This window comes from Phasianus colchicus, chromosome 4 (assembly GCF_987193195.1).
Source record: "Phasianus colchicus chromosome 4, bPhaCol1.hap1.1, whole genome shotgun sequence".
In the NCBI taxonomy this organism is placed as follows: Eukaryota; Metazoa; Chordata; class Aves; order Galliformes; family Phasianidae; genus Phasianus; species Phasianus colchicus.
In genome coordinates, this window is record NC_143439.1 from 59957724 (window position 1) to 60101902 (window position 144179).

A 144179-nucleotide genomic window follows, 5' to 3' on the forward strand; every position below is an offset into this window, starting at 1 on the left:
GTAGCTACCCTGCAGTCAGGTCATCTTGTGAATGAGAATCTTGGTGTTGGTGGGTTTTTGTTGTGGTGGTTTTTGCAGTTTGGGTTTGTTCAGTGCAGAGCTCTCTCTGTCATTTGACACCAGCACAGTATTTAAAAAGAAATGATAGTAGTGTTTAGAGCGTAAAGGTACTGTCGTGTTCTTCAGACAATTTAATTACACTCAAATATCTTTAAAGCTTAACTTGTAGTTTTATATGTGAGTATATTTTTAGTATGTACTTAGGAAAATGTTGCATCATATAATCAAGTGCAGATTTAGATAACTCCCCCTCGAAAACAACAACAACAACAAAAACCATCCTCTTCTGCTTATATTGTAACTTATCATTTAGTATTCTAAGACCTTTGTATAAGGAAGGAGAACTTCACTAGGAAGGACTTAGCATTTGTTTATGACCTGTTGCCACTGACCACGGGTAGTGTTCCTGATCTGAAACTTTATGTACATTCTCTCACATGCTTTTAAATCTGGCCTTCCTGGGTCTTGTTTTCAAAATGTAAGGCTGTTAGTTTCCTGAATTCAGACAGAGCTTTAGAATTGAGCGCTTGCGCTTTGTTTCTATAGCTTCTTCAGCAAGTCCAAATGGGCTTAAACTCCTGTTGATAATTTTAAAGGTAAGTAATTGCTACACATGAAGTCTTCCTAAAACAGCTAAGTGGCATATACAAGAGCAAGTCAAATTTAGGACAAAATAAGTGTGAAGCAAGTGGAACTGGCCCCATAGACCATTTACTTCTGGAATCTACATTTTTCTTTGCTTTCATTGTTATCCACTGTGGGTAGCTTCAGTCATATGTGGACAGCTGCATTCAGTTCCTGCTGCTTGCTTCATGCCCACTTACCCACCCCTCATAATCCAGAGCAGAGGTTAATATATTCAAGGCTCAGACAGGAAAAATGTAGAAGTGTATAGGTAAACAGATTTGCAACATTGTTGCAAAAATCTAAAAGAACGTCTCCAATGTCTGTTCTGGAGTATGAGCTAGAATGTGGGTATTAGCTTTGTTACTAAATGACTCTCTTGGCAAAAAACTTGCTGGAGAGGTGAAACAAACACAAGTGTAAATGGTCCTGCTTGTGCAGAAGGCTTGATACCATGTGAGCAAAAGTGACTTTTACAGACAGATTGAAGGAGGGAAACACGGTAGCATGGGAAATGTGCTAGTGAGAACTGAAAGGTCTTAGATACAGCTATTTTGTAACTTGGTATGCTAATGGTTTCAAAGTGACCCGTGTTCCACTGCACTGCAAATAGATGGCTTTGTATTGGTACATACGGGCTTGTGCTTTCTGGTCCACAGCCTTATTCATTAATCCTTACTGACATCTGTTATTGAATTTGCCTTCTCTGAACAGTTGGTTTTTTATCTCTATTATTAAATATCCATTCTTGCAAATAGATAAAAGTTATCTTTAAAACACAGCCTAGTGAAAATACAAGCTATTGAAACTCAGACATCCTTTTCTGTAAAGACAGTGCCTCTACTGTTTAAATATAGATTTAATTTTTTATTTTTATTTTTTTTTTGGTAGTTGATATTCACATGTGTGTCCAGATCTAACAACAGTTTTGTTCTCTTGGTGAGGGAATTTTTCCTGGAAGGTTACAAAAGCCCATTAATACAAGCACACAATGCAGTGCTGAGGAGCGTGCATGCATGAACTACAAGTCTGCCAGCTTTTTGTTAGGCTCTGCAGGGGGCAGTATAGTGAAATAAAGCCTTTCAGGCCCCTTTAATGTAGTTCTGACCTTCCACGCTATAATAAACAGATGACTGGAACCAGAAAGATAGGTCATTGTGATCGCAGTTAATATTTGTAAGGACCAAAGCAGCTCTCAGCCTTTGAGGTAGAAGGGAATCATCTTAAGTGTGAAAATGTATCATCACAAGAATGGAGAGGATCAAAGGAAGGCCAGCTGGTGCTCGGACATCTTTTCATAACATTTATTACAATGCTAGAATACACTAACCTCAATGGGAAGTCCATTCAGTTCATGTATTTTAAATAGATAATCTGTATGCTGGTGAAACAAAGAAAGCTAAAAAAAAACCAACCCTTCTCAAAAGGGGGTGGTCGACAAATTTGCCTATGATTTAATCATACTGGTTTTCTAAAATCAGCTTAGCTTTTTCAGTACAAACATATGAATGTAATGGCATACTTACTTTAGAAGTAGCTGAAAAATTGTAAATGTGGGTATAGAATTTTAGCTGATTTTACTGTGTTTAACTTTCAAAGAACCTTTATTCTGAAGTGGAAGTTCAGTTGCCACGCGCAAAAGTGATATGCAGTAATTCAGGGAAAAGCTATGCAGAACAACGACTAGGATTATATCAGCCAGGAGATGTGTACATGCTGAGTCCTGAAAAGGCCAAGATTGAGATGGCTACTTTTGGAAAAACAAAAGTTCAGGCCTCCAGAGAACATCATACTAATGTAAGCATAATTAGCAATTTCAAAGTGGAAAATCAATGAAGATTGCAGTTTTGAGTTAGTCTTTTACAGTGAATTGTTCACTGTCTGGGGCTGTACTGCCAGGACTGTGCTAAACAGATGGGGAAAAGCAGTGGGTTTGCAGGTGAGTACTTCTGCCACAATGTTTTTCAGATGTGGAAGAGTGGCGGTCACTAGAACATTAAATTTCAAACTCAAGTGTTAAATGATTGTGTTATTACTTTGAGATTTGGATTTCAGTCACTTTCTGAATTTGTTCCATTGATCCAGAACGAGGGAAGGATCCCTTCTTTCTGAGCAGGGATGTGCTTCAAACCAACTTTAACGTTTTGTCTAAAGATTGACACTTGTGTAAGAGTTGCATTATTTATGAAGCTAAAGCCTTTGACAAGAGTTTCAGCAGTCAGTCTCTTAATGTTGCAAAACAGAAAATGGACAAAAGAATATTGCCTTTTCCTACCCAGAGGAAAGACAATTGTAGACAGTCACCGCATCAGCTGAGTAATGACTGAAGTGTGAAAGGGGTCTGGGGGGTGCTACAGTTCTGACAGTTTCAGGAGATGCAACAACTTAGTTTCAATTCAAAAGTCATTAAAATTATTCCTAAATTCTAAAGCTCGGGGAAAAAAAAAAAAAAAAGCATTTCATTTCTTTTTCTCCAAGTAATTTGCATGTCAAATCTCTCTCTCTCTTCTCCCTCTCTTGCACACCCTCTCGCTCCTGTCAGTGATGTCTCTCTCAGCAGCTGTCTCATAATGAATCACTCCTGTCATCTGAAGCATATTTTTAACACTTGTGAACGTGCTCTAAAAGCAAATGCTGTTAAGCAAACAATTTGCACTGCTTCTCCATACGCTCTCTTCTCATCCCCAAAGCTTTCTTAATCATGATTTTCGAAGCCAGGTCACAGGGGAATTACGTACTGGCAAATACAACCTTTTGTATTTGTGAAAGTATCATAATGTTACATCAAGTTCTCATGTAACGCAGATCTGTCTGACTTGCAGAAGAAGTGGAGTTGCCTGAAGCTTGAGACCTTCCCTTCATTAAGATTCGTGACTGTTTCCTTTGGTTTCACTCATTGTAGTCTGTATCATCTCACGATCAAACTTCAGTTTGAGTTTAGGAATTAAGTATGCAAAAGTAAAATCACTGTCAAACCTTAATTTCACTGCTGTCACAGTAAAGCAGATTAGATTATGCAGTGTTTCAGAGCAGTTATTTTACAGCCTGAAATGGAGAACATAATCACAGAACCTTCTTGCAATTATGATGTTCAGAGTTAATATAAAACAGGACATTGGCCAAAACCATTTGCTCTTAAAAGCTTTTGCTTTTCTCGTGTCTTCTCTGGGGAAGGATTTTCACTGGGGCCTTAGGGCACCAAGGATCTTCACCTGGTGCCTGGCGGGCCTTTGGATTCATCCAGTTAGAGCCAAATAGGAACCAAAAGGTAGTTTTTTTCTTCTGATGGCTAGTAAGTGACTAGTCTGATAATTCTGATAATTTGTCAGGAATACAAGGTTTGAAACTGGATGCAAATGATCAGCACATGAAGAAAATGGGAACTGTGTCTTTCTGGTTAAAATGCAGCTTTTAAATACCTGAGGCCAAGTTAGCTTTGATTACTGTAAAATTAGAGACAGTAACCCTGAAGAATGCTTTTGACTGAAGTCCTAGTGTAAGACTTATGCAGACAGTATCTATAAACCATTCACTTCCACTTTGTCTTCTCATCTGGAATGTGCTTTTCTTTCTTGTTGCTTTATGTCACACTTTTTTTTTTTTTAAAAGTTCTTAGAAGGAGTCTATTAAGACAAAATATTAAATAATCTCAAAGTCTAGAACTGTACTGTGTAATGTATTTCTGATAAGGACTCTGATGTGGTCTGCAATATGGATGAGCATGTTGGGTGATCCAACTGTCCTACATACATTGTCTTTAGCAGTAATCCAGCTGTAGTGGAATCATCAAAGTTATCACTTCTGAAGCTTTTCTTAAACAAGTTCAGTATTAATATTGGCCCAATTATTCAGCAGCTTAATTAAAAGATTTTTGCTATTTGCTCTTCCCCAAAATTCTGCCCTCTGATAAAGTGATTAGGTAAAACTACTAGTAAAAAGAGTACTGTAAAAAAAAAAAAAAAAAAAAAAAAACAAGCCTGAAATGCCTAGAAATCAGAATATAAAAAGGGGTTGTTTGGAAGTATTTGTATCCATTATTTGTAAGTCACATTTGTGATACTTTCAGGTATGCTCATTTGGTTTTTCAGTGTGCGGTTTGTACAAAGTATTAGAGTGCTCTCTCTCTCCCTTTTCTTTCTCTATGGTCTTAGGTTAAGCGATTTTTTCTATCATCTCCTGGGCCCATTTCCTAAGGCATCACCAGTGAAGTCTGATAGAGATTAAAACAAAGGTGTAAGTCAGTTTGACCACCAGGTGGCAGTGAGAGCCCGAGTTAATAAAGGTGAGCCTTGTGCTCCAATGTGGCAGTGCAGCTCTTGTGTGGTGAGCTAGTCAGCCTAGGATTTATTACCTTCTCGTTATATACCTCAGGTGCTCAGGCCGTGACTTTATCAGCTGTGATAAAACTCCTTTCTTTATTAGGAAGTAATAATTTGGTTGGCTGATTTGCTGTCTTTAACAAACTAAGGAAATCATTTCTCAGCTAAGGCATGCCTTTTGAACATAGCTGGAGATAGCATTCTAACTCCAGCCAGAATATGTCAGCACTTCACTCTTGTGGCTATGGTGATGTGTGATATATATAAACTGAGCTTTGCAGCATGCTTTATCACCATATATTCCGTGTGCATGAGGACAAGGATCACAGGAGCCATTAAAAGTGTAAACAGTGAGTTGTTTGTGTTCAGAATTATTAAAGTGTTTGGAAAGTGCAAGATTGAAGTTTCTTAGCTGCAATGTCCCCAAAATGGGAGGGATATGTATAAAAATAACAAACTTTTCAGGCAAGTTGTGCCTGATAATTTTTCTTATAAGAGTTAGCAAGTATTACCTTGAAAAAATAAACAAAAATCTAATACTGAAGTGAAAACTAAAGATCTGGGTCCGTACACGTACTTTTCAACAATGTCTTGATATGGAGTTGCAGTATTTGGCTTTGTGATTTTGACTTTGCAGATTACTATTAGGTGCAGATGAAACATTACAATGGGTTTTAAACCTGTTTACAGCTCTGACAGCCATGAAGGTATCTATAAAGTGTTATGAGTCAAATAGTGTACAACTATGCTTTACCATTCGTGATAAGGGCTGTTATCTCTACAATAGATATTACTTTGTTGTTACTCCTTGTGTCACTGCCAGAAGAACAGCAGATTGTCCAAGCTGCAACAGAATGTGCACTTCCCTCTTGCTTCAACCACGCTTCTACTGCTATAGCATATTCAATTCTATTCAGTAGTATTCTTCCCACCGAGTCTTAAGTAACTGTAAAAGTGTTTATTTAGATGTAATTATTTGAAAACATATTGTTTTTTCTGTTTCCTGAGTGCACAGCATCTGATAAGCACAAGTACCATGTGTAATTTTTTCTCAAGTAAGAGGGAGAATAAGCTTTATCAGGATGAAATGTCCTTAGTGGAACTGCCATTGCCTTATTGTGTTCTGTGTGCTTCATGATACTTATTTGGAGGAAAAAAATACTATCCAAAGTGATGTAGTCTGAGCAAAAATCACATCTCAAACATATCAAAGCTTTCTTTGTTATCCCATGAGGCAATATGCAGATCCTTTAGAAAAATGTATCGAGTAAGAAAGTAATCAAAAGCCTCTACAAATTAAGACCATAACTCTTCCCCAAACGAAATGTGTTACAGGTGTACTGAAGCTTGTTATGTTCTAATTTGAGGGAAAAAAATGTATACGTGGATTAAGTTATCCCTATGCAGTGGAGTAACCAGTCCTTACCACTGCCACTTCTAGAGTGTTTTGATGATTTCCAAAGCTGTACAGTAGGTTGGCAGAATGGGCAGAAAGGAGAACAGACTTCTAGAAAACTACAAAAAAATGTCCATCTACTCCTCCCTTCATCCAGTGAGCTTTATGCTCTTATGATTATCCACAAATTCTTTTGTTGTTAAGAGCCAATTGGCTCGAGTTCAGCTGAGCAGGATGCATGTAGGCAATTCAGAAAGTATTCAAGTACACAATTTTTGTAGAGATTATAACCTGGAGATTGTCACTGAGCTACTACAGCTGGTTAGCTTGGCCATCAAAAAAATTGTCCTTTTCTGTCTCTCAAGACTCAGGACTGTTTTGTTTTTCTTTTGGAATTCAGCCTTATCTATAATGGGAAATGGGGCAGGAAATTGTTAGTTCATCTTTGCCCAGTGCTTTGTAAATGTAAAGTATTTTTGGAACCTGCTGAACACAGTTGCTCATACTCTCCTCAGGCAAAGGAATCTTAACATTTGTTCTCCACAGCCTGGCCATAGCCTAGCATTCAAGGAGCTCTTGCTCCTCCTCTCACAAGGCAACTGGATGCCTTTACTGCCAATTCTGATTGAAGGTACTGGTTCAAGGACTCAATTTATAGAGAGCTCTGAATGTGTTTGGCAGAGTTGCTGCACTTTAATGCACAGTGGGAACTCTGTTTATGGAATTGTTCCTTGTTTGTCTTGTTCATTTCCTATATTTCACTGTTTTCAGTTTGACTTATTCTTTTCCCTTTTTAACATGCACCACTTCTAGAGATCTGATTGATAAAAAATAACTAAGATTAGAATTTTTGGCGTCAAGAATGCTCAGTGCCTTAAGTTGCAGTTATCTAGGATAAGATGAAATAATTCGAGGATAGCAATAACATTGCAGCATATTTTGCAGACTACAAGTAGGTTTTGTTAGCTTTTTATTAAGTTCTTAGATCTCTTGCTGTACAACATCAGTAATCTTGTACTGGTCAGCACCCATGCTATCTGGAAGGAGCTGGTCTTGGTTTTCCATTTTTTAAGCTAGTAGAGCAGGAATTATTCATGTGGCAAGCAGATCCTGAAGGGTTAATGCTACTTCCCAGAAATTTCTACTGATGTTGCTTGCTGTGTATTTCTGTTGTAATTTTTCAAAGTATCTTTTCTGACATGGATTGTCACTGTAAAGGAATGCAAAATGCATTACCAGGATCAGAAAAACTCTCCTGTTTTAAGGCAGTGACAAAGCTCTAATCTTACAAATGAGTGTGATATGCAATGCTTCTATGCTATGAATGAGGTTTTACTTTTATAGTTCTTAATACCTGGCCAGACTCACACATGTTTATATTCTGTCCATTCAGAATATAAAACTGGGTTATTTTTTGTTAGTAGAAATATGTTTTAAGCTAAGGCAGTTTCACTTCGTTCTTTAAATTGTTCCACTTCATTTCATTCTCTCCATTCTGAAAAATGCTAATATAGTAGTAAGCACTGTTCCTTTCTGTTTTGTAACATCTGTCTGTAGTTCTCTTTTTCAGTACTGTATTTAAAGCTTCATGATGACAAAGTTTATTTACAGTGGAGAGCTGCTGCAGTCTGGGCATCTAATTCTAATAATTCATTGCATCCGGAAAGGATCAATTCATCCTTTCGGAAAAGGTAGCTGGCTCATTCATTACTTGTTTAGCTGCCCCCTCTTATTTTTCTTCATAATTTCAGTTGTTTTAGTCATTTGATGTGAGGAGATATTTTCTATCTCTTCTATCTGTAGTCCTTTAAATATCTTTCTGCATAAGAAACATATTTAGGAGCTGCAAAACAAGATGTGTGAAAACTGCCATACGCAATTATCAAAATTGTTATGAATTTAGACTCCTCTGTTTGGCTGTTTTTGAAAACTTTGCCCATTATCCTGCATCCTTTTCCATTCATTTTGGAATTTCTTCTCATCATTTATATAAATATTGAACAACTTTCCTGAAGTACTGATGGAAGTCATCAAAAGCAAGTTTTAATTCCCTGTGCCTCAGATTCTGGGTGTTCAAACAGAGAGTTGATCCTGACAAGCTGACTCCCTTCCCTATGCTTTCTTCAAGCCTTTCAGTTTCCCCTCTCAAGACTGAAATACCCCAGAACCATTTGCTGCTTTTGGAAATTCCAGTGGATGGAGATAGAAGTGAAAATGAAATCCTCTTGGAATTCTATCACAACTACAAATTGCATGAAAGAGCATAGACACAGTGACACACACATCTGAATTTTCATCTACATTCCAAAATGCCTAATTGCTTTTTTTTGTCCTGGACAAGTTCTATTTGCAAAGTGAAATACAGCAATATCAATGCCATATGCAAAAGCTTAAATGGCAGCTTTTGAAAAGTTGCCCCATTAACCTGATGAGTTTCTAATTACAGTAAGATGTAAAAGCTTTTTTTCCTGCTCTATGTAGAATTTTGTCCTAACATTTTTTTTAAAGATATCCTGCTGTTAAAATAATTTAACTGCAGTGCTTGAGTATAATTTGTCCTATATTTCTTTTGCTTTCTCTGAGGAGTTACATAACTTTTTCATTTCTAATGACTTTTCCTAAATATAAACTGTGATGTTATATTACGCACCTCCTTTGGCTCCAAACCAATTAATCTGAAGTGGTTCAAGGCCAAAGAGAAGTCTAGGATCACATCCTGGCATTCCTGGTGAAAGGTTTGTTTATGCACTTTTTGTTTTAAATAAATGGTTCAGTGGTTAAGTCAATCATCTGTTGAAATTGATCTTATCTTTTAAATTCATGTAATACTCTAAATTAATAGAGGGTCGTTTGGGTATCTGCTTGCCCTGTGTAACTTAGATGCTGTGTAAAAACCATTTGTATTACAGCCAAAGCATTATTTTGCTTTCTGAAATCAGATAGCTTTAGCCATTTATACTGTTTAAATCATAAGTAGGATTAACCCAGGAGGATATCAATCTCTCCTTACCCCTACAGCAGGGCTTTTTTGCCTCTAAGTACTTCCCATCACAGCTCTCTCCAAATTCCTTCACCAGAGCTCTTCTTCCTCATCATCAGACAGTCACCTTTCTGCCCCAGCTCAGCATGGTGCTGGGGCTGGTAGGTGGCAATAGCCAGAGGCCTGGAGAACTATTCATCTCACAGCACTCATCTCTCCTGCTGTATTTTTGACACTTTGCTAGGAGATGAATCTTTAGGTCTACAGACAGAATGAGGAGCTACAGTACATGATTTGCCTTGCAGTACTATTTCTCCTTCCTGCTGCCTTTGCAGGCTCAGAGTGCTAACTCTTGGAGCACGGTTCCTGCCTTTTATTACTTTGTATTTTATGTGGATATATCGCTGATGTTTGCTTCACAGTTTGAGAAATGCTAGTCTTGAGAATGGTGTTTAGAACTTCCTTGTCTCAGTGTTACTACGCTGTATGGACATTTTTCCTTCTGAGAAATCTCATTTGGATGTTTACATATGAATTTAGGTGACTAACACTGGGAGGCCAGGCTTGAAGAATTGTTCTAAAATTCTAATTTTTTTAAATTTTCATAATTCCGAAGATTTATTTGCTTTTCCAGTCTTTTGTTCATGCACACGTTCACTATACATTCTCACACCCATTTCAACATGAATTGAACAATTCTAGAGTGGTTCACACATAGACCTATCACATATACAAATCAGAGAATAAATTGCTAATGAAGAGGGACATATTTCATTGTGTAAGAAGTTAAGTTTTAGCTCCACTACTGTCCAAGTGTAGATTTACTGGGTGGGGGAGGAACCCCATGAAGGAGCCATAAGATTTCCCTGTTGCTAAAAGTTTCATACAATTTTTGAAGACTTTGTTAAAGTGGACGAGTGGTTTGTCAGCCTGTAAATAGCAAAGGAATAATAACATTCTCATATACAAGTAACCTCAGATGCTGAAGGGATGAACCACTTGATGCTTCAAGGAAATAAACTGGTAGGAACCTGACAAACAACAATAGGTAGCACTTCTTTTGGCGGAGTTTGTCCCTTTTCATGAATGCTTATGTTGCACAAGCAATTGCTGCACTGCACTGCATCAGCACTGTTCCTAATCCTGATTTGGAAACATTAACTGATAACTTGACAAAGCGTGACACGTGGTATGTTGAAGTGTTTTCAGCTGCGCTAACACAATAAATTGTAATGGCTCCAAAAGAGCCATTTCAGTTGATTGTGTCAATAAACTACAGCCCAGAGGAAAAAAAAAATAAAAAATAGATGTGGCCAACCTGAATAAAGTACTGTCAAATCACAAACAATTGGTTAACAGTCAGGTTTTTTTTTTTTTTACCCCTTCTTAGAAAAAAAGTATTTTGCAGACAAAGCCTGTAATTTCTACAGCTTTTGCCTCTGACAAATCTGAAGTCCAGTTCTATGGCACTTAGCAATTTACATTCCTCCATTTCTGTATGTATAAAACTCAATGTTTCATAGCTCTGCTGCTAAAGGAAGACTTGGCATGTGTTCTCAGCGTGGGTCAATACACAGGCTGTCACATGCACTTCATCTTTCTCCTGCTTTTCTGAGACATATGCCTATTGCTTATAAAGAAGACCTCTGCATCATTTTCTGGACCAGGTGCCTGCAGACACAAGGTTACCGTTACTTCCTGGCTTTTTTTTTTTTTTTTTTTTTTTTTTCATTAGGAAGAACTAATCTACTTGATGGTAATGCAAAAAACCTGCTTTCTTAGCAGGGCTGATGATACACACTGAATTCTTACCTCCCTGAGCCCATTAAGGTCTCAGACTAAGTAAATCAGGTACAGCTGGACTTAATGAGACCAGCCACTAAGTCATCAGTTCTGTGTGTTGGCTGCTTTTTCCATTGCCCATATACCAGTTAAAACCCATGTGGTGCTGTCCTGTATCCTCAGAGATCACTAACATAGATAAAGATTGCAGTCCATGAGCCTTAAGTGCCTTAGCAAGGGTGTGCTTTGTTTATTAAGCACCTGGAACTTCCTGAGTTACTCTTAGTAAGTAGAGATAGGAGGACAGTCCTTTCCCAGAATTTACAGCTCACTGAATAACCATAGCAAAGTGTACCTACAGTAGGAGCCCTGGAGGAAAGAGTTGTGCTAGTTTTGAAGATACATTACTTTCCAAATATTTTTTACAATGATATTTAGTTTCCTGCATTCTTAAAGGCAGCAACTTCTGTCTAGGAAATGTGGTAGTTTTCCTAGAAGAAAAAAAATAAATGAGTATTTACTAAAACATTGGTTGATTATTTGGTACCAGAAATGGAATCTTCTTGACTGCTTATTTCACATACCTAGTAAGTGGAGACACTAATCACAGATATTCGTGTGACATACGTGACCTCTGCCTTATTCTCATATGGAGGGTGGATTGCACTTAAAAGGAAAGGCAGTAAGCTGTTTGGTGGAGTATCAAGTGGCAATAATGCAGTATGGAGCTGTGTAATAACAAAAATGCTATGTAAGGATTTCTCTGTAAAATTAGGGAACTGGTTAAGTCATGGCTAGTTAGTTCCTAGAAGGCAGGTTGTCATTGAAGGAATGCACAGTGCCAAAGAGAGCAACAACTTGCACCACTGACACTGTCCAAAATTCTCCTTTTCTCTACAGGAGATACTAAACAAGTGCCTTGTGAGTATGCTCAAATTACTGATGAGGCATTTTCGACAGTTAAGGGAGGAATTTACCTCCATTCATCTTAACCTGATCGTGATACTTTCTCAGGCACAAGCTTAATACCCAACAGCCCATTGCTTTTGATGATCTTCAGCCAACAGAAATGCCCAACAACAAAATCACAACAGCTGAAGATGAAAGGACCCAGTCAGCCAACTTGCTAAAATGTTTGCTGTGTTATTTTTTACTGCCTACAGTATGCTGTCAAATATACATCTGATCATCATTTGAACTTTCGATGTCATTGGGATTCTGAATGGCTTCACACACAAAGGAATGGATTACACTCATCCGTCCGTTGGTTATTCATCTGATCAATTCAAGAATGTTTATTTGTAAGGCAAGGGTACTGCTAAAATTGAGTGAATTACTTCTTGTTTTTGAAAAACCCCTTCATTTCCACTTAGAGGTGTAATGTTCTACAGAAAATGAGTAACATATTTTTCTACTTAACATATCCTAGTATGATTTATGAATTGTTCCTCAAGTAAGACAAGCTTGTTTTACACTTTATTTACTCTGAACAGAACACTGATGTTAGAAATAAATGAGACAGACAAGAAGATCCATAGTCAGAGACACGACCTGCTTTATTCCCCAGCTAGCAACAGAATCTGGGCCTCTTGCATCACAGACTACTGACCTCAGGGTAAAAATACAGAAAAAAATTAAAAGATGAAATGCGTTTTTGATGTAATAACTGGAACAAACATAAGAAATCAGTATGTATTGAGAGCTAACAGCTATCTGCCAGACTCATGGGTCAGTGTGCTCTGAACAATAAAGACTAACCAAAAATACAGCACTGAGGGGGACATAATTGCTGCTACTCTTATCATGTTTGGGTAAATGCACTGTTTCAGAGTCCTCAATGTCATATGATCAACAACAAAAAAGTACTACTTGCTCAGAAAGTAAAGAGGCAAAACAATTAATTTCTACCTTCAAAATGTTTTGTGTAAGTTTGTAGCATTCAGTTACATATTTGAAGTATGGTATTCCATTGAGAACATTTTGTTAGTTATTTTTGTCTTTTCCCATGTGTTTATTTCTCTGCTGCAGAGGCATTTTTCCAGCCAGCAGATTAACCATGGGAACCAGAATATCTTTAAGAGAGGAAAAAAAAATAATTAAAGTGTTGAAATAAAGATTTATTTTGGTAGCAATAGGATGTTGAACACCTTTTTTTTCATTAACTCTACACCATATTCACCAAAACTGAACTCATGTTTCATTTGTACGCTTAATACCCACTGAATAGTCTGCAAGATAGCCAAAAAAGGGTGAAGATGCCTAAGGTAACTTTCAGACAAAATACAATTCTTACATTAAAAACATAATATATTTTTTGGAGAGCAAACAAACAACAGTTTTGCTACACTCTGCACAGAATATCCTAAATTCCCACTGAAGACATTCAATTCTGTCTTCAAGGCAGAAGGGCTCACGCCTGAAGTGTCTCTGGCATTCCCCATCTCTGTGGACACCACACGAAGAAAAAATTGCACTGATGGGGCCTAGAGACCTTGTGTTTCCAGAGGCATAGAGCTGCTGCTGCCGATCACGGATCCACCCGTGTAAAAAGTCAGTTTCCCTGCTGTTTATAAGCTCCCCCAAAGTACTGGAAGGGCACAGTGAGGTGTCCCTGCAGCCTTCTGTTCTCCACAGAGTGAACAAAGCCAGCTCCCTCAGCCTTTCTTCATAGGAGAAGGGCTCCAGCCCTCCAATCATCTTCACATTGTCCTCCAGACCCACTCTAACAGCTCCACATCCTTGTGCTGGGTGCCCCAGGCCTGGATGCGGTGCTGCAGGTTGGCTCCCATAAGGGCAGGGCAGCAGGGACAACCACCTGCCGGCACACCCCTGTTGGGGTGCAGCCCAGCACAGCCCTGGCCTTCTGTGCAGCAAGTGCTGCCGGCTCTCTCCAGGCAGCAATACAAGGGAAAAATCCTTGCACAGCCCAGCTCTGGGCCCCGCACCTGTTGAGCTGTGCACAGCCCTTTTCCCCGTGTGCTGAAGGGATGCACCTGGAGCTGAAGACGAGTGTGCTGGTTGCCCTGGGTTGTGGGAGGCAGGAGCACAGAGAACGTGAATGACTTTTTATTTATTTATTTATCGTTAACAGCTCATAAGATGTCCTCATCGTCGGGGCTGAAAAGCTCTGCAGTGTGCCTTTACCCTGAGGCCAGCGTCCATTCGTCCCTTAGAATTTTTCCCCCTCCTTCGGAGAGACGAAAACCCGTTTCGCCCTCCCGAAAAGCACGTTTGTCCTCCCCCTACAATCTTCGCCGGAGAACAAGACATAAAAGGCAACAGCCTAAGGACAAAGCCGCCGAGCGGTGGCAAACAGCCGGCACCCCGCTGCGCTCAGCTTCCCCCCCCCCCCCAGGGCCGCCCCGCAGCCGCACCCAAGGGCCGCCGCACCGCGCGGCTCCGCCAGGGGAGGGGCGCGGAGGGCGGTGCAGTGCCGTCCTCCCGCCGCCCGCTCCACCTGCTGCCGCTGCGCCAGTAGCCGGCTGGGGGGAGCGCCTGCCCGCCCCATCCCCGCGGGGCCCCTTTGTGCTGCTCCAGAGCTGCCCTGAGCCACGCGGCGGCTGCGTCACGGCGCTGAGTCTCTCTGCCCGCCGAGGGACAGCCGCCGCCGCCGCCGCCTCGCCGCCCGCTCCGCCATTGCTGCGCGGGCCGCGGCGGAACGACGCCTCGCCGCCCCCCGAGGAAGGGCCGGGAGCCGCGGCGGTGAGTGGCGGGGCGCTGCCTCGCCGCCCCCAGGGAGGGACGGGAGGAGCGCTGCCGGGTGCGGGGCCGCCATGGCGGGGGGCGCCGGGCGGTGCCGGGGCTGAGGGCGATGCCGCACCGCGGTCGCCGGGATGGTGATAACGCGCCGCGGTGGCTGTGCGCTATTTATTTATTTATTTATTTACTAAGCGATGGTCGTAATTCTCACGTACCGAGAGGTGCTCGAGTCGCGGAGACCAGCCCGTGTGTGTGTGCGTGTGTATCGCCGTGCGTTTCGGGGGCTGTGAAAGGGGCTGGTGCAGCCCGGCTCGCTGACACACCGCTCCGCCGTGCGTTTTTCTCTGTGTGCGTACGTGTGTCTGCTTGCAGAAAACCCCTCATTCCTGGAAGAATGGTGAAACTGGGGAATAATTTCAGCGAGAAGAGCACAAAGCAGCCCCTTCTGGAGGATGGCTTCGACACCATCCCCCTGATCACACCCCTGGACGTCAATCAGCTCCAGTTCCCGCCTCCCGACAAGGTACGGTGCCTTCAGCTTCCACCCCGGAGAATCACACCCAAATCCTGGGCGAACAACGAAGAATGGGTTACGTGTGACAAGTGGCTCGGAGCACCGGGCTGTACGCCGTGTTCTGAGCAGTGTCAGCCCCTCTGGGGGACAGCGGAGCTACGGCAACACGGCAGCGGTGATTTGCATTGAAACGTAGTGGGGAATGCGAGCGTTTGTGAGGTGTTTGGGTTTTTGTATGAAATGCAGGAGCAGACAAATGCAAGGTGTTCTGTGCTGTATTGTTTCATCCCTTCTCACTGTCTGACTCGTTAGTATGTGGAATGCTGTGTGCTCTGTGAAGGGAGTTTTCCCTGAAAAGCCCCCCTGCTGGGCTTTGAACATGGCTTTGTCTCTGCAGGATGTATGTAGGCAGACTGGCCATGGAGAACTTCCATGTTCCCTTTGTGCTTTGGTAGAACTTCCACCAGCCCCACACAGCCTGAAGCACTGGGATGAGAGTAGATCACTGCACTTCCTATGAGAATCATAGAATGGCTTGGATTGGGAGTGACCTCAGAGGTCATCTGGTTCCAATCCCTCCACTGTGGGCAGGGTTGTAGCTAGATCAAGTGCTAGATCAGGTTAGCAACTTATTTGGCCCCAGACCTCTAAATGGAGGTGATGTAGGTTCTCTGTGTCTGGAAAGGACTGCTTGAGCTGCTGCTCACAGGTTGGAAGGGAAGCGTGTATCCGCATTCATCATCTCATGGCTTGAGTGTCAGGGATTCAGGAAGATGCCAGAGTAATCCATAAATATTCATTTCACTCAGATGTTTCAGTAAGAGTTGTTATGGGTGGGGCATACAGTGGTAGGATACTTTTTCAGGTATTTCAGTAAGAGACCTGCTGGGATGTTTTTCACATGCATCTGGCAAAAAAAAAAAAAAAAAAAAAGTTTTGTCTGCTTGTTTTTTAAATCCAAGATTTAACTGGAAAATGATCGGTAATATGTTCCTTCTGATTTTTGCTTTTGGCATTGTGTCCTCTAAGAGCTCAATTCTCCTTTTAGATAAAGTGGTGGGTATGTGCTCCTCATAGTTAAGAATAATAAAAAAAAAAATCACGTAATCCTACCTCGAGGTAAAGCATTTCAGCTTTTCAAGTCTGCCTCAGAAGAGTGTTGCTCGTAGGCAACACAAACACATTTATGACCTCCATTTTAATTCCTATCAGCATCGTTGTGCTGTGTGTGGTGACCAGTTGGCAGGCATAAATACAATAAGCCATAACAGCTGTTACAGAGCCTTAGGGCCCATTTTCTGTCCTTGGTTACATGGGTGTAAATCTTCTAACCGAGGACAAAATTGCACCCTAAGGCTTTCAAACAAGTTAAGTCTGACTGTGTCTGATACAGCTGCCAACTGGTGACTGCATAGAACCGATTACCAAGAGCAGCATCCAGAGGAATCCGTTATGTTAGGGTGCTGTTAAATGAAGGCTGCATTGGGACTGTGTGGGATAATAGGTTTACCTTGAGTGGAGCTGTGGCAAACACGGGAGACTCTGTGCCGCCCATCTGCATTTGCCTTCAACATCAGCAGATGTACACCTCAGCTTGAAACTTAAAGAAACATTCAGTTGGCTCCTCTGCACTTTCCACTGTCTATTGGTATGATAGCTTTCCTTTCATTTTACAAACAACAATGAAAAATAGAAGCATGTGTTTATTGGTCTTCCTGGCTTCCTTCTGTGACATGGTTAGTCATGTCAGTGTGTCCTTCCTGGCTGCTACAGACACAAAGGCAGTAGTAGAGTAGTTGATGTGAAAAACAGCAGAAGTGTTGTCAAGACTGACGAATGGATCTAATTCTGAAATATGAAGACTCTCATGTATAACAGAGTACGTCCTTCATATACCTGTGCTTTTTATTCACTTACAAGGCTCTGGTATGGCAGCGAAGCATAACTTCTTGGGTAGTTGTGACTGTAGTGCCAAGGATTTGATGGTTTTGACAGCTTCTAAATTAAACGGATGAACTGATTTAAATTCATATTTAGGTATGTTAAACAAAAGAAGACATTACATAACCAGGCAGATAGAACTCTGTGTTCAGTGTCAGCTGAAAGTGACTTGAGTTGCCTGAGAATTATGCAACATAAAGGGGAAGAAGTATAATGTTAAAAAGATGTTCCAGACAGTTTGCTTCTATGAAGCTGCTGGGTAATTGAAAAGTAACATAGTTATAATTATCTTATTAATTATAGCTCAAAATAGATTTAGAAACTCTTTTCCCTGTGTTCTATGTCTGTGTGCTGTTATAAAAGTATTTAATAGGCTTTGTGCTATGCTCACACAAAGGAGAACCCGAAGGTTTAATTTCAGTAATTGGCTACCTGTACGTCTATCTTAATTTATCACGACTTATTACAGTCTTAATTTATGAATAGTTACCACTGATAACATAGACTGCTCCAAAGACAGCATCTGGTTCTACAGATCTGAAAGTGTGAAGTCTCAATATTTGTTCTTTGGAACAATAGAGAAAATTGGCCAAACCATAACGGAGCTGCCAGTACAATAAACTGCCTGTTTTGTTTGAGATGCTTTGAAAAATAGATCCTGAAAAATTGTAGAAGAAAAGAAATGAGGCAAGTAGGTTAGGTGTATGAAAATTCTGTACGATGAGAACGCCTAGGAGAGTATTTGAGGTGCAACTGACACAAGTATTTTTGGAATACAGGTAAGACACTCAATGATAATTTGGGGAAATAGCTCATAGCGAGGAATAAACTGAAATTAAAGAGCCTTGGGCATTTTGAGAAATCTCATTATCACGTAAGGATTTGTGTGTTCCTTGCTGCTAGTAACTTAAAAGTTATCTGAGATGTTAAGTATTACAGTGCCAAAAGCTTTTGTCTGGCACGTACCAAATTGCATCTAGCAAGTCATTCCAAATCTCTGAAGTTCAGAATCATGCAGTTGGAGAACATGGCTGTGGAACATTCTTCTCCTGAAACAAATGGAGATGGCTGTTTCCTGTTTTGAACAGTCTGAAAGTTTTGTGATTTGGATTTGAACTAAATAGGTGCTTGCAGCACAATAACAACAGCTGAAAAAACTGAACATGAAGTGTTGCATAGCAAGTCTTCCTTTAGATCCATCAAATTTTTTTTGAGAGAATTTTGTTGATTACTATGAAGAAAGTAGACAGAAATAACTAACAGCTTGAAGCCTCCATAGGAGAATTGCACAAAATGGGGAAGGAAAAAAAAAAACTGTTGTGCTAACTGTGCTTGTCAGCAAATAAGAGAGTAAAATAAGATTCCCATGGCTTGTTTCATGCTATTCCAAATCTGGCAGGTGCATCTGAAGATGTACTCATAAGATACTGTCAGCTTTTTGATATATATTTTTTTGACTTGTTTTAAAGGTTGTGGTCAAAACAAAAACAGAATATGAACCTGATCGCAAGAAAGGAAAATTCCGTACTCCAAAAATAGCTGAATTCACAATCAGCATCACTGAAGGGGTTTCAGAAAGATTTAAGGTAAGCAATGCAAGCTAAGTATGTTAGTGACTCAGTTCTGCTCCAAGAAATGCTTAAAATCGATTGCTGATTGTAGTCAAGAGTGGTTGTAACAGAGCGGCTGTTTAGAGCATAACTGGAAAAGAGAAAAAGGAATTCAGTGATAAAATAGTTACATTATTATATATACTTATATCCAATGGGTATTTTACATTTGGGAGCAGAAGGAAGCCCTGCAGTATTACTGGTTCTAACCCTTCCTGGCAGTCAGGCTTGGGGGCAGTGCTGTCAGTGTCACTGTGTATTTCACAGTGAGGCTGACTGGGGTCTGTTTGGGGCATGCACGGGTATGGCTTAAGCATGGACAAAGCTCCTGTTGAAGGGTAAGAACCACAAGAGTGTATGTTTTCTTGTTGGCTTACTATTTTTCTCTGTAGCCAAACCATTCTCCTAAAAGCACTGTCATTGTCCATTAAGTATTTCTTATAGAGAGATATATGACTTGGCAACTTAAGGATGCATACAGAGCTCTTTGCTATTGATGTTGTGGTCCAGCTGTATCATGCAGGTTGATGATGACAATCACTGGGAGATGGCAGAGTGGGAATCTGACTCACATTTATTCATTTGTGTCCACACCCTTCTTATTCCCTTTGGTAGTTCTAGAGGAAAGCTGAGAGCTTAACTGATGCTAAACTGATATAAACTGTATTACCAATCCCACTTCTCACTGGAGGTCAGGTTTTCTTGTGCTGTACAAGTAAAATGAAGTAGGAAAGTTAGCACTTCAGCTCACGTTTTCCTGTCAGTTTTCTTAATGAAAGAAGACTAGTTCTCCAGTGCTGTTAATTTGGCATCTTACTCAAGGACACCAAAACATTTTCAAACAGCAGGTGATCACACTATTCAGTGCACAGGTACAGATATGCTTGGAAAGCCTTAAATTCAGTCTCAGGAAAAATAGAAGGTTTCAGTAAAGATGTCAGTTCTCCTGATACTCCTAGAATCACAGAATGCCTTGGATTGGAAGGGACCCTAAAGATGGTATAGTTCCAACCCACTTTGCTGCTCCCCACCAGGTCAGGTTGCCCAGGGTTCCATCCAACCTGGCCTTGAACATCTCCCACAGCTTCTCTGGGCAGCCTGTGCAGGCCTCACAACCAGTCACTGAGGAGCAGTCTCTGTCCTGTTAGGGGATGATACATGCTGTATGGTTGGGTAAGGTGCAGATGGGCAGCTTAGAACAAACGGGATGTGTATGGCTGTCTTCTGAATGTGTCCTGGTCAGACTAATGTGATCTGGAAACGCATACCACTTTGTAGTAGAGGAGAGAGGGGAATGTGTTGGATTTGAGTGTCCTGCTAGCACTTCAGTTCCAAGCAATTGAGCAGAACCACTGTCTGCAGAATTTTTCATTTCTCTGCTAGCTGCAGGGACTGTGAGGGTTTTCATCTGTCGAGCATTAAATTGTAGATAAGGGAGGATTTGGAATATCTTAGCTGCATCTGAACATTGTACATGTTTCTCTGTAGATCTGGGTTCTTTCTGTCTTTGTTGGGAGTGCTGAACAAGTAAGACCTCACTGAACAGCAAATAAATATCTTGTCATGCCATTGGGTTGTCTTTCCTAATTTGTGTATTTGAAGAGTCAGAAGCCTGAGCATTTTTATGTTGCGTTTTTATATACCCTTGGATGGCATACTTAAAGGAAAATGTCTTTTAGATATTACTTCATGATGATCACTCTGGGATTAATCTCATACTACAGGGTTGCTAGGCTTTGCTGCTAGGTAACTACTGCATCAGAGAGAGGTTTCAGTAAGATTTTGTATCTCTTGGGAATTGCAGGATGATTCACGCTGGCTGTAAGTCTGCTTTTAAAGGAGGGTGTGGGGGCTGATCGATTAGGAAAATTGAGGCTCAGGTAGTTGAAAACAATATTTTCAAGCAGAACATTCAGGACCTAAAAATGTCCCTTAATCTCTATGTAACGTTTTTAGAATTGAATTGTGCTGCCTGCATCATTTTAAAGAGGACTGACTGGTTCTCCTCCAGGAACGATTGTCATATTCACCACTCCCAGTAGTAAATATTTCATGAATAATTGATGCCATTTTATAAGTATGTAGATGGAAAGTACTGATTGTGTGAGGGTTTTTTTTTTCTCCTGGGTCCTTATTAATTGTGAATCGTCGTGTTAACTGCTGCTGTTGATTCTGAGAGAGCAAAAGGATATTTGTTTGAAAATTAAATATTTGCTATAATTATGAAATGCATTATTTAACTGGTAGGATATTGACTTTGGCTTGTGCTCATGGAAAAAAGCTTCAGATGCTGTTTTAATGACTTTAATACTGTGCATCGCTGATGCATTTGCCACAAGACACAGTGCAAATGTGCTAAAATAAAGGCAGTCAGTTGTCTTTGCTAATATTTCACATGTGTATTCCAAGATGTAGTCCTTAAGTAAGGACAGAGCAGATTGCGTTTTTGGGATTTAGCAGTGCAGATCATCTAAAGCTGAGCTTCTTGAGAAATTGCACATTGTAACAAATGAAGCCACTCCAGCATGTACATATGTCATGTAGATCGTTTGTTGTTTTAGCAGCTGGGTGAATATGCAATTATAAACTGTATTTTCTGCATTCAATCCACATTACTACAGTTATTACAACAGAGCTGAGAATGTTTACAAAGAAAACTGCAAGTATAATTTTCCTGTACAAAATCACATTCTGCATTCAAATCAGAACCTGCTGTAAGAATGGGAAGGCTTCCTGATTCTGAGGTTGTTGTAATTCAGTTTTATAGCAGTAACCATGCCAAGGGAGATGGCATTCTTACTGGAGATTTTATTTTTCATTGAGAAATAAAAGTCTCTCTTCTGTTCTTTTGAACAGTGTAGAGTAATGGGGGGAGCCAGTCCTTTGCTTTGAGGTAGGTTTTCCTCTCCTGCAAATTGTCTGCTGTAGAGAATAGAACAACGTGGCTGGAAACATCATTTCAAAGGAATCAGCACACAGGAGGAAGCTGTTAGAGGCACGAACGGATGGTGTCAGTCAGCCAAGGCCAAACCTTTGCCTCCATTGCATTCTTCCGAACTCCATTTGAGTTCTGCAGTGAGATGTGTGTTCTTGTTGGGAGCTGACAACTGACTGCTGCACACAAGCACTGTTGTATTGAAGAATTAGAGGTTTTTTTCTGTCTTTGGGGAAACCTGAATAAAGAATACTCAAAGAATTTTGAAAGCAAGCATTTCTGTTTCCCAGTAAATTTAAAGCCCTTAAGTAAACCTAAGCTGTGGTATGCTTTAAGTCATTTGATGCATACAAAGGTAAATCAGTTCTTCAGGCTTCATTATTGACATCTGTATGTATATGTAGCTGCAGAGCCAAAGTCTGGAGCTTACTTCTGGGGTAAGACCACACCAGGCAAGCCATGTACTGTCAAGTAGCAAGCATGAGGTTATGGAAGAGAAATCAAGACATTCAAAATCAATTATCTCAGTTTTATCTAGTTATTTTAATTACAAAAAAAAAGTACATAACATGATTTAAATATTCCATGATTGATCTTTCTCAAAGGGCCATCTTTTAAAACACACTTCTGTCTGAAGCCTTTATGACTTGTTTTTCTTAGTAATTATTCTTAATACAAAAACAATTGGACACACAGAGAATACTTCTTTGTCAGTCTGTGTGATCACTCTATCTCCTGAGTGGCTCTTTGCATCCACTTAAAAATCTGTTAAATGCACGAGATGTTGGCTGATTCCTGAACAGGAACACTTCCTTAGGCAGTGCTGTGTCTGTCACTCAGTGCTGGAAGGATGACAGGTGCTTACCGCCTGGCGTAGTGCTCTTTTCTTCTCTAGAGCTACTCACAGGATTGAAGAGTTGCTCACTGCTATAACAGCTTGGCAGACTTTGAATCTTTCCTTTTATTGCTTCAGAGCAATAAAAAAAAAGTCAAGACAAAAAAATATATATTCTTCTTTCAGTGTAACTGCCATTTTTTTAAAACAATGTAAATAAAGGCAATGTATTGTGACTGTCTTTATTCCATTTTTATAATTTCTGACAATTCTATTATAGGACATAGTCAATAATTTAGCAGTATTGTCTAAAAGAATTTTATTTTTAAAGTCAGAGCTGTCAGACTTAAGTGAAGTGGGTAATATCCAACAGCAGCTCCCCTGCTCTGAGCCAGGTGCCCTATGCCATTGAATCCCATTAGAAATCCTTGTCTTGGAGCAGAACCAAGTGTCTGAGATACTGCTGGCAAAAGATCCTTTGGGTCTCTCTAGATGTTAACACTTGCTGCGTGTAAGGAAAGGCTGTGTAACCTTTACCAGCCTTTCTCTTGGCCCTGGTAATCCATTCCAGGTCTGTATGGTAAGGTAACAAGGCTCTAACTTCAGGGACACAAGATGTCTTGGGCTGCTTCCTCAAATCTCTGTAGTTCTCAGCCTAAATACACGGTGTCTGTGTGATGGAGGGTGATGGGATGCTGCCACAAGCAGTCATGTTAAGTCACAGTGTTGCTTAGATTCTGGAGGCTGCTGCTTTGTTATTTGGTTTTGTCTAACAGCATCTCCCTCAGGTTTCATTAATCAGTTCCCTGCACACTGGCTCTGTTGTCTTGCACCATCGCTGCTAAGAAGCACTGGGTTGGAATTAAGTGATCTTTCCCTTCCAACCCAAGTCATTCTTTATTTCTATATGTGTAGTTTCTTTTCAGTTACTTCCCTCCATGAATCTATTTGCCTTTCTTGCTGCTTCTCTCAGTCATCTCTAGGTAAGCATCCACACCAGTTCTCTTCCTCTGCCTCCTTAAGCTGTCTTTTGATTTCTTCATTTTCTGTTGCATTCTGTCCCATGGCTATCATTCTTTTTGAGACAGATACCAGTCATGCAGCTAAACGTGACCTGTTGTGTTAGAAATATCCCTTTGAAAGCAGGCATCTGGCTGCCTTTTATGTCACCAGCCATATTGTGTATTTAAGGTATAGTCCGCAGGAATGGGAAGTTGTACCATATTGTTCTGTACAATCTGGACTGCTCTGTAAATTAATGTAAATCAAATGTTGCATGCAGGTAAGTTTTTTCATATTGCTGTTTTCCTCAAACTTCATGATTCCTATTCCTTACATGCACGGTTTCAGATATCTTTCATGTAAACTTCTAGGGACAGGCCCAGGTATTAGCAAGGAAAGTCATTTTGGGAAAGCAAAAACATCTGGGGAAATGGAGAGCTGCCTTCAACATTCTCTTGCATGCAGGTAGAGCGCACCGTATGCTGGAGAGGCAGGATTTTAGTGGAGAGAGGTGAAATGGAGGTCACAGCCATTTGCAGGGAAGTAAGCATGATGTTTTATGAATTTTAGTCTGTAGGATGTAGTCAGACATAATCTATTGTAATTACAGTCTGCCTACCTAAAATTCTCTTGTAGTTTAAATTGGATAGCAATAATCTTAATTTCCTGCCCTAAATGGTTGCACAGAGTTGCTGTATTTCATCCCAGAGGGCTCTGTATTTCACTGGTGAGCAAAGCATGAATTAGTTCTAAATCACTTGAGATGAAAGGTGCTCTATAGATGCATGTCCTCACTCACTGTGTTTGGTACTAGCACCAAGTGCATGCTAGAGACAAACCAGCAATGAAAGCTTATTCCCAGGAGGCTGCAAGTGAAGTAGGCAATGCGTAGATGTAGAACAGAGATGAGATGTGATTGAGTGCCAGAGACTGAGCAGTGTAAATGACTGCAAATGTTGTTAATTCTACTTTAGTTCCCCTTCTTGTAATAATGGCAGTGCTCCTAGCTGGGTTTGTGTACTTTCTGAAAGCATGGTGGAAAAGAAGACAGTGCAAACAAGCACAGTGAGAGTGGATTAATGACAAAGATTCAGGCAAGAAGAGGAGACATGTAGAAGTGTTTGCAGGTTATGGCACAGGATAAGAGTTGGCATCAAGTGGGGATAGTGGGGTACAGACAGAACAGAAAGAGAGAGAGAAGTAAGAGGAGCAAAACAGACAGAACTGTACATGCCTTGAAGCTTGTAATTTGTTCAGAAAGGGCCAGGAGTCAGGAAGGGTATGAGGCAAACCAGCACAGCTGGTGCAGTTGATGCATTTTGCTGTAACATTCTGGCTTGATTAAAAAGGGAGCACAGTAAAGGCTAGTGCAACAAGGGAGGAGATTGCAACAGCCAAGCAGAGAAGGAAATACGGCTTACAGAGTAGCAGCTGTAGCAGTGTAGTAGCTGTAGCAGAGTAGTACTACTAACTGTAGTAGTACAGCTACAGCTGTAGCAGAGAAGGACAGACTGACTGGGAAGATCTAGCAGACCCTGATGATAAGGCCTTACCAGGAGCTGTGTGCATGTTGGTGTAGTTGTCAAGTCTGCTGAATTTCATTAGTTGGCTAAATGCTTATGGTCAGAAGATAGGGAGTTTTGGTGTGTTGTTTTTTTTTGCTGTTGTTGTAGGTACACTTAGTTCATTCATTAGTCATCTCTCATTTCGATTACTGTAATGGCTTCTGGCTAGACGTTGTCCTTCTTCTGCTCTTCACTTATAATCTATTCAAAAATCTGCCACGTACATAATATCTTGTCATCTGTTGTGCTCACTTGGTTCTGCTGCCAGACCTCCTCAAAATTAACCTTAAAGGGCACTCTTGAGATGAAAACAAGGCTACTCTTCGCGTTACTAGTAGAAAGAAACACTTGTTTCTACTTCCTTCTAGTTATTTTAAAAGCCTGTCACCCAGATAGTGTGGCAGAGACCTTGGTGTTCTGCAGGATGTATGTGGCAGTGAAGGATCACAGTGATTTGGAGGACTTCTGCTCCCACTGTATGGGTTCTGCACTCCGCCAGCTGGCTACTGCAGGCAGAAGAGATGCAACTCTAAGAAAGAGGGAGTGGCTCTGTATGGATGGTATCCTCTCCTCCCTGGAACAGAAGGCAAGGGTGGGTTGCTGCCAGTGCCCCTGCAGGAGGAAGGATATAATTGTGCATTAGGTTGTGGTGAGTACACAGATTTGATGTGGAAGAAAACAATATGTGTCAGCTTTGGTCAGGCTTACAGTCTAAAGAGCAGCTTGTCATCTACTCTCTTTCTGTGCTTTCACTTGTGAAAGGGAACAGGGAGGTGAGGTGGGAGGTGGGCTCTGCTGGGTGACTGGCAGGGAGAAGCAGCAGCCTGGTTGGGGTGTGGATCATCTTTGTGGGCAGTGAGAGTGAAGGGAAGTAGCTAGTAGGAGGAAGAGAGGGATTTTACAGGAGAGAAGTGAATTGGATAAACAGGTGATAGGGATCATCTTGGAATCCAGTGATGGATTTCTATCCATGTCATTGGCACGTGCAGCTGTCCTTTACTGAAGTACACGTTACTTGTATCCTGATGGGTGGTTAGGAAGGAGACAAGAGCTTACTTGATTAGGGATTTGCAAATGGAGTCTGATTGCAAATTATTGGGGATAATGAGAGTAAAAATTTACATGCTAATACCAAAATTAATAATATTAGGAAACTGTTTACTCCTGTCTGTGGAGGAGATGGCTGTGAGCTGAACCAGTCTGTACCACAGCAATTCTTCTTTTGGTGTCTGTGTTTCGTGTCACAGAGCTTTTCTACAGAGAATAGGCTTTCTTGAAGGCTGCATGGAATACATCTTGGATGGCATGGAGGCCTTGGCAATATTCCCACTGGAATTTTGTTTTCTCTTTAGTACTTCTTTACTCTTCTCATTTTCTAAGGGAAAGAGCAGTAATCATCAGAATGAGTGGGACAGTGCAACACATACTTACTGCCATTGGGTTGTGGGCTGGGAGGTGAGTGATCCCAAACCTGCAGCTTGGACTGAGCAACTTGGGTGTTTGTTGGTGGGATGGCTGGGGATGCACAGGAAGGGGCTTCAAACAGCTGTAGAATTAAAAAGGGAGAGGCATGATAAAACACATGGGAAGGGCCAAGGTAGGGCATGGCTTGGCGGGGGCTGCCAGGTGTGAGGGAAGAGGGTCTGTTACTAAACTGTGCCTCAGAAGATGACCAGAAAGGAAGATGTGTTTCTTTTGGATTCACACATAGCATCCTGAGCCATAGCTGGAAATGCGAGGTTGACAAGGCAGAGCTGTCTGTCCACAAGTAACGAACTTGGAGAAGGCTAATTGGATTTGAAAACTGATGTCAGTTTGTGGTTTTCAGAGGGTGATTAAGAATATGATTTTTCTTTTAATTCAGCATCTGTTCTGCGAAACTGAAGATGTTATTATTAACCAGAAAGGTCATTTGCTCTGTGTCTCATTTAGATTGGCATTGTTACATTAATATTTACATTTATTCTGCTAATTTGCTTTTTTGATCTGTGGTTCTCCCTGCCCTCCCCTCTGGCCCTCTTTTTATTACGTTTTTTTCCCTTATTTTCTATCAAAAATCCTCAGCTTCAGCAGCACGCTACTTCCCAGCCTTGTTTCAGCCAGGAAATGTTGTGTTGTCTGTCCATGGTGAAGTTACCTTTCTTAGGATGACAAATCCATAAAAGTTCATCTGAGTCCTTCAGCATCCTACACTTATCAGAAAGGGAAGGTGTGGTTGTTTTGTATTTTTATTTTTTTGCCAAGAGAGAAAGCTGCAATTTTTTAGTGGTTTTTGGAAGTACCAGGTTATTACTTCTCTGTTTTTTAGAATTTAGATAACACTGTACATTGTTTTGATTCATTAATCACATAAGTTTGTTTCTGTTTATTTTTATGCTGTGGCACATGTTGGCTTCTCACCCACTCTCTTATTCTGCTCTTCCTGTGATTTCCAGAAGCTACTCATTTCTGTGTCAGTAGAGGTTTTAGAGTAATAAAGACAGACATCTGGGACATTCCCCCAGGTAACCAGTGCTCTTTGTTCAGCTTACACACACCTCAGGTTGCATCTTCTGTCTCACCTAAAAGGCTGCCTGGTCTCCAGCTTCTCACAGCTTAATCCTGGGAAATGTTAGCTTGGCAGTGATGCTGATTTCAGATTCAATTTTAGGTATACCCTGTTTTTGCTGCAGCTCAAACTTGGGACAAGAGGGGTACTTAAGGACATGGTGAAGTCAATGCCACACACACACAGTGCAATCAGCAATGCATCGAACTGTAGAACAGTTGTACCTGAACTTGTCGAGGCAGCCACGTGCTGAACATGGTGTATTCCTTATGGATCTGAAGTGAATCCTGTGCAGTCATTGTGTGGTGAAGCAGTACTGGTTCAAACAAGATGTCTGAAGGAGTACATGTTGGCTTACATGTGGACTGCTGGTGTATCCATACATTCATAGCAGGTTCAACAAATCTTATCTAACAATAGTGGGCAGACATTGCTTTCTCCTTGCCTTGCTAAAGCCATCTTTGTATTACCACCTGTGTTAACATTTTGGCATCTGACTCCATTCTTGGGCAGGTATGAGGAAAATCAACGTGTTATCAGCTGACATAAACTAGATTTACACTTCCATCATCCAAATACTAAAAAAATCAGCACACACAAACCACCCCAGTGAGTCTTTCTGCCCTCCTTTGTGCACTGAAAAGAAAAGCATGTGGAAAAGCCTGGTAGCACAGAGGCACTGGGCCACTGTATGTGCATCATCTGCCTTCATCTGCAAGAAGCAGGAGGTGGAAGCGCTCGTACTCCTTTCCTGTTCTCCCTCCATGATTAAGTAGCTGTTTTTAGCCTTTGCTTGATTTTCCTGTAAAATGCATTCATAGCTGACTTTTGCTACCTACAGTAACAGCAGTGCATTACTAACATGAGCATGTTGTATTTCTCTTTGCAGGTAACTGTGCTGGTCCTTTTCGCCCTTGCGTTCTTAACTTGTGTTGTATTTCTGGTAGTCTACAAGGTTTACAAGTACGATCATACCTGTCCAGAAGGATTTGTTTTCAAGGTAAATTGTGCACACAATGTAGAAAAAATAGGGGAGAGTATGTAATATTGTAATATAATCTGTGCTGTTTTGTGCATAGCCTTTGTGAAGTCATGTTGCATTGTATGGAAATTCATAGTTGTTTCCAAAGGGTGGAGTGCTTTTAGCTGTGTTTCTTTCTGTTTAATTTGTAACGGAGGTTGTGACTACCACACAGATTTCACACTCTTGTTATTTTTGCTACTGTAAACACTGCAAAAATGTCAACACTGGTGTCCTTCAGACTTCCTTCATCTGCAGCTGTTTGAGCAAAGCACTCATTTATTGGGTCATACAGTGAGATGTTGCATGTTTCTCCAAATTCTTGTGTCATAGAAAAGGAGAGCGATAAATCTGAAGACCTGGAGGAAAAGACTCTGGAATATATATCAAAGAAAGACTAAAGTGATGGTCTCATTAAGAGTAGCAGTTACCTTATTTTTATAGAAAGAACTCCTTGTTCTAGAACAGAGACCTCTGAGCCCTGCTGCCATGGGCCAGAAGGGATGCCAAAAAAGGGAAAATACGTTTATTGGAAAAAATACTTCTGCTAAGTGAAAGGGAGGCTGGGGCTCACTTGATTCTTACATGGTGGTAGTGCTGGCTTCTCAGCTGAGACCTGAGCTAGAAGTCCAAAAGGTAGTATTTATTTCTGTCTGTTGAGAGATGTAACAGGGTTGAACTCAGGTGTCATGAGTTAAGAAAAGCAGCAGTTATTATGGCATTCTTCCCTCTAATTAAGATTACTTAGTCACCTAAATGAATAAAGTAGGTACCTGGAATGATTTTCAAAATGCTGTAAGAAAGAATGGCTGCTTCAGTGCTCTTGACAGTCCTGTTCAGTTTTGATTCAGTTTTCTCTTGGCTCAAAGATGAGATATGGTGCTTAGAACATCTGGCAGTAAGTTGGGACACAGGTCTTGGTTCTGCTGTATTTTTTGAGTTGTCTCAGACAAGTTCTGAAACGTCTGTCTCTGCCCCTATCTCAAGGGATGACAGTCTTTTGTTCTACGCATTCTCTTTGAGCTATTTGGAATATGGACTGTATGTTCCTACAGAGCCTACCTTGATGTGATCCTGACTTGACAGGCACGGCCAGTTATGAGCTCCCATCATCGTTCCAGTGAGGGTCTGTGCTTCTGTGTCTTTTCTCACCATGTCTTCCCTTCCTTTGAATTGCAGCATTCTGGCTTCTTCTGCCTTTTCCTTCTAGTGTCACAAACATTTAAGAGGAGAAGAGTTTTGTGAGCTGCATTCAGTTGCATGGTGTGTGAAGAACCATCTGATCAGGTTTCTCAGGATCCTGTCTGAAACCCAAGTTAGGGAGAACCCCTCACTGCTGGTGCTTTACAGTGCAGCACATAAGAGGGCTGCTTTACTATTGTTCTCCCAGTGTTGGGTTTTGTGAAGGCTGTTTCCTGGATGCTTGACAGCATAATGCCAGGAGGGCATCTTTGGACATGGAATTTTTAAGAGTTTTTTATAGCATAAACATGTTACTAAATGACACCAGGCCTAGAACAGCAGTGCTGACATGAATTTGTATTTGTTGCCTGCGTGTCTTTTTTGAGAGTTTGTAACATCAGCTGGCATGGCTTGGCACAGATGTCCTAGGAGATGAAGCAGAAGCCTATGGCCAGCTGTGATCACCTTGTGACCAGTCTCTCTGTGGACAGGCTTTATGCTTCAGGTGCACTGAGCGATACTCTCTGGCTTGGCATCACCAGGCGTTTGATGCTGATGTGATTTGCTTGGTAAGGGTAGATGTTTCCTGCCTCAGGAAGCCTGGTACCATGGGACTCTCTGAATACAGGCTGAGCTACTGCAGCCGTTGAGTCAAATTTGTGACACTCTGTCTTGATGCTGTCATAAACACAACAGTTACAAAGGTTTCAGTGTCTTCAACCTTTTTGCTGTCCTACACATCATGGCTTGTAAGTGTAATTAAAAAGGTGCTTGTTTTCCTCTGTATAACATACTTAAACTGCCTTAGCTGCAAATTTGTGCTTGCTGAAGCTGATGCAGACATAGCACTGTTGTGGTGTGGACTCCTCAGCAGCACTCTTTCTGGCTCAGGGTGAGACTCACCAGAGTCCTCAAGAACTCGATGTGCTCAAGGATCTGAGCACATTCAGATCCTGGAGAAACTTCTTCAGAGCTTCAGGGTGTTCCCTGCTGCATCTGTTCCTCTTCCCTTTCATTGCAGAGACATTTGCCTTCTGTCAGATCCGTGGACAGTATAAGAGAGTCACTTCTGTGCATTAGGGATAACACCATCATCTATTAAGTTTGGAATACTGACCCAGCAAATAGGAGAGAAGATACTTTTGTGACACACTGATGCCACTAGGAGATGAAAGTAATTGTCCTAACATAGCCAAACACAGACTGGCAACCAGAACTTTCTCTGGCATCAGAACCCTTAACTCACAACTAACTTCTGAAATAGAAGGGCTAGGAAAGAAACAGGAGACTGACAACACTCTCTGGAGTAATCCAGTTTCTCCTCACAGCCTTTGTTATTACTTCTCACACTTGGAAACCAGTGGGGGGGAGAGGGAAAATGTTCTGCTTAAGCTGAAGGTCAGAGCAGAGAATCGGCAGTAACTCCTGAGTGTTGCACTGCTTGCCTTGATGAGATGCTAAGCAAAGGAGTTGTCCTTGGGCAGCAGAGAAGGAGCAGAATAAAAGGGGAGGCTTTGTCTGTCTTTTCTAAAAGCATGAAATCCTGGGAACAGAAAATTCAGTCAAGATGGGAACTCTTGGGAACTTTGCTGTGTATTTCTTTAGGTTCTTTTGTCAGCTGTTGTGGGGTTTTGACTACAAAAAAATAACATTACTGAGTCATTTTGCCTGTTAAAAAGCAAATTGCTCCTTTTAAGCAACAAAAGATTGTGACTTTTTTTTTTTAGACTGGCAGTAATCTTGGCTTGTCTTCAGCACTAATAATTATATTCCATTTGCTTGAATTTTCTTGGCAGATTTAATTAGATCAATGGATTGTGTTCCTTCTCCCATTTTAAATATTTAGAGTTGTGACTACATCCTCTGACTGGGAGAAATAATCACTACAAAGAGGTCTGTGTTTAAGTACTTCTTAGTCATTTTATCACATCAGAAGCCGTGTCAGTTATCCCAGATAAATGCTAACAGAAGATGGCATGGTGATGTAGGTGAATGTGCACAGCACATAGCTCTATGCCAGAGTTGTCCTTTTGAAAGTTGTTTTTGAAATGTAGGTCTCAGACTTGCAGCTGGCACACGTGGAACAATTGGTGATGATTGTAGGGAAGCCTCTGTGCCTTACAAAGTGCAGAACAGCCAATGTCTTTGCTTCCCCAGATTAAATCCTGCCTGCTTCATATTTTTAGTTCAAATAAAACTTGAAGGCAAGTTTTGCCCTGGCTGCCGTGTTAGAAAAGAAGGTAAAATGAACCTGGTTGGAATGCTAACTTCCAATGCTGGTGTGAGTCTGATATGCATACAATTGTAGAATCATAGAATGGCTTGGGTTGGAAGGGACCTCAAGGATCATGAAGCTCCACACTTCCCTGCTGCAGGCAGGGCTGTCAACCTCCATGTCAGATACTGGACTAGGCTGCCCAGGGCTCCATCCAGACTGACCTTGAACACCTTCAGGGACAGGGCAGCCCATCTAAGCTTCCATCACACAAGCAGGTTAGAGCTGATGAGTTGTTAACTTCTGTTCATCTTGTGACAGTCAGTCTTCCTTCCAGTTTGCCCTAAGACTGTATTGTACTCATCATGTGAGTGGGTATCTAAATCTACCCTCAGACTGATAATTTTGGCAATGTTCTTTCATACTATTCTCTTCAATGTTTTTGGGATACAAAATTTATTTTACCTAGGACTGTCTGCTGCATCTTTTGCCCAGCCATTTTGTGCTAGATGGCTTAAAACTGGTGTGCATTCATAGTAAATGTGTATACATATGAGATAGTTTTTATGACCAAATATTATCTGTGACGATTTTGTGTTTTTGTGCTCAGAAATTTCCAGTATAAAGACTTTCTTGTCAAGTTTAATGAGGACAGCAGTACTGCTGTCCTGCAGTATTACAGATTTTAGTCTTTGGCGTTGGACATAGAAGATCATTTCTTCTGAAATGAGTCAGCAAAGAAACAATTGCAGTCATTCTTTCTCCTGGAGCTGGCATGAGCTGCAGGTGCTCAGTGTGGATCTTAGAGTGCTGCAGCACTCTGAGGGTCTCAGGCAAGAGTGCTCAGCCTGGCAGATGTGGCAGAAGAGCTGCGAGGAATCCCATACCATTTTGGAGCAAAACTCGGGGTCAGCAGGATCTGTCCAAATCATTATTTCCTTCAGTGTGATTTGCTGCTTCATAGGCTTTTACTGCATCATCACAGGAAGGGTTGCTCAGTGCTGCCCGCTGTACAAACTTGGTTTTCAAGATGACATCAAAGTCCCTACTTAGTATTTAACTGTCTAAATCAGGTAGTTCATTTTCCAAAACTCTGAACATGGAGGAGTTCCTGTGCAGTGCTCTTAAACTTCTGGCAAATTAAATAATGTAGCACCGCAGCTAAAGATAGGTTTTTGAAAGCCTGCTACTGACTTCATCTTTCTGAAAATCAGCAGTGAAGAACTGTGTTTGTGTGGGTGCATACACACATCAGTTGGGCTGCCCACAATGTTTTCCTTTTGTGTCTTAGGCTGTTAAACTGGCCATACCTTGGCACCGATGTATTTGTATTAATTTCTATCCCACAGACTGAAAATGCTGTAGACTGCATGAAGCTAATCTAATGCTAGAATGCAGAATCTGTAATTGTAGATTGACCACTTGGAACTAAGTGGGAAGGAGAAAGAAAGAAAAAAGCAAAATGTATCTGTACAAGAGACTGAGTACTTACACAGAGTATAAGTATGGGGTGCAAGTTTCTTGTCTATTAATTATTCTGGATTGTAGACACAGATTGGCTTTTCTGGCAAATGCTATGTGAGGTCTAAGGATTACAGGGAAGAACAGTTTGAACACATTAGGACAACATTGTAGTAATTGCTGTATGTTGCATCCTGAATCAGAGACTGAATGTTTGCTTAGAATCAAAGGAAAATATGCATCATGTGTGGGACTGCATTCATAATCTAAGTGATGGATTTTCTTTCCAGAATAATCAATGCATTCCAGCTGGGTTGGAAAACTACTACTCTGAACAAGACTCCAATGCTCGAGGGAAATTTTACACAGTCATAAACCACTACAATCTGGCCAAGCAAACCATCACGCGCTCAGTGTCCCCGTGGATGACAGTACTGTCAGAAGAGAAACTGTCTGAGCAGGAGACTGAAGCCGCTGAGAAATCAGCTTAGTGTGATAAGCTAATTATTAACACTATGTCATTTGAAGGTAACTAAGGGACTTTAAGAAACTTTTCATTAAATATAATTATGGATAATTTAGAGGTTACTCATGTTTATGGTGCAATTGCTTCTGTTTGCTGATACTGCTTTGCAAAAACAAAAAAACATGCTGCAGAACATTCATGGGCATAAAACAAGATGCGTATCAGCATTGCTTTAGAGCTTTGACACCGTTTTCAATGTTTAAAAAAAAAAACCAACAGATGTTCTTGCAGTTTATTGGATACTGACAGATTTCTTCTCTGGATTTTCAGGGCTTAGACCTTAAAATGTGTTCTGTTGTCTGAACTGATATTTTATTTATTAATTTTTTATTGTTAGTCATTTTGCAAACCGAAACACCACAGCCATAACTAGAGTGATCTCTTGTTTAGCTGAGAGCTGTGTTTAGTATTTAGTTTTGGCTCAAGCAAAAATGATAATCAGCACTGATGTCAAGGGCATAATGTAATGACTTGTATGGAGAAAGGAAAAAAAAAGTGTCAGGTAGCATTTTTCTTACATTTTCTTTACTGTTATTTATTTGTAAGTGATAACGAAGTTCCCTGCAAGAAGGCATGCTCAATGTTTTATTATTGCTGTCAACAGGATTTAACTGCATTTCCACTGTGGCTTTAGCATCAGCATTTAGCATTTAGGTAAGGATGTGCACTGAAACACAAACTAGATAGACACTATGGAAAAACACAGACAATGCTAGTGATGGATGTTGAGGATAGCATAAGAATATACAGTTAAGGATGTTTGAAAGAGAAATGACATCTTTGATCGTACTTAAAAGGCAGAAAGCCTATTCACAGTAGATGTAGCCCGCTATGTAATTTGTTGGATACAGCAGAGGGAGTGATGTATCTGAATTTTCTCTTTTATTACATTGACATTTACCCTTTTTATAAATTAGAGCTTTCAGTTTATGTATGGTTTGCGGTTTGATACTTTTTAAACACAAAGCATCAAAACAGTAGCATCTTAGTAACACAAGTGGCTGTTGGAAAGCTCCATGTGAAACTGAGTGAAGAGTAGAACTGTTTATGTATGGCTTGGGATGGACAAAGATGTAGAAGAACATAGTATTGTGGATGCACGTTCAAGTTCCATTGTAATTACAAACTTAACTATTCTTTGTGTGAAACCATGTTTTCATTTTTATTATAAATCTTAAATGCATTACAAAAGAAGGCATCGTTAATTTAACAGACAAGGGTGTGAAGTATCTGGGTAAGCAGGTACCCTTTCTTTTCATTTTATTTAAATGCAACAGCTTCTAGTGGACATGTCAAAGAGTTCCCTTGGTTGTAGAGACTATACAAAAACAAAGGAAAAACATCAGGATGCTGGGTAGAACACCGTCAGCTCTGCTTTTATTTTTCTCCAGTAGAATAACATTATCAACAGCCTTTCTTTCAGCAGTACAGTAAAAAGAACCATTATTACTTAATTTGATATGAAGTATCCATTACACAGTAATATTCATAAAAGGATTTTTAAGTCATTGTAGGTGGAATGCTTAAAAGCATTAAGTTATGTGCCAAATGTTACTTTGCATTTAAAAACTACAGACTTATGTTCAGATTTTCAAAATTACCCCATTTGCATTTTCTGGTAGGCTTATACTTTATTGAATGTAACTTTTGACATTTTCACTCTGTAAAGAATGATTTGCTCATTGCATATAAAACTTACAGGCATATGCATGTCAGAAGAGAGTTAACAAAACAGTTCTTGATCACCACAGTTACAGAAGCCACTCAGATGTTACAAGAGGGAAAGTTCTCTTCCCCAGGACTGTCTATTTCCCCATAGAAATGATCCACAGTACATCCTCCTTTTAAATTTAGCACACTAAGAACTGCTTTAATGCATAAGTACTGATGAGAAACCTTACTTCTCTCATGAGAGCAAACATCACAAAACATGGAGCTGTACAATCTAAGAGACAGTGATTGCTCAGTGTTCAAGAGCCAAAGGAGTTTTTCCTCTGATTTAACAGGATGAAGTTTACTGATTCTTATCTACAGTTGGTTTTGGGACTTTCTTTAGTTAACAAATCACTCCCAAGTTCAGTATTTTGAATGGTTTGGCTTTAATATTGTCTATCCTTTGGCTTTGTTCCAGCACCTCAGACCATCTGTTTCTGCAGTCTCATTGGCTGCGTTGCTTTATCTCTTTGCACCCCAAAGTAAAGCTCTGTAGCTGACTTTTAAAATTTATTAAATCAACATCACAAAATAGTTTCTAAGGATTAGAAGTGGAGGTCATACATCCACAAAACGATCACTCTGTACTGAAGTAGTATGATTAAATAAAAGCCTGAGACAGTGTAGATGCTTTTGCACACAGCAACAATTCTCTCCATCTGTTCTGTGCGCTGGGAGCTGGACTAAAGCATCAGAGAAGTGGGAGACTTTGACAATGGTAAAACTTTTTCTTTTTTTTTAATTTTCCCTTTAGCTGTGCTCCAGCTTGCAGCTTTCTTAGGAGTTCTTTCAGAGGTTTAAGTGTGCAGGATTAAGTGTGGTTTCAGATCTGATAAAGGGATTTAAAATGAATGCTACCCTCTCTCTGCCTTAAGGGACATATGGTTGTGCTTAGCTGTTAGAAAATATTTCCATCATAGCAGTATGAAAAAAATGCATAAAGTATACAGGTATACCATGTACTCCATTCAACAGATGAAAAAAAGAGCCGTGAGATTTTACCAAGCATGTAGACAAGGTGGTATTTTTAATTAATTATCATACCAGTCCAGGAAAAGCAAGGAGAATGAACACATCACCAGGAAAAAAAGAATCCATACTCTAAATCCAGCGTTGTTTTTGATTGCCTGTGAGGAAAAGGTTATCTTGGTTACCATCACTGGTAAAGGTACAGTACATATTTCCACAAAGGCAGCCCAAGATGACTGTCAGTGGTTTCAGTATGTACTGCAAGAACAAAGCTTGCCATTGATTTCAGGTGGTAACATTCAGGTTGGTTATACTTCTCTAAATTTATCATATTGTTTCTCTCTGAGTCTTACAGGTGGTGATTCAGAAAGAAAAAACATTTGGATTGCACAGAATAGAAATACAGCCAAAACAAAGAACTAAATCAAAATGCACATGTGTAGAGGTTAATTTTAAGTTCCAAAAGTGAAATTCTCTAATGAATTCTTCAACTGAAAAACAAACAAATGCCTAACACCACCAAAGTCTGAGAACAGCTGTTTGTAAAGGCTGGGTTTCAGTCTCAAAGCAAGCAGAGCAAAGATCAACTAAACAAGATACAGTAAATTTTTCCTAGAGTTTTCCTTCTGAAAATTTAGGCTGGCAGATCACAGGGACCTGTTTTCTCTTTTCTGATTTTTGCAGAGTACAGAATTTTTCATGTGATAAAACAGTAATAGCGTTTTGTGTATGACCTTTCTCTACTGTTTATCAGTGTGGTTTGAGAAACTTGCTTCTGTCTACAAAAATAAGTCGATGCCACGTTGTAAATACCAATCTGACCATAGACACTGGGACAATCCATTGCCATCTCTAGGCCCTTCAAGTGCCCTACCTGAAGTCAGGTACTTAATCACAATTTAATGGCACAATAACTGTATGCTAAACATCAGTAAAGCTATTGATTTTAGTTTTAAAAAAGAAAATAAGACCACCCACTATGTGCCATACCACCACGCCTTGTGGACAGCCACTAAAAGGGATACTAGAAAAAGTGGAAGAAACTGCTTGAAGAAGCCAAGAAATGTGGAAACAAGTTCCCAAGTCAGAAGTTTTAAGTAGCTAAAAGTCATGCTTGCTAACATATTTTTGATGCACATTTCAGACCAACTGAGTAGTAGGTAATGCAGCCTTTAACTACATATTCTGTGTGCTTTCATGAGAGAGGAAAAGAAAAGGGACAGGAAACTGAGCTATTTACTCCAGAGTCCAATTCAGGAACTGTTTTTACTGAAGTCTCAGTTCCTGAATAAATCATCATCTCATTCTCATTAGTAGGACAATGGGCCAGAGTTGTTTACTAGGCATATGTGAGATGTGGTCAGCATGGTAAGGAGACTTCTGATAATGCTTAATGTTCAACTCCAGTTTCAACAGTCCCACCATTGTCTTTTAGGTCCAGTTCTTTTTTTTTTTTTTTTTTTAAGGTAAAGGAACTTGAAAACAAAACCAACAAAAGGACACACAAGCTTCAAAGATGCTTAAATGCATTAAATGCATGCAGGGAGACCTTTGTTTCAAAACAGGGTAACGCCAAGCAGATTTCTGCTGCCCCATACATGGTTAGCAAGGCAAGCAGCACAAGCTAAAGTTAGCTATGTTTCTTCACAGCTTTTCAAAAATCACATCCCAATATCACAATACACCCTAACTGTTTTGTGTGTACAGCTTGTTAGAGTAACACTTGGGCAAAACTGAAATGTAAGAGAAAGAAGTCAATTCAGAAATATTATTTAGAGACATCACCTCTCTTATGTCTTCATTGCCTTCCTTTATATTCTCTGTTGCACCCACAACTAACTGATGGATATTGTCAATATCAGTTTCCTGTTAAGAATAATAAAAATAAGAAACACGGATAAAGCTTAGGAAAAAACACCAGTAAGAACTCAAAAGTAAAATAAAATCTTATTAACATTGCAGCTTCATTTATGCTGCCTTCAGCGATGCAAAGGCACAGAAGTAATTAAGCTGTAATTTTTTAATCATCTGTGTCGTTATGAGTCTGAACTGAGGCCACCAAGATCAATAGAAAGTCCCCTGCTTACCTGCAATCAAATCTAAGCTGTCTGGTTTCTGACAGTTCCTCTGGAACTGACAGAAATCTGCTGTTATATAACACACTCAACAGAACACTAATTTTCAGACAGAGATCAGTCTAACACACTGCATTTTCCATTTCCACTATACACCAGTATGTAACAGTAGTGGTTACCATTCTGGATTTTGGTTTAAAAAGAAAACCCTAAAAAAATTTTACCTTCACATTTATGTGAAAAAATCATTAATCTTGTGTTTCAATCTTGCATAGAACCAAGAGCAAAATACACCCAGGAAAACCTTAAAGCAGTATTTGCTACAGTAACATCAAGTTTTACTAACCTGTTGCAAGACTTTCTCAGTGAATATCTCTTGTAATCTGGAAATTTCTACCACTTTTCCTTCAATTTGCCTTGGCAAAGAAAAGAAATACTCCGTTAGAAGCGCACACAAGAATTTCTCACTGCCTCAGGTTCAGATTCTCTGGCTCTGGATAAGCACCTCCCCTAGTACTGTATCTGCAACAGACAGCTCACTCTGCATCTTTTATAACTTAACTGAGATAGAATGTAAACCTTCCACATTTAACCAATACTATTTTGAGTAATTTTAATGTACACTTAAGAATCTGTCTTGACACTGTGAGAAAACATGACATGTAAATCCATACATGTAAATCCCTGAAGCACAGCGTCCCACAGCAGTCACAGTGCATGGATGTTATCCTGATTACAGCAGTTATCTGTCCAACGAACAGAAAATCTTACCTGACTTCATCAAACAGGTTATTCATTTCACCAACCAGCCTCTGGTTCTCCTGTTCAAACTGGAAGAAAGGAAACAGTCAGTCTCATCAGAGTTCACATGCCTGGACTCAATGAACTTTCTCCAGCCCCATCCCCACCTACCCACCCACCCTTCCCCTTTCTTCACAAAGCTCTTGCAGAATTACCACCATTTGCCTAAGTGACCCATATGAGCCTGCACATCCATCATCAACCACTGTAACGCTTCTCACTGTTATGAACCAGACCCAAAATTAACCTGCAGTTGGCTCAAGAGTTCTGCACTAAGGAAAATGTACTGCCTTAAACCTGTATTTTTTATTTTAGACATCTGAGTAGGGAAAACTTTCATAGTACGTGGTGCTCTGTCTTTACACCATCATTCACCTCACTCATGTACTACCCATGGCATAAAATCACAGCTTTTAGATTTCTCTACACTATGAAGCATTTTGCCATCTGATACTTCATACTTCACAAATGCTTTGGCCTCACTTCAGTTATCCCAGCCAACCTCTCTCATTTAAAACACCCAAGTAATCAATGAAACATTTAAATACACTCTCATGCTTGTATTTGAAAAATGCAGTTCTAAGTAGACTTTATGCAGGAAGCTTTGATTTTCCCCATGTACTTCAGTGTCAGATCAATTGGGATTCATTATGGAACAAGTACAATGACACAATCTGCTGCAACAAAATACACACTGCTGGAATACAGCTGAGACACATAACATGTCATAGTGGAGTTAGTAGGAAGCAGCCTTGTAAGGACAGAGCTTTCAGGACAGGGTATTGTGAGGCAGAGTTCTCCAGGTGCCAACATGAATTTGGTCCTGCAGTCCTTCCAGCAGAGCTGTTCAAGACACAGAGGAGCTGTGCTGTTGCCTCTTCTGCAGGCACAGGATACAACAATACACCTTCAGACCTTCCTGCAGCCTGCTCCTGCCACAGGTTTCTGCCATCAGGAACAGCAGGATGCTTCCTGTGGACGGGGTCACCAGTCCCGTTTGGGAGGGAGGGGTGAACTGAGGTGTTCTGCCAATTTATTCTACATGGCCAGAGCCTCAGGAACAGTGAGGACTCCCCGGTGTTTGCACATTTCTCATGAACTAAGACAGACCAGACACAGAAGCAGGATGCAGGACAAACCTACCCTGAAATTCTTACTTAGTGTGCGCTTTAAGAAGCTTCACTTCCACATCCTGAGTGATATACACAGCAGCCCCAATACCAGAAAACAGGATTAAAATCCCAAAGAATTTGACACTGGATCTATGCAAGACAGCAAGCCCAATTCTACTGCTGTTAATCTACTTAGTTTGAACTAGCTTTGGGATTTTGGTGTAATTCAATCAAGTTCCAATTTCATTAACAGAATCAGCGCAGCAAGGTGGCTGAGAGGAGTGCATGGTCTGGGTGTCCTTTCTGGGACAGAGCAGTGTGTTGTCAGCAAAGCGGCCCTGCTCACAAGTCAGACTGGATCTGCAGTCTGTGCAATAGGACCTGCTCACCTAATGAGCTAATGTCCAACACTTCAGCTTGCAAGAAAACCATGTGATGCTGCTGAATTAGTAAAATGAAGCCCACCACAGCAGCTGCCTGGCACAGCTGAACCAAGGGAGTGTGGATAGTTGGAACTAAGCTGCAGTGTCTCCATCTACAAAGCATTTGTTAAACCATAATTGACCAATACACAGCACATGGTTAGAAGTTTTCTGTCACTAAACTCCTTTACATTCACCTTGATGTGTCTCAGATTTTAAAGGGAGCCACCTCAGAACAAAGCAGTGAAATTAATCCATGCAGTTTAGCACTGAGTCGACTGCATGGACATGGAGGGATGAAGCAGAGCCAATAAGCTGTAATTGTTTTTCTGATTTCTGTAAGAAATAAGGATTTCTGCACACATATTCAACATCAAAATATCCCCATGCTGCTGTCTGAGCAAAACTGAGATAATAACTAATTCAGAAGGCACATGTTAAAGAAAGAAAGAGTGAATGCTTTTAACCCCTTACAAACAGCACAAATCCAATTAAGAAAGTTCTATTAAAAAAATAACAACAACAACCTTTGATAAAATCTTCCACTGGCATGAACTGCTTTTTAAACTGCCCAATAGTCTTTGCAATTTGAAATCGTGGCTGACAAACCAAATGGCTCAGTAGCAGGATCTGGTAAAACAGGCAAGTGAATAAAAGAGCACAGAACACACCACCACCTACCAGTGTATCCTCAGGGGGCTACATGATAGAGACATAAAACCAACTCCAGCAATCACAGCCCCCTGTGACAGCTTACTAAAGTAATGTCCTTGATGACAGTGAAAGACTGTTACCAAAGCATGGCAGGAAATGACCAACTGCTTCAGATATTCCCTAAAATCTAATGCCTGGCAGAAATAATTACAGTTCTTTTTGTCATCCCCTGAAATAAATCATTCAATGTGCTATACCTGAACTTAGGACAAAAGCCAAGATAAGTAGTCAGAAAAAATTATATATTTTCACAACTCAAACAGCAGATTTTTTTCCCACTCTTCACAACCACGAAACACCTGCTCATAAAAGAACACTCAGGTACTCAGTTGTAAATTGAAACTTACTGTGCAAATCATACAACAGCTTGCCACTACTTTGAATGATGTAGAAACCTCTGTTCAGATTAAAATAACGACATAAACTCCTGCTGTAATCATCCAATTGGGCTTGATTTCATTCTTCTACTTGCAGGAAAGCCCATGGAGCCACAAATGGGAATTTTACTTTTTTTTTTTTTAAGATATAATTTGACACAATGCGTTCCAATTTGAAACCACGCAGCAGGTTCTACACTATAACCCTCCCTCTCCTGAGGACTGCTAGGGTTATTTTTTTAGTAACTTGAATCGGTCCACTCTTCACAAATCAAACATTAAAAAGTAGAAATTTAACTTCTCTATCATAACAAACATAGTGCAGAGGAGTGATCATTAACTGACCTCGCAGCGGCACAAATTCCTGAAGCTGTGAGGGTTCATTAAGTGTTTGTAAAGACCTTCTAATTCCTGCACTAGAAGCCCAATTTATCAGTAAGTATTTCGTATTACTTTGAAGTACTTGAATTATTTCCAAGTTATACCAATATTTACATCATGAAAATTAGAATAATGGCTCCACTGACATTAAAGTCCATTACACAGTACCCAACTTCTAGTAATCAAGTCCAACTCTCAGCTATTACTTTCCTTGGACAGGCACTGAAGGCAGCATTGCTGTGGAGCTGTCACTGCACACATCCATAGCCTCTGTCAGTAACAGTGTTCTCTAACCCTAAAAATTTTTTAAAATAATTAAAAGGAAAACAAAAATCTGGAAACACTGTAGGTCCATAGAACAGACCAATGGCTTGGCTCAGCTCACAGCATCAACACAAGTAGCAAAGTTTACCTTGGAAAACCCATTGTGCAAACATACATAGATAAAATTTTCAGTTTGCAGCTCAACAACCCCAATATATGCAATCCAATCCAACCATAAAGAATGACCTGACAAGAAATTACCTTCGCTGGGGTCATTTGCTATAACCAGAAATGGGCAGCTCACTTCCCACATGGTAACTAACTGGAGAAAGAGGAAATGTCTCCATTAACACTATCATGAATCCAGACTCCTTTTTTATGTCATAATAAACATACTTCCTTCAGAGGTATAATATGGAAGTAACTGATGCTTGTTAATTTTTAGCAGAGCAATACAGGCTTGCTTTCTAAGAGTGCTAGAAGAATCACAGAAACCACAGTTTTTTTCAGAATACATAATAATAAGTATGGCATGAGAGGGGTCTAAAAGGACAAGAATAATAATGGATACTTAGTCTCATGGCTCTCCCCCAGGACCAGCCAGACAAATGCCTCACAATAAGCAGCTCAGGACTGGAAATTCAGGAGTATGAAAATCCTTCAGAGTATTAAACTACCAACATGGTTTTTTGTCTTACTTCAGATTCAGATCACTCTACTACACAAGTCAATAAAGAGAACTTATTCCAGAGGGAAAATAAATCTTAGATGGGCAAAAAAATCAGCATTTGAAGATGCTTAGTTTTTCTTCGCGGTATAACAGAACAAACTCACAGGCTCAGGAAACTCTCGTAAGTCGTGAAGTATCTGAGGCCTTACTCTAAAATGTATAAATGGATTCCATAAAAAAGAAATGCATTCATTCCTGAAGAACCACAGCAAGAGATGTAACACATTTAAAACTTACTATAGAGAAGCCTAAAAAAAGCAATCCAGCACTTAGTAGTCAGTTTTTAGCATGCCCTTTCAGAGCTGGTGCCTCTGATGCTGTTCCCTCCTGATCCCCTGGAGGCTAATAACACTGTGTACAAGCACAGAACAACAGCTATATCCAACAAATCCTGCTCAGAGAGAAAACAGAAAGCAGGACTAAACCTTCTGATTTCAAACGTGTTTTCAAGTACAGTGTGATAGCATCAAGAGCAACCTGCTCTCTTTGATAAACCGTAATTTTGTGCGACTTACTCATCCATGATGGGAAATGATGCACAATTCTACTTGGCAACATCCCAATTACTGCCAAGGAGCTTCAGATTTTCATACTGCAGCAGCCCTGCACTGCAGCTCACCATTTTGAAAACTGTTCACCCACAGGCTACTTATAAAGAAGTTTTGCCTCTTTATAGAAACAATGCAATGCGTGCATTACAATTACAGGAATGTCAAAAAGTAACAGACAGGCTGCCAGCAATCACTTGTATGTTGGATGTTGTAGCCTATCAGCTCAGTCACAAACAGAAATGGATTAAACTCATACATAAAACAGCTGATAATAGGAAAAATGCAGAAATCAATGAGATTCTGTTGTGACAGAAAGCTTATAGCTATTCTTTCTAATAAAGTCACTCTGATTTTGATTAACCTAATAAAGAGGAACAAAATGAAAAATAATTATTTGTCTTCTAGAAGAAGTCCAAGTCAAAAAGGGCTACTCACAAAATCTTTACTCATTCCTGCTCATTCCTGATGTTGCTTTGACTTCTACTTTGACAGTTTCCTAAGAAAGCAAATAAAACTTCCAATTTCAAAAACATTTTTCATTTCAAAGGACACTTCTAATTGGATCTGTGAGGTGATCACCTCCATGTATTCAGCTCTGGTGAGGCCTCACCTTGAGTTTATGTTCATTTTTGGGCTCCTCATTACAAGAAAGACTTGAGGCTCTGGAGAATGGGGAGCTGGGATTGTTCAGTCTGGAGAAGAGGAGGTTTAGGGGTGACCTCATCATTTTCTATAACCAACTGAAGGAAGGTTATGGCAAGGTAGGGGTTAGCCTCTTCTCCCACATAACTAGCAATAGAACCACAGGGAATGGCTTCACAATGCACCAGAGGAGGTTCAGGTTGGCTATTAGGAAAATCTCTCTCTCCGAAAGAGTGGTCAGATGCTAGAACGGACTCAGGGAGGTGATGGAGTCACCATCCCTAGAGGTGTTCAAGAAACATGGAGATGTACTAAGGGACATGGTTAGTGGGAAAATATTGGTAGCAGGTGGACAATTGGACTGGATGACATTAGATCTTTTCCAAATCTTGGTGATCCTATGATTCCATGAAAATAGCACGGCTGCATGAAAATATTTCATAGCACTTTGAAGTATTACTGGCTACGAGAAGAACCAGGAATCTGTGTACAAAACGTGCATCTTGTCATGGCATTGCTCTGCATTAAATGAAAGCTGTAAATGAACTTGTGTAACTCTGAACTTTCTTAGCACATATGAATACAGCAGGAAGCACAACAAAATGGACAATAAGACTAAGTGCATACTTGCCATTTGTATTTCTTCAGGTGACAGCTCATCTTCACCTTTACCATCCCCCCATAGGCCAAGGTTAGACTGAGCGTCGGGCAGATTCCTGTCTGTAACAGAACAACCACAGTTTGAGACAATGCAGGACAGTGAGCAGTGAAGCAATAAGCATTTTTCATTATTTCTAAGCTCTGATAAAACTGTTAGATAGCATTTCTCATTAACTGAGATTGAGCATACAGTTATAGCACAAAATTACACCAATGGCCTTTAAATTTTAAACTAGGGCAGAGGTGTACACGTACATGAGAATTTCTGGACTATGAGGAGTTGGACTAAAATACTGACACTAAGACATGTAAAACAACTCACAGTAGACTGAGACTTAATAGGGCAGAATATACCACAGCATCTGAATGTAGCAGAACAAAACCAGGGGGTCCCTGCCCACAGCAGGGAATTGGAACTCCAACCTAAGCTATTCTATGATTCTAAAACAATTTTCAAAATGACAGCCTATATGCAGAGCTACTTCTTCCAATGAGATTTGACAGAACCACCAGCTCCTCATTCTTCAAATATAAGAACAGACTCTCAAAGACATCTTGAGCAAAGCTGACAAGAGAAATCTGGCTTCCACATACTGCTAAGACTGCATTTTGCAGGGCAAATCCCACAGCACTCTGGGCAAGGGGCCTTCCTGCACGTAACAGAGTCAGTTCTGAACCCACAAAATAACCCCTACACATCAGAGCTGCTCCACTGATTTCACCAGCACTTTCCCTTTGATTAAAGCTAATCATCTGCATAAATCTTAGCAGGAGTTGGGCATAAAACATCTTCAATGGCTATTTCTAGGATATTCCCTTCTAGAAGATTTATTTTTAGGCTTAATTATATACCTCTAATTATAGACAAGGAAGTTAGGATGGGAACAAAAAGGAACTTTACAACAGGAACCTACTGCTTCTGAAGCTGCTCTAACATTGGTTTAAACTGACAGTAACACTGCAACCTTGAGAAGGCCTCCTTCCCTCAGAGGCATTTTTACAAAACCCAAAACAGAGATTTGCACCAAATGCAAATGAATTCAAATTTGAACTTGCTTTAACTTATCAGTTGCAAGCTGCAAACTAAATAAGATTTAGTTTTCACTTCTTCATAGCTTTCAGGCTTTCTATTTATTCTACTTGTTCTCCTGCTTTTTGGGGGGTTCATTGGTATTCCTGGGTTTTGTTTGTTTTTAAGGCATTTACAAGTCCTGCCATTTGTTTTGCTATGGGTTTTTAAACCTTTAATACTTTTTTTTTTCTATTGTATTAGCAGTATTGATTATCATTCAGATCACTAGTTCTACTGAGAAGCCCTGAATGGAGTAGTCCTATTTATGAAAAATATGTTAGAAGTATTATAAGAAGAAATTTTCCCCTTTAATCCTTCATCAGAATATTTGCAAAAATTTTTGAAAAATACATATTGTAAAAGAGCATTGCTGGACATTCTGACTCCCAAAAACCAACCCAGTGAGAATGTTACAAATGAAGGATACGAAAGATACAGTCTCTAAATAAAATACCCGTTCTTTCTTACAAGTAATAAGGAAGAAAAACAAGAGCATTTCTAAACATTGTAGAGAAAGGATTCAACCTGATGTTTTCCACTGGGCATCACCAGTATTTTCGATCTATTTCACAAAGACACAAAACTTACAATTTAAAAATATTGATTAGGTAAACAAATATCAAAATTTATTGGATTCAAAGAAGAGAAGATAATTAGTTTACAGAGCTAAGAAGTATGTTATATTCCTGTTTTATCCCAGAGGAACCAATTACTCTCAGGCACTGTCAGCACTGTTAAAAAACAGCATCTGTATCCAATGTGATTGCTAATAAGTAAATACCCAAGTAAGAGGTAAGTGAGAAAGACATCTCCCCAGAGCTGCATTCTGTCACCATGGTACATTTTTGGTCACTTTGAAAGGTGCTCTGCTCAATGCTTTTATACAATTCATCCAGTAAAATCCAGACAGGAAAAAGAGCTGTGTTTCACTTGCTGAAACAGATGTAGTTAATTAATAATGGAGATACAAACTGAAGATCAAATAATAATAAAGATGAACCCTTCTCCATGCTGAGGGAAAATAGCTGCTAAGACAGTGGACCAGTTCAAAAGCTACTTATTATTTACTTTTATTTCTATAAATGAAACATCAGATTTGAAATATGCAAACAAATACTGCCAGCAGAGCATATCTCCAGAGAGACAATTCTCCTACCACAAAGGCATGCCCAGCATAACCCCAATGTAAGTAGGTGCTTTGTCTCAAAAGTATCACATTTTGGTTTATACCTCCCAAAACACCAGACAAAACCCAAGTGGTGCCCTGGCACTCCAAGGAGGACACTCAGCTTTTCATCATAATTTTAAAATTAAGGACAGGACCACAACCTCTCCCAGAAGAGCTATCTGTACAGCTGGGACATTTAAACAAGGAACCCAAGCACTCTGATGACCAATATTTCAGAAATACAAACGACCATAATGTTCTAAATCACCAATACCCTGAGGAATAAATGGCTTATTTCTGAACACAAACATCTTCCCAGTGTAGTTACTTGTTAAAAAGTCAAAAAATCAAAGATTTGAACAGATGTGTCTGTCCATTAATCAGCTCATTCACGTTATTGCCATGTGCCTACCAGTGAAGCCACAAGGCTGACTTCTATGAACAGGAGCTACAAAATGCACATTGCGTGCACTTACAGTGCATTTCAGGCAGATTTATGTTGATATACAACTTTTCTAGTTTTGTCTAAGACTGGTCAGCATCGCCTTTAACTACGGCACAAACTAGTAAGAACTAAAACTGGACTAAACAAAACATGTAATAAACTAAGCTTAATTTCTGTTTATTACAGTGGTTTGCTGTGTCCAAAGCAACCACAGAACACTTTTTCCCACAGCGTGGCACAGATTTCTGAGCAGCGATGCTTTGCACGGTGCTTTCAGAGACTGTGGAGAAGTTCAACAACAAGGAAAGCACTGAGCTCTGCAGTTGTTACTGTGCTGTTCCTTTTCTGTTGGTAAGAACTCACAGCTGCGATATACTGATAACGTGTTAAGGTGAAACTCATCCATGTGCCTGTGTGCTGCATTTCTTAAGACATACTATAAAAAAAGTACTAAGCACTAGAAATGACATCCCATCAAAACCTTTACTTCTTACAGTAAATTCAGCCTTCAGAGAGGAGAAAAAAACCTAGCGTGTATAAATAGGGCTGCACTGCAGACTGGTTAGAAAGATAAGAAATACTATATAAGAAAAGAAACAGTCTGTTTGTTGTGAGGTATTCAATATTAGAGTCTTCATTCAGAAATGGAGTACCCCCTTCACATGAATCCACCATCTATAAGTCACTCCTCAGAAAAACTTCGCACGTCATAAAAAACAAGAAAGAAACAACAGATTAGCAGAGTAATATGGCCATTTGGTGCACTTTTTCCTATCCTGATGAAGCATTATCCTAATGAAATGCCTCGCTTGCCACAATTTCTGTTTCCCTCCAAACATAATTTTCATGCTGTAATCACACCGTATCTCAGACTCCTCTAGACAGTACCAGCAGACAAATCAAGCCAGAGAGAACAGCTCCAGGATTGGGAAAACAAGATTTCTGTTCAGGTATGAAACCTGAAATTATCTGCACAGCGGTAGCACTCAGAAGGACACTCTGCAATAAAGTTCTGTAAGTGTGCACACCCCAGGATGGACCACGGGGCCATCTTGAGAAGTGTCTGGGAGGAGACTTACATACACAACCTCAGACGCAGCCACTAAGGAATTAGTGAGTTCTGTCAATACTGGCAGCTGAAATGACTGTGAGGACAGAGATGCTGCTTTAAACTTGTGGCTATTTCATGCCTACTGAAAGAGAAGATGCAACCCTTCCAGCAAAGAAATTCAAGGCTGTGCCTGGCCAGCCATAAAAACCCCTTTAAGAGCATATTCTACCTTTGTGATGCTACTGTAGACATGCCTATCTCAACATCTCTGTGCTTAAAATCTAAGAACTACTGCAAAGCCACTGAGCTATTTTCCAATTCCTTGCGATCAGTCAAAGGGATCTAGAAAATGAAGCAGATCTCAGAACTGAAAAGATAGTGAAAAAATAAAAAGGAGAGTTCACACAGAGTTTATTGAGGGAATGAGGAAATCCAGCAAGACTTTTTTAGCTGGTTGGAAGAACATCAAAAAGCTTAAGACTGCTTCCTCACTCCCACAGCATGCTTCTCAAAAGCCCAATCAACTCAGGGAAGAAGAAAACAAAAGTGCAAATTACAGGAATAGGCCCATAGCTGTTTTATTCTTACCTTTATTTTCCTCTGCAGAAAGTTTTTCTTCAGACTCATCTAAAGAATTCTGTGAACATTTTTCAGGAGAAAGAGCTGATTTGGACACATTGCTCTGCTCAGGTTCAAGTTTGGACCTACAAGCACAAGAGCCTGCAATTTAATTGAGTGCAACTGCATCTCTAAACTAAGAAAAAATACAGATTACTTAAATTCATCACACTTCAACCTGCTCTTGCATAGACTTCATAATGAAGATTTCCCAGTCTAGATATAAAATATACTTGCAGTCTTCACTGAATACTATTACAAAAGCAAAGAAAGAATGTAATCTTGAACAATACACATCACATCTTCTCAACTCTGAATAATTTCGAAGGCCACAGCATGAAAACCAGGCATTTTGTTAAACTTCCTTTCAAAAAAAATCTTTCATATTAGAGCATATAATATTTTTGTCACACTGAAATTTTTTACTAAAAAATAGCCATCTCACCCAGTTAATTTTTTCAATTACCATTGTTACCATTTAACAGTTTACTTTATATTTTAAATTATCATGAGAAAAAAGCAAGAGAAATAGCTCTTTCCTGAAGCAAGTTTATTTTATTTAACTGGGTGTAAGGAATAGTTTAACCAGACCAGAGCGATCCTTACCTTGTCTGCCAAGAGACACAACAGACCATTTAGAAGCAAAGAAAAGAAAAGCTGTATGTAATGGTCAGATACACATGCCATTGAAATCCCTGCTATGGAATTTCAATACAAAACCAACAAAAAATGAGAAGCATATTCAGTACTTATGTCAGTACTTCTGTACTTGTCAAGGATTTTTCACTGTGGCACCATGAAGTCTAAAATGAGTGGCTAAATACTGTTTTTTCTAGTAAACCTTCATGGTCTACTGTTGTCTACAATGAATTCTGTAACTACCTAGTTGATGGTTAAATGCTTAGCAATTATGCTGATGGAGAAGCTAAAGAACAACAACAACAGAAAACCACCAAGAAATAACATGCTGCATCACCTGCTGTGCCACCTTCATCACTTCCTCCCCTCTCAAATATAATCAACAGTTAATCTCATTATGATCTACGATCTTCTCCTGCTGCTCAACAGAAGGTGTTGCATTTTGTGTCTTTCCTCCTTTGTATTGAATCTAAATTCTAACTCATAATTAGAAAATTCTGAGAAAAACAGTATCACATATTAGTCATCACTGGCTGACTACGTTATTTAAACAAGGAGAAAATAACAGGATGAATTTATTAGTTCTAAAAACTCTGCATGTCTGATTTCTGGTCATTTCACACGGAAGAGTTTCTCATCTCTCCTCACTCAAGTTTGCTGAATACCAAGGAATAAACCAAAAAACTTCTCTGGGTGTCCATACCATTCAAATTATAATTCTGATACTATAAAAACATTAATTCAAGATGTAATCAAATCAAGCTGATTTTAGTAACTCCAGACATCATTCACAAGAAATTATAATGGAAAAATATTTGAAATGAAATATAAATTTGGATACCAATAAACACACAAACTGAAAATTCAAACCAAGTACATTTATAGTAAAAGCTGATTGTGTTTCTATTTCCCAGCATTTCACTTTGGGGAACCATCCCTATGTAATTGGCAGAATTTTTTAAGCAAAAAATATAAGGGCATTGAAAAGAGCAACTTATTTAAGAAAACAGTAACACTCCAGCCACTTGCTGAAGAGTTAGGATGTTCAGCTATGTAAAAGTAAACATGACAAAGTGTATTTTTTACTGCAAACATCTAAGAACTATCTAATAAGCATATATAAGACCTGCACTAGGATTAATTTACTTCTAAATAAATGTATTCCTTCATTAGTTGTTGTCCTTATTTTCCACAGTATAATAATCTACAAAGTTTTCAATTAAAAATGAACAAAACATCTGGAAAGCACTACTTGATGTAGTTGAAGTGCTGGGATATATTATCACATAAAATGTCTGCTGAAATCGCAGGGGAAATTACAAATCAACTAGTTGAAATCACATGAAAAAAGGAGTTTTCTTCAAGTCATCACAAAGATTGATTTATTCCCTGCGATTTATTTAAATTAATTTTTAATTTAAATGACAATTAGGCCATTATATCACATCTGCAATGCATACAGACCCCACCTGGCCAACATCTGGTTTTCAATTCTTATGCCCTTACAGAAGAGGCAAGGAAGTACTTTCCAGCATTACAGAAAAGGGCCGCATCTTCTGGGCTATTTCTTAATGCCTTATTACTCTATTAATTAAATGATCTTCTAACTTCTGGCATAGCTCTTTTTCACTGTACAAATCAGATTGACTTGTTTTGCCTGGTTAGTCACCTGAGAAATCCTAGACCTTGTATTTAACATGGAAACAAAAATAGAACAAAGCAGTTGATATTTATTAGCCAATTATAAATAGGAGAGAAACCATGCTAACTTCATTTGAAATTCCTTACAATGAAGAATATCAGTAAGGTTAGGTGTTTTTGCACATGAAGAATGTCACAGAGCATGTTTCTGTATGGTTCCTTTTTCCACAAGGTTATAGGCTCTCAGCATTTTTGTAACTCCTATCTTAATTTTCTCTCATTACTATCTACCAAATTTCAGAACTGGTCTGGCATATTTTGTTTGCTTGTTTTTGATTTATACTTCTATTTCTGTCTCAGGAAGAAATACATAAGTGAACACAATTGCATTTAATCATGCTGAATCACTCTGAGTAAAACGTACTTATGGACTTCTCAAAACATCTCTCAAATTTCAACATAGTAACTGATAGACTAAATATACAAAAAAAAAGGAAACTCCCTTAAAGGTATGGTTTTTTGACATTTGGGGCGGAGAGCCTGCAAGCACATCATCTTTAGCTACTTCTCCCACACATTTCCACCTCCAGGTTAGCAGTCTGAGGCATGAGGACAAAAGCAGATACAATTTGGTTCAATTCAGAAGTTACAAACAAGAGTCTGATTTTGAGCAATTTTCTATCTGCTGTGAAACTTTGATATCTGAAGGAGAATTCATTCACAACATAATCCCTTGCTCTAGCAGAAAAACAATGGTCTAAGGAAGGGGAACAAAATGGAAGAACGACAGAGAGAAGGAGAGAAATGAGTATTTCTTGTACCAAAGCAGATGTATTCTAAATAACATAAGACAATAGCAATGTGCAGAATTTTACTCTAAACTATTTTATATGAAGTATTGCTTAATGGGAAATCTACGAATACACCAAGATATTTTTAAATCTCCGGTAGGTTTATTATCCCACTTTCTACTAACTTGGTGCTTTAATCATGTACAATAAGAATAGCATACAACTCCGTGTTGACGTTCTGCCATTTAAAGAATTAACTTTACAGACAAGAAGTAAAAGAGAGCTCTGGAATGCATCTGTTGATAGTAAAAGTTCCTGACCCAGCTAAAGATTTCCATCTAAGACAATCTCCTTAGAATCTAAACATGAATACAGGTTTTGCTGAATGTCATACAAACTGAAAGGCACGGGTTAATCTGTTTTGTTTATGTTTTGAGAATGAGAGCTCACTACTCACAGTCTCTTCTTATCTATCACTCGCTTAACTCGGATGGCTCTTTGTTCTGAATACAGCTTACACACTCCTGTTTGAGAGATCAGTAAAAAACTTCAGGTTAGGAGAGCGTGATTTCTTCCATGGAAAATACACTCATTCGTTTTTAACCACTCACTACTGCAGAAGAAATATTACATACTTTTTAAGTAGTCTTCAATGAAGTCTAAGACAGCTGTTCTGTGCTCCTTCACCTGAGCAGACTGGATGTCCTTGTGTGCTGAAAGATACAACATGATCTTTTAACTGGTTATTGAACTGCACAAAAGTCTGCATTTTCAGTTCATACACAAGAGCTTACTTACGTTCTATACATATTACACATAACTATTTTCAACATCGCTATATTTAAGCATAGGTTCTGTAAACAAGTAAATTATTACAAGAAAGTAAAACCTCAAACCAACTTGTGTCACATAATGCTTGTTATTTTTATATATGCTGCTGAGTCATATTATCTCCATAAAGTTTCTAAACAAGAACAGATGTCATCAAGCTAAGCATTGCGGAACAGCTCTAGAGACTTCAGTCACTTAACATGCTGAACTCCTGACATTTTAAATTCTCCAGAGTACAGACTATGCGGACATCTTTGGGATTATGTCTAGCATTCTTTCAATTTAAATATTTGTTATTTTGATACTATGAAATCTCTATGACTTACTCTATGACTTTCAGTGATTCTGAATAACGTTGCAAGATAGCATCCCAAAGCTGAAAATCTTTAGAATGCTGCTAAAATACATACATACAAAAAGACAACCTGAAAATGGCAAAACAAAACTTCTTTCCTCAACTTTCATGAAACTGTATTGTAAGAATAGTATTTATACAAATACTTGACAAACTGTCAACCTGATGTTACGTTACCTGGACTCTGTGCTATGGTGTTCCCATTCAGAAAAGTAAAATTGTTAATACTTCTCATAATGAAAATTATATATTTTGGTGCACTTGTGAATTTTCTGTAGATGTATATAATACACAATGTTTTACAATTAAAGTATTATATTAAGAAATACTAATTTGTTTTGGGTTTTTTGTTTATTTTTTATTTGAGTTCAAAATTATAAAAGCTACACTCGACAACTCAAGAAAACGTTCACAGTTGTTGAAAATTTCTGAAGAGTTAATGTAATGATATGGATGTTACTCCATTTCACACAGTGACTTAAATATCTCAAACTCGGAAAGAGTATCCCTGTGAAATGTTACAGGTAAGCACCATAGAAAGAGACAGTCACTGAGCTTTGGCTCAGTCCTCTAACTAAACAGTAAATATGTAAGACTATCATTTTTATTTAAGAATAAAACACACCACACTTGTTAATTAGTGTACAAGAACAAATAAAATTCTATGCTCTGGCTTATCCTTTCATTTATGTGAAAGAATCAGTCACGGTTCTACTCAGTCAATGGGATGGATTATAAAATGAAATAAAAGAGGAATGAGACTTTACCAGTCTCTTTACAAAAGCATTCCAGAACTCACAATGCCACGCAATATTCATTCTCATATGAGCCTTAACCAATAACTAAGAAAGAACATTTAGAAGTTGCTCAGTTTACCTTCTGTTCTCAGCTGATGAATGGCATCTGCACACGTCCTCATAAATATCTGAGCATCTTGATCTATCTGATCACGCTCGGTATCTGTCATCCTCCCATAATCAGACATAATATGGCTGAGAAACAAGACAAACTGTCACTTATGAAATTCCCAACACAACACCTACAAGTATGCATTTGGGATCTTCTTCCCACTCACCATCTCCACAAAAAGTCTTTCTGCAACACTAATTTTCACAGAACAAGGAGACATAAATTATTTGTATGAGTAAAAAGTACAATATCCATCAATTCTATAGAGCTGGGAGGTTTTTTAGAACATTTGTTTAGAGTGGTAAAAGATGTAGGAAGAACAATATATCCTATAATCTCTTATATTATCCAATGCTGAGCAAATAAGGAGAAAATACAACCAGAAAATGAATACTTCTCTAACTGTGCATATTTCACTTCTAAATATAAAGAAAACAAGTAGAATAGAGGAATAGTTCAAATACTGAAGAAAGTATAACAGTTTGTAATTTATTTCACTTATGTATGTTTTTATTTCCTAAATGCTGAGCTTCATTTTTAAAGTAATTATATTATGAAATTTGTGAATTCAAATCATAGTACCAAAGAACATCAGAAAATAGCATCCTTTTTTATATCAAGTAGACTAAAAGACTTATTAAAACCTGTCCACATTGTTTATTTCTATTTTAGCTGATCCATTATACATTTAATATATTTTCTAGTAGGCTTGGTATACTCTTATGCTACTAAATTAGTAGAAATGGAGGCCAATCTCAAAAGGCCAAATAATGCGAGTGAGTTTGAGGTAGAGCTTTCTGTTCAAATGTTATATGGTTCCAGAATATTTGGAGGTTTACTTCAATACATTTGAAAGACTTTATTCTTTCCTGTCAGTAAAATATTTATACACTGTAGATAAACACCAGAAAGCCGTACTATATAGAGGTACTTTAATGCACAGTTGGTTGATAGGATGGGAAGACTGTGCTACAGCATGTTATCCAATGTTTATCTTGGGCCTTCGATGACCAGTCATCACTGTCTGTTATAATTGTCTTTAAACAGGCAAGAAAACCTAAATGAATAAAATCTACTTTAACTTAGACTTTTATATGTGAAAAATTTCCCACTTGTCCAAGATGTGAATAACACTATATTAATGCAATTAAACAAGTGAAAATAAGGGGTTGTCATTTGCCAAATTAAGCCTTATACCCTACAGATGTTTCATGCTTCAATGCAACGATGCCAGGTCTGCTGCAATTCCTGCCACAGAAATGCCTCCAACCAACTCACAACACCCCACCTCTCCCCACTATCCTCTCCCACTACATGCCACACCATCAATTCCTTCCTGTACATCAGCATATCAACACTGTGCTTCTGCCAGATCTCCTCCACTCATTTTTAGGCTTACTCTAATGACCCTGAGAGTTATATCAAAAGATCTTCATCCTCACCCTGCATAACTGGTTGCATATGAAAAAGGCAACGCTTAGTCCTGGCTTGAAAAATCAGTAAGTGCTGACTGGCAGCTAATACACAAATCAGCCAGCAAGCAGAAAGGCCAACTAATTAGAAGTAATATTCACTGTTTTCCTCTTGTTTGTTTCCAAAACTGTCACCTATTTGTCAGATAAATCCTGGGAATTTTCCCTTCTGATTAAACTATTCTACTCTATAACTTACAGAAAACTTTCAGAAATGTTTTCAACTTGTATTTTAATAGCTGTATTACTCTTTTCTGGTTGGGTAATAACAGTGAGCCTGCACATACAGCAAATCCATCCCACCACCATCCTCTAATCTTATTGTAGAAAGAATCATTATTTTAAAAAGAACAGGCCAAAACGAGGAAAGCAACACTACTACCACAAACCATTAAACAAATAAACAATTAAACCAAGTGTGTTCCATATGTCACAGATGCAAAGACTTGCTTAGAAGTACTACCAGTGACATTATCATAACAGTGAGATGCTGCATCACTAAAACAGGAGAGATCACATGAGTCCGGATGAACCAAAAGCAACCACAAGAACTGGCTTGAGCACAAGAAAAGCTTTGGCTATTGAATACAGATAAAGAAGAGGAAGAGAGTGCAAAATTCTTCTAGACGTTTATTCTAATCAACTGGAGAAAGCTTCATGGGAAATGTGGACTGGAAAGCAACTTGGATTATTTGTGATTCTTAAAAAGGGGTATTGGAAAATTGGAAAGCAAGGAAAAGACAGTGGCTTTCAAGAAGGAAGACACCAATAGTCTAAAAAATAAAAATACATAAATTAGGAAGTTGAACTGCACAGAAAAGGAAACTTAAGATGAAACAGAAAAGAGTCCAGGTCCACCAATGGTCTTCCTATAGAAATGACGTTGGGATACCTTGCAATTCTGCCCTTGATCAAAGGGAAGAACAGGCAATGCAGTAAGAGATCAACTATGCTATTTCAAGAGCTCTTCACTGAGTTCAAACACAATAAAGCAGGATACAGAAAGTGCAAATTAGGACTGATTGCTACTGACAACTCTAAAGGAACATTGCACAGAGGGATGCAATCAGAAAAGGGTCAAATCCAGGATAAGCCAACTGGCAAGGGATGCCAATGATAACAAGAAGTTACTCTGCAAACATTAACAAGAGAAAGACCAAAGAAAATGTTGGCTTGCTACTCAGAGAAATAAAACTATATGCAGAGAATGAAGAAAACCTAGATGTTCCTGTTTTTTTCTACATTAACTTTCAACGCTAAGTTAAATTTTAAGCTGCTGTTAGTATTCCCTTCAAATCACTGCTTCTGTCTGAAACATCTGGGCCCAATTTAACACCTTTGATCTTCAGAAAAAATGTAACAATTTTTAATTGATACTTTCATCAGTAATAGCAAGCACAAAGTGCTATTTTGATAACAGGATGCTGAGTGAGTGAACGCCTGAGGAAAAGTACTGGGCAATCCAGGTCATTGCACAAGTTTATCTCAGGGTGCAGCGCTTCTGAGCTAATGCTGAAGGTAAAACTGATGGAGGATATATTCCTCCTATTCATCTACAAATGGTGCAGTAGGAGGAGGGGAAACTGGCTTTAAAAAAATATCCCAGGTGAACACATATCCATATAGTATGCAGAAAGAAGAGACAAGGCTCTGGAATAAAATAGGAAATGCATCAAATTAAAGGATTTATCCTCACTGCCAGGAGAGTTCTAGGTGGATGTAAGTGCAGCATCTGTATTTGAAAAAAGGAATGTTACAAAACATTGCTTTGAAAAACAAAGCAAATAATGTACTATCTCTCGGCGCAAATAAATGCGATAGAAGAAACAGGTACTGTTTAGACATGAAATGGGTTGGAAAGCTGAACTCACAGTAGTATAAACCAAACCAGAAGAACACAATGAGTTGTGTTCCACAGCAGTCTATCCTGGATCTGACCCTGTTGAAGGCCTGCATGTATACTCCATTTCACTGTTCAAGTTCCCATTTAGTACTTAGTGCTTAGTGCTTCTGAGCTGGGCCCATTTGCAGGGCCACAAAGTTAAGCAAATTAAAACTGACTTAAGAGAACAAGACTTCGATACAAAACAATATTGACAACTTGGAGAAATGGCAGAAAAAATTGGAATGAGGAATGCTCAAAGGCTCTTTGCTGCAGCAGGACGAATTACCTGAAGATTCTATGAGAATGGGGGACAAGCAATTAGGAAGTAGTACTTCAGAAAGACATCTGGGATCATGAACTAAACAAAATAACAAGAAGTTGCAGAAAAAAAGTGATAATTTTTGTGGGATGCATAAATGCAACACAACCCATTGCAGATAAAAGGTAGTTTTTTTTGCAGTCCTTAGCATTGGGCAGGATGATTCAGCTCAGCTGAAGCACTGTTTCAGTTCTGCAACTCACTGTAACACCAGATGGGACAGCATCCAAAGGAGAGGAAAAAACATGACCAAAGAGAGTATATATGAAAATCTAAACACACTGTAGTCACTGATTCCAGAAAAGACTGAAGAGAAAACAAAATAAGTTAATGGGAAAAAAAAAAAAAAATTAAAAAAAGCTAGTAGCATGGATAAGGAAACAGAAAAGGCAGAGGGAAAATATAGAATCTCCACTGAAGGACATACCTAAAAGCAAGCAAGTCAAGGTGTTAAGAATGACCTGCTTGTTCCCTTGTTTGAATAAGTGTCAGCTATGTTCATTCCAATGCACCATTTGTGTGAACTTATTTTGCTGAAAAAGCACAGGGAAAAGTCTATGGAGTCATTACATCAGCTTTTGGAATTAGGAACTCTTTCTGCTGGTGCATGAAATATTTTCTGCTTGCTCATTCAATGAAGACACTAAACCAAGCAGAAAAACTTGGTTTTCTTCCAATAATGCTTTACAAAATAGAGAAGTAAGGTAAAAGCTTCTCAAATGACAGAACATCTCACAGCAACCTGTGCAGAAGCTTCGGGTACTACAGCAGGCAGTACAGGCACATCTGAGTCAGTATTTTCAGTTTTGTAAAATACTGCTGAGAAATTCCAGAATGCTGTTAAGAAGAATGGATTATTTCTAAGATGTGATATATGAACCTAGTAAACTAAAAAAATAAACCATTTGACATTAGAACCCTAGAGAACAGAGAAATGCTATATATTCACCCACAAAGACGATGCTAGACTTTCTTCCAAAGTCCTAACAGGTCACCTACACATTTCACTGCTTCTTATAAAAACATAATTAAGTTATTGTAATAAAGCAGGCTGGCACTGTGGGGGAGACCATCAGAGACTATTTTTAGAATCTTTTAATGGTTACTGATTTTCTTTTACTGGTTACATCAAGGGAATACTCTCCAGAAAACACAGGGCATGTGCTCAACAATCTCCTATTAGCTGACAAACATGTAATTGATTTATTGCATTTTTTTTCCAGCTTTAGTGGGTAGATAAATGTTTGTGCCAAAAGAACAATTACTTAACTCCAACAGTATTTATGACAAAAATAATTCTTTAACATTTTTTTCAAAGCACATTAACTGATGTAAACCACATACGAAATGTTCAAGCACTGAACTGTACATATGACCCACAAAAGGATGTTGTGAAGATCAGAAGCCATCCATCCCACCTTTCTCATAGAAATAAAAATAATAAATAAATTCAACTCAGAACCAACCTGCATAACACTGATGAACTAAAAACATACCTCTACAGTTGCAAAAGTCAGTAAATTAGATGTTAGATTATCACAGAATCATAGAATGGGCTGGGTTGAAAAGGACCAACAGTTATCATCTAGTTTCAACCTCCTGCTATGTGCAGTAGACCAGGCTGTCCAGAGCCACATCCGGCCTGGTGATTCTTTCCCTGAAAGAAAGATCTCCTCTCAGAGATTTCCCTTTCAAGTATGAGGTGTTCTACCATCAAAATCCAGAACTCTTAATTCATCTCCAATGTCCGGTTAAATTAAAACAGTAAAGATAACTGCTGACCTTTGAATTATCTCAGCCTAGAAAGTTCCTCTGGAGAAACTGGATACCTGCAGAGGAACATTTCAAATACCCAAGTGTGAATGCAATAATACTAGTTCCTAGAACCACAGGTAATACAAATGTACAAACGATCAAATGGTTCAATGATCAAAAACATGACAGAGCTCATAATGAAAGGCAAGATACAAGTTGTTCACATCAGACAACTTACCTAAGAATGAATAAAGGATCTCACCAAAGAAAGCAACGTAGAAATGCATTACACTAATGTACAGAGAGGAAGAACATATGGAACACACAGCAATAATACTCTGAAAAAAGCAAAGGCAAGTAACAATTTTTATCTCAAAAGAATGAACAGTTTGCTTAGCAAGGAAAAAGAAGTCACCCACATCTCACTAATGTATGCAGGAATGAAGAGTTCCTGCCTCCACCTTGCCAGAGAAGAATTATTATAATTAAGAAGAGATAATTCTTATCAAAGAATTTGATATTTGGACTTTACAGAATTACAAAAGTTTTTTTTGTTTTCTTTTAAAAGGTACTGATCATCACTAACTCTCACTAAATACAGACACTTGCTGAATGTTACATTGCAAGGAAAGTCCTTAAAGACTGCAATTTAGCAGGAATGAAATTCTAACACTCCCTTAAAAAAAAAAAAAAAAGACAATCAAATAAACAAAAAGGAACCACCACCATACATTTGGAAAGAAGTTTGATGTAAGAGTTTCTATATGTACCCCTCTGTAAATCAGTCTTCTAACTTGTGCTGCCAGTGGAAGATGGCACTACTAAAACCTTCTGAAGTTATAATCAGAGAAGAGTAATGGCAGATAGGATACAACAGAAAAGATGACAGAATAGAAAAATTCCCTACAACAGAAAGCTGAAAAAACAAAGTGTAAGGGTATGACAGTGAGTCCCGATGAACAGGAAAGAATAAAGATGCAATGGCTTAAAATGAGTAAGCTTAGATCACTCCATCACTTGTTTAAGGTTTGCCTCTCATACATTACAGCTAACAGTCAAACCAAGAAGAAAAGAAGCGAACATGCAACTAGTAATTCTTGAGCTTTCTGGACTCGATTTAGGCATTTCAGCTGAATATTTAAGGCCTGATGAACTGGGTCTGGACCTTAGCTCCAATTAATCCTTTTTCCAGTTGTCTAATTTCTAAAAATATTGCTCTAAAAATGAATTAAAGATCTCCCCTCTGCAGAACGCTTTATATGTGCCCCCTCAATAAATATTACTAAAGAATTCATTCTGCAAATGAATTAGTCAAATTTCATTGCCAGAATTAAGCCTCCTGCATAAATCCCCAGCATAGCTTTTTTGTATTAGAATGTTGTAAAATCTTCCCTGTAGTTTAAGTATGCTATTAAAATTGCTGTCATAATGAGTGAAGCATTTGTTAAGACCATGAGACTGACGGTATGGATGCTATGGTCCTCCTTGTATCCACAAACATGGAATTTGACAGCACTATCTAAATCTGACCTTTAAGTACAAGATCAACTGCAAACAGATGAGATTCAGTTTATTATTTTGTTGTTCAAGAAAGGAAATGACACTTATTTTTCTTCTCTTTAGCTAATACCTAGGGCAGTGAGAGGAAAAATCACTGAAAACTTAATAACTGGCTAAAAGAGTTTACAAAAAGAACATTATCAGTTTTTAGAAACCAAAATAGCTTGGACAAAATCTGTACTCTGTGTTCTCACTTCTATTTTATGCACACATTGCTAATAAAACCTAGAAGTTATCCACTGACAGTTTGTTCTTTCTGCAATTATTTGCAGTTTCTCAGCTTATACATTCACATGAAGTTTTCACACAAGAAGTTATTTCAGTATTCAGTTGGTAGCTCCACCTAGTGTTATTCATTACCTATTCCAAAAGGAACTTAAAAGCAGAGAGCCAGACATAATACACACATATACTCTACTTTTGCTTGCTGCTTGGAAAAGCAGTTTCTCATACACCTTCCACATAGGATTAATTTTCATTAATACTATGAATAGCTCTAATTGCCTCACATTTCTAAAGCACTTCAAAATCTTCACTTTTGAGGCTTCGTTTTTGCAATAGCAAAAAACAGCTTTCAAAATCTCAGGTAAGGTGCCAGAAGAGTCCCAAGGACACCTTTTGGTACCACTGACCATACAGCATTGCCATCACTGTTACTGACTCTTTCAAGGCTTAAGAAAGAGTTGTTTCTCAGAAAGACTGCTCTTACAATACAGACAAAGCCTAAGGAATAGCAGAGGGGTCAGTTGCTCCTACTCCTTTCCCACATTGGATGAATATCTGTCCAGATAATGCTCCTATTTTGTATCTATGAAGCCTTTTGGATAAGCATTAAATCAATATGGGACTCTGTGCCTTCAATAGATAGATGTCTTTAAACCGTGCTTTGTCAGCCTGGATTGCTCAACAGTTTTGTTACAGATAGAATCAGAATGCAGACAGGGCTGACTTAAGCCATGCAATATTGCCACTTTGCTGATGGACTGGAGAAATACAACACTGGAAATGGTGAGGTTTACAGAAGAATCTTCAGAAGGGGAAAGTTTACTCACTGTTTCATTCAGATATACAAAAATAATGAACCAAAGTAAAACGACATGCATAACTTTCTTCTCACACGGCTGTAAAAAATAACATTTAGCAGTCTGAAGCTTTTTTTTCCCCTGTCAAGGAAGGTCACTGCCACAATGATCTACTGTTGTCACTTCAAGAATAGCTTGCTGACATTTTCTTCAAAATGGCTACACCCTGCAATCTGGAAACTTCATTTCTTAGAAATTCATTGGCTTCTTTCTAAAGGGTATTTCCCAGCTCTTTAATGCACCCCAGTTAGGATGCATTAATTAGGCACACATTCTATATTCTGCCTATTTTACATCTGGTTGGATCTGTTGTTTTTGAACCATGAATCTCAAAATAAAAAATGAAGTCCCAGAACCCTGGAGAACACCGCTTTCCGTGTGCATAACTAGGGTGGACAAGTCATTTTGCTTTAAAAGATAAGGAATTGGTTAGATGGCCACAGCCAGAGGGCTACAGAGGGCTAAAGTCAATGGCTCCATGTGCAGGTGAAGGCCTATCAAAACTAATGTCTCACAGGGGTCTGTCTTGAGATGGGGGCTCTTCAACATCTTTAACAGTAACCTAACCAATGGGACTGAGTGCACCCTCAGCAAATTTGCTGATGACAAGCTGGGAAGTCCAGCTGATACAACAGAAGAAAGGAATGTCATCTAAAAGGGACCTCTAAAGGGACCTGGACAAGCTTGAAAAGTGGGTCCAGGAGAACCTAATGAGGTTCAAGAGGTCGATTATAAGGTGTTGGACTTGGGTTGGGGCAACTGAAAGTAGTCTCCTTCTGTCTCAGGAACCACTTCAAAAACTTATTCTACAGCCCTTCAGAAGTGCTAGGCTCAGACTGCCAGTCTTATTTGTTTCAGAACATACCCTAAAAGCCTCTTACTCAAATTCTTAGCTACATTTTAGTCAGGGCCATTTTTTTCTTCTTAAGGAGCTTACAAGCCAATTAAAAAGCAATCTAGATTTTTGTCTTTAGTTATTATGCCTATAGATTTCAGGGCAGTATACTTCATAAATAATAAAACGTATTAAGAAAATCAAAACAATTTAAACACAATACACACTTACCTGTATGCATTAATGTAATCCTTTCTGTGTTGAAGAAGAAAATCTTTCAGCTTCCCAATATTGGAAATCTTTAAAAAAAAAAAAAAAAACAAAACATATTTAAACCCTGTAGCTACACATACTAATGTTTGTATACATTTAAAGTTCAGTACTTCCACTTTTCAAACATAAATTAGTGAAATTCACTGTATTTATGTATATTTAATCAGCACCATAACATTTATTTTCTGTCATAATAGGATTTTCACATTTTTCAAGCAGTCAGTACATACAAATAATCTAAAATTCTGATTGTTGTATGAAAGCAGAATTTTGAAAGTAGTAGTAAAAATGCATGTCTCGTGTACAGAAAGCATAAACTAAACATTAAATACCACTAAATGCTAAACAAATACAATATAAAACATTAAAACAGTAAACATAACTCCAAGCATAACTAAACATTAAAAATGGTATCAACTGGCAATTCAAAATCCAACATGTATTTCAGAAAATATGTTAATTTTAGATCATACAAGAAATTTTAAAACACTTTACTGATAAAGAATGATATAAATACTCAATTTCCTTAAAGAGAACTTACAGAGCAAGGTGCTGTCCCTCTCCTTGGTATTTCTGCAGCAATGCAGTGAGCAATTTGTGCCTGAGGTACTGCATGTAGCACCTGGGAACTTTTGCCATCCACAGCAAAATTCTCTTTCTGGATTCCTTTTTCCATTTCTGGATTTTCCCTTCACCATGGATCTGTGGTTTTTTTTTTGTTTGTTTTTTTGTTGTTGTTGTTTTCATTTGTTTTTTTTGTTGTTGTTGTTTTTTTTTTTGCTGTAAAACCATTTTACTTTCTTCATAGAAGTCTTTACTAAGATTATCTGAAAAACCTCCTAAGCTCTGAAATGAATTCTGCTAACTTCAGTTGAATGCAAAAGATTTGACACAGTGTAAGATCCTACTTTGTCTTACAGAATAGATGATCTACAGAAAATGAGTTTTCATCAGCCACAGAAATGAGATGGCTACCTTAACAGGACTGGAAAGAGACACGATGGAGTGAGGAGATTGTATTACTAATAGATACTTTCAACAGAACACGGAGCTGAGGGAAAACCTTCCTACAGCATATTCTCAAATAGTCATTAATAATTCTCTGTAAAAGCATGCAAGGGTTTTTACAATGCAATTGTTTTAGTTTACAAATACAATAAATGTGGTTTATTCTGTGTATCTGGGAAAAAGCATCAAAAGCTGTTCAAGTCTTAAAATCCTATTTTCATGCAAATGTTCCCTGTAATTAAACAAACAAAAAACCACAGCGACAGAACACAGAATGGTTTGCATAAATAGAAGATTAATATCCCTGATTATTTTTTCACAAGATCTATAGGCCTTTGAAAAAAAGAGGAAAAAACTTGGTAAGGCCACAGCGATCCGTTAAAACAAAAAACGTTTTCCTGCACAAACACGTGGGCATACATTTCCCTGTTATCACCTGTTTCCTTCTCACTGCAATTCATGATAACAGATAGGAAATTTTGCTATTTTTGTGCTTTAAATTTTCCATGGGATGAACAGCATGTGGAATTTTGAGCCATTCACAGCACACATCAGTAACTCCAGCAGATACCAACTTCCCTAAAGTGTGTTAGCACTGTCAGAAGCATTAAGGAAGGAAATACAGAAAACACAACTCAGGATCAATTGGACACAAATAGTCAATTTAAATAATTCTACAGATGTTTCTTCTGGAACTTACTCTTGTATTTTAATCTTTTTCTCAGCATTAGTATGTAATGAATTTTGCTTCATACGACTTTGCTTGATAGGTAAACTGAGCTTGACTATAAAAGCAGAATCTTCAAAATAGCTGTACAGTGTTTCAGTAGAACAGTAATACTTAATAAGCAGAAAGTACTACAGAGAACAAAGAGTAGAACTGCAAAATGAGACATTTGAAAACATTTACATGGATACGTGAACAAAGACTAAACTAGAAAAGGGATTAGCAAAATTTTATAAGTAATAAATCTTAATATTATTGCAATAGCTACAATTTAGGAGTGATTAACAAGCAGAAAGAATCAGAATGACAAGCAAGAACACTGTCTTACAGTAATTAATTCATCTAGTCACAAAGAGCATTCTATTTAGGCTAAAATTGTCATCGTGTGTTTGAATTGCACTGACCCCACTTTGCCTCTCCTTCATTTGTAAAGCTATTTTCATGAATTTAGAATGACACTATTATGCCCATACTCACATCAAGCTCTTAGTTCCCAAGATTTGCATCAGAAGTGAGACTTCTTGTTCTACTTTCCCTCAAATTCTAACAGCATCTCCTGTGATCTTGCACTAAGGCTGTTTCTCTTTGACCCTTTCTTACCATGTAATATTGGCACCGTTTTGAATTCAATTTGTCATAATTGCATACAATTAAGCATTTTTAAAATGAAAAAAAAAGTCTCTCTAGCATAAAGAGAAAGTAAATTTTATCCCAGAATACTCTCATTTCTATTTACTTATGTTAAGATTCTTCATCTTCTACAGACACAAAACATCCATTATTCTACAAATATAAATCTTGAAGATATCTCCAGGGTCATCAACTAGCATTTGGTTTGGGGTTATCAGAAGCACACCACACACTCTTCGCAGTTATCAGACTCCATTCTAAAGGTAATAAAGCATCTTCCTAATCCATCTGACCACCCTTGTTAGACTCTTACTGATCTTAGTAGAAATAAGAACTATCAAATTTTCAGGTTTCCTAATTAACACCTTCCACCCATCTGCTCCTGATTCAAAACAGTCCTTGCCCCTAAAAGCTCTTCTTCCCTGCATATGTGCTTCTCGGTTTACTGTAAATAGTCCTACCCACCCATAACCCAAAACAAAAGACCCCAAGCTTTTAGTTTCTTCTCATGGGGTAGTTCTCACATTGCTTAATTTGCGACTTTTCTTGGTGTTTGTTCCAGTTTGTATCCATCTTCTTCCAAAACAAATAACCAGGACATACATTGGTGTTTGTACTTTGCAATTCAGCTGGAGATATCTTTCTATCCACCATTTTCATTTAACTGCTTTATTTGCTTTATTTTTTGGTTTGATCTCAAACTCCATATTCTACTGATGGATTTCCTTCTTTTCTTCACAACTCCAAACCTTGGAACCATTCACCACTTTCTGTAACAGAGCACGCTCCTCCCTCTCCTTCCTCTCATCACAACATTCTGACAGCACAATCTCACTTCTCCATTCCCAAAAATAAGAACATTATTAAATTTTTATTATTTTTAGAATTCAGACCCAGAATAATTCAACTATTAGCCTCTCCTCAGTGCAGTACTCCTTTCAGTACAACAGAAGCAGTATTGCTTCTGCTACAGCCACATCTTACTCATGTAATATTTTCTTCACGACTCTTTTGCGGACTTCCCACTAGCACCTTATCAGACCCTTTACTATCTGACACCAGATCTTCATTACAAAGGAAACACAGTTTTCTAAAACCATCAGGTTCAGAGAATCATAGAATCATCAAGTGTAGAAAAGACCTACAAGATCATCCAGTCCAACTGTCCACCGATTACCAACAGCTCTCAACAGGCAAAATATTCTATTTTAGTATGACAGCAAGTCATACTCCATTGTGTCTTACTTCCCATTTATCTTTTTCCACTTATAGTCTTCTCTAAAGCCTGGAACATTTCTGTATCAGAATAAAAGCCCTGCTGATGCCATAATCAGTTTCCTCTGCTGACTTAATTAGAGGCATTAAATTTGCTACCCTCTAATCAAATGAGATCATCACCAACTCGATGTATTTTCATTTAAAAAAAGCTGCCATCAGACTCGTGATTTCTCAAATGCACTGTGTTTGAACTCAACCCATAGATTATCTGATAGCTATGGCTTGACTTCATTAACATTTCCAATTCCATGCCCCGGTTCCCAATGCCTACCTTGTTGGTTTCTTTGCCCTGCTCATCCGTGCCTTTTCATCATTAACTCAGTTTGGACACCACACCTAAACTATTCTTAATTTATACTAGAGATGGATGAAAAATCCACTTTTTCTCTAGTTCTCCTTTTATTTATAAGTTGAAATATTCTTTAGCCATATAGGTTTTTAATAGCTCTGGTTAAGTCACTGTGAACTTGCCAATTGTCTGCTTTATCCTCACAAAGTCTTTTCCTTTGACAACAGCTTTCTTGGCCAGCCAGTCTCTCTCTCTCCCCAAGGTCCCCTGCTCCTTATTGCCTCTGGGCTAGTTTTTTTTTTTTTTTTTTTTCCCTTCTATCTTCTCTAACTAATCCTTCAAGTAGACATGGAACGACTTCAAATCCCCCTTGCATTTTAGTGTAGCCATTTTCTTTTTCTCTATTTACTCATCCATCATAATTGCAACTTCCTATTGCTGTACACTCCTGTTTTGAAAACAAGAGTACCACTAGTCTACACAGCCTTCAGGATAGATGAAAGCAGTCTGAAGACAAAGCACAAACATAACTTAGCACTGGCCTCCACCACAGTTCTTGGAAATTAGCTTTCTTCCCCTCTGAAAGTTTGGATTAGAGAAATAAACCTCTCCTCATAAGATAACGTATCCTCATAAGATATCTTATGAGGAAGAATATTACTGAATTGCTAGATTTAACTGACACTTGTCTGGGAATCATAGGAATTCCTCCCAGTATCACCGACATGCTACACTAATGCATTAACAGCATGTTCCCAAGCTGCTGCTCACCACCAGAACACTGAGGGTTGTCTTATTTTTGACAAACTGACTTCCTACCTGCCTACTGCACTCCAGCTCTTCCTTGAGGGTCAGCACCACACAGCGGGACACTGGAATGATTTTTCTTAAATTAATCTTTTGGGAATGGGGCTAATCATGTTTAAGATTAACTAAAATAAATCTGTTGCATTCATTTGGGCCTCAAATACCTTTCTCATCGCAAGGGAGAGCAGAAGCTGGGTAGTACCAGTAGGGAATTTCCTAAAGGACATCTGCCAAGAAAGGATTCACTTACAGCTTAAGAAATTTACAACAGTAACCCCGTAAGACGGTGTACAGAAATCAGAGACTCCAGGTGTTACTTAAATCCCTCCCAAGCATAGCTTTGGCAGTGGAAACCCCAATGACTCTCAGCAGTGAAGCAGCAGCAATTATCCACTGGGTAGCAATCCGAGTGTCAATATTGTGCAAGTGAAAAGCACCCCATAAATTTACATTAAAGCCTGTAACACAACTTTTTAAACTTACTTTACATTCCAGTTTGGATTTTATCTTCATTTCAAAGTTTATCTTCATTGCAAATTACCTCTTTAACACACGCAGCTGTGTTTTGTTGCCACTGTAGATTTTTCAAATAACTTTTATTAAAACATAAAGGCAACTATTGCATATAATGTAGGTTCAACACAAAAAGAAGCTGAGAATGGCTGCCATCTGCTACCACAGGTGGCATGCACAGCTCTAGTTGTACTTGAGGCCTTCACTAGAAATGGAGAATGTTCTTCTGTTGAGACAGTTTTCTTAATACTTTAGAGCAGGTTACATTTCTAAATAAGATAAACAGGGAAGTATTCTCAAAAATACAGCACCTTCGAAAGATGCATATACTTTGAACAAAGACGCTGGGTGTGTTTCCTGCAGTATCTTAGCAATACGTACACCATTTCTTGCCACTCACAACAAAGAATTGATCACTCATGAAACAGTAGGTTCCAATTTGCATACGTTTAACCCACTGCAAGAAGCAGCAGCATTGTTTACGATTAAAATGATTGGAGTGGGTTCCCGTGACATATTGTAGAGGGAAGCCGACAGCACTGAATAGTCATTTCCATTGAACAAACAGCGCTTTAGCCCATTTGCTCTGCCATCAGAACAATACACAGCTATTTGGGACCATATAAAACTGCTGCACTTTGTAATATGTTTCTATGCTGATTTTTTATGAGATGTATTTATTAAAGAACACTTTAAAAATACCTAAAACTAAAACACAACAGAAAGACCCTGCAGGAGTTGTTAGAGATGCTGCGCTTAGTGTTCGACTCGGCAGCACTGAAAAGCAGAACTGATGGAAGGATCTCCTTAAGCACCAAAGCAAACAACCGAAAAATCCCACTATCACCACAGAAGCTTTACATTTAATTTTTCAGTAAACTCAAAAATACTCATCTTAAGTAGATTTCGTTTATAGATTCATGAAAAGGTGACAACATTTTGCAGTCCCCTCCACAATATTTAAGAGTTAAATTATGTTTTCAGTTCTAAACATACAGTCAACACAAACATACTCACTGTCCATTTCAGAAGAAATTAAGGGTTTCTGTGAGACATTACGTGATGTGCAGCATACAGCCTCAGTACTAATAGGAGATACAGCAATGGGCAGAAGAACATAAACTTGCTTTTAGCACTTACACACACCATACACAAATTGTATAAGTGACTTAAGCGTTTAAAAAAAAAAAAAAGAAGTTTTCTATGGTTGGTGCAAACTATTTCTGAAATCTGGAATGAAACCCAATCAACAGAATAGAAACAAAAAAATAATTAATATTAAATACAATTTCAACTGAAGAATTTGGGTTCTTACCTATACTATTTCTGTTGAGAAAGACTAATCAGAAAGGCTTTGATACAGAAATTACTCGTATGGATGCTTTTTGCAATACAACCTACTTTTGATTACTTTCTCTTATTATTATTTTTAATTGCACATGAAAGATTTCATTATGCATTCCTTACACGTAATATTTTAAGCCCTGTAAGCCAGCTGAATTCACGCGGGTTTCTACAAGAGCAGACAGTTTATCAAAAACAAACAAAATCTATATCTGGATTCTACCCTTCAGAAACTCGAACTTCGGTGACAAAGCGATGCAATTCCCTGCCACAGTGCCACGCAGCAAGGTTCAAACAAAACTGCTTCGGCACTTCCTTGTGAGTGTGAACACTTGTTTAGAAGCTTTCGCTGCTTCCATCTGAAGCCCATTAGGTGGTGCTGTCCCACCGGCATGCTCAGCTCAGGAGCACGCACTGCCCCAAAATCGCCAACGTTTTCTGAAGATTTGTCTCTGGAGGGTATACATTTGGTTTAGGTTTCCACTGCCAACCCTATAGTTTCTAAACTAGGTCACGCAGATCAATTGCTCCTGTAACCCGAAACCCAAAAGAGCAACTAATATCTAAACAACATAGGGGTGGCCATAGCTGCAGTGGGGCAGGGGAAAGGAGACAGTCAGCCTGGCTACCTCTAATCTCATGGAAATTGGGCCCTGGTTCAGTTCCTGCTTTCCATCAGCATATATGTTACAGCAGCAGACACGGGCAGGGAAAAATCGTAACTGCATTTTATTAGTAGTCTTTCGTACACAACACAGTAATGAACACAAGCAAGAATGGGCATCAGTTGTATTAAAAAAATTATGCTACACAGGGTAAAACTGTTCCAAATCCAACTGAGTCAGTTAAAAGCCACTGAAATGAAGACTGAGTCATTTTAATCCTTCAAAGGTAAATATATTTTAAAAAACAAACAAGAAAACTTACGAAGATCACGAAGATCAAGCGTGTAATATTATCAGTATTTCTATAATTAAAAATAAGTTTATTTTTCAGAGGGGGTGAAAGACAGTGAAACTGAAGTCAAATTTTAAAGAACCATTAAAAAAATATCATCCACTGTGGGATACTCAAAGATAAAATCTAGTTGCAGAATACAACAGACAGTATTCGGATCATTAAGAAACTGATTAAGAAGCCTCCACATAGCAGTAAAAGGCAAAGCTTGTTTTGCAACATCTGGTCTGCAGCAGAAAATGCTTTGGTTTGCTTAGTAGCAACTTGGCAAAAATGGCAGAGTGAAAAAGCACTGCCTTGCACAATAAAGGGGAAAAAAAGCTCACTTTTAAGGAAAATCTTTTTCATTTTGTAATATCTACTTTCTTTAGGATACATTTAAACATCCTGCCTAAAGTTCAAAAATTCTCTCACGTTGGTTTTTGCTACTGTCAGTTCTCACCCTGAATGCTCAGCCTCCAACTACGCCCTACACTTAATCATTTTAAGGTTTTAATTCACTGTTTATTACAAGTGGAAAATTTGGTAATAAATAACATGTTCTCAGTCTGAAAGCTTCAAATCATGTCTTCCCATGCTTAAAGCATAATCCATTTACAGGGAGATTTGGTCAAGTAAAAGATGGACAGACTATTTTTTGTTATGAATTTTTCTAGTAAGAAACAAGTAAAATTAGAAGCTAAGAGGATGAAAGCTCCAGTTTCCTTCAAATACCATAGAGACTGAAAGCACCCAGTGTTATCACTGGATTTAGGTTTTGCTGGTCTGTTATTATGGGGTGAGGTTGCTGCATTGTTTCACAATGTGTATAGTACCTACATCAGATTCCAAATGAAAAGAAAAAGTATTTTGAAGCTTTTAATTTTTTTTTTAAATGACTGAAATTATGATAATGCATATTATGTGTTGTAACAAAGTGTTACAATCATTTTACTCCAGGGATTTGTAAATACAGGAAGAGTCTTATTTTATAGATAACTTAAATAGATGACTTAAAAGCTAGGTTTACATTCTCAATCGGAGAATGGCAATACATGTAGAATTTAGATAAGGATGTCTGTGCTCAGTTTGTCACTGTTTTCTTTCATCTTGTGGGAGTGCCCAGGTTTGATACCCACAAGCACAGAAGTGCACCTACATCATCTGAAGATCTGCAGAGGGTCAACAGGAACGTGAGGTGACCCTGAGAAAAAAATTAACAGTAGACTTTAAAAATGTACAGTCATGCTAAATGTTTTTATTTAACTAGTCTTCATTTACTCTCTTTGAGGCAATAAATACCTTCAATAAAAAGAAAAGGAACATCTGATTTTACTTAAACTATTTCCCTCTTTCTTGTTTATAGTCCATCTCTAATCATAACTTTCTTGAACATTTATATTTTTTTTACACAATCATCCAAAACCTCATTGACTAAAATATAAATTCCACAACAATTGTGGGGAATGTTTTGGTTGAGAGATAAAAGTAAATTGGTTAAAATACATATTTGCAATAATTGGCCTTTACCATCACTGTTCAAAGCACTCCACTTACAGCACCACAGTGACTCCATTCAGATTTGTGTTTGCATGAGAGATTTTACTCATCCCCTTTCTCACAGGGGAAACTCATGCAGTATTATGTATTCCTGTTTAAATATATTTCATGATGAAAAAAGATTTCCAGTCTCATTTAATGCACGTGCAGTAATGAAAGGTTACTCTGAGTAGCCTTCTGAAATTCAGGATCCAGAATTTTACAGCACAATCCACAAGGATTTGCATGTGCAGGAGTCAGAAGTTAACTGTGGGACTTCAGCAGAAGTCATTGCAGAGCACACAAGCAGGTGGGGAATGTGGCACCAGCTGGGCAGGCTCCTCTCCACTGAAACTGGGGCCAAGTGGGAACTTCCCACAGTGGGTCCCCTGCTCTGCTTTCAGAGCATCTTCACTTTACATTCTGTGTTTTTTTGTGTCTTTGCTGTCTACACCAACACACCTATACACCAATGTTGTACAGGTTGACAGAGTACTCACCATGCTCAAATTTCTAACACTATCACATATCATTCCAATGGACAAGCTCTATTTTGTTTCCATGATCAAGGATTATGCATGGATTAATGTACCAAGCATCTGGGCTGCACAGAGAAGCTGATTATTGTTTACCTACAGAAGGAATAGATCAGGCAAATAAAAAGCTGGAAAGTAGCTATTTCTGAACACATCAGCTAACGGTACTTTGCTCCCTCCAGCCACACCGTTTTGTTTTTTTTTTTTTTTTTTTTTTAAACTGAATTGTCTTATAAAACAGCAACTAAAACAAACCATGGCAGCTTTTCAATCCCACAGCATGGGCCAGAATTGAAGCCAAGCTCAAGCTGGCCTGCAGCAGCACTGAGAACTGATGCAGCTTCCTTTGGGCCCATCCAACTGCCTCCTACACCAGTCAGCCAAAGCCCAGCAGCAACGTTTAAGCAACATCTCCTGTAGGCAGCATCAATGCCACACATAGCTACCAGAGCCACCCACCAGCTGAGTAAGGTACCACAAAACGTAGCATGACAAACCATCTCCAGAACCCTTCTTTTGGACACAACAAAATGCTCTTCCAATCATTTTTTTTTTTATCTACCTAGGATGTACCGACTGGTTTGGCCTGTGAAGAAATAGGGGTGGGAGGATGGGGGAGACTAATTTCTGCTAGAAAAACTTACAGTAGATGGTCACGTGGAAATTTTTCCAAAGAAAGTGCTTTCAGAATTAAGGAGCAGTAAACTTCAGCTGTAATTCAAAGAGAAATCAATGCTATTCGTTCACATGTGAATAATGCTGACAATTCCAATGCATATATTTTTTTAATGGCTTAAAAGTAGAAACTCGTGACATGAATTTTAGTTGTGAAGCAAGACACCTTTTCTCCCCTCTCAGCTATGAATCTTATTAAGATTCCTTAAATGTCCATTTCCTGTAATTTTAATAATTTCAGACTATAATTATTTATATGTTTATGATACCTTTGGGGTATCATTACAATTATTTTTTTTAAGAATTTATACTTAGAAAAATAAAATTAAGTAATAGCTTCTCTTAGGGAGAGACTGTCAGCCCTGCTCTGAATAAACAATCCCCTTTACAAGTAAGCTCATGATTTATATCCCCTGTAACCACAGAAATTTAGCTTGAGTTTATACAAAATAGAATAAAATAATCTAATGAAAATCAAAATACTGTTATTGCAAGTGAAAGTTAATATTCTGTTTTGTAGTGTTGTTTTTTGTGTTTTTGGTGGGTTTTTATTTGCTTTAATTCTGCTTTGTATGCAGCCGTAAGATTTTACTTGATGGGCTCCTTCTTACTCCTTAGTCATACTTAACCAATTTGAATATGGCATTCAGACATCTGTGCATTTTAGTTTTACTTGAGATGCACATCAAACAGTAAGATAAAAGTTAAAGACTTTTAGATGTAAGAAGCATTTTTAAATGATAAAGGCAATCGTGAGAAACTGCTAAGACGCTGCAAGACTGACAAGAACACAGCACAAAAGTTTTTGAGGCTTTTGATAGAACAAGATTGGGAATGGCAAAAAAGGAAAAAACACAAATTGAAACCACTTTTATACGTCAGCATCGCTAAAAATGATAGTGTACAGTATGTTAAAAACGCCAACTGACAGTGTTTACAATAGGTAAGAGTATTTACGAAGTTGAATAAAACAATAAGGAATGCAATTATGGAAAAATAATGATAAAGAATCTTAAGGTTAAATTCATTAAATATTGATAGCTCAGTTAAGTAAGTAGAAGTATGGAAAAGAACTGGCCAGGTTCACACAGGTATATTTCACCAAGGCAACAAATCCTAGCCCAAAACCCAGAAATGTTTTTTTACAGTGAAATAGATTGAAATCGTGCCAGTGGAAATGCCCAGATGTGCCACATAAATCTATCAAAAGCTGTGAAAACAGACAGTAGAATGAACCTTCTTCAAAAGAAATGCAACCTAACAGATCACTTCTCTTGTATCTAATACTATGAAAAACTGTTGATGCTGTTCTATTATCCATGTTATAAGTCTACCTCAACCTATCAATGGAAAATTATCAGACTATATGAGAAATCATTTCAGCCTTAGAATGTTAAGCTCCATAAACATAGATATTCTCTCATCTATTATACAACAAACTCATATATAACTGAAGAAAGAAAAAAATATGCAGCTTAAAAGATGGAAGTTTGTATAAAAAACAACAGCTTCATGAGCCACAGGGACAATTCTGAAGTCATCTGGACCCCTTTACATAGGGTTATTCACAGTGTAGGTTGGCTATCTGAAAACCAGCAAACCACTAGGATGTTACTTGATTAAAAATACAGCAGCATTACCCATAATTTAAAAATTGATTTAACTGTTAGAGTTTGTCCTCACTGCATGTGACAAAGAAGCAAGTTTCCAGAATGGCCTTACTCCTTGCCAGAGGGCCCTTTAAAGGAAGAGGTGAACAACTGAACATGAATGAGCAACAGTTAGATAAGTGTTGATTTTAAAGAGGGTTTTTTGTTTGTTTTTTTTTTTTAAATCAATAGATAAAATTATGCTATTCTCTGCCAAAACATAGGTGCATTCAAGACCCAGTCATCAATCTGACCAGACCACAAGCTGTAGCATTACTGGCTTGCTCCAAACACTTGCACCCGTACATCCCCCTGCAGAACCTCATTTTGAGCAAAACTGGCAGCTGGCTTTTAACTCACAGCCAGAAACTGAAACGTTACTCAGAGCAGCTTTAACTTTTATATTCAAGAAAACAAAGGTGATGCAAATGACACACTGCCAATATTTTAACAAGAGCTCCCTTCAAAGCTCTCTCTGTGTCTCAGACAAAGAATGTATGGGACTTTTCCTGGCAAAGTAACTTCCTCGTGTCCTGCACAGAGGAGTAAATGACAGGCTCTTACTGCCCCAGACCCCAGCCCTTCACACATGTGCACGCTCCAGGAAAAGCTTTGAATTCTCCCAGCTGCACACAACACCCAGTGGCTCTGAACTCACTAACACGTTCTTCTTACCAGCACCTCAGAAGCGTTCATAAATCTCTCTTTATTGAGCAATACCCCTTAGCAGCACTGACAGTAACACATTAAAACTACACACATTTAGGACCCAATCTGATGCCTGCTCTTGCAAAACCACTTTTATTTGTCACCTTGGAAGTGACTGGGGCAAACTGAGTAGCTATGTAACATGACACGCAAATATGCACCATCCCAACCCACGCTAACATGACAGATGCTGCCTCTGGCCCCCCCACTTTCCCCTCAATCCATAGAAGAGAATCAAGTTAGAGACTCAGCCAGACTCACTGCTTACAAAGGTATAAGAAAGTTTGTGCTATAAGGTAAAGGGGAAGGAAGAGACCGAATGATGTGAACATTGCAAGGCCATACACAAGCTAGTGAAGCACCTGATGATACCACAGCCCACTCCTGCTTCCTAGCGAGGTCACCTGTGTGCTGACAGCAACGGTACTGGATTATGAAAGTCTTATGTCTATCCCTACAAAGCCTTAACTCACAGGAACGAACTACTTAACATGGCTGGTAGTGTTTTCTACAGAGGGAGAAAACAAAACCAACCGAACAACAATAACCAAATGTACAAATAGGGAGACAAAACAGAAATTTGTTATTTAAAATTTTGCTTTACATTTACAATATTACCTTATCAGAATATATAGTTGCCTGGATGAGAGGTGATATCTTACAAAAACAACCACCACCACCAGCAGAGGACCTTCCCCATGCTAATAAAACAGAGACAAAATAGATTCATAACATGCTATTTCTTAGGCTTTCTGTAACATTTCATTAAATCAGCTGTTTCTTGAGTGTTACTAGGGAAGGCAATTAAACATCACAACATTCTTGCATGAAGATTATTGTTCATTGGAACATTACGGCTTATTCCCTAAGAACTAACTTGAAGTCATTGCAAACAGCATCCCTGGAAAATTAACGGCAACTGCTACACAAGATATTGATTAAGACTCATTAAGTTAAACTACTCATTAAGTTAAACTAAATGTATCAGTTGGCCTTCACTTGCCAAGAAATGCCATCCCAACAAAAGCATAGCCCAAATGGAAGTTAAAGACACTGCATTTATTGTTCTCACTGCTGCCACTAAACAGCTACCAGACACAAAGCAAACACGGCTGTAGCAAAGAGTTTGGCTGTGGTCGACTTCTGCACAGCTCAACAACTTCCTCTACAAACTAGACACACCTTCATCGCAAAGACAGCTCTCCAACCAAAGGCAGTATGTATAACACAATCACATAGGGAATCACAAAATCACATTGGTAATGTCCTCACAGAAGTCAGCAAGCTCAGCAGCGCACTTCTCAATGACAAGTATGCTACAGGGTGGGCTGCACGGTTTGTGGGGTAATATCGAGATGCCTGACCTCTGACTTGGCAATCAAAAGGATAACCTATGTGAGCTGGTACAACTGTGTATATATTATTTAGCACTAGCTGAATCGAGAGACTGAGACCTAACAGAAATTAATAAAATAGCCCAAAGCATATTTTCATCATTGTTTTTTTTTTTACCAGCGCCAATAGCTGGGCACGATCACAGCCTGGTAAATTGGGATTCAATTTTCTTAGAGAACAAAAAACAACGAAGTTGCATTTGTGTCTTTAATCTGGACATTAAATATATTGAGTGAGCACAGAGTTTTAATTCTGAAAAGTTGTTCATATTCTTTCATAATCTCACTGTAGCAACATTAAAGACTAAGGAGATGGTTAACCCCGATTTTCACTACATTTTAAGTTATCTACCCAGTAAACTCTTAGGACTAATTTTATAAAGTTCACTGGAATAAAAATGTAGCCATAAACACCAGGTCAAGAAGTTAAATAAATAAATAATCATAGTCTAGCAACTAGACAGCAAAATAAATCTTTTAAAAACTATCAAGTGAAGCTAGAAATAAAATGAGATATAAATTCAAGTTTTAGACTGTGGTCAATTGAGGTCTAGACAAAACCCTATGTTTGTTCACTGCCTAGTCTCCAGTCTGCTCCAACTTTGAAAAGGTAATTGAACTCAGTCTGTAATTACTGGATTAGATACAGATGGGCTCTGTACATTTCAGGGGAGGAAAGAACTGTTTTGATTCATTTTATGATTGCCTGTAAGGTCAAACTTTTCAAAATGTACTTTCATCTGCTAAATGGTTTCTCAAAGTCCCAGGGGGACATCTTCAATAACTGATGTTTTAAGCAATTTGGGTCTATCAGATCCAGTCTTTGAATATAATACACCGTCCATTTTCTAGAATTATAAATGTGCATGTAGGTTAATTGCTACAGCTCTCACATATCTCCAGAACTGAACTTTCTCGAAATACTGCAAGTTATACCTAATAGTTGTTATGTATAAATATTCATATATTTATTTCTTTTTTTAGAGTAAAGGACATCTTTAAAGCAGGAATAAGTAACGCAAATTAGAAATGTCCTTATTGACAAGTCCTTCCCATTTGTCAGAAGTTTCTGAGAACACTCTCTTAGAAACCAATTCAATAAGCCATGAATAGCCACAGTGAATTCAGTTCACTTGTTACAAACAAAAAAATCAAAGCGTGTACCTGACTGAAGAGTCTAAAAGCACTTCAGAAGACTTCTTTTAGTACTATCTTATAAGCATTAAACTTTGATTTTTTTTTTTTTTTTTTTCCAAAATCTTTCAATTACATTGACTGCAACTCTGCAACATATTTCAATACAAGCAGGTTTTCATCCCACATCTACCCCTACCTCTTTAAATGCCTTGCTTAGTTAAAAGTTCAAAAGCCCTGCAAGGGATACAAAGCTCTGCTCCCAGTTAAGGGCTCTGGGAGCTACTGTAACAGCAATTTAAAGCAGAACACACAACATGCAATTAGAAGGCAATACAGTCATTCAGTTCAGAGCCACAAAAGACAGAGGAAATGTTTGGAATAATAACAATAAGCAAACAACTTCACTATTCAAAATGTTGAGTTTCAGTTTATTTACATTACAACAATCTTCTTGCTTTTAAAATTCTAGTAAGAAAGTATTATTTGTTACTAATTTAAAAACAAATTTATGTCGTAACACTGTTACGCTGGGAACATCCTTGGTCAAACATATCTTTGCAGGATCAGACACCCATAGTGTTGTTCTTTCAGAGAATTTGCATTATCCTCAGTATCATCACTTATACAACACATACGCTAAGGCAATCTCTGTTTATCAACAGGTGTGCTATTTCACAACATTTCCATGATGAACATTTTATTCATTTTATTTCAAAGCCTTCCACATAAGGGACAAATCCTGATGCCAGACCCAACCACCACAAGAACCCCGGAAGAAAGATGCTCCATAACATAAGAATAGCTCTCAGGATGCCTCCTTGGACAGCAGCTTCTTTTAATACTGACCTTTACAAAAACATCACTTAGAATAACAGTCACTTAGATAGAGCGTCATTGTAGAAGCAAATCAAGAATCAAAATTTTACTTCAAAGATTGTTTCTTGTTAGTGTCAAAGACAAGTATGTAAATGAGTATTACTCAAAAGATAAAATTAACGTAGTATTTGGATTATCTTTCTTCCCATACCTCCAATGGATGCATCTGAATTTGTTTCTTTAAAATTGGAATAATATTCAGAATAGAATTTCCATGGTGCTTAATTCAATAGATTCTTATGTTAAGAGCCCCATAGAAAGGGCTTCTTGTCATTCACTCTAAGCAAAAAAAAATTGTCATGCTTTAATTTCCCCTGCAAATAAAATTATGCCATATATTTCAAGTATATTGAGTGAACCCACAAACCACTCCTAAAACTACTGTAAATTTCAGGACAGGGACAATGAATTGTGATGCATTGTATGGTAAAATGGTGAAGTCACAGCCAGACCACAGAACTGTGCTATCTATATGATATGCCACAGAGAAAAATAAATATAGAACTCGGTCACGCTTTAGACAAACCAATTAACTCCTGGATTTTTTCCATTTTTCCTTTCCTTCACATTATGATTCCTTCTCAGATGTATTTTTCCTTATCGTCTATAGGTGTCTCTACTGCATTTTATGTTTTTGAATATGGTATATCTGAGTTCTTGTAGGCATTTCCCACCTACATTACAATAGATTCAATCTAAGAATCTCTGGAACTGGAAATAACATCATTAATTGAAACGAAGTATATACTTACAATAACCTAGTCTCACTCACTTTGTGACATATTATCACTGTGTACTAAAGTGACTGAAAAAATGTACAGAACAAGGAAAGGAGACATTCAGCTCCTAAGTTGGTATGCAGGCTGCAGTATTATTTCATCAATTAATATCTCACTTGGATTAATGCATTCTTCATTGTTAATGAAAATAAAACCACATTGAACCACCTTTGTACGTTCACATACACTCTGAAATTTGTGATGAAGTAGTCAAAAAAAAAATCATCATGAAGAAGACCTAATTTGCTTTGCAGTAAGCAACACCTCTGGTAGGTAACTACATTATGCACCCTGTGGAGTCTAACACAGCTATTTTAATTTAGGAAAAACTTAAGCACATTGTTTCCTGTAATTTCTTTCATTATGATAAAAATAAAGACAGAACATTCAAACATGTTCACAGTCTAAGGTCAGACTGATCAGAGTCATAGGTCACTGGAGGAGAAGTAGCCTGAGATTTGGGAAACCCAGTATCCAATTCTTTGCTTTGGAAAGAAGCAATGTCCCACATGTAAAAAGGAATTCCTGAGCTACCCCTCTGTATTAACTCCTGCATTACCTGTTGAGTACCATTTGGATTTTACAATACTTGCACTTGACTTCCCATGGTGCAGGATCAACTAAATCAAAGGGCAGCTGAATCATATCATAAGTACACGCTTTCTCCAGCACTGTATCTCAGTTTTGGTTCTCTGTAAAATCCACAATCAGACTTACTTCAGATTTTCCAAACTTAAAATCATTTTTGTAGCTCTTTTCTATTAAAAAGAATAAAACAACTGGTTTTGAAAAAGACTGACTGACGAGAGAACTAGACACAATATATTGCCATTTTAAGAGCGCTATACTTTTTTAGTTATTTATTCCCTCCATATTTCATTAAACTTTTCTCTCTTAAAAGCTTAAATTTCTTCACTTTGCTGTCATTTTAAGTGCAGCATTTACTATGAGCCAAACAGACCCAATTATGTCCTACAATACCCACAACCAGAATCAACAAGTGCCCTGCTCACACATGCAAGGGTAATGTCTGGCCAAAAGATCTTTCCATACGTGTAATTTATTTTTTTTAAAAACAGAGTTGAATGAACTCTCCTTCAATCTAAGCCTAGGTAAAACTCTCTCTTTAGACAACACAACAGAAACTGCAGTGTGCATCACAATCCAGCTGAACTGACCTAAAGAAAATTATATATATCAAAGACAACTGAAAAAAAGGGAATTTTAAATTAATCAAAAATTAGTAGCTGTCACTTGAAAATGGGTATAAAACAAAGTTCTAAATGAAGAATATCCCAAGAACATGCACATCTGTTTAATATTACAAGCCAACTGTCAACATCCTAAGTGAAGTTTTAATTTAATATTTTTTCTTTCTTGATGTTTTACCTTTAGTGAATGCCTCATGAGAGTATCAGCTTTCTATAAGAAACTGTTAAATATAAAGAAATGTTATTGTAGCATGTTTGTAAAATCATAGTTCGAGAACTTTTTATTTTTCTAAAGCCTGACCACAACTTAATTATCTGCAGGACATTCCAAGCTCACAATTGCAAGCTCCAGTTCCCAAGCAATTTTAAACAATATCTACTGTACAGGACACACAGTATTGCTAACACTGCTACGTGGTAATGTTTCCAAAAGTCAGCATTAGAGCCTTTAGACACGGTTTTATTTTCAATAAATATTTGTTTCTCCACTTATCATTAAATGGTTTTCATCACCATTATGTTTGCCTTTCACGTGTCTGTTTGCTATCATCATTTACTTTTAATATGAGTGAACTAGTTATGAAGACAGATCTCATGTACAGCATGTCTTACATATAAAAGTGTTCTAAGACTAAGCAATTTTTTTGTTTGTTTGTTTGTATGCATTGTGCTCTTTCCTGAAAAAGGGGGGAAAAAGAAGGAAAAAAAGGCTGAAATGGAATTAAAGGAGATAGGGGAGAACAGGGGGGAGACCATCAGTTCAGCCAAAAACTCTTAAAGAAATTACAGCTTTCTTTTCAGAAAGAGAAATACCAAAAAGCCCAGCAAATTGAAATTGTTTTCCTTTGTAAGGACATCCAAACCACCTGAAAATAGGCAAGAAAAAAAAAAAAAAGAAATCCAATACAACTGTGTCTATATTTTACTCATGTCAATCCGAAAAAATAGCAGATGATACCACACTTTCCATCCAGAACATGATTTTCCTGACCAAAATACGAATTACTGACAGACTTCCTTCTTCCTGCTGCCAGAACCCACTTTCCTCTTCTCCAGGCACTACTGGCTCCAGAGTCCATGCAGTTCTCTGGGCTGTCACAAAAACAGGGTTCTCTTCAAAGTTCCTCTTCTTCACACCAGACCTCCAGTGTGCATTTCATTCCAAAAATCCCCTAAGTGTTCAGCAGCAAGGCTATTTCCCATCTTCTCAATTAAAATAAATTGCTATATCCCATATGTGCTAAATGTTTGAGGACTTCATTTTTTTTTTCCTCAGAACAAGGTTTTTCCATTAAAATAATAATGAAAAAAAAATAATAATGACCATATCATAAAAATCTACTTAGAATATTACTCAGTATTAGAAATCCAGTAAATGTAGTGAGATTTCATTTTTAACAAGTCCGTCCTCTTATCTTCAGCCTCAGACCAACAGGACACTCAGGAGTCCTTCTTTGTCCTCACAGAACTTCTGCTGATGTTCACCTGAAACCTGTTTCTCACTTTCCACTTTGGAGAAGTGGGAAACAGCTCCAGCTTGTACTATAGGAATTTATCTTACCAATTCTGAATGAATATTTAAGTCTACGTTAAAAGTTTAAAAGTCAGCAACAACAAATATATATATATATATGCACAAATATACATAGACACACATGCACACACACATATATAATATATGCATATATCCCCTTGGAAGTGTCAAGCTAGCAGTCTATTGAAAGTGGAAGTGATGCAGAAAAGCAAAGATGGGAATAGATTTGGATTACACTCACAGAACCATAGAATCATTGAGGTCAGACAAGACGTCTAAGATCATCTGGTCCAATCATCCATCTACCAGCAATATCACCCACTAAACCATGGATGTAGCTAAGTACTACATCTAACCTTTGCTTGAATGCCTCGAGGCACAGCGAGCCCACCACCTCCCTGGGCTGCCTGTGCCAATGCCTCACCACTCTTCTCAGAAGAAATTCTTCCTAATATCCAACATGAACATGTTTAACTTCAAATGGGTTTTGTTTGTCTCACACGCTGGACAACACCTACAGAAATGGAATATTTTTACATTTCAGCAGATGCAGCACATTTCTTTGCTCTCTGTGCAAAGTGAGAAGGGTTTGAGTCAGAGAAAGGATAAAGACAAGCACATGCCTCAAGGCTGGCATTCAGTTACTAAAAATTGTCATTTTTGGCAAACAAAAAGCTTTGCCATGCCACCCCAAAGTCAGGAAGTTTATGTTTTCAATAAAGTATTCATAATTTTAAAATGCTAAACAGTTTCACTAAATTCAAATATTTTTGACATTAAAGAACATTTTCCCCAAACCTACAGCCAACAGGTTGTATCTTCAGTTTTCACCCTTTAATTGCTTTCACTGGTACTATTACACCAAGGTTTAATATTTGCAGGCTTGATAAATACTCAAATATAGTGGTCTGACATTTCAAAGACAGAGCATGTAATTTCATATTGTCAATTTTATTGACAAATACGCCCTTTTGTCTCTGATGCAACACAAAAACTTGATTCCTTTGTCATAAAAAAAAAAAAACCACACAAGGAATCAGCTCAACATTACAGCAGTAAATAATCTCATTAACCAATACTAGCAAAAAACAAGAGCCTCAGTACACCTAGGTGAAGGCAATGATTAGTTGTTAATTTGCTTGAAGCTGCAAACTCTATACTTTGAAATATCCATTCCCTAAGAGAGTTTAAACTTTTTTTTTTTGGTTGATTTCACCAGTGTGAAGCATGATATTCTAAGTCATCTCCCTCATTTATGACTACTACAACACACCTGAGAGCTCAAAGCAATCACTATCTAGGATGGCTCAGAAATTCTGTTTGCTAATCATCATAGTGGAAGAAGCTGCTTAATCCAATTCTGTTTTCTTGAAGCTAACAGAATTAGTGCCCCTCAAGTTGAAGGAAAAAGAAGTATCCCTCTCTGTGCAATGTTAGAAGCATACAGTATGCACAGAGAAGAGAAGTGCAGGATGTTGTGAAAAGTCTCATATGTTTGGACCAGGCTCTGAGCAGCCTGATGGAGCTGTAGGTGCCCCTGTTCTTTGCAGGGAAGTTGGACTACATGACCTTTAAACGTCTCTTCCAACTCAAATGATTCTATGATTCTAAGTTCTTCTCTGGGCTACAATCCCCCAGATCTGTCCTGTTTTGAACGGGGAGAGAATCAAAATCTGAAAGTTACTTAATTCTAGAGAAATGAACTTTATTTTGGCCTCACTGCTGATGTCTGGAAAAATAAATCTCAGCAGTTACATCACTAGCAAACCACTCCGGTACTATTTCTTTGCTTATATGTAAGTTCATTTCTGTCACAAACAAGATTATAGGCTTAAAATATATAAATAAAGAGATTAAAGTTTCTAGCAATTTCGATGTACCTAAATAGTGAAAACAGTGACCTGTTCTTTCTTGAAGAAATTTGATTAAGAACTCACAGACAGTAAGCTGATGCACAACTGCAAGTTCCATTCTTGCTGTTTCATCTTCCTTTTTCTAATCTAATTTAGTTATATTCTGACATCCTCTGTATCAGTTTCCATTTTTCATTCCTTTCTTTGCATCCCTGTTGCTATCCTTTCAGAGCTGACTGTCCCTTCTCCCAGCTGTACCAGCCTGCTTTCCTCCCGCTCAGCCTCCTGACGACCCTGTCGTCATCCCATTGCATCACTCCAGCTTTTCCCATGACAGAGCACCTGCCACTCTGCCTCAGTCACACAAATGTACTCTGTATTTGAGATATGAAGGAAGCCACATGTATTAAACCTCAGGTTTCTTCCAATTCCATGTGTACAACAATCTTCCATTAGTTCTTTCCCTATTTTTCAGCAAGGTAACAACAGCTCACAGCAGACATCAACTTAATGGAAGACCACCATAAGCTGCAAAGAGTTCATCGTAACCATCTACATTGAATAACTCCTCCAACAGCTGTAAGCCAGGAAAGAACTTCCAACAGCCAAATGGGCCCTGGAAGGAGGCGAGGAAAGGACAAGGAGAGGGGACCCTCCGCCCCCAAACCCACCCTGCAGCCCTGGAGGACTCTGCAGCACCACGTGATGCCCAGATAACCAAAACAACCTCAGTGGGCAGCTATGGAAGCTGTTTCCCAAGCCAGCTTTCAAACCAGCTGCTCAGCCTACGTTCAGAAATAATTCCCATGCAGTTAAGAATGTGCTGAAAAGCAAACAAACAAAGGAAAGGGAGGACAACAGACATTTGTACAGACATTTCAGATCTTCTCAAAACACAAGAGTTCACAGCTCCTCCCTCAGGGCCAACCTATAACCTCACCACTGTTACTGATGGAAGTTTTAGTAAAACCAGAAGCATCACATGGGGAACATTAGCGATTTGGCTTTTAATCTCATTGCATTAAACAAGGCTAGCATTTTGTCTCCAAAAATCTTTTTAAAATCCTTCCCCTGCTGTTCCCTTAACCTGCTTTTTAAGTCTCTACCCCCCTAATTTAAATTATCAACTTTGCCTTCCATCTCTTAGCCTGAGCTGTTTTCTAACAAGGATGAAGGAAATGAGAGGCAAAAAAACAATTTGCAGAGAGGAAGAGATAAATCTGAAATAATATAGTGGAGTACGCTGTACCTTCCCATTTGAAAATGTATAATTTAGAATTCTGTTTTCTGCCTAGAAAATAGGAAAGGGAATCCCAGGTGCATGCAAATGACTGCAACATGCAGCCCCCAGTGAACTCAGAGGGGAGAAGCAAGTGTTCAGCACAGTACGAGGGAGACGTCAGCACGAGTTCCAATGACCTCAGCTGTGGGCCCAATTTATTAGAATTTACCTCTCATTAAGAGCTAAAAAGTGAGCTGAAATATCACTTGCTGTCCAAAATTTGGCACAGTCATTAATTTCTAATAAGGACTGTAATTGGCTGTACCGTAAGCAATATATATTTCCCTGGCATCCAAATATTCTCTCATGGGAGTTACTCTTATGTAGTGCTTAGAGCCAGAATGACTGTATAAACTAACCTGAATAAAGCAGGTTGGAGTTTTTCAGTCTGCTTCAGTATAAAACAGAAGAAATTAAAGCATTCAGTTTTAACCAGTTGTGGCTATTTCCCTCCTAGTGCTGTTAGAGTCAGCCACTCAGCTACATGTGGAGCAATTCACTCATGCAGACTGACTCACCAGTTGTGTTCTGCCACACACTTTAATGTTAGTTCTCAGATACATATCATAGAGATTATGTCTCATTCAGGGCTACTCTAAACCTGGCAAATGCATGTCCTATCCCATAAAAAAGTTAATACAGCAAGCAAGTTATTTTATTTTTAAACTGACATTTTCAACAAGAAAAAAGAAAAGGAATACTTTATAAAGTAATTAACTGGAAATTAGCAGGTGGTCTTAAAAAAAATGCAGTATTGTTGGATTATTAAAGATGTTTATGTAACTGAAAAAAGTTTGAGTGCTAATATTGACATTCTGGTTTCTCTGGCAAGAGAACAAAGAAGGCCTAATTTTCACTTGACCGTCTCTTTTTTCCACATGTAAAGGCAAATCAAACAGTGCTACAGCTAGAGCAGTCTGTGCATTAGTTGCTCTCAGGCTGGTAGGCATCATATTTTTCTCCTCCACTTGTAGTATTTTGAATATTTCTTGGTCTTAAAACTCAGATGTAATTCACTATGTTCTGAAACCACTAACTTGAACATGGGGATTTTTCCTTCTCATTACAGAGGATGAAACAGAGCAACCAAACATATTCTTGATGTGAATATGGGCCTAATATACCAACTAAAAAATAAAATAAAATAAATAAAAAAGAATTGATCATTCTATAGAATACATACAAAGAAGTTATATGAAGAACAGATGTTGTATCCCCATGAATCTGGCATTCCTATGTGTTCAACAGCTTCAATCACAGACATTCGATCATTCTGAAAGTTTGCATTTAAAGGCTCAGAAACAATTAACCTTTCAAATTTTCCCTTCTCAAGGACATGCTTTCAGATATGTCTGGAATTGCTTTTGAAGAATTTAAGTTATAACACTTAATTTTTTAGTCTATTTGCAAGAACATTAAAAAAGCAGATAATTTTCCTAGCAAAACAAAACAAAAAAAAGTAATAATTTATGGTTGGAATCAAGCCCATTGTGAGATTCTGCTTCGCCACTGATTTTATTTCTCTTAATAAGCTGTATCAACCCTAATTCCATTCTGTAATGCTTACTGAACAGTCAGCAGTGATTAAATATTCTCATCCCTACAGTATTTTCAAATAATATATTTGACAGATGATCTTCCTAATAGCTTGTACTTGCCATAAAAAGTAAAGGAGAAGGCTTAAATAGTAAGATTTCCTAAGACAGAAAGACATTCAAGTGCCAGATACCTTCCAAAACTGATAATGACATAAAAATACCCAAACCAGTCAGTTTAAGGCTAAGGTAAAGCTGAGAACAAGTGTCACATAAACTGGGCCTATGCAATATCTGTAATGGTATCAAATCAGATACCAAAACCAAGTTATCATGTAAATCTGTAAAAGTGAGATTTCATATCCGCACATACTGAATTTAAAATAGTTATGTCAAAGTAAAGGTCCAAGGACCAAAAAAAAAAAAAGCTTTTGTTCTCATTGACCAAAAAGCACTAATACACACACAGTAAATTTTAACAGCATTCTATAAATGTGAAACATTGGAAAGTCCATCACTGCATCATTGCCTTCTTGAGGGCCAAATGTTCCCTGTCATCCTTTGCTCAGCCCTATGCTGGCACTTGTGTTCTGAAGTTGTCTCCTTGTTGAGCAGGCTGTTTCTCCCAGCTTTTCTAAATGACAGAATGGCTTAGGTCGAAAGAGACCTTAAAGATCACCCAGCCCCAGTCCTCCTGCCATGGGCAGGGCTTACACCCACTGGATCAGGCTGCCTAGGGCCCAGCCAACCTGGCCTTGAACACCTCCAATGTGTGTCCCAGTGCCTGATTAAGGGCATTACTCAAACCATGCTCAGACACCACTTTCCCCCCCACGCATTTTGATCAGTATGGAGGCAAAGAATCTGCAACAAGTTTACGATCATACTCAGTAATATTATTAACGCTGGTCAGCCTCCAGCTCAGCAATTCCTTAGCTTTTCAGCGCTTCTCTCTCTCCAAGCGTATACCAGATATCTGGGTTGGAGATTCATGATCTTTGAGGTCCCTTCCAACCCTGGCCATTCTGTGATTACCCGCAGTTCATACGGACCCAGCACTGACAGCCATACCGTGCGACACAATAAACAAGCGAGCAATAAGGAACGACCCGGCGCTACAAAGACTCGCCCACTCGTTCCGCAGGCGACCCACGCGGCAGCCCGCAGCAGCGCTCGGCGGCACCGAGCCGGCGGGAGGGAACGCGGCCAGGGGAGCCCGGAGCCCCAGCCCGGTGTAACGGAGGCTCGGTGGGGGGTGGGGCTGGGAGCCCTTCGGCCGCCACATCAGCGCCGGCTCCCGGCCCACATCCGCCCGTGGACGGCGCTGCCCCGGGGCGCTCTGCGGCACTTCAGGAGCCACCCGCTCGCCCCGGCTCCCCGGGGAGGGCTGCCGGCTGCCCGCTGCCCGCCGCCGCCCGCTGCCCGCACTCACCACCTCCCGTGCCCGCCCGGTGAAGTCGCTCCTGGAGCGGGCAGCGCTGCGCTTGAGCAGCTCATCCCGGGCGCTGTCACCGGCCGCCACCCCCAACGCCTTGTTACGGGTCTTCACCGTCTTCACGCTGGCTTTGAAGAGCAGCGTGATGTCCACCGCCATGGCGGCCGGCCCGGCCCCGGCACCCGGTGCGTCCGCGCAGTGCCTTCCCCGAGCAACGCGGCCCCGCGCAGCGCGTTCCGTTCTGCCGGCGGCAGCGGGGCGTGCGATGGGAAGGGAGCGTCGGGGCGCTGCCGCCTCCCATCGCAGAGTGAAAGCTTGCAAAATAAAACGTATATTCCGGAGAAACTCTGGCGTCTGGATCACCGAGCTCTGGCGTCGCGGCAGGTGTCACCAGGTGGTGCTGTTAGACAGAGTCATCCAAGCTGTCAGCCTGGGAATTCGGACTCGGAAAGAAGGGTTAATTAGGGTTGATTAATGGGTTTCAGCAGATTTGCACCAGGGGGTGCTGCTGTGAGATTTCCAGAGGAGATGGCCATACTTGTATTAATATATCGATTATTGGTTATTTCATAGAATCATAGAATCATTAAAGTTGGAAAGGACCCTTGAAGGCCATCTAGTCCAGCTCCCCTGCAATGAACAGGGACACCTACAGCTCCATCAGGTTGCTCAGAGCCCAGTCCAGCCTGAGCTTGAGTGTCACTCAAGACGGGGCAGCCACCACCTCTCTGAGCAACGTCTGCCAGTTCCTGACCACCCTCACTGTAGAAGACTTTCCTTATATGCAATCTAAATCTCCCTTAGTTTAGTTTGAAATAATTTCCCCTTGTTCTTTTAAAACAGATGCTGCTGAAGAGTCTGTCTCCTTTCTTACAGCCCCCCTTTAGATACAGAAAGGCCACTCCCAGGTCACCCTGGAGCCTTCTCTTCTCCAGGCTGAACAGCCTCAGCTTTCTCAGCCTGTCCTCGTAGGAGAGGCATTCCATCCCTCAGAGCATTTTTGTAGCCCACTTCTGGACACACTCCAACAGGTCCACATCTCTCCTGTGCTGAGGACTCCACATCTGAACGCAGTATTCCAAGTGAGGTCTTGGCAGCATAGAGCGGCAGGATCACCTCCGTCGCTCTGCTGGCCACACTTCTATTAATGCAGCCCAGGATACAATTGGCTTTCTGGGCTGCGATGGCAAATTGCTGACTCATGTCCAGTTTCCCATCCACCTGTACCCTCATGTCCTTTTCAACAGGGCTGTGTTTAATTCTTTTGTCCTCCAGCTTGTATTAATAGTGGGATTGCCATGACCCAGCTGCAAGGCCTCGCACTTGGATTTATTGGACCACGCAAAGTTCACGTGGACCCACTGCTCAAGTCTGTCTAGGTCTCTCTGGAGAACTGTGTTTCTTCTTGAACACAATAGATAGAATGACTTCAATACACCTGCAAAGTGTAACAGTTATTTCTGTGGCACGAATGCTGCCTGTTAAGGCCTTTGAGATCTGCTAGCACCCCACACTTAGTCAGCATCACTGGTACCCCAAGGACAAATCCTGAAGGGAGCTACAATGCACAACTATTGTTAATTTAACTGAATCAGAAGAAAGCTTTCTGAAATACTCTTAGCTATTATTTTTATTCTAGCAATTTCATTACCATGTTCTGTGCAGGAAACAAGTGACCAGACAGGAAATTGTGTGGCACAGTGGTGAAAACTTCTGACCAAATAACTAGTGGTGGTGGTGTGTGTATGCTATATAGTACTCTGGGATCCTGCAGATACTGCATGATTTTAACTGCTCTCACTGATTCAAAGTAAGCTCCCCAAGGCAGTCCCCAAAGAGAAAAAAAATCAAAATCCTGCCTTTCCCCCATCAATCTGGAATTTAACCAGATAGTGCTGTTTTCATTTCTGCTCCAGAGCATCAAGCCTTCTTCTGTTGATAATTGCTATTTTGCTTTCGGTTTACTTCAATCTTAGCAATAAGTTGTAAGTTCCTTCATAGCTATATTGTGATTAGTATTCATTCATACTCTGTTATTGTTGTTCTATTCTAAATCGTGTTTTGTTACACTACGGATATGTATTTCTAATTAAACATGCAGTTGTTAAGACACTATCCTCAGTGCTGGATTTACCATGAAATCTATTTAAGTGTTAGCAAGTGTACAGCTGAAGAGAGTAGGGTTTTCATTCCAGGAAAGCCAATAATATTTGATTGGACATCCAGCCAAACACCTCTGCTCTCTTTCAAGATGAAGTATAAAAATCTTTCAAATAAAGGCATATTTTTTAAAAATAAGATTTACACAAAGTAAATCAGATATTCAGGTCTATTTCCAGAAAATGGTTTTCTCCTTCCTTTTGTGTTACACAAAACAAATTAGCACACAAGAGAAAATTCCAGGAACATCTCATGGATTGCATTGACACCCACAGTCTGTAATTCACTGGTGAATTTCTGCATGTTTACTAATGCTATGTTACAACAGAACAGAACAAACCAGGATAGGATGGAATAGAAGAGAATAGTCCAGTTGAAAAGAACCTTCAAAAGATCACAGAATCACAGAATCACAGAATGACCTGGGTTGGAGGGGACCTCAAGGATCATGTAGTTCCAACCCCCCTGCCTAGCAGGGCCACCAAACATACACCTTTACTAGATCAGGTTGCCCAGAGCCTCGTCCAACCTGGTCTTGAACACCTCCAAGGACGGGGCATCCACAACATCCCTGGGCAGCCTGTTCCAGGACCTAACCACCCTCCTAGTAAAAAACTTCCCCCTAACATCCAACCTAAATCTTCCCTCTTTTAACTTAAAACCATTTCCCCGTGTCCTGCTATTATCAGCCCTTATGAAGAGTTTACTCCCCTCCTGGGAGTAAGTTCCCTTCAGATATTGAAAGGCTGCAATGAGGTCGCCCCGCAACCTTCTCTTCTCCAGGCTGAACAAACCCAACTCCCTCAGCCTGTCCTCATAGGGGAGGTGCTCCAGCCCCCTGATCATCTTCGTGGCCCTCCTCTGGACCCTTTCCAAAATCTCCATGTCTTTTTTGTACTGAGGGCTCCACACCTGAACACAGTACTCCAGATGGGGCCTCACAAGAGCAGAGTAGAGAGGGACAATCACCTCCCTATCCCTGCTGACCACCCCTCTCCTGATGGAGCCCAGGATCCCATTTGCTTTCCGGGCTGCCAGAGCGCACTGCTCTGATCATCAAGTCCATCAGCTTGACTGCTTCGGGGCTAATCAAAAGTTTAGGCACACGTAGTCAAGATGAGGCCACACCAACACCAAATGTAGTGAGAGGATCACCTCTTGACCATTGGTTTAATGCAGCCCAAAATGCAGCTAACTCTGCTGGCTCATGCAGGGCCCTTCCTGTTGAGTTGTTTTCCAGCTGTTTGTCTCCCATCTGTACCTGAGTCTGGCATTGCACCATCCCACATGCAGAACTTGGCATTTACCTCAGCTGAACTTCATGCTATTGATCAGTGTTAGAGCAGTTTTTGTATGCTGTGATTCTGCCATCCTTAGGGTAACTATGCCTCACTCCACAAACATGATTCTTCACGGACACAGGTAAATCTGTGCCAATAGAAATAAGCCATTCACAACTTGGGCCAGGGTGATATGTTCCAGAAAATGTGGGAGATGGAATTAAATTCTCTGATTTTGTGTACACACAGCTTGTTATTACATCAAAAGAAGTTTACACTTACACTCATCTGAAGTATTCCCATGTAAGTGGACTGTGGATAAGAATCTATACATTTTGCTGTTCCACATTTAAACTGTAGGGATATGAATGTTGTTTTGAAATTCTAAGCTTCATCTATCCTTCCTGGTTTTAGAAACAACAATTTACCAGTGTCTGTGTTACTCATTCTCTAAAGAAATTTAGGAAATTAAAAATAAAAGGAATACTCCATGCAATTTTGGATGAAAATAGACAAAAACAAACAAACAAAAAACCAAACCAAAACAAAAAAACCTTCAGTACAATGAAGCAAAGTAAATTTCAACAGACATACTGTAGTTTACCTCCCAATTTTGCGAAGATTTGTACTCAATGAGCCACAAGAATACTGTGAATACTCCCACTGAGGTCGATGGAGCCACACATGGTGCACACAGTTAAGTACATAATGCTTTTATCAGATCAGGACCTTGGCTTCAAATTCTTTGGAGACATGATTGTGTCTTTATTGCTAGTTTTACTTATTTATTTGTGCTTTATGTCCACAAATGTGTGGTACATGTGTGACCAGTAGTTACTGAAAACCCCAAAGCAGTAGTAGGAGTATTAGACAACCAGTTTTGAACCTCAGCACTTCTAAAGCTCCCATTCAGGCACAAGGAAATAAGTAGAGACACATTTTATAAGAAACACAGTATTAAAATTCCAAGTAGCTGATCTCATCTCTCTGAAATGGACTGAACAGTTGATCTGGTAACAGAAAAAGTTTTAAATACCTTTTCAATGTGAAAGAAGCTTGCTCTCAAATGGTCTAACTCATTAGGTATATAATACCCAGGTCTCTGCTATAGAGATAAATAGATAGCTTTGAAGATTGCAATTACTTTAAAATCAGTTGCTAAGAAGTGGTGCCCACAGCTTTTATTTGAACTTGATCCTTGCTTCCTGTATACAGTAACTACATCTACTCAGTAGATATTTGCACTTCCACAACCACCTTGTTTTGAAAGTTTAAATCTTGCTTTGGAGCAGATAGGTTTCAGTAGTGCATGCTAGAGCTTCCTGTAATTGCTAAAAAGCTAACTTTGAAATTTAAGATTTTAAGATTGGAGTAAAATTCCAAAGCACACACAAAGGGCTACAGTGGCACCTCAAGCAATGCAGGTAAATCTATAAGACCACATGCACTGTGCACCCACTCATGCCTGAGCAGAAGTATGTCTGGAAGAGGAAAAATTAGGAGCCTGCAAATTACAACAGTTTTATTTGCAGTGTGGACAGGACACTGATCATCAATGTACCTACTTAACTGCTGTGTCCAGTAAAATGCCCTGGCAAACCTGCTAGTGAAAAGGAGGCCAAAGTTCTCTTCTGGTTATCAATGATAATGCCTATTAAACAGGAACTAGTGGAGTTCGTCTCTGCTCAAAGACAGGTAACTCCTTAGTCAATAAGTTCTGTCTGTGTAAGAGGTAAATAAAAGGAATAACGCTCCTGAACTTCTTCCCTTCCAATGCACTCTGGCTACAGGGTCCTAATTTGGCACAGACAAGAGAAAGCTCTACGCTGTACATTTTATACATTTTATATTTTTTCTGGCATAAAAACAGTGACTTTTTTATGTGATGGCGATGTTACAAACTAAACAAATTATCAAAAGGAAGACAATTTGCTTACAGTGCACATTTGCAACTGAGACAAATCAAGAAGAGAGAAACTGTATTTGATGGTTGTATAAACATTCAAGTCAGTAGCATGCATTCTATCCGCTTGAACTCAAAGTAAATATAAAAAATCTGTGGCTATGTGAAGAAACCTTTGGCATTTAAAAGAAGAACTGGAAGACAGTAGAACCTGCCCAAGGAAAGTATGCCAACTGTATAAATGGTGAAAAGTTCTCTGAAAACAATGGATGTAAACAGCCAGGCAGTAATACACAAGTATTACTGTCTGTGGCAACAAATATTGACTGCCACAAGCTGGTTCAATTGGCAGTAACCTGAAGGTTCTGTTACTCCTCTTGAAACTAAACCATCGCACTAAAATTCACAAACAAACAAACAAAAAAACCCAACACCCACATCATCACCCCAAAAGTAATAAGGAGCTTAACTCTTAGTAAGATCTGAATCTGATTTTAATTATTCACGGATCACTCAATTTTAGTAAGTTTTGGGTGTCAGGACCCAATAACAGGCCTGCTTGCCCCTATCCAGCCTTCTGTGGGGCTTTTCCCAACCCTGCACATGTCCCAAAATCCTATTTCATGTCCCCAGGGTCATCAGTCATCAGTCCCTGCCCCAGTGACTCTGAAGGATGTCCATGGACTCCAAGCCAGGCCCAAAACACAGACTCATCCCAGCCTGGCCTCAGATTCCTGTCCCTAGGAAAGTGGCTGATGAGCTGAAGGTGCCCTAATCACCCTGCTCCCCTCACTGTGTGGCAATGGGACAGGCTTCAATTGGCCAGGTCCTTCCCTGAAGACTGGTGTCCGTCAATCTCCCCATCGCTCAGGAAGCAGCTGGACCCCACTCTGCCCTGATAATTGAGCATCCTAATCTCATCATTATGGCTGTCATAATTAGAATAGATAAAGACAGTAATACCTATGGCAATTATTTCCCACTACCAGCACATAAACCTGGAAAAAGTCAATAGACACAGTGCATTCCTTGTCTTAAATTTTGCTGTAGAGATTTGAGCTTGTTCAGAGCCTCTGGGAGCTATACACTTGTACAGGAATACATGGCATATCTCCTTTGAGAACTTTCCATACCCTTGCAAACTGTGTGGCTTCTGCAAAGCTCTGCAGGGAAATAATAAACATGGCACTTACACAAAGTTCAGTCTGCTGAATTCTTTATGATACTACTGCAGAGACTCTCAAAGTCACACTGTTTCTACTTAGTCCTTCAGCATCAGTCAACATTTGTCTAAAAGAGCTCAGTCTCTACATCAAGGAATGAGGCAATATGTTGTCTACCAGGCAAAAAAGGAAGAACAATAGAAACTGAGATATTTTTTCTTAATAACAAAAAATATACATACAGTAACAAAAGGCATTTTTCCCATGTGTGTAGATAATCATAAAAGATGATGAAACAGCTGAATTACTATTTAATTGTCTTCAGTGAACTGAACTTTGAGAGCAGTCACCAGATATTAGCAAGATCATACAGAAAGTTTTGCATTGTTACTACCGCAAGCTGTTATTTTTTTGTGCCTAGAAAATGTGATACTTTGGAGAAACTATGGCATTTGGAAGAATGGGAATTCAAGAATGAGATAAGAAATATATCAAGTTTAGAGGTCAAATGGAAAATGAAAGTGATGTAGATGAAATTTATACTCATCAATACAAATATTCCAATAAATACAGGTTGGGAGCAAATTATAATGAAAAAATAGGAGATTGTAAAGCAAACAAGAGACTGTAAAGTTCTAGTCTAGGCACAGACAACAGCATGTGGCTGGAGAGAGAATTTTGAGAACTGTGAAAATGCACATGACAATAACCCAGTTAACGCTGACTAAGCCCTTTGAACAATCTCTGTGTGTCACTGATGAATGCAAGAGGCAGCTTTGATTAAGCACAGGAATGTCCAGATGTTTTAAGCAGAGCTTGGTTTAGTGCCTAGTACATTCACAAATTGGTTTGATGATCATAGTCTTCTCTGAGTAGACAAACCTTTACAAATTGATCAGCAGCCAACACAAAGGCATCTCAGCACAAGGTTCTTACAGGTGTAATTTAATGTAGGTAGAGAAGAGAATGAATATCCCCAACAACGGCATATGTATCTGTCAACCTATGAGGCCTCAGAAATTGGATACCATGAATACACAACAGATTTTCTACACCACTGCCCACCATATTGGACTCAAGAGGATTTGTTTTGAAAATATATATTCAATCAACATTGTATATGTTGGAGGCTCACATTGCCCCACAGACTGAGATATTGGCAGTGAGCAGAGCTAAAAGTGTATATGCAAGAGATCCATTAGAAATTCTCTAAGAAAAGCCCTCTAAATGATATCAGAAAGAGTGTGATAAGATTCAAGTTTCAGGAATAATCCTACAGTGAGCACTAAAAAGCAGCACAAACACAGGAGCTCCAAATGATAGGGTATGCAATGATATGACATGACATGACAAAACATAACATGAAATATATATAATATATAGTCCAAATTCAATTTCTCAAGATTCATGGATTTAGGAGTTAGACCAACCTAGCTATTCCCTAGGATTCCAAGCCATTAAAAAATATAGAGAAGGAAAACGTATGTTATAAAATATTAAGATGAACGTCAGCCATGAAACAAAGTACAGTTCTTCTGCTGATTTCATGCTAGTAACCTGTAGGGGTGTTGGTGAGGAAACCCTTGCAAGAGGGTGGGTAGAAAAAAAAAGTATAAAAAGAGTTTGTTTAAATAACTGTTTTTAAGGATGGAAGAAGAGGAAAAGTTATTTACAGATAATGGCATGAGAAAGAATTCTGAAAAATAGACAATTTTGTAAAATTTTCTCATAGGAAACTCAAATCCTGGTGCATAAGTAACAAACTATAATGATTGGACTTATACTATTGCAAGCGCTCTAAATGAAAAAGAGGAAAAATGATACTGAGATTTTCATTCTTTTTCATTTGAAGTCAACTGCACCAACTATCGTATATGCCAGAGAAACAATACTTTTGCCTGAGTGGTCTCCATGTTTATGGGATCAGAAATAACAATAAGACAAATCAAAGATACTTTCGTCTATGGGATTTGAATCAGGCCCAGCATACGTCACTAGAGATCCTACAGAGTCTTTGCCAGAACCACGAAGAACTGGAATAATTCCATAGCTCTCTGTTCTGACATTTCTGAGGTTAGGCAATGCTTCACTATCTGTTAAATATCATGCAGATTAGCAGTACAGTGGCTTGTCATCCTGGCTTTCACAATAAGTAAAGCACCAGTAATGATACCAACTGAATTGACATTATAGTACTCAAAACAAAGTTCTGTTTAATTCTATTACTTATGATTTTAAGATTGCCTGTGTTCTCACAATAGTTGTTGAGTTTTATTACAGCTAAGCTCCCTGAACTTTTCATGCCCCAGTTACATACAGCACCAGCAAGCACAAGGAAGGGTAAGGACTGTTTAAGGAGTGCAGAGACTCCTGTTTTTTCCTGATTTATTCTGTCAGTAAACAGACAAAAGCAAATTAAGCCAGCATAATTAAACCAGGCAGATTAGCCCTATGAAAGATAATTTTACTCTCATTTATATAAGCTCAATTTAGCAACTCCACAAAGTCCAAGAAGTGGCATAGAAAATGTAGCATCTGACTCTATTCTTGTTATCTTGGTAGAAGCAGGAATTAATCTGGATGTGAATGGGTGTCAGGGCATCACGGCATGTTTACAGCCTTCATAGCAGCACTGTATAGAGCTCCCTAAGCTGGCTCCAAGCAGACTAGTACATCCACAGTGTACTGGATTCACTGCCCTGAATGTTTTCTTCTGAAATGTAATCATATCCCCTTAGCCTTTCAGCTTAGGCTTGTACAAAGGCATTATTATTACTATACCGAATGTATTTTACCTGATAGGGTTTTAGAGCCAGCTTGTTCTTTTCATGTTGATGACTGAGAGGCGGCGTCAGGGCTTTCCTAATTGTCTGTCTTTTCTGAACGATTAATGTCCAGTTTATAGCAACATTTTTTCTTGGTAGCCCCTAAGTGGAAGAGAAGGAGATAATTAAAACCCCTGACCATCTAAAAGTTAACACAGCGTCTTGACTCATTCTCTGGGCACCACTAGAGCCCATAGTCTTCTTGGCCCATAGTCTTCTTGTTCATTGCAAAGCACACCTGTGGTGGGTGAGATGCAGCTCCTTCTTGCAGCTCGCAGTCTACTTTGGGTGAGACTTTTGGCTTAGAGGAAGTGTCCAGTTTTGAGGCTGCTGATTTTGGGTGGTATGAATGCTACCTTTCTGGTCACTGTACTTCGTGTGATAAAAATGCAGTGTGCCAAAATACATTGATACAATACTTACTTGAGAACACTGGAGGGAGCTCACAGAAAGAGACAGGAAAAAAAAAGGTGATAAGAAAGAGAAGTTGTTCTAGTTATGTGAAAATGTATGTGAATATTTACAACTACAGGTTGTCTGTCACTTCAACAGATATATGAATGTAATAAAGAGGTATTTGTGTTTATATTAAATGCTAGTTACTTTTCTTTTTACTTATATCCTGGCATCATTGTAACTTTCTATTTTGAACATGCATATTTAGAAAACACCCATAATGGGCATTTTCTTCTTCATTTAAATTGATGTTTATTTGAGTTCTCTTGTTTCTGTTCACTTGGCCTCATTCTCTGTAGCCAGATATTTAATCTAAAATGGGCGAGAGGGACTTTGGCAAACTGTAGTTATACATCCCTTAGGAAAATACCATCATCTTCAGTGAACACAATATAATGAGGAGGTGTCCTATTACATAATTGAGGAGGCATTGTCTTTTATATGCTTTCTGGTTCACTTTTCACACTAAATTAATCTTAATAAGCATCTGCTTTGAGTAAAGAGAGTTTTGTGATATTTCAACCATGACCCCTCTGGAAGTCCAAATGATTTCACTTTACATTTCAGACTGGAGTATTCTTTTGAAACATTTCCCTTTACTGTATGATAATCAGTGCATTAACATGAGCTGATTAATCCCATCAGTCTAATACTGATACCATGGCTCTTGTACCCTTTCTCCAATAACTTCATGGCTGCAAAGTCAATTCAGAGCAATGCTAGAGATTACGTTATATGGGAGGTCAAATTTGATGATCACAGTGGTCCCCTCTGGCTCTATAATCTATAAATCTGTTACTCCAACTAAAAAAAAATACAAATAACTGCACAAAAGGAGTAACTGAAGAAATAACAGTTGATACTTTTAAGATAGAGCTTGAAATACTTATGAAAAGAGTTGCATGAGCTGGCTTCCTGCAATAGCTGGAGCATGGACTTGGTGGCCCCGCAGTCACTTCCACATCTATTTTACTGTGTTTCAATTGCTCATCAGCTTGCTCTCATTTATATATTTGTTTTAAAACAGTTTTCATACAGTTACTAGGATAACAAATTAAAGATGGATTTTAGCCTTTTAAAGAAAGGCTTTCTTTCATTTCAGATGACAGACTGAATTGAGGTCTATGAATAATGCTTGTGTTGACCTGCCAGAATATGTCTTAGCAGCAATGAATTCTCAAATACCCAGGCTGTGCTTATTCATTTTGAATTCAATGAGAGGAAAGGCAATACAGCCCAGGCTGCATTTTAACTTATCAGTGGCCATATACTGCGCTTTCATTTAAAAAATGAAAAGACTTTGCAAAAGCCACTATTGATTTTGTGTGACTTTTTATAGTCATCTACTTATAATTACACTACCCTGCTGCAGGTATTAAAGAAAACATTCAAAATTTGCTGCAGAGTTGCACCATTAATTTGTAAGAGTTGGGAGAGCTGCAGCTCAGAGAAGAGCTGGACGGACTGAATATGGGAAAAGGAGACATTTCCAAGAAAAGTAGGAAGTGGGTTCGGTAATTTATTCAGTAGCTCACTGAGAATCTGGACAAACTAAAATCATTGGTAAAATCTAGACTGGCTCAGAGTGTGTAAACAAAGGTCTAACCATTTTAATAACAAGCTTCTTTCTTGAAAGTACATTTCAGATGAGACAGAAAGAACTTCCAGCTCCTATTTGTCATTAACAATTTCATGGCACTTTTAAATAGGGAAGGCTGAGATTGGGAAAAAGGTTGGCCAAATTCCATCTCCAGTAACTGTATTTAACCACCTTCATTTCTTCCTGTGGTGTCCATTAGTGATGGTGTTGTGAAGCTTTGCTACCCCTGCTGTGTTTTCTTCCAGGTGCACCTGCCTTTCGCTGGCAAGCAACTACTTCCTGATTAACTTTTGTTGCCTCATGGAAAGCTTTATGGGACCCTGCAGATATTTGTGAAACACTTGGAGAACACTTGAGAAAGAGCCACATCCTTGTAAGGTGTCAAACCGAGCTCATCCAAAATCAAAAGTATTTTTTGAAATCAGATCTTTTCTTAGGGCTTTATATGCAGGCAACTCTTTCAGACATGGATGATTTGATTGATGTCTGTACAGAGCTGAGCATCTGAAAACCTCTACAGTGGTACAATAATACAAATAGATATCAAAATAACAGTAAATACAGGTTTGTATCAGTTGGGTAAATTTCAAAAATACATTAAAATCCATGATTATTTTTTTTTTATAAGCAGTTATTTAATTCCCTGCAGCATATCGTGTCACATAGTTTTTAACATCCCCACCTGTAATCCAAATTAGGAGTCAAGATTACTTGAGTGGACATCAGCTATCATGAACCACCAAAACCATTTATTCAATTCATTGTCCCCTTTCATTTCCCACCCATAGCTGCCCACAATGTGCATGCTTAAACTCACTACAGTAATTCATATGTCAACACTTTCCCATTAACTAATCACAAATTACCAACTTCATTATAGCTCTGAGCACAGGTAGGTTTTCCCTTTGTTCAATACACTTTGGAGCTCAGACAAAGTTTTGAACTATGATTATAAGTGATAAGATATGCAATGGTAGTGATATTTTGTGCTTGAAAGGGCATATTTAAACTTGCATACTTGTAATTACGCGTGTTTAAATTAGCATGAACTTGTGCATATACTCCTATGAATATGTGTATGGAGTTATTCAATGATATTTAAAAAATGTTTAGCAACTTTCTTACCTAAAAATTAATCTGAAACATATGAGCTATAAATGTGCAAGTTAAGAAGACTTTAAAGGAATATTAAACTGTAGGAGAAATATAACTGTGGGTCAGAATTTCCCTTGGAGAAGAATATTATATCAGTATGGCTGAGATCATCTTCCCTCCTGATTTTCCAGGTAGGAAGGAAGGTGAAGTATCTCTACACCTCAAATTTACCTCCCAAAAATAGTAGCACTGTGATTTCTCAGTAGTGTTTTGTGGGTAGATATGAGGGAGCCGGGGCTCTACTGGGAACAAGCCCAGAGTCTGAATGAAGGGAAAGCTCTGCGTCCTTCACAGCTGCCATGGAGGAGTTGCGGGGCTACGGCAGGACTGAGAACACAGCAGCAGGGGACAATCCCTGAGTTTCCAGCTTTGTGAGTTTAGAGACCTTAGATATCCTGGGTGGTGACTGATAGATAGCCTGTGACCACTGGCGGACATGAGGCTCTGGAGCCCACTGATGAAGTCAACTAAAGTATCTATGTTATCATATTTGTTTTTTTTTTTATTTCCCCCCCCTCTCCAAACAACCAGACTAACTCCTTATTGTGAATTCATTTGCAGGCAGTGTTAGGTTAGGCTAATTGCTGATATTAATTATAGCACAGGGCTTGAAAATAAAGGCCCACATGAATACACAAAGTGTTACTAGGCATCACTTATTAGAGAGCACTACCTCAAAATGAAAGGGAAAATACCATCAGACAGCTCTAAAGCCTTTCCAGTTGCACCTCTGCTATAGTCTTATATAAGTTAGAAAAAAGATAAAAGATGAATTTTTTCTGTTCATTCATATCCAAAAGATTGCACTTTTCTCACTAATTTGAAGATAAGAAGTAAAGCAGATGTAAAGCTGCTAATAATATGTAAATACAACTCTGGTTTTATTTGAAAGGAGCACAGTTCTGTGCTGTTTTTTTTTTTTTTTTTTTCCTTCTTTTGTTTGTTTATATATTTTTTAATGCAGAAATTATCTTGCTTTTTATTTCAGTAGGTTGGTTTGTTTTCATCACAATTTCTGTTCCTCATGCCGTTTCTTTCAGTAATTCCTTATTTGTCCAACAGGTTTCACAATAAAATAGTTGGCTGCAAAATATGAAAAACCTCTGACAGCTTCTTATTAGAGCAGTATCCTGAAGTCCTTGGCCAGCTTTGCCCCTATCTTTCTCTCCCTGGCTCAGTATCTCAGGAAAAACAAGTGCTGAGAAAGAAGATATGGATTTTAGCATTTGGTCCATGAATAGTTTGTAAATTGTTAGGTCTGAATTTCTCAAGATGCTAACCAGCCCATTTATACATGTTTGTATGTTTCATGTATGTTTGTATGCTTTGAAAACAAAATGGCATGATCCTACAGATTATGGTCGATTTTTAAACCATGTCCATGGTGAATTCTTGTCAAAATTTGGCTAAGTTAATAAACAATTATTAAATGAGGACAAGCCTTTTATAGAGAGTCAGTCGTGTTAATATGTACATGGTCATAGCTCATTTGTTCACTTGTCTGATGTATGACATTAAAACTATTTGGAAAAGGGATGTCCTCACGATGATATAACAGCAAACAGACCGAGGGATCGTAACAAGTGAATTCGTTTGTTTGTTTGTTTATTTGCTGCTGCTTTTTTCAACTTATCTATTCGGTCGCATCGTTGGGTGCAGAACCCGAGTGTAGATCGGACCTCGGATCGTGCTCCTATTAGCAAACCAAACACCGGTTTTGTTTTTGTTGCTGACGTTGTTTGTTTTCATTGCCGTCTGAATGAGCCTTTTATGGCCCCTGCCTTGCCTGGCTGACTGCACCCGATTGTATTTAATTACATTTACTCGGCACTTTCAGCCGCGATCCCCGGCCGTTACCCATCAAGTCCAATCACTATTCTTTAAATCCAATGGCTCAGAATCAGAGAATTTATCTTTTGCACAGTTATTGCCCAAACATCCAGCGTAAACAGGCGGGGCTCCCCGGCCTTGCTCCGGCTGCGCTGATTAAAGGCCGGCAGTAAGATGGATGGAGGCGGTGCGGGCAGCAGGCTCAGCGCCCCGCTGCGCCCCAGTCTCTGCCATTGTGCCGGCCTCTGGGTACCAGACTCGCCGTGGTCCTCCCAGCTCCAAAAGGAAAGCTGGCTTTGTTTGCCCGTAAGCATCTGCAAACTGTTCTGACACATGATCTACCCTCTCAGCAAGGCCACTCATTAGGCTGATTATCACTTCAAAGTTTGTATTATCATCCATCTCTAAAGGCAATTAGGAATGGGTGGCTTTGAGTATCAGACACTGGGTGACACTAAGTGACTCATCTTTATTGATTCTTTTGTGTGCAGAGACAGTGATTGAGATGATAGGATTGCAGCCTACCTGCCCCTTTGACTGGTAAATACTGAAGAAAAACGGTGTGTAATTAACTGACAGTTAATATAGGTTCTGTTTAGTGTTCAGAAAGCACAATAGTGGAAGCTGCCCAAAAGGAACAAAGTAATGAAACTCCTTTGACAAGTTAAACTCTAAAGCCAACTGTGTAATTATCTGACGGTTAACGGGGGGAGGGGAGGACTGGGATCCGTGTTTATGAGACCAAAGGAATTCCTGCCCCTGAACAATGGGGACAGTTACTGACAATAATCATAACAGCTACACCAGATATTTGTTTGTGCAAGCCTGGCTTGCAGGCGATCTCAGCCCGGTACCCAACCCCGCTCCCGGCCTGTGGGTCAGGGACACCGAGCCCAGGAAGCCACAGCCTGAGGAGACGCAGCAGCAAAAGTTAGCTGTTCTGGCTAGCGTTTACATGTTATGCTGTCCTACAAAGCCTTCACTTTTTCAGCACAGTTATAAATACTCCTTTTAAAGCAGTGGCATCAGCTTTATCCTCAGGTTGGTCAACAGCTACCTTAAGTTGGTCAGCCTTAAGTTGGTCAACAGCAATCTAAAGTTGATCAATGCAGAGGCACACTTATGTCTTCCACTTCAACACAATGGCTGTTCTCCACCTACGTGTTATCCCACAGCACAGTATTCCCTGCAGGAACAGCTTGTCCAGCAGCACCTTGAAATCCTCAGTATGGGGATCATAGTAAACCAGGAAGGAAAAGTCACATTCATGTCTTGATGTGAATCATAGCATTTTGAAAAAGGGTATTCACACTTGCTTTCCCCTGGAAGGCACTAAGGAGGAAGCTGCTGACTTGAAAAGTTCTCGAAGGAGTCTGATCACAGGAATGAGCCTTCCGTGCTGAAGTCTACAGCAGATGATCAGGTCATGCTGTTGGAAATGGCAACCTATGAACCATCATGGAACTTCAAAAAAGGTTCTCCTAAAGCCTTTGGGATGACATTTAGTGGTCTGAGATATGATTAATTTTACTTTTGACTTCAACACATTAGGAAAGCAGGGGATTATTTTTAATTTTTGTATGAACTGAGAATAAGTAAGTAACTCTTCATAGTTCTTGTGAACTGAGGGTCTCAAGGCCCATATCAGACTAAATAATCTTGAGAATGTCTCCATAAGATGGGTAAAGAAAAGGGAGTATATCAACACTGCAGATTTTAAAAAGTATAGGTACACATAGGATATAAAAATAGACTAGGTAGTCTGCCCAGAGAGCACTGCTGCATGTTTACTTTCCTCTCCTCTTCCACTGACATCCCACTGACCTTTTTACATACAGCAGAGAAAGACCTGGGGAACAAGTAGAAATAGTGGTTAGGGCTTTTTATTTTGAACTGTCTCTGGCATAAATAATTCCTCTACTGCTGTCACTGATCACTTCTTGCTAGACATGTCACAATAGGAATGAAAAATTATCTGTGGAGTTTGTGGAACTTGGTGAAGGTCTAAGTAAGGAAGAATCAGGATGAGTTAGGAAGCTGGAAGATATGGCATGAGAGGAAACATAACCAGATAGAAGATTCAGATAAACTGGGTCATTAAGTCATCAAGGAATGAGTGTCTTGTGGCAGTGGGAAACTGGCAAGACTACATACAAAGGTCACATACAAGTCATCATGGGACATAATGAACTGAACATGGCAAGAAGATCTTTAGATGTGTCAGCAGAGGACTGGCTGAAGAGACAGTAAGAGTTACAACTGTACATGGTCTTTCTGAAGCTGCTGTAGGAGCAGAACATTGTACCAAGTGTGGATACTCAGTTCACCAAAATAAAATACAGAAAGGTAGAAGTACAGAAGAGAGCTACAAAGCTCATAGTGAAGACTGAAGATCTTTATTTATTTAATTTATCTAAATGAAGCTCACGATCCTTTAAAACCATCCATTTAGTTAGGAGATTTTAGCTATCAAAGAAACATATAACAAGGCCCAGCAACTGGAAACTGAAATGTGACAAATTCAAAGTAAAATTAAATGATGCTTTTTAAAAAATTGGAACAATTAATCATTGAAAGAGGTTGTGTAAGGATGTAATGTTACGTAGAAGTGTTGTAGCTTCCTTTTCAGGTTTAAATCAGCAAGCCTGTCTTTTAAAATAGGCCAGAGAAAGGACCCCTCACAAAGTTATCCAGCCTGTGGAATGAAGAGAGGTGAAATAAATTACTGCATTTTTCTTCCAGACGCATATCTATGAGGGGGTAAAGTAACAAGGAACTGGAGAGAGTGAGAAGTGCAAGCTCCTCTACTAGGAGCTTGCAGATGCTGCTGAAGCACAACAGAACTCCAGTCCTGGCTCTGCTACTGCTGACATGCTGTGTCCTGTGTCCTGTGAGGTTTGTAATTCCCCAGGCATTCTTTGATTACCTTATCTACTCAAAGTAAAGTCACAAGATAGTACTGCTTCTGAACAAAACAGAGTCCAAATCTCAGACACAGGTATTATTGCATACAAAAACAGAACACCAACAAAAGACTTTAACATGGCTAGTTTCTCCCTTCCAAAACACATCCCAGGCCTCAGGCTTCTGGAGTTGCAAAGCAGGATTGATTTCAAAGACTTGCACTGATAGAACAGTAAAATGAATCAGTATGAGAAATGTATGGACAGAAAGTAATAGCAGCCACTGGAAGAATTGTCAGCAGGTAACAGTGTGACAAAGGGAGCTAACTATGCTAGCTGTAATTGTGTTAGATCCTTTCATTCTTCCTGTGACATTTTCTTACGTTACGATAATAAGAGACATTTCAAATTCACAGGAACTAAAGAATTTCCTTTGGACATGCTATTATAGCTACCCTCTACCAGAAACTACTCTGAAAAGTCAGACAAAAGGAAGAGAAAACTTCAAACATAATGTTTGCTAATTCATTTTGTCCTCTGCTGCTCATTCGTAACAACCATTCTACTTTCTCTGTCTTTCACTTTTACCTTCTTACCAATTTAATCTGATCCAAACAAATTATACATGAAAAGTCATTTTCCTTTAGGTCTTGTTCACTGAGATACTTAGCAAACAATCGACTGACAAACAAGATAAGAACAGTAAAAGAAAGATAAGCTTTTGTTTAGATAGTGCAGTCACAGATAAAGACCTAGGTAGGCCTGCACACACTCAATAGCCAGCGATACTATCTTTTAAGCCATGGCACTGTGGTTTCTTCCAATGTATTTATTTGCAATATGTACTCATAAAGGCTAATTTACATTAGGATTACTTTATAAATTGATTTTAAATGTACACAATCCAAATTGGTTTTTCAATTCTCATTTTTCCTAAAGTTGAGTGAAGAAGTCTGCAAAATAATTTATTTGATTTTGAACGTTTGTATTTTCAGTTTGGACAAAAGAATAAAAAGGTCACTTGAACTTACAAATTACAAAAAGAGGAAATAGAAAAGAAGAAAAAAGATGTGGAAGTTACAATATTGGAACCCCTTTTTTCATTATGACTTAGTTTTATTAGTGGTGTTGGGATACCTTATATTGTGACTAAATGTGAAGTACTGGTCTTATGGATAAAAACATTTCCACAAGAGTTGAACTGTACTTTTAAGTCAAATATTTCAAAACTCTTTATGAATATAAGCAAAATAAGCATTGTAGCTTTCCTACGGAGTAGGAGGAAAGATTAAGCCCTCCATATGGATGGGCAAACTGAGTTACAAAGCGGTCCAGTGACTTGCCCGTGGTTAAGCAGCAGGGCCAGCAGGGTGAGTAATGGAAACCTGACCTCTTGACACATACTTCTATTCCCTAACCACAGGACCTATACTTCTTCCATAATACTCAATGTAAAGTAATGTCTCTGGATGAGACCCACAGAAAATTGAAGCCTCTGAAGGTATTTATTCGGCACTTCTCACCTGCACTGTACCCACACCATTATTTTTGAAAAGCATGCTTCCACCTAAAGTACACTGAAAAGTACAGAGATTTATTTATTCTCTATGTGAGAAAATATGCATGTACACTTAGAATACATCCAAATTTTTAATTGGATGAATGTGAAATTTTCAAGCAAGTTTTGCTGAGAATATATATTTAAATGTTGTTCTACTGAACACACAGTATAGATCAGCATAAAATGTTGGATTTTGTGTATTGCTATAAATACAGTTTCAAATGATATTTAAATATGGGCCTAAGGATTTTTTTTTTTTTTAAATATAAGTGATTGAGAACTTGAACCTACAGTTCCTCCATGTCAGAGAAAGGGGCCTCTTGTTGGGATGTCTTTGTGTATCTGAGGAGACATTTATTTCCTTTAGTTTATGTCATACTAAGCTTTAAGCCACCATTTATACAATCATCACTGTGCTATGACAAACTGAAACTTCCTACAGACAATCTAAAGAGTAAAGATATACATTCCAAGAGCTGTACTGATTGAAGCCTTATGCCAACTGCAGACACTTCACAATTACTGGGACACTATTAGCCAGTGCACTGTCTGTGGGCACTGTCTGTGTTTTAAAGACGTTTTAAAGAACTATGGAAAGAGATGTTGCTCTTACACCTGTCCAGAAATCAAAGAAGAAGGAGACATAAAAACTTCCCAATGTCTCATGCAATAAAACTCAAGGACAGTAATGTGAAATTTGGTAGTGCTGAGGAGAAGATGGGTGTAACTGGTCAATGTAACTGGAGGAATGGTGAAGCAGGAAGGTTCAATATAACATAGGAACAGAAATGAAAGGAAAAGGAGAGGTTCCTGGAGTCCTAGAGGAGAAAGGCGTGAATTTTATTCCCTAAAATAAGAGTAATTAATGAAAGGATACAGGGTGCCTGTGGTGGACACGGTGGTCAGTGTGGTGGGTAATGACCACAACAGCAATGTTTTGAATGAGCAGGCCTGCACAGCAAACTATCATAGCTGGGACTGGAAGCAGGGGAACTGGGGGCAAAAGGATGAATATTAAAAAGGTGAAACATCAGCTAAGTAGGTAAGGGAAAGTGTGAGACATCAGAAAATGTCATGCTGTGGAAACATTGGGAAGCAAGCAGTAATGCAGCTTGGCTTGGAATGAAGAGTAAAGACGAACTGAGGAAGAAATGAGATTTAAAAGGAAAAAAAATCATCCTGAAATCAGATCTTGATTTGACTCCAGGTTTCAAACATCCTTTATGCTGGAGCTTTGGCTCAGCTTGAAAAGGGTGGAGTCACTCAAGACTGGGTTCAGATTTCAGACACGCTAAAGATGCAAGGCTTTGATTTGACACCATCTTAAAATAAAACCCCATATAAAACAGCTTGGAGTTAGGTCTACATAGAGGCCAAAATTTGGAGTATTATGGTGATTGATATTTGTTTGGGAGTCAAATTTGTTCTGCATGAAAAAGCCAGGGAAAGGGTTCCTCTTCTCTGATTCACTGAACAGAAGGTAATTGAAAGATCTCTTTATGGCAGGATTTACGACCCCTGAGCCTAGTCGTTTTGAGCTAAATAATAATGCATTTGCATCGTAAGTGTATCTAATTTGAATTTTGCTTCCTGCCTAAACACTTTGAAAAGATGCATGCCTTGAGGTGTCTGCCTGAATAAAATTCCTGTGGAATTGAGGCTAACAAATAAAGTATGTCGTGGTGTGTTAGAATCTGCTCTGCCCTGGAGAATAGCTCCCCTGATAAACTGTCTGATTTATAATGACAACTGCTCCCACTGTTATACACAAGTATACCTTACAGTAATGGGGAATTAAAGAGGCTTTCATGTGAAGCAAATATTTAGCTTTGAAGTCAGTGGGAGCTGAGGGTGCTCAGCACCTCACAGGATTAGTCCCTTGGGAATTAACCTTTTCACCTTACTATAGAGGAAGTATGACATTTTGAGGAGGATTTTTAGTAGTGTGAGTGTGGAAGTGCACCGAATAACAGGAAGACAAGAATGAGTAACAGAGAGTGCCCTTCTGCTGTAAGAAACACTGAGGTGATCTTATAAGACTACCTAACGTTCTCAGCACCTTAACCAATGTGCAGAGACCTGTGGTCTTTTGTCGTAACCTCGGTCATAGAATACGTGCCTCAGAAAGGGACCTCATGCTTTGAGTTGCTGTGTTAACTAACCCATCAGCACTGCATTAGCTGGTCGGAAATGATAGTAGTTTATATATTTTCCTGTGAGAAACTTTCCATATGCTTTTTACCTTCTGTGCACTGTTTGAAAAAACAAAAAAAAACCATGAAAATCCAAATTGTTCTAAAGTTTCTTGGCAAGAAAAAAGGGCTCATTTTTTTTCCAGGTATTCTTCTGTTGATGATGATATTAAAAGTGACTTAAATTAGTTGTTGTGAGACAAACAGAATCTGCTATTGAGGGAAAAGACAAACTGTTTATAATTAGTTCTGACAGCTGGAGGATGGCACTCCTGCTGTTTCTGCTGCTGGCACTGTAAAGTACATCATGTTACAATGCCTGAATTTTCTGAGGTCAGCTCTTCCAACACACCCAAATTGGTACCAATTATTAATTAATTAGTATCATTATGGGACTCCCTTAAGGGCCTTATGAGGCCCCTTGAAGCAAATAAAGTGACTAAGAAATAAAAGGCAGTAGTATGGGTTAGTGATGAGTAAAAAAGGTAATTCTAAGGACAACCTCATATGGGTCTAATCTTGTAAGGTACCTAATGATTCCCAGCTGATCTCAAATGCTCTCATGATTTCCAAGTGCATTTGAGTTCCAAGAAAATATAAATCAACTGTTGCAGGAGAAATATCAGGAGACTTAGCACCTTATAAGTTGTTTCCTTTCTGGGGAGTTTAACAGTAAACAGTGTATTCAGAGATGAGATACTGAGCAATGTTTTTAAGCAGCTGTACTTACACTTTGAAGGAAAATTTGGCAAACTGTGTGTATTTCAGGGGATTTAATGAGAACTGTGATTTCAGTAACAACTTTAGATACTGAAGTTAGCCAAAATGCACTTTTCTAACATGAAAGGAAATGCAGGTTCTAGAAGAGCAGCTACTGCAAAAAGCAGTAGTAATCTGTTGTTTTTCAGGAGACTATTTTATTAGTGTTATGATGTATTTTACATTCATTATGCTGGTTTCTCCTTAAAGGTATGGACACTAACACTTTCAATTCAAGTATTTGTGAAAATTTTCTGTTAAAAATTCAGTGACAAAAAAACTCAGAAGTATTTTAGCTATACAAGCATTTATACAAGCATTTAAGCAGTGCAGGTATAAATGAAAGCTGAATAAGACTATTAAGCAACTTATATATATGACCTACACATGTACATAAAACTAATATTCCTATTTCCTTCATAAAGTCAAAATGTTGACTTCGTAATGTGTTGATGACAACACGATCTCAGTCTCTATTTCTCCTGCTACATGCAAGGTGAAGTCAGTCAATACTCTTCTGGTTTTACATTTGGCAACTATTTCATCTCTCCTGAAAATAAGAAGTTCTAATGCACTTCTTTGTGATTAAAATTTTTCTGTTTAAACATTATTTTCCCATTTTCTATATTTATTACATCTGTCTTCACTTGCTTTTGCTTTGAAGAATTCATACACAATAATTCAGGAGCTGATGAAGTCCAAATACTAAATAGGTTTATAGCTAACATTTTGTCATCTGTCTTCTGAAATAAGATCAAGAACTCAGTACTGCAAAGCCTCCCATGCAGTCTAAGAGTTAAACTACCTAAAAAAAGGGTTTAAAAGAACAAATGTAATTAGAGAGGAAGAAAGATGTAGCTCATTAACTGGAAACACAAAGGTGATTACAGGTTAAGAATGAGTGAGACAGGGAGTCTGTAATTCTACTTAAGTACTACTTTAGGAGCCTAAGTCCGTATTCATGGACAGACATCACCATCAACATGTGCTGCACTCTTGTGCACAAAAAGATGTGAATCTGATGCATGTGCCTTTTGCTGTGAGGTAAGTTTGGGCAGAATAAAGGATGTGCAAGGCGCGTCACACTGTGGTAACTTTTTTTCCCCAGAATTTTTTCAGAAGTCTCTGGTCATTGTAAAGTGTTAATTAGAAAATGTCTGAAAATATGGGGCTGGAGAAAATCCTGTGGCTGTTATAATATATTGATCATATGCTCCCTCTATATAGAAAAGTTTTCCTGATAAAAACATCTATCAGTAAAATGAAGCAGAGGATAACTGCCTTGGTATACATTTATAAGGAATGACAAGACAGTTTTTCACTCAAATAAAGACACACCTATTTTTGAGGGATAAAATACCTGGATTTTATCTTGAAGGTATTTTATGTTCTTGGCTGCAAGAAGCAGATGTTTGTAACACTTACGTTTTTCTGCAAAAGTCATTACTTGAATATCATGGGACCAGAGAGCCAGAAAAGTTCAGCACTCAGTTAGACAGGTAAGAGAGATTTATAGTTCCAAAGTGCTTGGCAAATATCAGATCCCAGGGGATCCAGTTCATGGGGAGGGATTTTCTTCCTTCAGGAGGTGCTGATGTCTTGAAAAGCAACCACTTAATTTGGCACAGGAGGACCTTGTGTCTTCTGGAAATGTTTCCTAAGGCCCACAGTATTACATGTTGGAATAAGGAATTAAGAAGTCAAAGCAATTCGGATAGGTAACTGTAATTTCTGTGTTGAACTCTGTTTCTTGCTTGTTTTGCCACAAAACTTAATGGTAAGTCTATGCTGCTCTGCCCTAAATATTTTCTGGAAACATTTCTGAGAAACAGGGGAGCATAAATAAGACGGAAGAGCTAATCTCAGATGTAACTGATTTAAACCATGTACGTTCATTATTGTTTCAGAATAACTATCTCAGCGAGGCCTTTAAAAGTGCATTGCTGAAAGTACATATAATTGCTGTAACTGTATTTCAAGTCCACAACAAAAAGCAGGGGTTTATCAACATGTTCTTTCTCTATACATGCTGCAGTTATGATGGTTACAGTCAAAGGCAAAGAAAGCCAAAAGAAGAAGGAAATTAGAGGATCTGCAGAGCATAAAGACTAAAAAATAAATAAATAAAATAAAATCCAGCTGAGAAAAGTGTTCACTTTGTGTTTTCGACTTCCCTGAAAATTGGTACTTATGAAATGTGGTAAATCTCATGCACTCATACTGAATATTTCATCCTCTTCATAATTTATCTCCTCCCACCCCAAAGTCAGTTTCCTTGTTGACTCATTATTTATTTATTTACTTTTACTGTTTAACTTTAATGATATTTTTGCTTGAAGTAGGGAGTAAGAATTGAGCAAGGACTTCAGAACGTTGTTTGCTGATGACAGCATTTGGAAGGGCCCAATATATGATTTTGCCATTCTTCCATCCAGATACGCTGGTTTTACTTTGCCATTTTTCAGTATAACTGCTCTTCAGTCATGGCTGTGTTCTAGGATGCCTTTCCAGGGAGCAGGACAGCATTGCAAACATACTTTTTGACCTGACTACTTAGAATGATATTGGAGACATCATTACTAAGAGGTTACCTCTTCATTACAAAGAGGTGTACCACTGGTCTATAGCTCCAGGTTTAAGAAACAGCATCTTTTCAAACACACTAATTAATTGATGTACGGAACATGCATACTCTGTGCCAGATTTTTACTTCTGATATTTATGTGCAGGCAGTTTGGAAGCTGTATCTTTCCTCAGCAAAATTGCAGCAGCATGTATGTACGCATCTGACAAAAAAGATTAGATGTCTGATAAATGGCTTGGCTACAGCAGGCCTGAAAATGCAATGTCAGCACTGTCTCCCCAGATGACCCCCACAACAGGCAAGATTTTATACCCGTGAGCTATGTCTGATTTCCAGTACACTGTTGCAAATCCAAAGCTACTTTTAAAAATACTTTCAAAACTAAGTGGAAGCAGAAAACATCCTCCTGTGAAGTCATCCACCACACAAAGTGATTTTCTACAAACATCTGCAGTCCAAAACAGTCTGAAAGACAGCTTCAGCGTGTTGTGACAAACACCATTAGGGAACGGGTACTTTTTGGTGATTTTATAATATTTCAATGATGAAAATATGTTGTTCTGATTCTGATTATCACCAGTGCATCATGTTCTAACAAACTGTAATGAGGGTGCAAACAACTGCATTAGTTATCACAGCAAATTATACGGTTTGTTTACTTTCTGTTGTTCAACACTATGAAGAAAACATCTTTTTTTGTATGCCTTCTTCTGGGAGATGTTCCCCAAACAGCCTCTGATGGTTGTGTTTGAATAGGCACACTGAGGGCACTGGTATTTATAACCAAATCCTTCACATCAACAGAGTAAAGAAAAAGCCCTATGGCATTCCTGTGGTTTTGATGTGGCTTGTCAGGCATGCTTTATCTTTTCAAGCACAGTTTATGTTGTACCACAAGTAACAGATCCAGACATGAGGGGTAACCTGCTACTGATAAGACCAATATTAGATTACTTTCAGAGGAGACAGAGGAGGAGCCACGGAAGGAAACATACTTCAAGTCCAGATTTTTTTGCTGCATCAGATGTAGTGAACGCATTAGTTCTTAATAGAACCAGTGTAAGATCTGCACTTTTTCCTCAAGAAAACAACTTTCACCACCCTCAGCTGAGTGGAAATGAAATATCTGTGCTACCTTTCAGGAATAATAACAGTTTTAGCATAGGTATAAAAACATCAAATTTCATATTTTGTCCTGTCCTGTCCTTTTTTTTTAACCATTACAAGATATCATGTGGTCCTCAGATTAATTTTCATGAAGTTGGTTTTTGAAAGACAATAGGAATGAAAATATTGACATGATCTGTGCCCATTACAAGGTGAGATATTTTGTATTTGGTTACTGCCTTCCAGTGATACGAGTCCAGCTAATATTCTATGACTGCCTGAAAACCAGGCCACAAACCTAGTCAGAAAACAACTATAAAAACAAGTAACATGGACCAGTTTTATTTTATATTTACATTTAACTCAAGGTAATAATTAAAAAAATTGATTAAGAGATGGTTTGGACCCAATTCTATCTGGCACTTGTGTCTCTCCAGGGGATATACTAAATCTTTCTTTCCCCAAAACTTTCAGAGATATCACAGTGACTCCACAGAATCTCACAAATCTATTTGCATGCAGCAGGCTAGGGATCAGAAACACATGCTTTAGGCTGTGCAAGCTCCTGTCTGTCACAGCTTTATCAATTTTTTTTTTTTTTTATATTGGAGTGGTGCGCTCCTGGAAGAAAAAGTCAACACAGAAGGAGCCTGCATATGACCAGGTTACTTAGACCATCATCTTTAAAACTGCTCTTGCCAGCTGTCCTGTTGAAATTAATGCTCAGATATAACCAGCTCAAAAATGACACCACCATATTGGAAGATGCGGTTTCACTTCTCCAAAGGTTTTGCTTTTATCAGGATCATGAAATTAGTTAAAAGGGTCCACAACTGTGCCACAACTACTGTGTAGCAACTAAAACATCCGTGCTTTCCTCCCCTTCACATTAGTAAGGTTAATTTGGAAGGATAATATGGAGCCAAGGAATGTCTCACGTGAAGGTAAAAAGATCACAAGAACTATGAGTAGAATTGGCTCATTTTTTTATCATCAGGATTCTTCCTGACAGAAAGTAAGAAGTAGGATTGTTCTGATTAGAGTCCATTTCTTATGATTAAATGATTGATTATAATTTTTTTAACAAAAAAAAAAGCATGAGGATAATGTATTTAATTTCAACATGAAATCTATATTTAGAATTCAATTAGAAATGTTTTGTATTTTCTATAAGAAAAAAGTAATATTTTTCCCTGAAAAAATAAGTAAATTAGGTCTAACTCCTAGAAATACAGAGTTTCTTTTTCTCAAATAAGTAAATTAGGTCTAATTCCTAGAAATACAGAGTTTCTTTTTCTCAAATAAGTAAATTAGGTCTAATTCCTAGAAATACAGAGTTTCTTTTTCTCCTGTAAATACATAAATGCTACGTTGACAACATCCCCATAAACATAAACATATATACTTTTCTCATTTACACTGGCACACAAAAGTATTAGGGCTGACTTCTCTTAAATGTGAAAAGGGCTCAACAGTGCAGTCTCAGATACATTTCTGAAGTGCTGAGAAGTATAACCACCTCCTGTTGAATATCTTTGGATAGTAATGACACCATGAAAAACTTGGAAATGACCTGTCTCAATTAATTAACCTCTCTGACCAGCTTTTTTTTGTTGCCATGTGGACCTGTAAACTCCTCCCTGACCATAGCTGGAGAATTTGCTGTGTATACTTGCCACTATTATCTCAAAGGTAAATCTGTCTCCTTTTCAAAAAGATTCTTTCAGATCTGCTCATTAATAAAATTCATCTTTGAGGTAAAAAAAGTTCAAAATAATTACCATTTCATGATGAAATATAGTGCTTTTTACTGATGTGGATGAACCAGAGCAATCAAAATTAGAATAAATACGTTTTCTTTTCCCCTAAAGACCAAACTGAATCAAACTTTGCCTAAGAAGAGAAATACATAACAGCAGTACCTCACCAGAGTTTTTCTCAGAGTATTTTTAAATTCCTAACCAAATTCATCTGTCCCATTTTCTCCTTGGCTCAACATTTGTCTTTAGTGTTTCATCAGTCCTGTCTCCACCTCACCCGAAATGCAAAACAAATCTTCAAGTCACACATGAGAGTAAACCTGTTTGAGTCCTAGGGCCTGATCTCCTCCCTGGTGAAGTCAGTGAGTGCCTGTTAATTGATTTCAAAGGGAGCTGGATGAAGTCCCAGCATCAGATACAACTCTTTGGAGAGTTTTTTGGGGATAGAGTCTGGATAAGCAGCTAAATATTTGATTCATGATCTGAACCCAATTGAATTGCTGATAGAGAAGGTTCATCCATCATTTCATTCTACCTTCCAAGTTTAGAACTTGGGGATTTATCTGCTTCTCTTTCATCAGTGAATCACATCACTAACATGATTACTTAAAGCAATGCAGAAGCAGAGCCTTCCCAAGAACTTTTAGCAAAGGCTCTTGCAGTATAGTGCACAAAGGATGCTGTTGAAGGAATATTGAGTACATCTGACATAAAAGGATCATTGACTCTTATCCTCTGTTTTAGCTGAGCAGCATCTGTGCTGTCTAATATCACCTCAGCAGTCTTGTCTGAGTGGTTAAAGCAAGGGACTTCAGACAATCCCCAGCCCCAATCCCTCAGAATCTGGAAAAGAACAGAAACTTATAAGTCTTCACACAAGGTTTCCCATCATAGCATTCATATATGAGATGGATTTTTTTAACATTCTTACTAATTTATTATTATTATTATTATTGTTATTATTATTATTATTATTATTAGCCAGTGTGAATTCTGGACTTTCCTGGTTTTAGTAATTAGATGAAGGAAGGACTGTTTTTAAATACTACATCTTCAATTGCATTTTCAGTGAATCTGTGCTCTGCTACTGATCCAAGACTTTAAGGTGCTTAAAACACTTAAAACACTTTGAATCACCTTTAACAACAACTGCCTGTAACACAAGACTATTCTGTTTTAACTACAGAGCTCAAGGCTCTTCAAGGGCTTGAGACCCTGGAGTCATTCGAGCTGGACAAACCAACAATCAGTGGAGGCCACAGCCTCTGGCACCCTACCTTCAAAGCATCTGAGGGTGCTCACACTATGATTTCTTTCTCCACAATCTGGCAGTGACTGTGTAGCCATGGGATTTTTCTGTTTCCCTCTTTTCTTTCCCTGTTCTTGATGCCTCTTTCAGCCTTAAAGCTGCTACACAGTTGTCAGAAGTCTGGCTTCAGTGGTCTGAAGGGAGACAGATACTGATAAATTTCCTTTTGATCTCTACTCTGCAAAACCACTCGGTCAGAAAAAAATAGAAGGGTCTGTGTGCGTAGGGGTTGGAGGATGTGAAAGGCAAAAAGCACCCTCTCATGCCAGAACGAGTCTAACTCCCACTTCACATTTGATCTGAAAGAGGGATATAAAGAGTTTTGTATACATTTTGCAAATGAAGACAATGCACTGCAAGAAAATGAAGCCAATGAATAAAATGGGGGTAATGATACTGATCTCCTTTCTAAAGTGCTCTGAGATCAGTTGATGAAAAGGACTGTACAAGAGCTAGGTATTATTATAGTTAGAGCATTGCAATTGCTTTTCTCAAAAACCTTATCTTTTTGTTGTATATTCATCAGGATTGGTGTTGAAAGGTTACAGTTTATAACAACTACTTTGTTGTTATAGAAATGAGGCTGAAAAGGAACTTTTGTTTTCGTGGGGCTACAGAAATTTGCAAGTATCATTTCAGGATATACATACACAGCTGTAGCAGGTGACTTCCACTCAATGTTTTCTCTCTGCCCTCATCTAAGATTGAAGGAAGAAAATGCGCCAGTGACCTGCATGCTGTCTTGAAGAACATGGTATTTAAAGTACAAAACATTAATCTTGATACACTGGCAAACAAGCATGAGCTAGATATGCAGAAGCAGTTCAGGAGGCATACAACTGCATTAGGCATGACTAATACTAAAATATTACCCTGGCCTCTCAGCAGAGCTTACTAGCTGAGATACTGCGTTGCACTAATTCAAAGCATCTTAACATTGGTAGAACTGACTCTAATTTGTCAGCAGAAACATAGGTGAAAAACTTATGGGAGAATGAATAAACTCAAATGACAGTGCTTCAATAGAACTGTTAAATGAGCATCTCAATGTGAATTAAGATTCGAGGAAAATAAAGGGCCCAAAATATTTATATAAAATCCCACATTAGTTTTTGTGTTTCAGGAACAAGATTACCACTTTTAACAGCTGAGAGACAGGTTATTGCAAACAGGATATTTAGGGTAGGATATGCAAGCAAATTTAGAATTGGAAGTATAATAAAAAACAATGCAAATGAAAAATATTCTTCCTGACAAAAGTGCGTTATGTATTCTTTAATATATCATCACCTGCTACCCATATAAAATAGCTGGTAGTTACAACGTGCTAGTAAAAACTGGCAGCAAAGTACTAGCTATAAATGCATGGGTAAAACTGACATGTGATGTGCCTTCTATTCCTTTCACCACAAAATCAGCATAAAGTAATGTATAACCACAAACGTAAGGAAACAACACATCCTATAACAGTATGCAAAGCTTCTGGTTGGGTTTTTGATAGATTCTGAAACAGCATGGTGAGTGTTACTAAAGAACTTCCTACAGAATTTATCTCACTGTATGGGTTGTTTTTTTCTTATAGCTATAAAATAAAGATATTCTCAAATAAATGCTTTCCATGAAAAATTCTCTATATTTTTAGCAAAATAGTTTTTCCAGAGGATTACAAAGCTGAAATGCAGAAATAGATTTATTCTCCATCGGGATTTTACAGATCATGTTGAAAAATCCACAGTAAATGAATCTGTACAGAGTTTTCAGAAGAAACTTCAGTTTAGTATGGCTGCATTAATAGGATAGGAATGAACTTGCTATTTATTTATGATAGTCGTAAGATGTCATTCAACCTTTCCATGTAGGCAAACAGCTTAATTAACAGCATCCTCCAAACTCCAAAATTCAAGTGAAAATTCAGACAAATGAGTGCAAGGAAACTGGAAAATATCAGGTAAGTTTAACAGAAGCAGTGATAAGCGAAGGTTTCTTCAGGCCAGTAATCTAGCAAGTGCTTATCCACAGATATCAAGGAAAGAGAAGACCATGAAACTCAGTGTAGGTGTTTGCATGTAATTACTACTATGCATAATGGACAAAGTAGGCAAAGGAATGAAGGTATTTGTAAAGAATCTAATACAAACTGCATGGAGAGACAGTATATTTCTGCTAATACCTTGAGCCACTGTGCTGAAAATGAACAAAAGATACGTGGTCTAAAAGTTCAAAAAGTCTTTGAGAATTAGTGTTTTGGTAGTGTTTTGGTAGAAAAAAATTGTTGTCTGGAAGAGGGTCTGCCATGGAACTAGAGGAGAAGAACTTATTTTTTCATTCAGAGAGCTTGTAAACAAAGTAAAAAGCGAATAGGGCAATTACTGGAGAGATAAGGGTGGACAGGTAATTACTGGAGCAGGATTGCACTGATAGGAGAAAGTGACAAAAGCTACAGCAAGATTAATGGATAAAATGGAGGAGGGTGATTGGTGGTAGGATGGAATTGCTAGAGAAATCTATGTTGTAAGAGAAAGAGAGCTACTCTAGCATCTCTTCCTCAAGGAAAGAAGAGGAAAAGTTGGAGTGAAGAGAAAGCAGAACAAAGTAGAATCCTTTGCTGATTTCTTCTCTGAAGCTGTGAGATGCTATTTGAGGAAAGAGTGATGGATACAGGAGGATGGAAAACTTAAGAAGTGTGTCAGACATGTGGAAAAATTTTATTGAATTAAGTAGATTTATTCTGTGGAACATTACTTATAGAAATGGCAAAACTGAAGAAAACACAGCCACGGTGCAGGAAATCATCCAGGTTATCAAGTCATACTGAGCCGTGCAGGACCAGGAAAAGAGGAAAGAGGTAATGAGAGTGAGTTTGAGTTTCTCTGTCAGAGGAAGGATTGAAGCAAAATAAACTGTGGAAGACAGAGAATCACAGAGGCAGGTATTACTGGATCAGCGAGAGAAAGGAATCACTTTCTTGGGAGTCTGCTAGTCAGGCTTTCAGACTGTTCTAGCCTCTGCTGAAGAAGTGGTCAATTTCCCTAAAAGTAGTCATATAATTCTATCAAAAAGTCAATCAGAACTTCATCTATTTTAACCTGAGCGCCAGGTACTTAGATGTAATTTCTGCAGCACCTTTAAAAAATTGAAGTTAAAGAACAATAGTTCTGTAAATGGCCATTTGTCACTGTTTGCCTTATTCAAAAATGTCTCAAGTAATACAGTTAAGCTTAACTTCCCAAGGAAAATTCTTTTATGCATCAAAACTGTATAGAAACTCAGAAGAGAAAACACGCTTTAATAATAAACAGATAATTAAAACCACTTGAAACACATGCATATGTTTTATTCGAGGTTAAAATCAATGGTATGCTGCAATTTAGTTATGCAGGCTGATTTAGTATCATGTTATATACCAGTAACACAGACATGTGCTACGGGCTTAGTCATGAAAGTGTGGAATGCACCACTAACAAATTCAATTTTTTGCCCCTAACTACTCACAAAATTTTTCTTCTTCTAAAGGAAAACCATACATCATCTCTTACAGTGAGCTCGGTCAAAAAGAAATCCAAAATAAAGACATCCTTAACAGTGGACTCTGGGAAGAAAAAAAAAAACAGCAAACAAAGAAAAGGAGAAGTAGTTAGGAAATTTTGCCCCCATTCTCAGAGGAAACTTCTGCTCTTAACAGAGTTCAGATAATGAAATCATATTTCCACATCACCTGGAAAAACATGTAAGTATCTAAGAAAATACTGACAGACGTGTTTTTATCATTCTGGCTAAACAAATGAAGCACATGGCTGGCTCAGTAGCCCCCTGGGGATTTCATTCTTTACCGTTTGTAGTAAATTTGAATTGGAAACTATATTTTCAGCTAACTCATGTATTAGGTCAGACACCCGGAGAAATAATCTTCCTTTGGAGCACAAGGTCATTAATGCCGAGAAAGGTCAATTACAGCCATTTCCATCAATAAGTGCCAGAACACCTAGCAAGGATGTATCCTTCAACCGCCATGAGACCTCATGGGAATTGCAGTTTGAGGGACTCAAGGTGGGTTCTCCTGTATTTATGTTGGTTGAACGTCCCATAGAAACGTCCTTAATGCTCTGTGTCTGTTCCAGTTTGGCTAGAAAAGGTCTCCTCGGAGACCAAATGCAGTCCCAGCAGCATATCGTATAAAAAAACAGCTAAACTTACTTTGAGGGCGAGCAAGTATTTCCACAGTAATCGTGCAGTGGTCACAAGTCCACTTTTCTCTAAGCTGTAAGTTCATTAATAGTGCGTGATAGAAGAATTTCCTTATTTTGCTTCAAAATAAACTTATAGATTACAAACTTCTATGAAAAAGAAGGGCTCATTGCGGAAACTTCTGATTTTTGGTTGAAACTAAGTAATCAATAGCTACTGATGCATTTGAAAATCTAGGATGTCATCATTTATAAGTTTACATTGAGATTGGCCTACACACTTCAACTAATCCAGGGCCTCATTTTGCAAAAAATTCATCCAATAAATGTCACATCTACTTTCCTAATTTATATATGAAAATAAAGCCTAGTTTAGCAAAGATTTGCACCAATGCAAACTATGTACATGTGTAAACAATGTAAATATATTTAATAGTTTTATTATGTAAGTCAGATCTTACAGCAACTCAATCTCTTACATTCAGATTTCCTCAAACGTGTATAGGTTGTATGTGAAGATGGTTATAAGTCACACTTAACCTGATTTGGACAATATAGACACCATTTCCACTGACATAACTTCTACTGAGGGATAGTAGCATCAATTAGAGTGCAAGGAGTATCAACAATTGACTAAACTTAGACTCAATATATTCTAGTGTGTGAGATCTGCTATCAGAAAGGAGTGAAAAAAACACATCTAGCTTCTCCCTAGGCAAAATAGGTGGACTTAATTTCACAAGGAGGCTGTGAGGAAGATACCTAAAGTATTTCTGTGGAAAACAAACAACACATTAAAATTGTGTTATAAACCTGATGTTGCTGATTTGCTGCTGATGGAGGAAGAAATTCCACTAAACACTAAAAAATTGGACAGCACCTTCTGAAGCAGTTGAAGTGTAACCTGTGTGGCATTTGCTCCTTTCAAAATGCCGGTCCTATTATACTGATGGCTTCAGGTTTGTTTCGCATTTTGTCATTGGCATAATCACATTTCAGGGCATGCCAACAGTTATACAACAGCAATGACAGAAAAATATGCTAGTCAGTCTGAAACTGTCATTGATGATTCTGATTTTAGAACATACGAAGGAAGAAATATCTTGAGTTTTTCAGAAGTTATTTGCACATAAAATATTTAAAGACAACATTTAAAAACATTTAAAGGACCAAAATCAAATCAATGAAGACCAAAACATTCAGAGGTCAGATTTTCTGCTCTATTCTTTTATTTTTTTCTTACATTTTTCAAAGGCTTAAATAAAAGTGTTAGTGAAAGCTAGTTTCAAGCACTTCACAAGCTTATTGAGTTTAGGGAACTAATCAAATTAGGCTTATCAAATAATTTGGTGTTTGAATTGTGAAATCATGAAATTCACTTATGAGATTTGATTAGGCAGCTTTTAACCAAACTTCCACTAAGAAACATTTTGTATGGCAGCAATAGAGTTGAATCCAGGAATATCTTACCTTTCTGCTCCTTAGTTAGGCTAAGATTTTCCAATGTTTCAGTCAAAGTATGTTTTAGCAATAGTGTACACATATATAAACATCAGTAAAATAAGTTTTCACTTTAAAACTCTGATTAACACTTTGACATCTGAAGTGCTATAGTTGATATGGTTCTGTTCATGTTTCACCCCAAAGCAAATTTGTTAGACTAAGTTGCCATGTTTTTTGTATCTGGATTTTATGATGTTTGGCTTTGTAATGATCGTATATAGAACCAATTCCAGCACTTGATATTCTGGCTAAATGTAATTAGTTTAAGTGCCTGGAAGATTAAGGCTTATTTGCTTTATATGGGATTAAAGTGTAAGTAGCAAAGATACTATGAACAGACCATGTGTGTTTCCTTCAGCTATTCAAGTTCCAGAGACCTATACACCAACACAGGACAGTGGTGTCCAGGAAGTACAGGGATTTTTGAATTTATTAAATTTGCTGTAAGAAAACATCAAATAGTTTAAACGGGCTAAAATGGTTAAGTGAAATTACAACTTGCATATTGATTTCTCTGATCATATTTCTTAGAAATTTTATCACATATGCATATCATACATTGGTGCTTGGAACTTGAACAACAAAAAAAACATGCTGCCAGGTTTTTCTCACCTTCTGTACTGAAGAAATTTACAATAATCTCACTGTTGTAAGAGTTGAAGGTTAAGAAGATGGAAGTATACAGGTGATTATTAGGATTATTTAACACCGTCTCATCAATTATTTGGACCATGGCCTTCCAATACTTGAAGTGAGCATATAAAGAGGAGGGGAACGGCTGTTTACAAGGGTGGATAGTGATAGGACAAGGGGGAATGGTTTAAAACTGAGAGAAAGGAGGTTTAGGTTAGATATTAGGAGGAAGTTTTTCACACACAGTGTGGTGAAACACTGGAACAGGTTGCCCAAGGAGGTTGTGGATGCCCCATCCCTGGAGGCATTCAAGGCCAGGCTGGATGTGGCTCTGGGCAGCCTGGTCTGGTGGTTGGTGACCCTGCACATAGCAGGGGGGTTGAAACTAGATGATCATTGTGGTCCTTTTCAACCCAGGCCATTTTATGATTCTATTATTAGTGCAGGAGAGCAGATACCACAAAGCTGACTATTAAGACCCAGACTCTGGCAACCTAATTTTAATTTTATTAACTATGTGCTAAAGTGCAATTGTAGCTAACTAAAACGAAGATAAAAATATAATCAGGATGACAAGGAGTTCCACGTTGAATAAATAACTGCTGATTACTAGATATGAGGAACATACAATGAAATTTTTGGCAGTCTACTGGCAAATGAAACACTTTGCAAATGAGATGAAAAATGTATATGCTTGGATACTATTCTTTATTTGCAAGATCAAATTAAATCAGTTTTAGTAATTCCATATTCATGTAAATGTTTGCAATCTCACGATCACTTTGAATTCTCTTTCATGCTATTAAACTTTGGCTTATTTACAACTTTTGTTTTTTTTTCTTCCCACCTTGATATTGGAATAACCTGGAACTTCTACCTATAGTCAACAATAGATGATGTGACTGCTGGAGCCTGGTGGTTTGTCGTCTTTCTCAACCTCTAAGAAGAGTAGAAAGCTGATATTGCTCAAGAGCAGGATTTTGCTTCCTTTGATTCAGTTCTGCTCTATTGTGTTTGTTTGTTTGCTTGTTTTTAATCTACAATGGAAGATATGTAAAAATGGACAGATACAGATACAGGTTTTAATGCGTAGGTTTCCTGACCACAAACTTTTTTACAAATTTAACATTTTAATTTTCCAGGAATGTAAGGAAAAGAAAAATTCATTGGGCAAGAATATATTGATGATGTAATTTAAAGTATATCTATACCAGTAAATAAAACAACCACAGACTGTTTTCTGGCCACAAGATTAAATGGTAAGACATAGCTTACAGCTTTATGGGTGAATTCACAGGCTCACATCCAGTGGCTTGTTGGAACTCTGGTGCCAAATCCAAAAAATATGGTGATAATGGTCATTGCCTCAGATTCAGTTTGAGAGACTGTTTTTTTTTTTTTTTTTTTTTTTTTTTGGCGTGGGCTAAAATAATTTTTGGGATAAGACTACTAAATTAATATCATATCTGATCATATTTTAGCAGTCTGTGTCCACGTTTGGTTCACAAACACAGGCATAGTTCTATAGTTTTCATTGTAAAAAGAATGGATATTTTTCTCAGTCCTCTATACTCTGTAGGTTCAACAGCATCAGTTGACAATAGCTTATTTAACTAACCAAAAATTAAGAAATATAGCAATAAGACTCTGGGTATTACATTTCACTGAAAATCTGTAGGTATGGATATCTGACTTGCTCCAAATTTTTTTTTCATTCTTCATATTTTTGAGCTCTTCTAAAGTGTTTTCTCAGGAGATAAAAGAGGCTGAGTAGTGTCTTGTATCCTTACTGTGATTACTATGGAAAGTCCTTTTCTGTACTTCCCTATTAAGGTAATGGTAGCGTGCTTTCAAGTTCCAATTTTCCCCAAAACTGTTTCTCAGTAAATAACATGAATGTGTATAGACATGAGAGGCCACATATCAGTATTGTTTTATGCATCAAAAATGGGAAGGAGCTCAAACGTTTGGAGCTCAAAGTAGCTGATTGCATGAAATACACTTTGGGGCCTGTGTGACAGAAATACTCCAGTCAGTATAAAAGTGTTGTAATTTAATTTTCTCTCCAGTTGCAAAGAGAAACTAGAAATCAGTTTTGAACAAGACACTTACAAGAGGCTGAAAACTGGCTTGGAGGTTGTTGGATTACAAATCCATAGGAGTTAATGTTCCACATTCCTATATTTCTTTGAGAAGAAAAAGAGAAAATGTTGGTTTTCTGTCCTACAGGATGAAGGATAATTGCAATAAATATAGCAAGCATAAGTGGCATAAACGCAATAGATGAAATTCAGGCCTCAAAAGAGTCAATGGGAAATTATATTTATAAAAAAATGCAGTTGATTATTTTTTTTCATTACTAGCATATGCTTACATTCTACTATATATTATCACAGGAAGCAGAAGGTGAGAAGTATTAAAAGCACTGCTGCAAATGAGAATCAGCCTTAAAAACGTCTGAGGATGGTCATTATATTTGGCAGATTGACTTAATTTGCATGTTTTGCAATGAAGAAGTTTAACTGAAAATGAAATAAGCATTCTTTCTAGCTGCAATCAAAAATCAGAAGTGAAGGTGATGCTGCAGAGTGGAAGATGAAGCCTCCCTGTCTCCTAAAGCTATTGAAGTTACAAGAAATGACAGACAAAACTAGAAGGGAGGTCCTGAAAAGGTGTGAAATAAAATAAATAAATTTTTTTTTGTAGCAAAGGTATGCATGTGAAACTTCACAGAGAGAGTGGTGAGGTGCTGGAACAGGCTGCCCATAGAAGCTAAGAATGTTCCATCCCCAGAAGTGTTCAAGGCCAGGTTGGATGGGGTCCTTGGCAACCTGGTCTAGTACCAGATCTGGAGGTTGGTGGCCCTGCCTGTAGGAGGGGGGTTGGAACTTGATGATCCTTGGGAACCCTTCCAACCCAAGCCACTCTAGGATTTTATAATTCTATGGTATGCATCATTTAATGGGAAGAAGAAAAAAATACTTCATGTAAAAATTGGTTATATAATACGTATTTTGTTTCAAAAGTGTATCTTGAACCTGTCTGCCTCTAATCCCCATATTGCATACAGTTAGGTCTCTTGGCTATTTGTGTTATACTCTGGATTTATGCACAACCTCTTTTTTCTTTTTTTGGTAGAATAGAATCTCTCTAGGCTCAGAAAACTAGTACGTTTTGCCCAGCAAATATAACACTTCCTTTCAGAAACTAATTAGAAACAGATTTTATTTGAATCAACAGATCAAAACCAGAAATTACCTTCAGAATGCTGCATATTATTTATAGATGTTCACAATAATGACTGTAACAGTACAGAAAGAGAAAATGCTTTCTGAGAATGAGCTAAACAGAATCGCTGTTTTAGTTACTTCTGTACAGAAGGTAAAACTAAAATGCATAAAACAGGAAACGTGAAGAAAAAGATGTGACAAAATTATGAAATAGGTGATATTTTATTCTTCTCTTCTGTGTTTTAGATCTCAACCTGATATCATTTGCAGCATCACATCTCACATTTTCTTTAAGATGATTTAGGAATGAGATACAAAGGGGCTGTACTGACATTTGCTGAGTCCCTGGGTATATCTTGACATTTCTTCCTGTGCAAACTCTAACAGTTACATAAGAACCCAGTTATCTAGATCAGATAATTCTCATGGCTGAATTTTAACATAAAGAACTCAATCATTGATGCCCTTTTGAGGGCATGGAGGACAAGAGGGACGGACTTGGAAATACTGTAAAATGTTCTGTTGTACCTAAGGTATTTGGCCTAGCTAGAATTAGTACAAAATGTCAGCATAAAGGATGATATAAGAATATATTGCCAGCAGTATGGAGGTCAATTTAGGGCTTTTCATCAGCAATGATTTTTTAGGTAACATTAAAACACTTGTAAGCCTAGGGTCTGAGGTTCACTGCACTCAAGACTTTGCAAACTACCACCAGAAGTGGTCATTTTCCCTTCTTTGTTGACCAGTTTTTTCCTTTCTGTGTCAGCTGTAGCAGAGAATGAAGTGGTTCAGTGAACTGATGCAATAGAAAATTGTTCTATTCTTTTATATTTTGGTGGATTACTTTTCCATGGGAACAGCAAACTGTACTAACATACCCTTGGGTCACTTATTAGATCCAATACGAGTGACATGGAAGGAAAAATATGAAGGAATGAATATAAGGACAGGACAAGCCCTTCTGAGGGCTGCGTGTGCAGCTTCATGAGATTAGATGTAACATCAAACTACACCAGTCATCAACTCTCTTTCAACTCTCAGTGAATGAGTACATGACATTTAAATTCAGCCTCATGTAATCACTTCCTGGCAAGTTAGACAAACATCTTACTTAGATTATTTCTCCTTGATCATTTCAAAATACCACAACACATTCAAATAAATCCCTGATGATTTTACTACCCATTCTTAAGTTTATACTGTAGTGATTACTCTTAACTTTGAAAGCTGTAAACAGTAAGAAATCCTTTTTTTTTCCTTTAAAGCAGCAGCTAGAAGCTTCCACCATGGAAATGAGTTAGATGTCGTACAGATAGGCAGTTACTGTTGTATGGAATTAAACACGAAGATAATATTGACTTGAACAACAGATTACATCTTCCCTTCAAAATGCTTTCAAGTCTCTCCTAGTTCTTAAAAAGTGCTTGCAGAAGTTGTGAAACTTCATTACAGAAGGCATGGATGCTATAAAACCATTTACAGACCAATGGAAATGGCATGCATTTGACAGTCCTCTGTAGAAGAGGAATTCCGCAGAAGAATTTCAGTCTGCCAGGGGGAATGTCAGAATCAACAGAAAAACTGAAGATTTTATCTAGAACAAAAAAGGCCATTGAATTTATCAGATAACAGAGTTTGCTTGAGTAGTTAAGCAACTCTATTCTAATTCCCAGACTGGGTTGTCTTAACATATTGTACTGGTTTTCCCATTTGATCTTAGTCAAATCAGCCCTCTTATACATATGTATTGGGTACCCAGTCTGAACTGTGAAGTGGTAATTAACTACAAAAAAAAGGAAGGGATGTCTTCTTAAACTGCTTCCTTGGCTTGATACTAGCTTATATTCTAAAGTAATTCAAGATTGCAGGCTTTAATTGGCTTTGGAAATGCTAGGTTTGTATGAGAAATGTTTTAGAGTGATGCTGATTTTCAGGCAGTTGCTGCTCAGCTCAGAAATTTAGCAGCCTCTGTGCTGGTTCCAAAGCTGTTACAGCAAAATCAAACAGACTGGCTGAAATCCTTGCTAAGTAGAAAATTTTAAATATGCCTGCTTGTCTGTTGTTTGAAATAGAACATAACTGTTCACGCAGCCAAATCTACAGAAGAGAGATGAATTGGGCAGTGCTTTCTGACCTAAAAAGAAATGCAGTTCCCACACCAGGGCACCACATGGATCCATTGCCATTATAATCATTGCACTTCATATGCTCAGCCTTCAGGCTGCAGCACTGCCTTGCCCCCCTTTGCAATTTGTGCTTGACTCAAGCTTAATCATTTCATAGACCAGTTTATATCTGGTAACAAAGTGAATCAACAGGATTGCTTTGAAGTCAGATCATTTGTTGAAAATAAAAGCTAGCTAAAAAAGGCTATACAGAGCTAACCTCACCAACGCTGTGGTACTGGAGGCATCTCAGAGTGAGGCATTCTGCTGGCTCAGAGGAAGCTGGAAGAAGCACTGCATACCCCATGATATTGTGGGAGCTACAGCTATGACTGTAATAAAGCACCTAAAGAAGATGGAATTTATTGCATAGGAAGATGACTGTAAGTTTTCACTGGCTATACAGGAAGTCTGGGTAAGGGGTGTAGACTAGATTCATAAATGTCGGGCAGCTATATTTGGGTAAGATAAATCCCATCTGCAGTTTCTCACTTTCTCCAGGGAGCTGAGTGACGTAGCTAAGCTGGGGGTAAAATCCCAGTGCTTTTGAAGTGAAAATAAAAGTTTCTGTGTAGGAGATTCAACTAAATAAAACAATTCAGTGATTAAGTGACTACTCCAGTCTCTAGTGCACAGTAATTGCATCATAGTTTCATTTGCAGAGTAGCTACTAATTAGTTAGTTCCAAAAAGAAGCTCAGCTACCATTTGAGGATAACAAAAATATTACTGTTTTCTTTAGTTTAATTTTTATTTTCACATTTTTGCACTGTATTTTGTGCTCTGCTATCACACTGAGAGTTTTCCCAGTTGCTAGAAATAAGTGTGAGCTTTGTGTAAATCATTTAGTTATAAACAAAATATTGATTTCAACGTTCTTTTATGAATGCTTGTGTAATTATCCTGAATGGACAAAAAACTGCCCACAGGCAGCAACAAGCTTGGTCTCAGACAGGGCTTATTCTCAGAATGAAGTATTAGATAGGCTCGGGTTTTACATATAAATTATTTGCTCAGCTGTACTACTGATTCCTAGTGTTCTGTTAAAGGAAGCAATGTACGTATCACGGAAAACTCTTGCAGAAACTTTAGGAATAGTCATACCCTAGCTTAAAGTACAAGTTATTTCTCTTATATCAGGTAGGGCCTCAAACATTACATTAAAATTAAAAGTGGTATATTGAACGGAGAATGAGCAGCATGAACAGAGCAAGTTGCAATGCACATAATGAAGTGCTTTTCCTATTACCTAACCACTTGTAAAATACTTTTTCAAAAATTAGATGTTTTCTATATTGTTCAGTGAATCTTGTTTATTTACAGAAACACAGAATCATGGTATCACAGAACGGCTGAGGTTGGCAGGGACCCCTGGGTCCATTTGCCCCAGCACTCAGAGCAGTCTGTCCAGGTCCATGTCCAGCTGGCTTTTGGAGATCTCCAAGGAGAGATGCTCCAAAATTTCTGTGGGTAGCCTGTGCTAGTACTCAGTCAATATAGAGCCTGACTTCCAGTTGCTGCTGTCCCTGGCTGTCCCTGCATGCCTAGCTGCATGATTGCAAGTTCCCTTGGCTGCCTTCAGCAGGAATTGAGAGAACTGTGTCAGCTCAACCTTGGGTTTTCCTGCAATTTCTCTTAAGTGTAACTTTACAAACATAGATATTACTACTACACTTCAGGTCTGCAATGTAAAGGTAATCTAGAACAGTTTTAAGTGTAAATCTTTCAATGTCTTGCACTAAAAGTTTCACCTTTAATTTATAGTCTTTGCAAAACACAATGTTTGGATTGAAGTTATTGAACATTAGTGAAAAGCTGTGATAACCTTCATAATGGTAACATACAAAACAAACACGCTCAGTCGTTCTAGCTCATGATTCCATTTTTTTATTTTTCTCTCTCTTTTTTTTTTTTTTTAACATTCTAAAGAGCACCCCACTGACCTGTGAGTGTCTCAGTTTCCAATTACTTTCCAAATCTCAGGCTGCTGCTAAACTTTATCTCTGTTCCTGTCAACTTTACTATTGAGTGGCTTTAAGAAATAGATGTAATAATCAACGAATGGTGCTTCTCCCTAGATTTTGATCAAAGGCATTTATTGACAAAGCAATTTGTAGCAACACATAAAAAGCAAACCTGCTTAAGAGCATGGATGAGGTATTTCTAAGATAAAGACAGATATAAATTGTGATTTTTTTTCCTGATAGAACACTTATTTTGTGTTCTGCTTTCAGAATAGTGTTTAATAAAATATGAAAAGTGATCAAATTGCAGTATCATTGTGCAAAACTGAAATAATGTGGAATACTATGTTAAAAGATTTTTTTTAAAGAGGATATTTATTTTGTGGGTTGGACTCAATCTCTGGAGGTCTCTTCCAACCCCTACGATTCTGTGATTCTGTGATTCTGTGATTTGTGTTATGTCTAAATATATATCTGCTGAGCTATCAATCTCAGTAATTTCCCTGCATATCCTGCTGCCAGAGTATTTAGTTCAATTGAAGCAAAGAATTTTCTAACATGCTGTATAAATCTCTTGAAAAATGAGCTTTTCCATTGATCGAGGCACACAGCTACTCATCTGAGAAACCAATTACTTGGTATGCCTTGATAAAAAAATAAATTAAGAATGGCATTAAGACACAGAAAACAATTAATTCAAGGAAAAATATTGCACAGATTTGTTTCGATTATATCAAAATCAAAGCTGGAAAATGTGATTAAACTTGAAAGAGGTCCACTCATTACAGTAATCAATGAAGATTAAGACTGAAGCATCTTTATCTGTGTGATAATGATATGATTATAATGACAGTGTTTTGTATTTTTGTTCCTGGATTAGATTACATTTTATTTTTAAAAGCACATGAGATTCCTCAGTCCTGTTTTCCCAACTTATGGTACCACTGAAGGGAAAGGTTAAAGTTGTTTTGGTGCCAGACTGCCCTAATTTTTGATCTGTTTCCGTAATGTGTAACCAGACTACAAGAAAACATTGACACAGATGCTAATTTTCTTAAGGACACCATTAAACACAAATTTGAGGTAAAATAAAATAATGTATTTACCTGAAGACTTAAAAGACTCATACAACACTACAAAACTATGAACTTGGTGTGAACTTGCAGCCTGAATACTACATTACCTATTTTGGGCACATGTAAATAAGTCTTCATGGCAGGGCTACAGCTGGCTTTTCTGTAATTACACTGGTATTGATGTGCCCTGACCTAAATGAGTTATTGTACATATTGTGCTTATGTGAACTGGGAATCAAGTGAAGATGTCAAAGTCTTTCTGCTGACATCAGTGGGCTCTACACTAGGACAATGAGCAGACATTCAGTTGACACATGATCTTGCATTCTGCATAGAAGGACAGACATGCAGGGCAAAAAGAGGCTTCCCGACCAACATTTCACACAGGGAAACTGCCTCCAGTTTCTCCAACATTTCTCCTCACTCATGTTATCTTGAAGAGCTATGAAGACAAAGATACCTATTGGCATGAAGTGCAACTTAGCAACATAAAACTTAGACAAGCTGGAATGGGAAACCCCTTCTGCAGGGTAAAAGCTTTCCAATGGCAAGATCTTGGCTTACCTATGTAAAGAAAAAATCTGGTGGATAGCTTTCCAGCAAGTTGCAGTATGAAACACCTGCTTCATTGTAAAAGTATCTTCTGTATACTAATATCTATTACTTATTTAAAATGAGTCTGTCACTGTCATTATGTGCTGCTGTCTGTTTGACAAATATCATGACTTATTTATTCCATTTGAAAAATGCTTGACATCAAGTTTAACTTCTTGCAGTTCAGCTTCCACATAATCCTGTTAATGCAGTGTCCAACCTACCCATGCTGTCATTGCATTATACTGTGGATCTTTCTTTGTTCCTTTATATCCTACACTTGAAAGACTTATTTACTTTACAAAACAGTACACTTCCAAACAGGAACATTTTAGAGCTCAATGAATTTTAAGACTTGACAGAAGTTCTACAGGACTGTGAAACAAATTATGAAAATGAAATTAAAGACGTGGGTAAAGAATAAACTCACAAGGTAATGTCAAAAAAGCAGGAGATAAATTATCTTCCTAACTTCTTACCAATTTGGCAGTTTTTACAGCAATTACAGTGTGTTAGAAAATACAGATTAAATCTCTTCATCAAAGATTAAAACCCCTGTTTGCACTGACTTATGAAAATACATTTAACTGTTATTAACAGACTTTAATTGCACAAATATGCTTTTCACTTCTTAAAAAGGCCTTTGTTCTTCACAAATAGCAATACAAAGGGAATAGTAATACTTTAGTGACTTTTTCTGCTTGGATGCAAAATAGGAGTCCTTAAGCTTTAAAAATCTCTTCTCTCAGAGATACCATCTTTTGCCTGGAGCTAAAGGAATTAGGGGATATTTACATGATTTAAGGCTAATTTTACAGCATATTATGTTCCCTCTCTGCTATGGAATCAAATTCTAAAGGATTTGATTTTTTAAAAATGTAAATAAAGGTAAAATGTAATAAAACTATTGTTTGTATGGGAAATTTCCATGTTAATCTGGAAATAATATGCAATATTGAAACTGTGTAACTTGGTAGTCAGCAACAGAAAAAATAACAGTGGCTCTGGGAAGATAAGGACCTGTGATAATGCATGCAGAATTCATATGAGACACTTGAAATAAAGTTTTTAAATGACATTTTAGCTTTGACAGAGAAAAAGGAAACAGGCAACTACATAATGATATGTACAAAAGAAATCTGATAAATCTAATCTAAAATACTAAATCTAAGTACTAACTCTGATAAACAGTCATTTATTCAAATCTGCTATACTCGCCATTTATAAAATTAATTTCCAAATTGTCTATTCCAGCTATGACCAGAAAACTTCAGCAGTGTTCTGGTGAGGGAAAATGCAACATTATAACAGATGAGGAGTAGTTCTTGTTTTTTTTCTGAAGATACTGTTTAGCTCTAGGCAACTACAGAGAAAGACCCAGCTGCCAATATATAGAACCACTGGGAGAGCTGTTTTATGTGAACGAGAAACAAGGGAAATTGCTAAAAAGAATGAAAGATGGTTAAAGATCCTTGAGAATAATGTTCTGTGATAAATGTTTGGGCCAGTTAGAGGGAACTGTGCATGAAGAAAACTATTGAACAAGTGACTGTGGGAGGTCTATGATGAGCCAAATTCAGTGAATGGGGTGAAATCCCAGTGACCTGAGTGGGTAGAGTATGTGGTTAAGATGATGGAAGACAGACCAGACAGGCTTTGGAAAACCATCATTAGGAGTTTCAATCCTCTGGCTAGTGAAGAAGATCATGGAAAGATAATATTGAGTAAGAGCTAATTGCATGTAATACGAATTACCATCAAAAGGAAAAATATGCATTTGGCTAAAACATGTAGGAGAAAATCTGCCAAAGACCTTTGGTCTACAGAGCTGAGGGATAATCGCACACAGATTCTAGGAAATTTCATGTGATTTCTCTCATTTTTAGCTTTGGAATGAATTCAGAGAGAAATGGTTGCCTTCATTCCCTCTACATTCTTACTCTCATCATTCTTACAGTTCATTTTGAGGAAGATAGTAACAACATCACGAGCAGTTGCCTGTTTAGAGACTAATGTTTATGTGTGCAGTTAGGAATGAAGGAAGAAGAGGATTGCTTTACAGCTGTATGTACAGACACAGAGCTCACTGCATGACAGATGAAACATGAAACATTCTGCACCAAGAGAAACAGCAAAACAGGTCCTACCAAATTCCATTATAACTGTTCCCAACTTACGGTATAAGAAGAATCATGGAAGTGAACAATTGCCCACAACAGTGAGCATTCAGGTACAAGTCCTGTAAAACTCCGCCATGCACAAGTAGAATTTTTTCTTCTTTTTTTTTTCTCCTTTCCTTATGTTATTTATTTATTTATTTACTTATTTATTTATAACATGGACAGATCCAATTTGTGCAGGAGTTCAAATGAATAAAGATTTTTAAGAGCTAAAGCCAGTATGAGAACCTTGACAAAAGGCAAAGAGGTAACTCTTATTTAGTCCTTTGTCAAAACACTCACTAAAGTGAATGGAGGATCAATAAAAAATTACAAAGGCCTGCTGAAATTGACACTAAAGTATCTGGCTGTCTAAGCATATTTTTTTTTTTTTTAGCATTCCAAAACAAGAACACATTCTTCAGAAAGTTTGGAATTGGCAAATGAAATGATATCTTTCAACTGATAATATAGAGCAGTTTCTTTTTTTTTTTAAACTCTATCTAGTTATGAGCTCCTCAGCATGTGTTTGTGTCCCTCAGCCATTCCAATCAACCTCCTTTGCCTCTCATTTTCTTACACTGTCATGTAAAGAATGTATTAAATTCTGTGGCAGAAAATGTTGCAAAAGTAATATTTTACTAAAGAAATTATTACATATACTTACTTTGTCAAATGAGAACAGTGCATGACCAATAATGTCACTAGCATTTAAATGAGCAAGTATGCATCAGAGCAGTTTGTGAATCAGAGATTAAACAAACCTCAGGTATGCAAACTATAAAAAATGTGCCAAGGCAACTTCTTTTGGGGGGTTTAAAATTCTTGTTCTTAATATTAGAATTTTAAGACAGAGGCAATAAACCTTTAACAAAATATCTGCATTTTCTGCACAGCCAGATTTCCATCTAAAATGTAAGGTTGATGCTTAATTCACATGCAATTTTTGAGTTTAGGTTTGAACTGCAACATCACCTGTAAAACACGATATTTTTTCTTTAGTGAAATCTCATTCACACATTTGACTTTTCCTTCAGTACCAGCCTTAATGCCTTCCAGTTAATGCTCGATTTTCAGCAAAATATCCCTTTCAAAGTTCTCACTTTATGAAAGCAAAACTCTCACGTCTGAGTACAGAACTGCCGTTTTCAGAACAAACACAAGAGGGGGCATTTAGATGATGTATCACTTCTTTAAATACTACTCCATAAGCTGTCAGCAAAACACTGGGCATGAGTAATATGTTTATAGATTTTGGCTCTAATTCCCTCTCACTCACTTTCTACTTGTATCCTCCCATAACTTCTTAAACAAATGACACCGTTATTACTTCAGTGCAAGAACCAGACTCTGCTTTACTTCCTCTCTAGGAAGATTTGATGTACTACAATGTAGATTTAATTTTACTTCACACACACACACTTACAGACACTCATGAACCAGATCTTCGTGACCTTTGAGACAAGGCTCCTAAATTTCACAGACCACAAACGAAAATAAACAAGCTGTTAAATCATTCCACACCCCATTTGTAGTCCACTGATCAACTTTTCTCCTCAACCCAAATTACTTCCCTGTTATCACCCACAGCCCACATACTCCCACCTCACTGCAGAGCCACCAGCATACAGCCATGTACTTCACACAATGTGTGTTGGTTATAAGTTCCTATGTTACAATGATTATCCTACAGTTGGTGTGGCTTTCGTGAAGTAATTCTGCATGTGGCTTTCTATAGTGATGTTTAAGAAAGTGAGATTCAGTGAAAACTGGCAGCTGTAAGCTTTACTTCTCTAATATTTGGGGAAGTGCCCGAAGTGCCTGCCTGGTTGATCAGTGTTTTTTTTGTTTGTTTGTTTGTTTGTTTGTTTGTTTGGTAATTATTATTTTAGTTTTTTTCTACATTTAGTTTTTTCTACCTTTAGTATTAATTTTTTTGAGGAAATTGTAGGATTGAAATCTGTCAAAGTGTTTGTTTTGGTGAGTTACGCTAATGGATGGAGTTATAGCTGCTCTTTTGTTGTCCAGAATGTATGTGGAGACATATGGGCTGTAGAAGAAGTTACAAAAAACAATGACAGGGATAAATTCAAACAGTATAGGTGAGGGATATAGTTCAGATGGAACGTCCTGCGTTTCAGCTTCCTTACATTATGAATGGATCTGGTTACAGTATAGAAGAAAGCACTACCTATGAAAAGAGCACATGCCTCCTCAGAAGAACTGGGTAGGGAAGGATATATAAATGTATTGGATATGCAATAAAATTGTTCCTGGCTGATTTGGTTTTGCTTTAATATCAGTTTATTGTAAGTTGGTTACAGTCCAATGAAGTAACTGAGCAATGATGCAGAGGTTGTCTTTTGCAGGCTTATATAACTTTTACATACAGGTATGTATCTGAACAGGATTGTTCAAGAGCAGAGTCTGACAGCAATAAGAGACAGGCAATGAGGCTGGCAGTATGAGTCCTAATAAGGAGCTGGTCAGGCATGAAAATGAAAGATGAGTAAGGAAAAAATGAACAGACTACAGTGAGGAATCATACTTCAAAATTTAGTCAAGTTACTGCAATGGCACATGTGGAAATTAACCAGGCATGTACGAGGCTTCTATCTCACTAGGGCAGAAGCAGTTAACAGAAACACAGTAGGGTATGGTCATAAACATATCTTTTCCTTTGGATATTTAGCATCTATTGCTGTTAGAATCACAACTCTTGACCTGATTTTACTGCATGCACTATTATGAAACATCAATTTTTCTGAAAGTACCCCAAAAGTTGAAAATACTCAATTTTCTCATAAAACCTGTGATGCATTAAGATGCATGCAGATCTCTGTGTAAGTTACTCAAGAAAAAAAAGAGGATAGACTCTCTCCTCTGCATAAAGCACACTTCTGTGCTTCAAAGATACCAAAACACAGATTTTCTACAAACTACTTCTGAAACTTCTTTTCTCTGTGTGTGCTTCTATGCTTTGACTTCCACTGAAGACTGAAGTTGAAAGCGATCTTCTCTTCACCTCACAAAGTTCAGCCTTTAGCAAAGGTCAGAACATTTCCCTCAGAATAAAGACTTTTTAAAATAAAAAGCTGAGGTCTGGAAGAAGTCTAAATACAGTAGTTATCAGAGAAACTTATGGTTTCTTACACTAATCTAGACACTTTAACCACTTACATAGTGCACTCGAAAGTTTGTGTTTTCAACTGATAATTGTACTTAGGAAGGCTATCAGATGCATCCTTTGCTTAACAAATGGCTGAATTTCAGCAGTAACTTCTCAGCTTACCTGATAATGATTTGAACCTCTTAGTTAATTCCTCTGTATTTATGACAGTTCTTCCCCTCTGTGCTTTGAGCTCTTTGGGTGAAAAAGATTCACTAATTTTTCTCTTTTGATTTATTTTTATGATCTACAGAAATGCTAAATCCAGCAAAGATTAGGGAATAAGATTAGGGAAACCAAACAAACTTTCCAATTCAACAGTGAAATTTTAACAAATGTCGCCTGATATCCTCCTTCTGCCTCTTTGCTGAGTGGTAAGTCTTAAGCATGGTGTCTAAAACTGTGCTATTGTGGGTAAAAGCACATCTTAATACAAAGGTCAAAAGCAATGATGACACATCTTTTCCCCTGATAGGACCTGAAATAATGAGATGATGCTTGCACAGCATTCAAAGTTAGACAGTTCCTAACAAAGCAAACATTTGGGGAAACAGCATGTGCTGTGAGTCTTTGGGCTGGTAAATATAATAACAAACACTGCAGGCAAAGCTGGTAGAAAGGGAAAATAAATTAATCTGTCCTCATTCTAGTCTGGAGGTGGCTCAGCTATGGAGCTTTGCAGTCACAGCCCCTCTGTGGCTGCTGATGGGGAAGTTGTCACACTGAAGGGACTGCAGCTGTGCTGAGACAGTTACCAGACTGCAGGCTCCCAACAGGAGCCTTTCTAGTGTATGCAATGTCTCCAGTTATATTTCATATGGTCAGATTCTGAGTGGGGATATTTCTTAATCATGACTTTTTTTTTCCTCAGGTTCACAGCCAGCAAATTCCTCATTCGCATCAACATGAAACATTCATTCCAACTGCGGATTTTCATTCAGATCAGTCTACAGGAACAAGTTCTTCAGCTGGACAAACCACACTTAAATTTCTTTGAAGTACTGAAGTCTGAAAAATTCTTTTCCTTTGATTATACAAAGTTGCTGCCTTCTCTAGCAGCGCAAAAGCAGAGAAAGCCTTGGGCTACAGAGGTGATGTTGGATCCAAGTCTAAAATTTAGACAATTTCTGCTTGGACACAGCTGAGTCAGTTTGTTGCCTCACAAACTTTTCTTTGGCAAAATTTGCTTGACATGCATTACTTAGTGCTGTGCTTTGGCTCTCTTATAAACTTTTATTTATTCATTTTATCTCAAGGGTTTTATGAGCGTGGGACTTTAAATTAAGCACAACTACAGTTGCATTCTCCCACTGAGAGTTTGCTGACTTTAGTTTTTACACCTCCAGTTTTAATTTCTTTTAAAGTATGGCTGTATGATAGATTGCACTGAATCTGTTCTTTCATGAAGGAACAGATTAGAGGATCTATGAATCTCATGCCATTTCAAAATGTACATTCATTTGAAACTATGTGCACTTCAGGACATTTTCTCTAGCATGTTCTTGCTTTATTCATGAGTAGTGTGCATTACCAACAAATAATTCAGTGCCAGTAAGTAGTTTTTCCAATGAAGTCTTTGGAATTATTTGATGTCTAGTAAATTATTAGTGAATCTTTGCTTGGTCGCCTGCCAGGTTGAACATGTTGAAGATGAACGCCCTTCTACTGTGTGCTATATCTATGTAATCCTGAGTTCTATCAGCTATGACAGAATGGTATTGTGAACCACAATTAATTTCCTTTACAATAGTGTGGATAACTTCATGGCTCATTAGACTGATGATTTCATTCTGAATTGTTGGACTTGTGTAATCTTGTTTTCTCTTCAGCTAGCTTCCCAGGGTCTCATTGTCATTGCTGTGAAGCTTCAGTAATTCGATAAAATTCTCCTCATCAATCTGATGGCCATGAATTAGCAAGCCCTGCCTACTCCAGTAATGTATGGAGAGTATTATTTTATCCAGTGAGCAAAACTGATCTCCTGCTTAATGTTTTAGCCTGCTTTATCCTTCAGACATGTTGAAAAATGCACCATGTGGACATTCCACTAAAAAAAAAAAAAGTTGATGACAATTAGAACAAGCTATTAGATAGGGGACATCGATGGATGGTGGAACGTTGGCACCAGAGTGGATTTCTCTTCCTCCCTTCCACTACTACTGACTCAATTCCTTCTGCTGCTGTTTTGGTAAAGCTTCATGTTGAACATTTGAGAGGTAAGACATTGACTGGTCAGCTAACTTCTTATAGAAGTAAATTTGTGACGTTATACTAAAGGACATAAGAAACAGCCACAGAAAAACGGAAATCTCTGTTGTACAAAAAAGGGTTATTATTTTTAATGAATATTTTTACAGGATAATAAAAACATTAACTGCTGTTTCTGTTATTCTGAAGTTTGAAGAGTATTTTCATGCCTCATCTGCGAAAACACCATGCAATGACATTATTCTTGGATCTACACCAAAACACAGTTTTTTCATGAATGAAGTTGGGATGGCTTGTACTCATATTTTTCCATCTCCAGAAAAACAGTATGCAGGATAAAGGGAAGAGCAAGAGAAAGTAAGAATGAAAATACGTATACTTCAGGAAAAGATGGAGGATGGAAAAGCAAATGTGTACTGGGGTTAACTGCTGTTAAACTATAATTCAGATATGAAGACAAATGAGTTTTTATTTCAGACATTTCATCAGAAACACTGAACTACGTTTGGTACACAGGGCAACAGTCCTGTCATTCACAGTGAGCTTAGAAATAATAGGTGTGTTAGCACACCCTGAATAACTGAAGTTAGAGGTTGGCAATGGCTTGCACATTTCATTGTTCAACTGTTTGTGCTTTGGTTCTTAACTGTGAGTGGGAACAAATTTAACATTAATATAGAAGCTTTTAACAAAGATAAATGCATCAAAGATTAAAAATAGTCATACAGTAAAGTGAGAGGATGCTTGAACATTTCTAGGAACGAGTCTAATACTAAGACCTCATCTCACTTTCAATTGTGAAGAGAATAATAAAATAAATTTCACAACAAAATGCTTCTTTTAATAACATTTCAAGTAAAACATCTTGTATGATATGACTTGTGCAGCATGAATTATGAAGATAATCCAATTTTTATGGGATTTTTATGTTCTTACTACTTCATATCACAGCACTGCTCTCTTTCACTGTCACAGTTAAACACTGGAGAGCATCCAAAAAGAAGTGGACAAAAAAGAATTAATGAATGAAATGTCTGAGCCACATTTTAATGTCATAAAGCCCATGGAAAAATCTTGTTTGTCATCCATAAACAAACAACACTTCAGTTACGCTATATTTAGAATGCAACTACATTGTGTTGTTTTCTTCTTTTAGTAACTGTGGATAATTCACAAATTCATATTCTTTACATGCAAATGCATAACTGCATTTTCACTTTTATATTAAGTTTGTATTTTTAAATCTTACTGCATTAATCATAATCCATATTTCAGAGTAAATATTCTTATTTTGAATCTCATTGCTAATCAAATTATAATTGTAGAAAAGAATAACTATACAGTGTAATTAGAGAGTAACTGTGGAACCTTTTTTGGCAAACATCAACTAAACTGTCACTGTTCAAACGTTTTTTTTTAGAGATGGAAGATTCTTTTGGAACTTCTTCAGTGATTTCTCAGCTACCATCTCAACTATCTTAGTAATTTTAGGCATTTTAACACAAGTTGTATAATGTTTTATTGTAATCTTCATATCTCAGATTACACTCTCTGTGGGGCACAGCCTTTTAATAGTAAAGCTAAAATGTTGTTCACTTCAGGGAAAAAAAGCTTGACTGTTTTTCTTTGATCTAGGTGAAAGACTGGACATGGATTCCATTTTGACATTTGGAAATACTGGGTAGAATTACAATACTGTGCACATAAAGTAGATTTTTTTTTCATAGTAAATTACAGGTATTTTACACATGTTTTCTCAAAGAAATTCTTCACTTTATACTTCAGTACTGTGACAAATCCATCACAGCCTTTTTTTTCCATAGCAGGGAAGAGACTGAAATTTACTGCAGGTTTCTGAGTAGTTCTATGTGCCAAAATATCTGATTCTTTTTGTATTAGATCTTTTTGTAGTTACTTAAGTTAGGTCTGATGGTCATCATGGTCCAAAATGCTATTGTTTATTTACTGAAGCTCAAAGTTTTCCTATGTACAAGACTTCTCTAGGATCAATACCACTCACCACACAGCAAACAATATTTAGGATAACAATCAACTCTGATTTCTGAGTGAAGTTTAAGTATGATGTTTTTCTCTTATAAACCTTCAGTGCTTAAGTTGTGATTACTTGAGATACTGCCACTAGATCCTTACTGACCAGCGGCTTCACCATGGATGGTCATATTAAATTGCCTGCATTCTCTTAGCTACATTCCCATACTGCCTGGATAAAAGTGTTCACATTATTCTGAACACCTTGAGTTACTGTACAACAATCAATTCATTTTTTACAGATTTTATTTTATTTTTTTTTTCTCCAAAATTCCCTATGTGCCATGTGTTCTACTCTCACCCCAGGCACCACAATCATAGATAATGATTTGTACCCCAGAGGAAAACAATGTGGTCTGCAGATAAGCAATACATTGGTTTTAGGTCTTACTTCCTCTTAACTATGGTGAGCAATGGTCTGTGGCCATGATGGAAAGATCAAAGGATGTCTTTCAGGTCAGACTTGATAGAACACAAAGAAATAAATTGGACTCATCACAAGGAAGGAAGAGAAAACATTAAAGTGCTTATTTGGGATCTGTGCAAAGGCAATTCACATAACGTGATGATAGGCGACAAGTGACGTTTGGATACTGTCTAGAGATTACATGAACTATGCAGTATGTCATGAAGGCTTTTGTGACTGAGATAAGGAATCTGTGTAGGATCTGTGAGAGAAATGAGATATGCCACT

General features: G+C 38.3%; 2 protein-coding genes across 3 annotated transcripts; one reads left to right on the forward strand and one right to left on the reverse strand.

Moving 5' to 3' along the window:
• The first annotated feature begins 14559 nt into the window (after window positions 1-14559).
• On the forward strand, window positions 14560-34847 carry NSG1 (neuronal vesicle trafficking associated 1). Of its 2 annotated transcripts, XM_031588372.2 has the most exons (5): window positions 14560-14863; window positions 15233-15383; window positions 18785-18901; window positions 28700-28810; window positions 33980-34847. In XM_031588372.2, the coding sequence occupies exons 2-5, from the start codon at window positions 15255-15257 to the stop codon at window positions 34178-34180; spliced, it is 558 nt and encodes a 185-aa protein (XP_031444232.1). In that variant the 5' UTR covers window positions 14560-14863; window positions 15233-15254; the 3' UTR covers window positions 34181-34847. The 2 variants fall into 2 exon arrangements, with proteins under 2 accessions (XP_031444232.1, XP_089995790.1); XM_090139664.1 differs by lacking the exon at window positions 28700-28810 and having other exon boundaries at window positions 14562-14863.
• A 2091-nt stretch (window positions 34848-36938) lies between these two features.
• Window positions 36939-90276, reverse strand: STX18 (syntaxin 18). The gene is made up of 11 exons (XM_031588371.2): window positions 90000-90276; window positions 64286-64353; window positions 55114-55229; window positions 53687-53764; window positions 53509-53575; window positions 49951-50066; window positions 45598-45686; window positions 39744-39802; window positions 39319-39388; window positions 38683-38763; window positions 36939-37055 (listed from the first exon to the last, which is right to left on the reverse strand). Exons 1-11 carry the CDS (start codon window positions 90159-90161, stop codon window positions 36960-36962), a joined length of 1002 nt encoding a protein of 333 aa, XP_031444231.1. The 5' UTR covers window positions 90162-90276; the 3' UTR covers window positions 36939-36959.
• Window positions 90277-144179: the final 53903 nt, after the last annotated feature.

Coding starts and splice junctions, on each gene's coding strand:
- NSG1 (XM_031588372.2), top strand. CDS start 15,255: ATGGTGAAACTGGGGAATAATTTCAGCGAGAAGAGCACAAAGCAGCCC. Junction 18,902..28,699: donor GGGTTTCAGAAAGATTTAAG/GTAAGCAATGCA, acceptor TTCTCTTTGCAG/GTAACTGTGCTGGTCCTTTT. Junction 28,811..33,979: donor CAGAAGGATTTGTTTTCAAG/GTAAATTGTGCA, acceptor TTTTCTTTCCAG/AATAATCAATGCATTCCAGC.
- STX18 (XM_031588371.2), bottom strand. CDS start 90,161: ATGGCGGTGGACATCACGCTGCTCTTCAAAGCCAGCGTGAAGACGGTG. Junction 55,230..64,285: donor GATTACATTAATGCATACAG/GTAAGTGTGTAT, acceptor CTTGTTTCTCAG/CCATATTATGTCTGATTATG. Junction 37,056..38,682: donor GCAATGAAGACATAAGAGAG/GTGATGTCTCTA, acceptor TTTTCCTCACAG/GCAATCAAAAACAACGCTGG.